The 138,135-nt window shown below is 65.9% G+C and overlaps 1 protein-coding gene across 1 annotated transcript; it reads left to right on the top strand.

The window, feature by feature from the left end:
* The first annotated feature begins 74,910 nt into the window (after positions 1 to 74,910).
* ZFPM1 (zinc finger protein, FOG family member 1) lies at positions 74,911 to 137,365 on the top strand. The gene is made up of 10 exons (XM_069497888.1): positions 74,911 to 75,029; positions 98,932 to 99,036; positions 101,476 to 101,601; positions 120,055 to 120,188; positions 130,255 to 130,357; positions 132,297 to 132,506; positions 134,324 to 134,557; positions 134,909 to 135,004; positions 135,082 to 135,228; positions 135,423 to 137,365. Exons 1-10 carry the CDS (start codon positions 74,990 to 74,992, stop codon positions 137,198 to 137,200), a joined length of 2,973 nt encoding a protein of 990 aa, XP_069353989.1. The 5' UTR covers positions 74,911 to 74,989; the 3' UTR covers positions 137,201 to 137,365.
* The last annotated feature ends 770 nt before the right edge of the window (positions 137,366 to 138,135 follow it).

Raw genomic sequence — 138,135 nt, 5'->3', positions numbered from 1 at the left:
ATCACCATCGCCATCATCACCATCATCATCACCATCACCACCATCACCATCACCACCATCACCACCACCATCATTATCACCATCGCCATCATCACCATCATGATGATCATCACCACCACCATCATCATCGTCATAACCATCATCACCATCGCCACCACCATCATCATCATCACCACCATCACCATCATCACCAACATCATCACCATCCTCATCATTACCGTTACTCATTTTCCCCTCCGTGGAGACCCCCGTGGGTCCGGGAGCCCGGGGTGCAGGCTTTGGGCCCAGGCCCCTCATCCACAGGAAGACGAGGCCCCGGAGCGCAGTGACTGGCCCACGGCCACCGTGCTGAGGACGGAGCTGGGTCCCAGCCCCTCCCTTGCCACGGGCCTTTGGAGCAGACGCCGTCCTCACCGTCCTGGGCCAGGCATGTGGGACAGGGAGTCTCTTGCCACCACTTCCTTTGTGTTTAGTTGCCATTGGTAAAGCCACTGAGAGACTCTTTCAGAAATAAACAAAGTTGCATTTTTTGACAGAGGATGGAAAATGACTCACTGGGAGCCAGCGTTCCAAATGCGCTGTCCTGTGAGGTATTAAGTGGGTCGGGTTTCGGCTCGGCGTCCAGGAATGCTGTGGCTACCGCAGGAGGATGACACCGTCTTTGTGGGAGCTGGCGCGGGTGCCTGGGGCCTGGAAACACCCGTGGGAACCCTTGGCACGGCCGTCGGTGCGTGCCATACCACCACCCCGCTGGCTCTGCTGCCCGGGCACCTCCACGCTTGGGCACAGGCTTGCCGCGGACACTGGCCACCAGCAAGGTCCTGGCAGGCGTTGCTGGACACCGGGTTCCACTGTGGTTCTGAAGCTGAGCTGCAGGTCTGGGGCAATCTCAGAAGGACAAACCCCTTCTATGCACCCACGCGGGCAGCCACCCAACAGATGCCATGGGGGCGGGGAGGGGGACGCCTCCCCCTGAGGGACCCCGGGAACCTATGAGTTGAGAGGGGGCGGGGCGGAGGGAAGGAGGGCGGGATCCCCTCCCGCACTGGCTGCTCAGAACCAGCCGGCACGGAGAGGGAAGGACTTCCCGGCCGGGGTCTGCACTGCCCCTAGGGTGCAACTTGTCACCCTGTTTCACAGAAAAGAAGACCCAGGCCCTGGCTCGCCCCGAGTCTGGGCACCAGAGACCCAGGCGTGCCGCACCCCCACCCCCCAGAGCCACTGAGCGGTGCTCCCAGTCAGCGACGTCCCTGCCAGCCCCCCACGGCACCGGAGCCACGTTCCGGTCGGTTCCTCTTGTGCCGCTTGGTGGCAACTTGGTGGCAGACCTCAGCGCAGGGAGCCCAGCGGGGCTCACACGGTCTCTGCCCTCGCTCCCGCCTTTGTGGGCAAAGTGAGCGTCCCACGTCCACGTCCCACGTCCCACGTCCCACGTGCCACGGAAACCGCCATGGCACACGGGGGGAGGGACGCAAGCTGCCCGCCTCTTACCTGATGTGCTCGGGACCAGAAGGGCTCCCGACTGCAGATTTTTCTCGGATTTTGAAATATTTGCGTTGTCCCTGTCCCTAATCCAGAAATCTGACATTCAAAACGTTCCAATGAGATTTTCCCTTGAGTGTCGTGTCGATACCCCAAAACTGTCGAACTTGGGCACGTTTCAGATTTGGGGTTTTCAGACTCGGGAGACCCAGCCTGTGTCACCCTGGTGTGTGTCTCTCTCGCGGGGTCAGCGGCGGTTAGTGTGACCCAGAAGGTGTGGCAGGTGGAACTGTGACTCTCAGACTGACTCGTCCACCCGGAGCCCGTGAACGTGGCCTTATTTGGAAGGAGGGTCTTGGCAGATGTGACAAAGATCTCAAGATCAGATCACCTGGACGAGGGTGGGTCCTAAATCCAACCACGAGTGTCCCCACAGCAGGGAGGAGATGGACGCTTGAGAGCAAGGACACAGGACACATGGGGAGAAAGGCGCACGATGACAGAGGCAGAGACTGGAGTGACGTGGCCACAAGGAAAGGACGCCTGGGGTCTCCAGGAGCTGGAAGAGACAGGAGTGACCCCCACACGCCGAGACTTTGGAGGGAGCACGCCCTGCCGACACCGCGACCTCGGACTCGCCGTCTCCAGACCTGGGAGAGGACAAATGTCTGTCGTTTCAAGCCGCGAGGCTGGTGGACGTTGTTGTGGCCGCCCCGGGGAGACCAGCAAGGGCCGCTGACCCGCTGGGGAAGGGGCCGAGGGGTGGCTGAGACCCGATCTCGGGGATCCCCCCGGGCAGGGACGAGGCCCACACATGCGTCCCAGGACCAGGAAAACCAACCGAATTTGGCGGGGGGCCACCAAGCCCGGGACCCACAGGACGCGGGGGCCTCCCGCCTCAGCCTCGTCCCGCATGTTGGCCATACCGCCCCACGTTAGGGTTCCCCTCCCTCCGTGTTGCTCCGCGCTCCTCCACGCCGCGTCCATGGCCCTCTCGGCTGCCGCGCAGTATTTGTTTAAACTTTTCCTCTTCCCTTTAATTAAGCTCCTTGGTGTTCTATTGTTGCTTTAGGATTGAGTTCCCCCCTTTCAGGAAATCCATCCCCCACCTCGCCGCCTCGGTCGGCCTGTGCCCGGAGGAGGGAGAGTGTTTCTGCCCTGGTTTGCTGTTCTGTGTCTGCCTCCTCGGCCAGCCTGCGGGGACTCTGTGCCCAGCGGCAGCGATGAGGTGTGAGGGCTTTCTGAGCCAGGCAGGGGCTTCAGGAAGAGTCTGATCCAGCTGCTCCAACGATGTCAGCAAGACCCTGCCCACCTCCATCTCCCGCGGGCGGCCCGTCTCGCTCTCCCGTTGGTGCGTGACTGCTTCAGCTCAGGAACTGACATCCTCACTTCCCTAACAAACTCTCACAGGCAAGGATAAAAAGATCAAGGTTCCCAGGAAGCACAAAACAAGAACTGCCCAGTTAGGACTGCCAGAGGAGGGTGTGGCTTGAGCCAGCCTTTTACGGAGGGGACCCAGGGCCCGTGCGGGGACCCGTCTGTCCCTGGCAGAGCCAAGGCAGGGGCCTGGGCACCCTGGGCCTCCCCTTGGCTGGAGGATGGCTCCTCCCGGGCCGCTGGTGTGAGGCAGCCACGGCGGCAGGCTCTCACGTGTCCGGTGCGGGTCCCAGCCTCGGCCCTGCTGCTCACTCAGGGGGTCTCCAAGCCCCCAGCCCTCCCTGCTTCTCTGTCTCGCAGGTGCAGATACTTCACTGGCGATTCACGCAGGAGTCTGGAGTCGAGGTGTGGGCAGGGCCGCGCCCCCCCCGGGGGCTCCAGAGCAGTCCTGCCTCTCCCAGCTCCCGGGGGCCCCAGGTGTCCCTCAGCTGTGGCCACCTCCTCTGTGTGCATCCGTCCCTTCTCCTCTTGCGAGGACACCGGTCGCGTCGGGTCAGGGCCACCCCAGTGCAGGATGATGTCTTCTCAGTCACCCCAGCAAGGGCCCATTTGCAAATAAGTCACATTCCCAGGTTCCAGGTGGACGTGAATTTCAGGGTCACCACAGGTAGAGGGAGGGTTTCCGGGGGCATATGGAGGAGATGCCACCGAAGCTGAGGCCTGAAGGTCACTCCGCGAATCAGGGCCCAGGTGGCTGGGAACCCGGGACTGCAGCCCGGGCTGGGGTCTCTCCCGCCACACAGACGCCGAGCCTGCGGCCCCTCCTGGGCAGGGCCAGCTGGCTGGGTGCCAGGGGCACAGGGGTGCTCTGTGGGGCGTGTGGGGGCAGTGGGGCCCCCTGCTTTTGTCACGGGGCACGTCCAGGCTTGGGACAGGAGCCTGCTGCTGGCGGCCGCCTCCCCGGCCCTGGGTCCCGCGCATCTGGGCCACCGTCCGGCCGTCCTGGCAAAGTCGTCAGAGCAGGTCCTCCCTCCTGCTAATGGGGAGGCTGGTGCCGGCGGAGTCACTTACAAAGTGCTTTCCCAGCCGGGTCTGCTCCGTCCCCAGGGCCACGCTGGGTGGAGACGCCTCCAGGAGCTCCTCGTACAGAGGAGGGAGGGAGGCCGCTCTCCGTGGTGGACGGGGACAGGGACAGCTTCCTCCAGGCTTCCTGCCACCAAAGCCCACCCCACGGCCAGGCCCTGGGGGTCCCACATCCACAGCAGAGCCCAGCCAGGCCCACCTTCCAGGGACAGCCCCTCCTCGGTCCCTGCGTCACCTGGGAGGCTGACTGGCTCCCTCTGCACCTCTGTGGGCCTGGCCTCAGCCCTGCCGTGCACAGAGGGCTTGGGTGGGCACGGCCTTTGCAGAGGGGACCCAAGAGAAAGGAAAGTGCAGAAGAGCCACGGGGCTGGCGTAAACAGTGGCCCTCCAGCAGCGTGGCTGAGCACGGGGAGGGGAGGAGATCACCGCAGGAGGAAGTTCTGGGCCCTCCAGCGATACAGCTAAGCCCTGGCTGCTTGGGTCTCCCCGGCAGCCTGGAGCCGTCTCTGGAACGGCCGTGATTTCTATACCGCACACGTGTGGGTCTGGTTTCCAGAAACCTGCGTCCGTCTTGTCAGTGCCGTGCAGTGTGACCCCTGTCCCCATGCGCAGGGGACAAAATGGGGGCTGTGGGGTCGAATGCAAAACTCAGTGCTTAACCCGACACCCAGTGTCATCCCGTCTCCTGACGCCGGTGTCTGGAACGAGGGTGTCCGAGAGTCGGTTCCACACAGTGTCCGCAAGTCGCTCCGTGACGTTCCCCAGGCAGATGGGCCGGTGAGGACACACACACGCACCACCACCAGCCACACCGGGCGTCTGAGCACTTGGGATGTGGCTGCTCAGATCATAGAATTGGATCTTTAATCTTATCTAATGTAACTAATGGAAACGTAAGTAGCTGCACGTGGCCCGGGGCCGCCGTGCTGGGCAGAGCGGACGCTGTTGGTGACGTGTGTGCTCTGGGTGGGTGGCAGCAGGTGCCTGGGCGGTGTCAGGCCCCTCCATGGCTGTCCCACTGTGCGCCCGGCCCCGCGCTCTGGGCTTAGCTTCAGAGCTTTGTGTGCAAATCCACAGGGCGCCTCGGGTCGGATCGAAGTGCAGCTCAGGGTCCTTTTCCAAAACCTTTTCCTTCCACGGCCACATTGGCTCCGGTCCTTCCCCTGCCGTGAAACGCCCCGTCCTGGCAGGAAGGCGGATTTTGCGAGAGTGACTGGTCAGCTCTGCAGCGGGGAGAAGGCTCGGCCGGTGCACCCACTGGGGCGTGGCGGTGACTCCGTGAGCCCTGCAAGGTGGCCTGGCCGTTCTGCGTCTGTCCCCTGGCAGGCTCGCCCTCACACGGACAGCCCCGCCGCCCCCTGCTCTAATCTCCCCGTGACGACCGGGACGGGGCAGGGAAATGGCGCCATCACTCCCATCATCCTTGGCCGAGCCGCAGCGCGGAGGTGGGGTTTGGAAGGGATCGCGCTGCGAACGCGCCACTCAGGGTCCTGGCTAAAGGGCTGAACTTAGCAGCCGAGAGCATTAAAACGAATTTTTATTCCATTTCTCCTCTTCCTTCGTTGGTGCCGACTTCGCTCTCCAGGGAGGGGGCTGCTGGCTCCGTCCCAGGCCCGCTGGTCCTGTGGCCTCGGGGACCCGAGGATGGGACGGCGCAGGGGGCTGGGCGTGGGGCACAGTGAGGTCCCTGGCCTGTGCGTGAGGCCATGGGAGGGGGCGTCCAGCTGCACTTGTCCCCTAATCGCCGAAACAGACGGGCCCTGGCAGGGTTCTCTGGGAAAATCCCAGTCAGCGGCGCAGAGCCCCGCCCTGCCCGGCCGGCCCGGCCGTCACACGGCACCACTGTCACCTCGAAGCTGCAGGCTGAACCCCAAAGCAGAGACTGCTGCTCCCACCGCGAGGAAGAAATGCCGCGTGCAGGGTCGCCGGCTGCTCGAGCCACGTGCTGTCCCCAGCCGTCTGCCGGGCTCTCCGGCGCCTGCTGTGCCCGGCTGCCCCCAGACCAGCCTCAGGGCCTGGGGAGGGGACACGGAGGCCAGAGGACACCCGCTCGGCGCACTGGCCCAGGAACTGCTCCCCGGGAGAAAGTCCTCATCCTCGTGTTTGGGGGAGAAATGCTGGATTCCTGCTGGTTCTAGCAAAAATAAGATATTTTCATGGGGAAAGAGAAAAAATGTGGCAGAACCTGGACGGGCGGGCTCGGCTGCCCCTTGGGCGGGCTCGGCGTGGTGTCTGGGGCATGGGGACTTCCTGCGTCCTCCCACAGCCTGCTGTCCCAGCCCAAGATGCGGCCCCCAAAGTGACGCACAGGAGGCCCCTACGCCCAGCCTGGGGCCCAGCCCCCGGCACCTGCCACGTGCCTTTCTTTGGGAAGCAGGTCTGTGCCGATGACCAGGTTCAGACGGGGTCGCTGGAGTGGACCTTAACGCTGTGACTGTCCTCGCAGAGGGGAAGTCTGGACCCAGAGACAAAGGCACCTCATCAGGTGACGACTTGGGGGCGGCCACCTGTGAGCGCAGGGCAGGCCGGGGACAGACCCTCCGTTGGGGCTCTGGGAAGGGCCTGCACACACCTGGACCCCAGAACCGGGAGAGGTCATTTCCTGTTTTAATCCCCGGTTTGTGGCGCTTTGTTACGGCAGCCCCAGGAACCCCCGCCCCGACATGCTGAGCCCGGGGAGGCCCAGCCCCGCGTCCTCCATCAGAGGTGAGGAGCCCGAGGTCCCCTCCGTCCCCACACCCCCTCCGGCCTTCCCACCCTCTGGAGTTTCCAGTCTTGGCTCGAAGTCCCTGCACACCGAAGGCGCAGCCACGCCCAGCGCCCACTGCCTAGCGCCCTCCCAGGCCAGGGGACTGGTCCTGCGAGAGGTGTGTGGGCGGCGAGCAGGGGGCTTGCGCGCGGGCCTGACCGCTGGGCAGGCGGGGCAGGTCCTGCCAGAGAGTGCTGCCAGCTGACGCGGAGGCCACGGGGCAGAAAGGGCCTGCCCCCCGCCATTCCCGTGGGCGCCGGTGAGTTCTGCCCGTGTCTTCCTGGCCGGCCCCCGCCCTCCGCGTGCTCCTCCGGGGCTGCCCTGACACCCACACACGGGGGCTCAGAGCCGCAGAAACGCTTCCCTCCCAGGGCTGGAGGCCAGAGGCCCCGGTCAAGGTGGGGGAAGGGCCACACTGTCCCCGAAGACTCTGGGGGAGGGTCCCTCCTGCCCCTGCCTGCTCTGGAAAAGGGAGTGAGCAGCCACCATTCCATGCCTGCCACGTCTCCACGCCAGACGCCTAGGCCGGCGGCCCCCTGGACAGAGAGGGAAACTGAGTCAGAGAGACCCAAAGAGGTGTCACAGCAGGACGGCTGAACACAGGCTCCGTGTCCTGGCACCTCCATGCAGGGGCCCCTGCCACGCACACCACACACGCCACACACACACACACACACACACACACCACACACCATACACACAACACGCCACACACACACCACATACCATGCATACACACCACTCTGCACACACCACACATACAACACACCACGCACACCACACATGCCACACACACACACACACACACCACACACACACCACACACCACACACACACCACACACCATACACACAACACACCACACACACCACACACCACACACACGCCACATACACACCACATACCATGCATACACACCACTCTGCACACACCACACATACAACACACCACACACACGCCACACACGCACCACACACATGCACCACACACACCACGCAACACACACACCACACATTACGCGCACACGCACCCTGTGTGTGGCCCCAGCCTGTCTCGGGCAGCAGCCACTCCCCTGGCTGCCGGCCTCACCCCGCAAACCCCTTATTCCAGAGTGTTCTCCCATCCCCCGCCCGCGGGCTAATGGCATAAACACAGACCTCCTTCAGTTTCGAAGGAAGATACTCTCCACGTTGAGGAGAAGACGCGGCCGCCCCTCTACCCTGATCTCCCACGACAGCTGCCGGGAGCGGCCTCCCTGCCGGGTGCTTCTCTCTCGGCCCCCCAGCCCGCCCGGCCGCCTCCCCACTGTCCCTCCCGGCGCCCCTTCCCTCGCACGGTCCACACCGAGGGGCCCAGCATTAGCTCGAGGACACACAAGGCCCCTTGGCCAGGACACTCTTGGGGAGGGTGAGGCAGCCGCGCTACCACCCAAACCTGCGTGTGCCACCCCCCAGCAGGTGACTGGGTGGGTCGCCTCCCCTCTCTGAGCCTCAGTTTCCCCTTCCGGGAGACGGCCAGGATATACACTAACTTGGGAGGCAGAGCAGCCGGGACTCGCGCCAGACTGCCCAGAGTGGGCCGAGTGACAGCCCCAAAGACGGCACGTGCCGACCCTGGGACTGTAGGGGTCACAGTGGGGACTGTGTGGACCTGCGTGGGTCCAGGGTCTTGGGAGGGGAGAGGACCCTGGCTGCCCAGGGCCAGCGTCATCACGGAGGCTGAACACACCTCCCCCTTGGGCAGAAGGAGGTGCCAAAGGGCAGGGGGTGGGCCGTGCGGGGATGCGGGGGCTGCAGGGGCTGCAGGTGGAGGGAGGGGCCACGCCCAGGAGAGCAGCGGCCTCTGGAATTTGGAAAAGGCAAGAAACAATCCTCCCCCTTGAGCCTCCAGAAGGAGCCGGCCCTGCCCACCTAGCTGTTCCCCGAATCGGTGGGGGTGATCTTGGACTCTGACTTGCAGAACCTCAGGGGATGAATTTGTTTTAAGCCACCGTGCGCCGATCTGTCACACGCGAGCTTGCTGTGCGCCGGGGTGCGTTGCGGTTGTTCTCAGCCCACTTGCGCGGGTGCCCGGGCAACGCCCTGACAGAGTCTGCTGAAGCCCTCGGCCATTGCCCACCTCCCCCTGCTGGCAGGAGTAGTGGTCTCCCCAGGCAGTGTGGGGGCGTCGGGGTCAGACCTGGGCTCCCTCTGGAGTAAGGAGAGGGCCGTGGCCTCAGCCTCCCGCTTGCCATGCCCTGAGGCAGCCTCTCCCGGCCTCAGTTTCCCCACCTGTGCAGTGGGAGGACAAGCTGTCCCTGCGGCCTGGCGCCAACCTCCCCACAGCTCAGACAGGCCTCTGTCACCTGCAGAGAGACGTCTGCCCTGGACACTGCAGCTTTGACCCCAAGCCTGGGAAAAGGCGGCCCGCGGACAGTGACGTGCGGGGTGGACTCTGAGCTCCGCCGGCTCCGGGAAGCCCCTCCCGGTGGCCTCGGCTGGGAAGCGGAAGGTCGACCCGAGGCCTCTCTCCAACCAGCGTCTACGGTGTGACGACGGCCCCAGCAGGGCCCAGGGCGGCTGAGACTGGGACGGGAAGGCCCAGGTTTGGTTTGTGTTAGCGGCGACCCGGCGCCGGGGCTCGCCAAGTCTATTTTGAGGCCGCGCGGAGCTGTATTTCCCATCCATATCCTAGAGATCATGATTCAATTAGTCCTTTTGTTGCCCCTGCAGTGGGAAGTATGTGCCGCTTGCCTCACGCCTCCCAAACTGTGTGAGTGGCTCAGGCCGAGAGGTGTAGACAGGGAGGCCCGAGGGAGCCGCCGTGAGGACATGGGGCCTGCCCGGCAGATGGGGCGGGGGCTCCTCTCGCTCCAAGACACCTTCCTCAGCCGCTGGGGAAGCTGGGGGTGGCAGTTGACCCAAAACTTTCACTTGGCCCAGGAGGAAACTGAGGCACAGAGAGAGGGAGCCTGTGGCGGGTGTGCCAGGAGTCCCCGTCAGGCCCAGGGAGGACAGAAGTGGCCTTGTGAGGAGCCACCTAAGCAAACAGACTCAGCGTGGACGCTCAGTGCCCAGGGGCTCGGACCTCTGACCCGCTGGCCCCACGCCCGGTCTCTGGGGGACCGTCCCGGGCAGAGCCCCGCGGAGCGAGGACGCCGCGGGCTGGGCGAGTTTCCTGTATGGGAGGATCGTTCATGTGCGGAGACGCCCAGCACGGATTTTTGCAAAGTGACCCGGACATTCCAGCGTCCGGGAATCCTTCCAGACAGGACCCCCCAAAGGCAGCTGCTGGTCTGCCCACCCGCACCGCAGGCCGGGCCGCTGGTCTGGGCTGTAGATCCACAAATGGTAGAGCGTGGGCCCCTCTGCGTCTGGCCTTTGTAGCCAGCGCCGTGTCTCGCGAGTCAGCCCCGCCTTGGCTGCGTGGCACCCCACGGGTGAATGGCCACGTTTCCGTATCCGTCCTGCCGCTGGTGGACGTGCAGACGTCTCCAGGACCGGCCCTTCCGGCCTGCGGGGCTGGGCGCTGTCTCGGACAACGCTTCAGCCGTGCACGTGTGTCCGCCCGTCTCCGTCGGGACCCTCCTGGGAACTAGAATCCCCGAGCCCCGAGCTGTGCCACGCTCGGTCTCGGAAGACACCGCCAGACATTCGGGGTATCTGTGGCTCGTCACCCTCCCGCCGGTCGCCGGTGCTACCCGAGTGGCCTGGCGGCTCTGCGTCCCAGCCGGCATTTGGCATTGTCTGCTTTCTGTCCTTTGTTTTGCTGTTTTTTCATTTTAGTCATTCCAGTCTGTGTGGGAAGGAACCTCATTGTGTTTTGATTTATAACTCACTGTGGCCTGAGGACGTTGCAAACTGTTGCAAACGCTGTTAGCCGTTGGGATACCCTCTTTTGTGAAGGGTTTGCTTGAGTTTTTGTCTAAGATGATGTCTTCTTCTTTTTGATTTTAGAAGTATTTAAAAATACTCACTGGATACCAGTCCTTTGTTGGAAAAAAGCATTGCAAACATATTCTCTAACTCTGTGGTTTGTGTGGTTTCTTCTCTCCTTTTTTTTTTTTTTCATTTCCAGCACTGATTATGAAAACATTCGACTATGCAGAATGCTCAAAAGAATCCTGTGGCGATTGCCCGTATACCCACCGCCCGGATTCTAGAATTAACTGAATTTACCGGCTTTGTCGTGTCTCTGCCGACCTGTCGACCCGCCAGCCCTTCTTATTTCTGGATGCATTTCGAAATAAGTTGCACATATTAACACGCAGGCTCAGAAAACCTCAGCATGTACGGCATTAACTTAGAGATCGATATTTGTATATTGGTTCTTGATTTTCTTTCGAGGTAAACTTTACATGCAGTGAAATTCACAAATCTCAAGTGCGCCGTTCGACGGCATTCAGCAAATTCCAACAAATACATTATTAGTGATACACCAGAGTCAGTGAAGGTGCAGGACGTCACCCCCTCCCAGACAGTGCCCCCCGCTCCTTCCCGGGCACCCACGCCCCACCCCACCCACCCCCAGAGGGGCACACGCGTGTGATGCCATTTATATGACCATCTAGAGCAGGAAAGATAAATCTGCAGTGGGAAAATGAAGACACCGGGTCGTATTTTGCGTTTCTCTGATGACGTCGGCACCTCGTGCTGTGCCTACTGGCCGCTCGTACATCTTCCTTTGCGAAGGTCTGTTCAAATTATGTGCCCGTCTAAAAAAATGTTTTGTTCTGTGTGTAAGTTGGATGCCAGCCCTTCTGCAGACAGACCGTTTTCAAATACTGTCTTCCGCTCTGCGACTTGTCCATTCAAATTCTCAATGACGCCCATTCACGTGCACTAGTTTTTTATCTTGCTGAAATCTAATTTCTATTTTTCTCGTAAGTCATTGCTGCTTATGTCCTAAGAAGCTTTCTCCAGTCCCCACGTTGTGACGATACTCATGCAAATTTTCTTTTACGAGCCCCGCGGCTCACCGTGAGCTAACTCTGGCTGTGCCGTGCCCGGTCCTGTTGGCACCAACCGTCGAAAAGCTTCGCCGCCGGATCGCTCTGGTGCTTGTGTTGAAAAGCAAACAGCCGTCCGAGCGCAGGTCTGTTTCTGGACTCCCGGTTTGGTCCACTGATCTATTTACTGAATGTTGTTCGGTTCCTACACTCTGGCTTCTATAGCTTTAGACTGAGCCTCAAATTCGCTGGTCTGAGTTCTTCAACTTTGCTCTTAGTGTTCAGTGTTGTTTTGGGTATTCGTGGCCCTTTGAATTCTCCTGTCAATTTTGGAATCATTTTGTCACTTTCTACCGAAAATTCCTGGTAAGATCAGTAAGCATTTAAATGTGAAAATACTCTCTCCCCTGTTGGGGAGGACAGCTTGAATCCGGATTCCAGTCTGGGCCACGTAGACTCTGCCCCACGCATGTGTGTTTAGGGGAGCCCGCCGGGCACCCTGCTGGGGTTCGAACATGAATCTTCCCCACGTTGGTCTCTCCTGCCCCACACCTGCCCTGAGCTCTGTCTCCTGGTTCCCTAACCAGCAAGACGACGGGTTTGCGTCATGGGTTTAGCCACCACCCATGGCGGACGGAGGCTGCTCTCGATCTGTGAAAACAGGAAACACGGCCGACACGCTTCCTTTCTTCCCTGTGTGTCCTCGTGCTGTCCCTCCGACTCGGCCTGCCTTTGTGCCCTCTCCAGTGCCCCCAGATCACAGGTTTTTAATACTCTGTCTACGGTTTGTAGTTATCACCTGCATGAGGATTGGTCTAGAAGGGCCACTTGGCCGTTACCGGAAGCAGAACCTGCGGTTTGAGCGTCAGTCTCTTAGTGGCGTCTGCCGGTGAACAGATGATGTTAATTCTAATGCCATTCGGTTTATCAGTCTTTCCCTTCATAACTGGTACTTTTGTGTCCTGTTTGAGAAATCTTTGCCTATTCCAAAGCCACAAAGATATTTTTGTATAGAACCTTCTGGAAGCTCTATTTTACCTTTCATGCTTAAAGCTAAGCTTGGCCTGGAGTGGGTTGTTTGTATGGTGTGAGGTAGGGATCAAATTCAGCATTCAACTGACCCAGCACCATTTGCTGAAAACACTGTCATTTCCCCATAATAATTCAGTGGCACCTTTGTCATAAACCGGGTGACCGAGTATGTGTGTATCTATTTCTGAATGCTAAATCTATGACTTTGGTCTATTTTTCTATTCTGGTGTAATCTCACTGTCTCCGTTACTTTAACCTCACAAGAAGTCAGGATCTCCTGTGGTGGAAGATTCCAACTTTGTTCTCCTTTTATTTTCTCTGGCTACTCTTGTTCCTTCACATTGCCACATAAATTCTAGGATCAGCTTCTTGATTCCAAAGACATCAGCTGGGATTTGGATCATGATTGCATTTGATCCATAGGTCAGTCTGGGGAGAATTCACGTCTTTACCCTGGAGTCTTCCGGTCCGTGGACGTGGCACTTTCCTATGTTTATCTGGGTCTTGTTCATTAGTAATTTCTCTCAGTAATGTCATGCAGTTTTTTCTATAAAAGTCTTGCACGTCTTTCATGAGTTTATTCCTGGATAGTTGATGTTTTATGATGTGATTTTAAAGGTATCAGTTTTTAAATTTCATTTTCCAATTGCACGTGGGGAAAGTGAAATGGCATTGTTTTGGGATCCTGGAGTCGAGTCCCAGCCCTGGTAAATATCAGCTGAGCAACTCAGGCAGACTCCGGGCCTGCCTGTGCCCACCTGCGGGGTGGAGGCCATGCCCGCCGCGCACCAGGTGTTTGTCACGTTCTTGGCTCCCGAGCTCGGCCTCCCTTCTTTCTGGCTTGTGCTGCTCTGCTTGTCTTCTGAGGACGGGCCAGTGTTGGCCCCACCCATGGCTCCTAGGGTGGGTTTAGGGTTCAGCCCATCCAACCCGAGCAGCAAATCACATTGCGTTGGCATGGGACACATTCAGAGCCAATGACCGTGTCCTCTGGGGCTGTCAGAAGGGGACAGTGGCCGGACCCGGGATGGCATGAGGCCAATGCTGTGGTGGCCACCTTCCTGCTACCAGGACAGGGTCTCTGGGGAAGGAGTTCTGGAAGCGCTGGCAGGCCTCGGCTGCCGCTGGACTTCCGAGCTGTGTGAGTCAATGGTGCCTGCTCTCACTGTGGTCCAGGTGGGTCAGGGTCTCTGCCACTCGCCGCCAGAGTGTCCTGCCCAGGAGTGGTCAGCTCCACGGGGCTGGTGTGGCCTCCGCGTGGAGCGTGGTGGTGGTGTCCTCACCAGCCTCGGAGCCCGTGGCAGTTACAGCCGTGGTCAGGGTCTGTGAGGGTCAGAGGGCCCCACCTACTCATCGGGGCAGAGGAAGTGCCACCACAAACCCCCAGACAGAGACGGGTCAGGTTGCTGGCTTCAAGTCCCAGCTCCGGTGTGCCCTGTCTCCATGGCGTCACCGTGGGCAACTGTCATCACCTCGCCAATCCCCCGGTGCCCCGTCGGCAGGGTGGGGACAGGGCCCCACCGCGGTGGCCTCGTGCAGGTTGCACAGCAAACGTGTGAGCTCCAGCAGCCGGCACGGGGTTCAGGCTCGGACGATGTTATTTATTAGCAACGCCACCCACCTGGTGTGTGAGCTTCCTGTTGCTCCTGTAAAAAACGACCACAAACTCAGCGGCTTAAAACAACACGCGTTTATTATCTTACAGTTCTGGCGTTCAGAGTCGCTCTGGGCTCGCGTCGGGCTGTCGGCAGGGCTGGCTCCTGCAGGCTCCAGGGGCAAACCCGTCTCCCGCCTTCTCCAGCTCCCAGAGCCGCCCAGTGCTCCCACTCCTGGCCCCTCCTGTGTCCTTGGGGACAGCAGCTCCACACTGTCCAATCCCGCTTACCCTGACCCTCCTGCCCCCCTCACGAGGAGCCTCGTGGATTGAATCAGGCCCCAACGATGTGAAGAGTTCTAGGATCCAGGGAGAGGGATCCACACACCACACCGAGGGGCTGTGCCCAGCTCTGCCTGGGGACAAAGACAGGGCTCCCTGGAGGGGTGGTGACATTGAGCTAAGCCTTAAGGGGTGAGCTGGGGTCTTTCCGATAGACAGGCTGGGGGAAGGCACGTCCGTCGGGCAGAGGGCACAACTCAGGCGAAGCCTTAGAGATATGACAGTGTGTGGTGCTGTGACTCCCCATAAAGCCATTGTGTGGCGCTGTGACGCCCCATAAAGCCATTGGCACGCCCTCCCCAGGACAGGCCCTCTGCTGGCCCCACCCCTGAAGGGGCGACTCACCTGAGCTAGACAGGGGTCGTTTCCGACTCCGGCTTCCTTGATTCTCTGTGTGTTCCTCCCTGTCTGGTACATCCAGTTTCACATTTCTTAGTGCCATCCTCAGGGAAGACACCAGGAGTCTGGATATCACACACGCACTGTGCCACCAGCTGCCACAGGCAACCCAGCCTCCTGTGTCGACACCCTGCTTGGGTGTCACCCGGCCACCTCCCGGCCAAGGACCTACCGCTCAGCCCCTCCCACCTCTGCAGGCGTATTGCCCCAGCCCTTTGCTCGGCCCGGCCACGCTCAGCGGGGTCCGTCCTGTGTGCACACAAGGCATAAGTGTGCGCCCGCGCCCGTGGGCCTCCTCACCCTGAAATGCCCTTTAGCCCCATCCCTGCAAGTTCAAATCCCGCCCTAATCAAATGCCCCTTCCTCACTAACGCCGCCTCTAACTTCCTCCCAAATTGCCACATGGACATGGTGATGACCCCTCTGCACAATATCTCAAAGTCTACTGTGCATTATAGTTCGATAAGATAGATAATAAACCTAGTACAAACCCTGGTATGCAGTAAGTGTTGATAAATGTGAGCTCACCAACATCACCAGCATCATCCTCCTCACCATCACCATCATCATCACCATCGTCACCATCATCATGTCATCACTATCACCATCATCACCATCATCATCATCGCCACCATCATCACCATCATCATCATCACCATCATCATCCCAATCATCACCACCATCGTGACTATCATCACCACCATCATCACCATCATCATCACCATCATCATAACAATCATCACCATCATCATCCCAATCATCACCACCATCATGACTATCATCACCACCACCATCATCATCTTCACTGTCATCACCTCATTTCACTTGAGAATAAGATCTGTGTCTTCTCCCTCTTTGTGTCCCCTTAGTGCCTGTCATAGAGCCTGACTCATCTGGGTGCTCAGCAAATGTTTTTTGAGTAAATGAAAGAAATTAGCATATTAAGCTCCAACGGCATACCACGGTCTCACTTTAACAGCAGTAGCACTATGTATTGAGGTGAGTGCAGGGTCCCGTGCTATTTCATCTCAATCCTCACAGCAGGCCTTCAAGGTGAGTGTTCCAAGCCCATTTTACAGATGAGGAAATCAAGGCACGTGAGAGGTTAAGCCCAAAGTCCCAGAACTAGTAGGTGATGGCTCTGGGACTTGTATGCGGTCTGGCTGGTCCTGGGGCCTTGCTTTCTCTCCACCGGGACACCCGTGAAGAATGGGACCCCTGTCCCCTCCCCCCATGCACCAGAGCACTTGCTGCGGCGGCAGGCACAGAGGAGGCTTTGATGACTTCGGAAGGAAGCGGGCGTCCCAGCACCGTGATAAACTAAAGCAGGCTTGTAGAAAGCAAAGCAGAGCGACCCGAGACCACAAAGAGAAGGTTGTGGTGTGAGTGTCCTTTGCGCTGGAGTCCACCCAAAGTGTGCAGTGACCACCCACTACGTGCCAGGCACCGCCACCTCCCAGGGCGCCTGCGTGAGCCTGACCCGCACTCAGGTATCAGCCGGTCTCCGGGGTCTGAGCCCCATCTGGAATTCTGAACAATCAATGAGGAGACCAACTTCCAAGAGACATATTTACTGAGAAACAAAAACATGCCTCTCCCACAGCAGCCCTCCACGCTGCGAGCGTGGTGACCTGGGCCAGCGTCAGCGCCGGCTCCGTGGCAAACACAGAGACCTGCATTCTTGTCCGCCACGCGGGAGTCGGCACGTAAGTCCCCGGTGCCCGCAGATGAAAGCATTCCCCGTCCCAGCTTAATGCCAGATGAGTGTCCTCCCTCCAAATAATGAGCGAGGAAATTCAATATTATTTTAGGACTTGCCTCTGCATAATAGCTGACGAGGGCAGAGAACAATCTAGCGTTTATATCAAACACAAACAAGCCTGCTCCCCTCCTCTGACTTCGGGCCTCGCCTCTGCCCAGGAAGGGGCTGGGCCTCTCGGGACAGATGACCGAGCCCCTCGGCCTCGATGGGCCACGGGGAGGGTGATGAGGAGGGGCGAGAGACCCCGAGGGCGGGGGCGTGTGCAGAGGGTCCTCCTGGGGCCGGTGGGCCCCTGGAGAGGGGACAGGCTCTGTCTGTCCTGTGCAGCATTCCTGATGCCATCTGGGCTGTCCTACTCTGGGGATGGAGCTGCCTCGGCGGCTGGGAACAGCCACAGGAGAGAGTGTCCCCAGAGAGAGTCTCGCTCTCCTCCTCAAAGGTCCGAGCAGGACCCGACGCTGCCACAGTCTCCTCCTCTGGGGAGGGTGGGGATGGTCCTGCTTTGGGGTGAGGGGCACTGCAGACCCTCCAGGCAGCCCTGTGTCCCACCTAGCAGGACGCCTGACATAGGCCCTCTCCCTGCCCCCATGGACGTCACAGTCCTTGGGACACTGCGTGCAAATGACACGGGACTGAAGCCACCCTGCCTCTTCCTGGGGCACCTCAGCATCCTAGGCTCGTAGGATGGAGACAGCCCAGTGGGGCAGGGTCTGTGTGGCCTCCTGTCCCCACGTCTCCATGGCAGGGGCACCCAAGCCATGTGGGGACAACATGGGAATTGAAGTTGGACATGACAAGGTGTGATGCTGGCCCACAGCCCATGGCTGTGTGACCTCGGGCAAGTCACTTCACCTCTCTGAGCCCAGCTCCCTCAACTTGAGGCAGGACACCGATGTCACAAGTCAGGTGCACGTGGCCATCCCTGAGCGTGAGGACATCTCTCGGAGATCCAGGGGCAACACTGTCCCCGCCGCCCTGTTTCCCAGGCGACGAGGCAGGCTCTTGCGAGGTCGGAGGGAGGTGAGCGCAGGGCTCAGGCAGAGAAGCCACCAGCTGAGCGTCAGCCCCAGAGCCCGGGGCAGCGGTGCAGTCACAACAGTGACTCGCTCTGTGCCCTCGGAAACCACAGCGTCTGCTCCATCCTCCCGGCGACCCACGTCCCCGCCACGGCTTTGACCACGCGGGCTCAGGCTCCTGTTCTAATTGCATTGTTTTCCCTGCTTCAAAAATAATACCTGTTCTTTACACAAAGCTCAGACACCACAGCAAAACCCAGACGGGGAAATTCAAAGTGACCCTTGATGCCGCGGCCCGGAGACGCCGCCGCGGACCCCCCGACTGCCGAGCCCGCCGGTCGCCGCGGTGAACTTCTTTGCCTTTTCATAAAATTAGTGCAGACATCTCCTGTAACCAGCTCTTGACGCTTACACGTCAGGAACGATTTTCCGCGTCAATAAAAGCGTGACTTTGACGGTGTTTTCTGGTCAGAGATATTTGCTTAAGCCGTTTCCGGCCTCGGGCTCGTGTGCAGGTGTTTCCAACGTGGCGTCGTGAGGGCGCCATGGCGGGCGCTGCCCACTGTGAGTTTCATCCTCCCCTGGACAAATTCGGGAGACAGAGCTGCCAGGACACAGCACGTTCCGGAACACGGCAGCCCATGCGTCCTCGTGTCCCGTACCCCGGCCAGCAGTGAGGCTCCACCTGTCTTCAATCTTCGACATCATGCAGTGACACGGGTTAGCACATGCCAGCCTGGGGAGGAGCAGAGCACGTGGCGAGGAATGAAAGAGCGGATTCCGCCCATCATGGACCATGGAGCTCGGGTGGGATCAGGCACTATCTGAGCTGCGGGGTGCACAGAAGCGGGTAAAACCTGGCATGCTGAGGCCCAGCAGAGGCCGATGCACGACTGGTGCAGAACACAGTGTGTGCCACCATCTGAGTGTCGACAAGTGGGCATCACAGACAAGGTGACAGCCTAACGGGTCTTGAAGGATGAATAGGAGTTGGCTAGGCTGCCAAAGTGGGCAGGATGGGAGGGAACTTTCCAAGAAGGAGGAACATCAGACACAGAACTAGTGAGGTGTGGGAGACTGAGGGGCGTTTAGGGTAGCGTGCGGCTGCCCGGGGTGGGGGGGCCTGAGTCGGCGTGGGAGAGGTGGGGAGGAGGGACCCTGAGCCTGGAAATGTAGCTTGGGGCCTGATGGGGACGGGCTGTGAGTCTCCAGCCAAGTGTACATTCATCCTACGGGTACTAGGGAGCCACGTGAGGCTTGTAAGCAGGTGCATGACATGAGAAAGTTCGTATTTTAGAAAGACCTCCCCTTGGTGCTCAGGGTCGTCTTTGCGACGGGTGGGATGTTGTTTTATCATTGACACTAACCCACTTTTGCAACTGCTGCACTAGAGTCTTGTTAACAGACAGCTGTTCATGCCGGGACCGGGTGCCGCTGAGCTCGTGTCAGTTGTGCGGGCGGCTCTCGCGGTGACGGGGGACCCTGCACAGCTTATGGCTCACGCCACATGTGAACGTTTTGGTTAAAGCAGATAATACATACATGCCCAGCAGTGTGCAGCGCGGTGGGGTCTGTGCGTGAAATGCCCACACAGCCGAGGGCTCCCGAAAGACAGGGGAGCTGGCTGCGCTCGCGGAAGGCTGGCGCGTGCGGAAGTGCTGGAGGCGGGGGCTGGGCGATTCCCAATGTCGGGTGTTTCCTGATTGTCAGATACCAGCCACGACCAACCTGGAAACCTGGGGAGGTGTGGGGGAGAAGTGAGTCCCCCAGAAAGGCACTGAGACTCAACACCGTGAGGACCCAGCCTGGGCTGCCCTGAGCGCCTGACACAGTCATTCGTCCCTCTGAGGACAGCGCGGGGAAACTGAGGCACAGAGAGGCCGAGGCCTGCTCGCAAGAGGCAGAGCAGGGATTTGAACCCGGAACGCTGCTACACTGCCTCTCGACAAGCGTCTGGACGGCTTAGCGGTGAGTTGGGCGACTTACTAGAACCACATAAATTAAGATAGTAAAGTCCCTGCAGGCAGCGTCACCGGGCACAGGGGACCCGCCAGCTGTTCCTGCCGCCGTCGTGAGTGGTGCCGCGGCGTGGCCACGATACACTGGGGTGTCGCCCGCATCAGTACCTCGGCTCGCCGTTCACGGGTTTCCTTCCAGCTGTTTTTAAACCTCTTTGTTCATTCACGTATTAACCGAACAGGAGCCTCCTGTGTGCCAGGCACGGTGGCGGGCTCAAGGGCACGCCGCCCTCTGGCTCACGTCCTGGGAACATCCGGACCGCAGTGGCAACGCCGGGGCGCGCTGTCAGCCTGGCCGCGTCGCTTCAAAGACTCGCAGAAGGAAATCGCCTGGTGGCGGAACTCCGTCCCCCGTGAAGTCAGAAGGGACCCATTGTCTGGGCTCTCGCGGCAGGTGGCCATCACGGAAGACCCATTTCTCTTTAATGTCGCTAAAGGGAGGAAGAGCTGGCTCGCGCTGGGCTGGACCAGAATGGATAAGCAATTTGGAGAGGAAAAGGTCTCGGGGGAACGTGCCACATTTTTTCTAGAAGAATGTTGGAAGATTCGGTGGCCAGGTACGGAGAGGAAAAGCGCGCACACTGGGGCCATTCATGCGTGGTCAGGGGCCTCGCATGGCCCAGGTGGTGGGGAGGGCACCGCTGTGCGCGGCGCGCGGCGCTAAAAGAGCCAGTTGTCCCCGCGCGCCTTCCCCGTCACCCCGAGCAACACCAGAGCCCATCAATGCGCCTTTTACTGCCGGGCCTTCCTCGCAGGCTCCGCATAAATGACTGAGCTGAGCAAAATGTAAATTTGTAGTTATCCCTTGGAGACATAATTATAGGAAAAAACGAGGACAGTGGCGATTTGGACAGCGGACGTCTGACTCCTTCACGCAGCCGGCCTTGGGGTGAGGGGGTGTCCGGGAGGAAGAGGGAGGGGAGGCCAGAGCCGGGCTGAAGGCCGCCGTGCCTGTCCCCCTGCCTGGCCTGCCCCGGGCACCGCCATTCCTTGGGCCCAGCCCGGGACGCCTCCACCCCAGGCCCTCGCGCCGCGGCCACCCATGAAAAGGCCCATTCATGCGCCAGGCCGCTGGCTTGGGTTACCGCGGCCGGCCGTTCCCTGCCGCCTCTGTTTTCTTTTCATTAGGAGGGTTCCCATATTTAAGGTCTGCGGGGCTGAGTCAGGGATGCTCGGATCGGAGCGTCTGGAGGGAAGAGCTGCCCGTGGCCCCGCATTCCCGGGCTTACAGCAGCAGATGGGGAAACTGAGGCTCAGGGAGGCATCCATGCCACGTGGCTGACAGCAGAGCGGGGTTTGGACCTGGGAGACACCCAGAGGGGATCCTGGTCAGCCAGCCGGCGTGGGCGCCGGGCGGGCTCCAGGCCTCCTCACTGGTGAAGCCGCGGGGGCCCGGGGAGCCGGCAGTCGGCCCGGCCGGCGCAGGCCTGGCTCTCGGCTGTGCGGCTTCAGCATCTCCTGGGAAGGGACTTGGCAGAGTTAGGACTCGAACCCGGGACCATGCTCTTAACTACCACTCCTGTGTCTTCTACACTGGGCAGGCCGTGGGGAATGGTCCCAGGGGGCCAGGGGCACAGACCAGGCACCTGAAGAGGCCCTGCTGGGAGGAGCTCAGAAGGCGGGAGCCATGAGTATGCAGGGCAGGGAGGGCTTCCTGGAGGAGGAGGAGCTGGTGGTCAGAGCCTCACGGAGGAAAGGAGGAGGTGGTTCCCGGCCCTGTGTGCCCAGACCCTCCTCCAGCCTGTGGGTGCATCACGTGCATGTGAGTCGGGTGTTGGGGGCACGTGGGTGGCCTGTGTGTCTCTATCCCTCTGTGGGACGCCCGGAGCAGGGGACCCCTTCCTGTCCCCACTTCTTGCTCTCGAATGGGCCACGTGGAAGACGGGCAGGATCACGGGCTTTGGCGTCTGAGTCACCATGCGCCACCGTCCGTCTGGAATGTCTCCTTGGACGCCGCTCCCTCTGCCGTCCTCCCCGCCCCCACTGCCCGACCTGCGCCGGGCGAGCCCCCCCACCAGGGCAGCACCCACACGGCCGCTCCAGCGGGGCTCCAGGTCACCGCTAGAGCTGAGCTGCAGGGGGGCGTGACGCGGGCGCCATGCTTTGTGACAAAGATTTGTTCATCTCCACCCGTCCTTGCCTTTTTGTACTCTAAAGCCTGTGGGCTTTTTTGTTTTTGTTTTTTGTTTTTCCTGATGGCAGGAAAGAAATGGGTTTTGGCCTCAGCCCGGGTCACAGGGGCACCTCGGGGTCAGAGAGAGCCTGCCCTGGGACGGGGGCCCTGCGGCTTCAAGGGCCCCAAGTGCCTGGGCCACTCGCCCCTCCTGCCTTGGCCTCTGCTGTTAGGTCTGCTGCTCCAGCCCCCGAGAACCCCGCTCCCCGCAGGGCAGTGCGGGGGCAGCAGCGCCAAGGCCTCTGGGTGCCGGCTCTGCCCTCCCGACCGGCGGGCATCGTGACTGCCGCCTCCCGGACAAGCAAGCAGAGACACAGAGAGGTTGCTGACCCTCCCAAGGACACACAGCTGGCGGGAGGAGAGGAGGGAACAGAGGCCGGGCCAGCTTGTGCCTCTCTCGGCAGCCCCAGGCCCCAATTAACAGACCAAGTGACAAGATCCGCAGGCCCCGACTGTGCCCCTCCCAGGACGGCCCAGGGGGGCTCCGCAGCACCGGGCACCGGCCCCCGGAGAAGCCCCATGACTGCTGTCACCAGTGCCCAACACGGCTCTACCACCAACTCCCATGTCCTTGGGATGGGCGCTTTGTGGCCTCCAGCCTCAGTTTCCCCTTTTTAGCAACTGGGGTGAAGGAGCCCACGAGAACACAGGCGAAACTTGTTGGGAAACTCCCAGAGGCTTTCAAGCATCGGCACCCACGGCCCGGCCACGGCCCTGGCCGGAGGTCTCCTCTCTCGGGAGCAAGGGCCTGGTGCTGGGCCCGTCTGGGCCGGGCCTGGACCCACACGCAGGGCAGGGCGCGACGTCGCTTTCGGGGCGCGTGGCTGTCTGGAGGGACGGCGTCCACATGCCGAGGCTGTCAGTGTCAGGCTTGAGCGGCCACGTGACGACAGTCCCCTGGAATTTGCCGGAGGTTTTTCACTCCTCCCACCCTGCTCTGGCATTGGGGACGCGGTTTCAGTTTTACATCAGGCAGAAGTTGAGGGTTGGCCTCTGGAGCGCTGACTGGCTCCCCCCACGCCTGCAGGGGCCCAGGACAGCCCCCCTCGAGGGCGGCCAGTGGCAGGCCTCAAGCCCCGGACAGCCTGGGGGCTTGGTCAGGGTGGGAGACTTGGGCGCAGTGGCCGGCACTGTGGGTAAGTCGAGTCAACAGCCTGGCTGGGCCATTCCTCGTGGACAGCAGAGGCTTAGGACACCCAGGCCCCTCCCGGCTCTCTTCATGCCTCAGAGCGAAGCGGGGGCTGGCTCACAGACACGGGGCCCTTCCCAGCCCCAGCCCTCTCTGGAGCACCCCTCTCAGGGTCCCCAAATCCAGCAGCTCTTCCCAGGAGGGGAGAGGTGGCTCTACTGTCTGGCTCGCCAGTGGCTTCGGAGCTGCCAGGCTGGGCCAGGGGAGTGACAGGAATGCACAGGCCACGCCAGGAGAGCACTGGCACCAGGATTCTGCCCTTGCACGCAGGACACCTGGGGCTGGATGCGGCTTTGTCACGAGGCCTGTCCCATGCATTGCGGGAGGCTTAGTGGCGTCCCAGTCTGGAGCTGCTACCTAGACACCAGGAGCAGCCCCGGAGTCACAACAGCCCAGTCGACTCCAGACGCTGCCCGATGTGGAGAAGCACTGGGTCTGGAGGACTGGAATGGGCGCGGGGAGGACAGTGGCCCTGGGCGTGCGTGTGGCCTCAGGTGTGCCGCTCTCCCTCCCCGTGAAATGGGAAGCGTGACAGTCCCACCTGGTGGGGTTGTCGGATTCCTTTGCGTGGTGACTGGCCCGGGGTGGGCACAGGCTCGATCAGCTGTTAGGACCGGGGTTGTGGGTGTCAGCGAAGGCTGCTGTCACTTCTCACACCCACGCCGTGTTCAGGCGCCCCGGGGCTGGAGAAACACACACACACACACACACACACACACACACGGGGGGGCTGAGTTCTTCTTACAAACAAGAACAGACCCAGGAGGAAGCCCAGGGAAGGAAACACCTTCTGGGATCTTTGTCCAGAGCCGGGGGCGCCAGCACCAGAACCCCAGGAAACCCGCGTGGCTGAAACACGCCCTCACTCCAGCGCGTTCCTTGGTTCCTTCCGTGCTGCTTTCCACGGTGAGGGAGACCCCAGGACCTGGGGCCCCAAATGACGCCGCAGAAATGTGAGCCAAGGCTGCGGGTCCCTGGGGCCTCCTCCGCCCGGGCCCTTGGTTCAATTCACGCTTCCGAGTCACCTGGCAGGAAATTCCGGACTGTCCGTCCCAGGCGAGGACGGACAGCCGCGGAAAAGTCCACTCTGCTGCAGAGTTCATTTCTGCTCATTGTAGATCACATACGGAGAGTTCAGAAATGGGCCCAGGATGTCACAGGAGCCGCCTCAGGCCAGGCCCCCTCCCTGGAGTCCAGGGAAAGCCCTGTGCGTTCCGCTGCGCCTTGCTTTGCATAACAAAGGTGTCCCTAAAAGGGTGGGAACTTGAACTGTGTAAGAGAAGCCCGCCTGCCTCCCTCCCAGGGCAGCTTGTTGGCAGGACTCGCCCTGCAAGGATTCCTTTCTGGGAAGAGTTTCCCACCAAGTCCACAGCTTGGGCTCTTCTAAAGTGGGAAGGGGGGGTCCGTCTGTGGTCACCGCCCTGAGAGCTGCACTCCTGACCTTGGAGGAAGCGGACAAGTCCCCATCTGAGACCAGCCTCTCCCGGACAGCCCAGGACAGTCACACACACACCGGGGCGGGAGCGGGGGAGGTCTGCCTGGCCGAAGTCTTAACAAAGCCATTTCTGCCTGCTGGCCCCGGGCAGGTCCCTTGCCTTCTGGGGCCTCGGTTTCCTCATCTGTGAAGGAAGCTGTTGGACAGATGATCTGTATGGGCCTCTCCCAGGTCTCCGCCCTCGAGGTTCCAGACCTCCCTGCCAGGCTCAGGCAGGCCCAGGGCTGGGGGAGGGGCCTAGGGCGAAGGCACCAGGGCCTGCAGGGACGTTAGCCCCCGACTCTGAGAAGTGTCCCATGGGCTCCTCCTCCACGGAGCCTTCGGGGTGCCAATCTAGGGAACCTCAAACCGAAGTTCCCCAAGCAGGTGCCAAGTGACACTTGTGACGTTCCCCCCTTCCTCTCCCCTCCCCCCCCCCCCCAGGGAGAAGCCCCAGGGAAAATGTTTAAGGTGCGGGGACCTAGCAAGGGCTGGAGAGGCAGCCAGGAGGGGCCGGAGATAGAACGGCAGCCACATGGGTAGAGTTATGGCAGCCGGTTTCCAAGTTGTGCAAAATCCAGCGTTTCCGTCCGAGCAGCTCGTGCTGCCAGTGTGGGGGTGGGCTGGCCCGGGAGCGCCGAGAAGGGGCCCCGGAGAGAGACACCTTTTCCATCAGCCCCCCACGGCTGGGGTGGATCCCAGGAGCCAAACACCTAGGAAAAGCGGCGCTAAAAATAGCTGGGGGTGGGGGTGGGGGTGCAGGGGGCGGCGAAGTGTGTAACCTAAGCCGAGCCTCCGGGGGCAGACCGCGGGCTGCGCTCCTCGGAGCACCGGCGGCTGGAGCTGGCGCGCCGGCCGGGAGAGGCGCGCCGCCCGCCGGCTCCGCGACCTGGGCAGGGTGGAGGCCGCTCCCGACCGTCCCACCCCGCCCCGAGGCGCAGCGCGGCGGGGCGGCTCGGTGCCGGCGGGCGGGCGGCCGGGCGGGCCCGCGGGCGGGGATGAGGACCCGGCGCCGGCGGCCGCTCGCCTTCGCGGAGCTCCCCTGCGGCGGCCGGCGCGGCGCGCGGAGCGGGCCTCGGAGGCGGAGGTGAGTGTGGACGCGCCGCCGGGCTCCGGGGCAGGGCGCCCGTGGCGGGCGGTGCCGGGGGGACCGGGCCGGCCGGGGGCGCGGGTGTCCGGGCTGCCGCACGCTCCGGGGGTGCCCGGCCGGGTCCGCGCCCCGCGCCCCGCGCCCTCGGTGGCGCGCCCGGCGGCCCCGGCCCCCGCCCATCCGCCCGGGCGGGGGCGTCGGGCTGCGGCCCCAAGGCCGGCTGCGCCGGGCACTTGGCAGAGTGCGGCCCGGCGCCGGGGGCGGCGAGCGGCGGGCAGCGGAGCGGGCACGCTCAGCGCTCGGAGCAGGGCCGTAGGCGGCTCATTCATCGCGGGCGAGCGGCCCGTCCCGGGTTGCGCCGCCGCCTCCTCCGGGCCGCCCCCGGGCGTGCTGGCCCCGTGGCGCTCAGAGCAGGGCGCGGGCGCCGGGCGGCGGCGGGTCAGCGCCCTGGGCGGGGCTGGGGTCTCTCGGGCCGACCCCGGGGGCTCGATGCCCCCGGCTCCTGTCCCCACCTAGCCGCGCGCCCCCAGCAGGCTCGGGCACCCCGGGAGTCGACCAGACCGTGGGGACGCGGCGCCCCGCGCGGCGGCTGCCGGAAGGGAAGGCCAGCCAGGCTCAGGGGACTTCCCTTGGCCACCCAGACCTTGTCCTTGCACCCTGAGCCGGGGATGGAGGGACAGGCCGGCGGGGGAGGGGGAGGGGGACGGGGGGGGCGAGTTCGGAGCGGGGCAGGGAAGGCTGCGGTCAGCTCCTGCGGCCTTGGCCCAGGCGGAGGCGTTAACTGCTTCGCCACCAGACTTGAGCCGATGCCTGGTACCATATAGGGACTGTGCCACGTATTATAGCATTTAAAACTCACATCATGAGATGAGTGGTACCCCATGTTCTAGACGAAGAAACTAACGGTCAGAGTGGGCCAATGCTACACAGCTAGTAAGCAGCAGAGTTGCTGACAGCCTCTTCGTTTATGCCAAGATAGACCCTCGGCCACTTCTCCCTGTTGGTTGGACAAATGTGTATTGCGGCCTCTCTGGGCCTGGCCTGTCGTAGGTGCCCCCAACAGTCAAGACCCCTGCCTTCCTGAAAATAAACAAGATGAACAGGTAAAATACCTGGACAGTGTTAGCCCGAGAGGGCCAAGCAGGGGAGGAGGAGGCAGGGGGGAGGTGCCATTTCAGGAAGGGCTGGTGGGGCAGCCTCTGAGAAGGTGGCCTGGGAGCGACAGGCCTTCTTGTGCCATTTGCCCGGCAGGTTCCAGACCACAGGGCAGAGCCTGCCGAGAGCCGGGGGTTCCCCCCGTGAGCGGGAGGAAGGAGGGTGTTTGAGAGAAACAGGGAGACCGGCCAGCCCGCAGGGGACCCAGGGCCCCACAGTCACAGCCTGGGAGGCTCAGGTGAGGAGCATGAGGCCCGAGATTGGAGCCCAGATGGGCAGCCCTGGGCAGTGGAAACCGGGGAGTCCCAGGATTTCGGGGTCATGGGGACTTGGAGGTCATGAACTTCAGCTCCCTCATCAGTACTTCAGTCTCCACCAGACCTCACCTCCAGGTTACCTACTCTGCTTGAATACCTCCAGTGACAGGGAACTCACTCCCTATCACAGAAGCTCCTTCCACCCATTCCAGTGGGGCGACCACTGGATCATGCTGAAGGGTCATTGGCGGCCCTGCTCCTACCTGTGGTGTCCCTGACTCTGGCCCCGCTATCCTGGAGCAACACAGCAGGTCAGGTTAACACTGACACATGGTTGACACCCTCACCGCCTTCTACTGAAATCTCGACCCCACTGATGGTGCCAGAGACACCAGTTCACGGCAGAGTCCTCTGGGGCCCTCGTATGTCTAAGCCGACCCCCCGCCCCCGCCCCACCGGTCCTGCCTTCTGGTTTTGACTCTTACTGAGAATTCAGTTGCCCTGTCAGCTTCCTTGTCCAAAACTTGGGCTGGGAATGTGGGGGAGGCTGAGCTCTGGAGACTACGGGCTTTGGAACAGCTGTTCCCAGGCCGTGTGGCCTTCAGCAAGTCACCAAACCTCGCTGAGGCTCGGCTGTCCCAGTAGAAAGCCCCCACAAGGATCCAAGGGACAGGCTGATGCAATGACCACCCTGGGACAGGCCTGGCGTGCTGTGAGTGCTTGGCCATGCTGGCTGCTGTGGTCACACCCTGGGTTTGGAGGAGACTCCTCAGGGTCTGTGTAAAGGGTTTTGAAATTTCCTAGTTTATCCTCACTGTTCACCATGGTGGCCATGGCTGGGATGACAGGTCCTGTCCTCAGGGACTGACTACAATCTTATACTTCCCTATGAAGTTGGCTGAGGATCTACGATTTCCCTCGGTAGAAGTAAAGGTGGGCTGGTACAGTTGGGCAGGTTGTTCACTGCACAAGGGCACTCAGCCTGTACTCTGCTCATTAGGCCTCCACACACCCTAGGGCTATGTCCACCCAGGGGAGTGCCTTGTCCTGTACGCCCTAAGGTACCCAAAGCACCAGTGGTGGCCCTGATTTAGAGATATATGATGTATGTGGACAGCTGTCTTTGTTCCTGAGGACTTTACATGCAACCCCATCACATGTGTGTGCTGGAAACTGCCCCCAGAGGCCTAGACAGCCAAGGCCTCTGTCATTTCCGACTTGGGATCCCCTTCTCCCGCACCAGGTGCTGGCAACCGTCCAGACTCCTCAGCATTCTTCCGGGCCAGTGTCACCCTCAGATCCTCCCCCTTGGCCTGGGTGCTCCATGCCAGCTTTGGGGAGGGGTGGGAGGCAGGCGGCAGGGACCCGCCCCAGGGCTGCTGGGGGACTGTGGGCCTGGCCGCGGCTAGCGCTGCCTCCAGATGTTCTTCAAAGCCTGCGGGCCCCACCCCCTCACACGGCCGGCCTGTGGTTACTTGTCCCAAGTCCCAACAACCAGAAAGTGAGCTCAGCGACTCCGCTGGCGGGAGTTTGGGGGCTGTGACCCCGGCGTCAAACTATAGGCTTCCTGCTCATTACTCATCCGCGCGCTTGCCGGGATTGAAGTGGTCTCCGAGAAGGACATTGTTGTTTAAATGGAGCTGCCTTTGGCGAGGAGAATTCCAAATACAAGCTCCGCTGTGGCCCGGCGGGGAGAGTCGGAGGCGGGGGGTTAGCGCAGCTTGTCCGGGGGGACACTGGGGGCTTCACTGGCCTGCCCGGCAGGGTCGCCCAGGCCCTAGTGACCCAGTCTTTGCCCCCACAGGCTCTCGGAGCAGGAAGGGCCACCGCCTGCCCCGAGGAGCGGGCAGCGAGGGTCTCCTGTCCCCACAGGCCCCACCCCCCCCAGCCAGGGGAGTGAAAACACACAGGCCTGGGGACCTCAGAGCCCGGGACCGAGGCCCACTCAGCCCCTCAGGCCCCCAGAGCAGGACGAGGCAGGTTTGCGTCACTGAGTGGGCCGGGGAGGCCGCCTCGTCCTCTGGACCCCAGAGTGGCCGCAGAGGGCACCCCAGGACGGAGACGCTAAGCATGTGTGGGTGAACGAGGGCGACCGGGCGGGAGGGGCCGAGTGGGCCCGCGCGTGTGAACGGCGCAGGGACCTGCACGGGCAGCTGTGCCCGGAGCCGCTCCCCACCCTCCGCTCCTCCTGGCAGGCGGGCCGGAGCCAGCAGCAGGACGGGGCACATTCTGTCCCCTGGCCGCCTGCTAACAGCGTCTGTCCTGTCTCTGGGCTGCTCGCGGGGCCGGCGTCCCAGCCAGCGGCCAAACAGAGTCCACATTCATGAGCGGCCGCGGAGGCTTCCCAACCGGCCTGGGCACGGCAGCCGCCTGCAGGATGTGACCGTTGAGAGCGCCCCTGAGCAGCATTTTCCGCATTCCTCCGGGGCTGCCGGGCCAAGGTGGCCGCGTGTAAACAGAGCCTGCCGCTCTGGGCCCCGGAGCGGCCGGCGGGCACTGCCCCGCGCAGGCGGCAGAACGCGGCGCCTCTGCGCTCCAGGCAGGGCGGCAGCGCGGCCTCGCCCAGCCCAGGGCCAGGCGGGTGTGGAGCCAGGACCCCCAGGTCCCTGCGTGGGGGACGCGGCCCCGCCTGTCCAGGCTGGGAGCCCGTGCCACTGCCACCTCCGCGCCCGCGTCAGCCCTTCGGGGAGGAAGCTTTTTTAAAGATGGAGTTCACCTACCGCACAATTCACCCCTCTAAAGTGTGTAGTCGGTGGGTCTCAGCAATCCACAGGGTTGTGCGGACACCACCACCACCTAGTTCTAGAACATTCCCATCACCCCAAAAAGAAACCCTGCACCCACAGAGAAGTCACTCCCCTTCCCCTGCCCCAGCTCCGGCAGCCACTGGCTATTTCTGTCTGCAAGGATTTGCCTGTTCCGGGCGTTTCGTGTAAGTGGGACCCGACCACGTGTGGCCTTTCGTGACTGGTCGGGCTTCTCCCACCTCACGTCACATCCGCGAGGTGCGGCGTGCTGCGGCGTGTGCGGACGGGCCACCTTCCGTGTACCGTGCGTCCACCAGTGCTCGTCCGGGGGGTTCCCGCCGGGCAGCTGTTTCGAACCGTGCTGCTGTGGATGTCTGTGGACACGTGTTTGCGTGGGCGTCGGCCTTCACTTCTCTTGGGTGGGTTCCTAGGAGCGGACCCGCGGGGTCACACGGTCACTCTGACCGCCAGGGGGCTGCCACGCTGCTTCCCACGCAGCTGCACCGTGTCCCACCCCAAGTGTGCAGGGGCAGGAACCTGTTGACCCCTTTCCAAGGCTGAGGAGGCCAAGCACAGAGAGGGCAAGGCGCTGGCTGAGGTTGCACAGCTGAGGATGAGGGCCCAGATTCAAACTCTGCCCTGGGACGGGGACATCGAGGCGTAGAGAGCAGCCATGTCTTTCGGGGACAGTTGTGACACACAAGAGGCTCTGTCTTGCCGCCCCTCCCTGCCTCCCGGGAAGGCCGCAGCCCCCGGGCACGGGACACCCACCCTGCACGCGGCTGGGCTCCGGCCCACGCAAGGTGTGGGGCGTCTTCCTCACGGCAACCCTGAGTGACCCCGCAACGAGGCCAGGTCTGCCTGAGGGAGGACCCCGCTGCTTTGCCAAGACTTTTCTCCCAGCCTCCCCTGAAAGGACCTGCGGCCTTTGACCAGGGCGACTGTGCGCCGAGGAAAATGAAATGGTCAGGACTTTCCGGGACTGCTGGGCCCTGGCTCTGGACTGACACTGATCCCAGGAGACCCAAAAGTGCGCCCCGGCCCCCAGGAGGAGAGGGGCTTACCGAGGTCGGGAGCTCAGCTTGGGCCCGTCTCACGGTGGCCCAGTGGGTCCCCGCACCTGCCCCGCAGCCACTTCCCCAGTCTGGGACGCAGAATCGGACAGAGGCGCCCTCCGTCCGGCAGGACCCCCGCAGCCCCCGCCTCGCAGAGCCTCGCAGAGGGTGGGCCTCGCCCAAGGCCCAGCAGGGAGCGGTCGGGGGGCTCAGGCCAGACCGCCGACCCCGAGTGGGCTGCGAGCTGCGTGTCGCCTTCTCCAGCCCAAGCAGGAGGCGGCTGCTGCCATGAGTCTCACGTGGACGCCGCCCCGGTGGGGCCCCGCTTCGCCCTTCCCGGGCAGGCCCTTCTGCTAAGCCGTCGGCCATGCTTGGCCTTGGAGGAAACGGTCTCCTTGCAGGGACGGCCACAGCGCTCACATCTGGACGCCACCAGGCCGGGACGCCATTTGGCCTCCTGCTCCGAACTTGCAAGCGGGCGGGGCGGGCGCTGTGGGACCGCAGGTGTCGGGGCCTCTGTGCAGGGGCAGCCCCCGCCCGCCGGAGCACCCAGTCTGGCTGGGGAGGTGGGAGGGCGTGGTGGGGACACAGCCCCGCGGGGGTGCTGGTTAGGGGCGGCCACCACGGCGGACAGAGGAGGTGTCGGCGGGCAGAGGAGGTTTCGCAGGCGGGCGCCCAGGTGTCCAGCCCAGAGGCAAGGACGGGAGTGGAGCCCCCCAAGGAAGCCAGGGCGGCGGCCAGCCCAGCCCCGCCTCTGGGGCACGACAGGGTGACACGAAGCAGCTGCCTCTGTCACAGTCCCAGAGTCAGCGCCGGGACTCCAACCCACCCCCAGCTCTGAGAGCTGCCCCTTGACCTCGGGGGCCTCGGGGCCCTGGGAAAGCAACCGGGAGAGCCCTGACAACAGTGACGCTCGGGGGGCCCGTGGCTAGAATCTGCCCATGGCCCACACTGCGGGTGAGAAGGTGCCTGGGAGGGGAGGCGGCAGGGAGCCGCGTGGCCTGTGGCCCCGGGGAGCGCGTGGCTCTCGCCCCGTGAGCGTGGCCAGCTGCAAGGACACGGGCGCGGCACAGCCACGTCTGCTGGGCTTCCAAGAGAAGGCGGAAATCTGGACTTTTACGTAAAATCTCTTCTTTGAAATGTTGGCAGCTAATCCAGAAATTTTTAAAAGAGTGTTTTGAGTCCTGTACAGACTAGATTTGCAGCCTCTGGGGTCAGAGCTGTCTGATAGAAATTTCTAGAAAAATGTAGTTATGCTAGGACATGATATACAACATAAAAGAACAAAGTAAATATAATGTAAAGATGTAATGTGATGTATACTATGACACGTTAATATAATCTAATATGCAATGCATAATATGAAAACAATGATATGAATACGACATTAGTACAACATGATACAATGTACTATAATGTGAGCTACAAATGTAAGCTACACAGGTAATTTTATAGCCACATTTAAACATATAAAAAGAAATAGGTGAAATAAATCTTGTTTAACAGTGTCTATAAATGTGGTTCCAGCAGGTGCTCTATGTGAGGCCGGTGAGATAGCTCAGATCTTTGCTGCGCCGTCTCGAGGTCAAGAGCGTTCTGCACTCACGTCGCAGCCAAATTCCGCTGACCGTGGGCAAGCTCTCGGGGCGCATCGCGGCTCAGCCCTGCACCCCTGGTCTCTCAGCGCCCTTCGGCGGTGCCGTCCTGGTGCCAAACCCCTAGTACAGGTGCCGCCTTCCCAGCCCCAGCCCCGCGGCTCACACCCGGCAGCCTCTGTGCGCGATTTCTCCAGGAAGCCGCGCCAGGCTTCTGCCACCGCTGCAGACCTTCTCCTTCTCTGAGACTTGGTTTCGTAAAACGGGGCTGGCGGCCCCGGATCAGACGCGCTGGGGGGCTGGTTAAACCGCAGATTCCCTGCTCTGCCCAGGCCTGCTGCGTCAGAATCTCGGGGCTGGGGCTGGGGCTGCACCTCCACAGGCTCTGCCTGTGACTTGTACGCACACTGAGGTTCCAGACCGAAGCCTCATCTCTCTGCCTCCAGGTGCCACGTTCCAGGCACCGGCCAGCGGCTGTGCCCAAACGCACCACCTCCTTGCTCACACTGTCCCGTTGCACACAGTATTTGCCTCTACGTGGAATGCTTGGGATACTCCTATTCATCCTTCAAAACCCACCTCCAACATTATCCTCCCTTTCCTCTGAGAAGGCTTCCCTTCTGGGGCCCTCCCCGGGCCTCCGCTGCTCCTTGTTGAATCTGCCAGTGGCACACAGGTCCCGTGTCTCCAGTCCCTGGAGCACCGACACCCAAGGAGGGTCAAGACTGTCACCTCGTCTCTGAGTCCCGGAGCCCGCCAGGCCCTGGCACAGGGGGGCCTCGGAGTGTGGGTGTGGGATAAATCCAGGCATGCGTGGGTGGGTTGGTCTCTGCAATCTCAGTAAACATCTGGCCACAGGGCCTGGCAGGAAGCTGACCTCGCGGGTACCGCTCAGCTGGCAGCCGTGGCGGGTCTATAAATACATCCTAAACGCGGAGCAGCCCACGTGCATTCCTGCCTCGCCCGCCCTGCAGCGCCCTCCCAGCGGAAGAAAGGCAGCCGGCGGCACCCTGGCCGAGGCGGTCACTCCCGGTGAGTGGGGACGTGCCCGCTGCAGGGTCGGCTCAGGGCCCGCAGCATCCGCCTGCGAGCTGAGTGCTCGGGCCTGCGCGGCGCTGGGAGGCTGCATTTAGCCCTAGGAACCCCCCCACCCCCACCCCGGGCCAGCGGCCTGCTTTTCTTGGATGTCTAGGCTGTGTTTATGCCGCGCTGGTGCCTGGGTCATAATTAGAGTCCCCAGAGGGTGCCCGGAGGGGTCTGCCTGCCGTGGGCGGGAGGTGCCTGGGACCCGAGGCCCTGCTGTGCGAGGTGGGCAGTGCCCAGACCGCGAGGTGGAAAGGGCAAAGGTGAGCGGGACCCAGGTGTGGGCTGGCTCCGTCGGGCAGAGGGAGGGGCATGGGGTGGGGTCAGCCAGGGGGCTGTGGGCTCTGTCAAGGCGTTTCACCTGCCCGAGCCTCAGTTTCCCCACCTGGACCCTGGCATCACAAGCCCTGCCCCCAGGGCTATAACCGGCGACTGGCCTAACAGTGCTTTGCGAGCCACGGGCCGGGGCCGGTGCCACTGTCCAGCAGAAAGTGGAACAGACGCCGCTGCACCAGCCCGGCCGGCGGCACCTGGGGCGTGTGTGCCGGGGAGAGCTGGGCAGGGCCCCGCGGCGTGGGCAGTGCCAGGTCCTCGGGAAGGGGGGCCACACCCCACCTGCACTGTCCAAGAGAAACGGGGTTCGAGCCAGTTTCCGATGTCCTCGTGGCTGTGAGAAACAGGTGCAATGAACTGTAATGGTACATTTTATTGAACCCAAAACACTTCCGTGTCAACACGTACTCGGCATTGATGGAGCAGTCGCTGATGAAATGTTTCTCCTTCTTTTGAACTTGGTCTGTGAAGGCCGGAGCGAGCTCACGTGTGGTGCGTTGCAGTCACACTCGTGGCATCACCAGCACTTGGGAGCCACGTGTGACCAGGGCAGCGAAGGACGGGCCTGCGGGGACAGGGAGTCACGCTCCCAGCTGCCCCCAAGTCATGCCTGGTGTCTCCTCTGCCGGCCGGTGAGCTGCTTGAACGCTGGCTCTGCCTGTTGTGTTCTTGGCCCCCGAGGCCAGGAGACATCCAGGTGTTCGGAAAGTGAAAGAACACAGTGCCCGAGGGAGTGTGGGCTCAGGGTCTTCAGAGTGTGATGACAACAGGTGGAGTCCCCTTGGACATGTCAGGGCCTTGTCATTGTGGCTTTTGTGTGGCTCCTCCCCTCATGGTCCCCGCAGACAACCAATGCCCACCACTGGGCACCTGAACCTACCGATCTATATTCCTCTCAACCCTCCCTGATCCCCAGAGGACAGCTTTACTATGCCTTCTCCCCAACAATGGCTTTGCCTTGATCCCCAGGGGACAGCTTTACTATGCCTTGTCCCCAGCAACGGCTTTGCCTTGATCCCCAGAGGACAGCTTTACTATGCCTTGTCCCCAACAACGGCTTTGCCTTGATCCCCAGAGGACAGCTTTACTATGCCTTGTCCCCAACAACGGCTTTGCCTTGATCCCTAGAGGACAGCTTTACTATGCCTTGTCCCCAGCAACGGCTTTGCCTTGATCCCCAGAGGACAGCTTTACTATGCCTTGTCCCCAATAACGGCTTTGCCTTGATCCCCAGAGGACAGCTTTACTATGCCTTGTCCCCAACAACGGCTTTGCCTTGATCCCCAGAGGACAGCTTTACTATGCCTTGTCCCCAACAACGGCTTTGCCTTGATCCCCAGAGGACAGCTTTACTATGCCTTGTCCCCAGCAACGGCTTTGCCTTGATCCCCAGAGGACAGCTTTACTATGCCTTGTCCCCAACAACGGCTTTGCCTTGATCCCCAGAGGACAGCTTTACTATGCCTTGTCCCCAACAACGGCTTTGCCTTGATCCCCAGAGGACAGCTTTACTATGCCTTGTCCCCAACAACGGCTTTGCCTTGATCCCCAGAGGACAGCTTTACTATGCCTTGTCCCCAACAACGGCTTTGCCTTGATCCCCAGAGGACAGCTTTACTATGCCTTGTCCCCAACAACGGCTTTGCCTTGATCCCCAGAGGACAGCTTTACTATGCCTTGTCCCCAACAACGGCTTTGCCTTGATCCCCAGAGGACAGCTTTACTATGCCTTGTCCCCAACAACGGCTTTGCCTTGATCCCCAGAGGACAGCTTTACTATGCCTTGTCCCCAACAACGGCTTTGCCTTGATCCCCAGAGGACAGCTTTACTATGCCTTGTCCCCAACAACGGCTTTGCCTTGATCCCCAGAGGACAGCTTTACTATGCCTTGTCCCCAACAACGGCTTTGCCTTGATCCCCAGAGGACAGCTTTACTATGCCTTGTCCCCAACAACGGCTTTGCCTTGATCCCCAGAGGACAGCTTTACTATGCCTTGTCCCCAGCAACGGCTTTGCCTTGATCCCCAGAGGACAGCTTTACTATGCCTTGTCCCCAACAACGGCTTTGCCTTGATCCCCAGAGGACAGCTTTACTATGCCTTGTCCCCAACAAGGGCTTTGCCTTGATCCCCAGAGGACAGCTTTACTATGCCTTGTCCCCAGCAACGGCTTTGCCTTGATCCCCAGAGGACAGCTTTACTATGCCTTGTCCCCAGCAACGGCTTTGCCTTGATCCCCAGAGGACAGCTTTACTATGCCTTGTCCCCAGCAACGGCTTTGCCTTGATCCCCAGAGGACAGCTTTACTATGCCTTGTCCCCAACAACGGCTTTGCCTTGATCCCCAGAGGACAGCTTTACTATGCCTTGTCCCCAACAACGGCTTTGCCTTGATCCCCAGAGGACAGCTTTACTATGCCTTGTCCCCAGCAACGGCTTTGCCTTGATCCCCAGAGGACAGCTTTACTATGCCTTGTCCCCAACAACGGCTTTGCCTTGATCCCCAGAGGACAGCTTTACTATGCCTTGTCCCCAGCAACGGCTTTGCCTTGATCCCCAGAGGACAGCTTTGCTATGCCTTGTCCCCAACAACGGCTTTGCCTTGATCCCCAGAGGACAGCTTTACTATGCCTTGTCCCCAGCAACGGCTTTGCCTTGATCCCCAGAGGACAGCTTTACTATGCCTTGTCCCCAGCAACGGCTTTGCCTTGATCCCCAGAGGACAGCTTTACTATGCCTTGTCCCCAGCAACGGCTTTGCCTTGATCCCCAGAGGACAGCTTTACTATGCCTTGTCCCCAGCAACGGCTTTGCCTTGATCCCCAGAGGACAGCTTTACTATGCCTTGTCCCCAGCAACGGCTTTGCCTTGATCCCCAGAGGACAGCTTTACTATGCCTTGTCCCCAGCAACGGCTTTGCCTTGATCCCCAGAGGACAGCTTTACTATGCCTTGTCCCCAACAACGGCTTTGCCTTGCTCGGCCTCTCCGCTCCAGAGTCTGGGCTCTGCTGCCACATCTTGGCCCGGGCAGCCTCAGGTGGCTCCGGTGGCCCCCAGGAGTGGATCGGCCTGAGGGACCCTTCCACCTGGAGGTGAGCTCTGCAAGCAGAGCCTCAGGAGGGTGCAGCCGGGCGGAAGCCTCTCTTACGGCTTTGGACGGCCGGTGAGGGAGCCCTGTAGGCAGGTGGACGCATAGATAGATGCATGATTATCTACATACACAGATGGATGGATGTAGACATACACACATGTACATATGTTATTGTGTATATGTATACACGTGTAAATTTTGTGTTATATATATTGTATAAATAATATATATACTTGCATATATGTACATATATAATGTACATCGTTCATGACTGGGTTTGGGTGTGCCATTCTTGGGTGTGACATGCCAGGCACTGTGCTATGCCGTGGCCCAGACTCCCGTGTCGGTCACCCTCATTGTAACCCTGTGGCATTGGAGGCTCAGAGCTGAACTGCCTTGTGCCGGCTGCACGGCCAGCCGGGAGCAGGGGTGGGCACCCAGGGGAGCAAGCCCTGCAGTCTGACGCCTTCGCTCTGTGCCGAGCCGTCCTGCAGCCGGCGAGCGCTGCAGGTCACGTCCGTTGCACCCGGCGTGAGACATTGACGGATGTCAGGCCACAGTCTGGCCTGGATCCTTCGGAGGCGTGCGAGGTATTTACACAGGCCCCGCGCCTGTCTTCTACACCTGCCTGGGAGGTCAGGACCCTGGGCCGTCCCAGGGGAGCTGGAGTCGTCCCCGCTGCGGGGTGAGGCCACTCCCCACCCGTGTGCTCGGGCCTCCCGCACGTAGCAGAGTGCGGGTCTGAGGGCAGCTGTACGTGCATCTGCCGTTTCCAGCTCCTGCGGCACATCCGCTCTGTGTCCTTTCTCCCTGTGACCTCCCGCAGCCTGGCCGCCAAGCGGTATTTCCTGCGTCCTTGCACTTGGGGTCTCTCAAGCGCAAGTGACAGAAACACAACTGGCACAACACGAGAGGGAATTTGTTGGCTTGTGAGACTGAGTAAGCTCCTTGGCTTGTGGAGTAACGGGCTTCAGGCAGAGCTGGATCCAGGTGCTCAAGTGGTGGGCGGGGAGGCTGCCTCTCTCCACCCCGTGGCCTGGGGACAGACATACGTCCACCCCTGGGACCAGGAACGGGATCAGCCCCCTGCCGCTCTCTTTCCTGCGGGTCTGCCCTCCCCCACAGCTACAACGACCCTTGGGGAGGGGAAGGGGAAGGAAAAGAAATTGGGCCAGCAAATTTCTGTCTTCCCAGGGGTCAGAGGTCAAGGTAGTGTCTTCAGTGTCAGCCATCACGTAAGTGTGAGTCTGAATGTTTATGTAGGCGTATTCGCACGTCGTACGTACATGTGAGATGGGTGCATAGAAGGGTAGACACGGGTAGATGGATAGATTCTCCTCCGTAAGATTTCCTTTGGATGTCTGAGCTAAGGTTTCAGTACCGCGAAACTTTGGCAGTCCCCATCCTGGACGACCTCAGACTCCTTCCATCCCAGACGCGGTGGAGACTGCACCTGGGGGTGAGGGTGGAGGTCGGGGAGGAGCCTGGCACTCGCGCCCAGCCTGCTGTTTGGGGCGCAGGCCTGGGGGTTGGAGTGCCCGGCCTCTCAGGCCCTGTGTGCCCAGGGCTGGGCCCCACCACCTGGCCCTCTCTGCTCTGGGGCCGAAGCCCTGGCAGGTCTCACGCAGTGCTCGGGCCTGCGGAGGTGCCCAAGGGCACCAGGGCTCCGGGACCACAGCCAGGGGCCGGGCTCCAGGCAGCCCCTCCGCTGGCAGCCCCCTCCCCGGGCTCTGCCCAGGCCTGGGCCCCCCCAGGAGGTAGATTCAGGCCCCACGTGGACCTCAGGTAACACAGCACCATGGCCCCGCTGCCCCAGCTGCAGGACCCGGGCAAAGCTCTCCTCCTCCCCAGCCCGGGACCCCTCACTGGGAAGTGGGGACCACGGCGTCGTGCCCGCCTCACAGAAGGAGTGAGGACCGGCCGAGCCGATGGTGCTCAAGTGCCGGGTAATGGGAAGCAGTGGCTGAGGGGAGCCGCGAGCCGCTCACCGCCAGCACCCGCCATGGCACCATCGCTGGAGGAGCACAGAGCCCACGGCCCATGGCAGGAGGGGACAGGCACCCGGCGGGGAGCCTGGCTTCTGGGGTCCACAGACCTGAGTCCGAGTCCTGGCTCTACCCCAGCTCACGGGTGACCCTGAGCCACACTCCATGAGCCTCAGTGTCCTTCCAGTGCCACCCGCCAGGAGAGCTAGCTCAGCTGCCCAGGCCAGCACTCAAAGCCCTGCTGCAATCAGCCCGCAGGGACAACGGCTCTAGGTCCCAGATGGGGAGACTGGGGCTCAGCCGGCTGGCGCAGGGGCCCAGGCCACACTCAGCCCTTTCAGGGCTCCTGCTGCCAGTCCCAGGGGGCGGCCAGGCCAGGAAGGAGCACTGTCCCAGGGCCCTGTGCGTCTTGGAAGCAGTCTGCTCACCCCGGGCTTCCGGAACCCCTAGGCCAGGCGAGCCCAGTGGCCTGATCTGGGCCAGGGACCCAGCTGCTCCAGATCTGTCCCTCCTCTCAGCTGTGAAAACAGAGCAGCAGCTCCGGGAGGACCTGGGGCTGGCTGGTCCCCACTGGATGGTCAGCGGGTGACCGGCAGTGCAGGGCCCCTCAGAGAGGCTGAGGTCCAGCCCGGAGTGCTGAGGTCTGTCTGTCTCTGGGCCGGCGGCTCCTCCTCTGGGTGAAACTGGCAGAACCAGCCCTGCCCAGGGGTCACCTGGGAGTGTCGTCAGTGACCCTAGCGCCATGGTTACCACTGCCAGGGTCGGAGCAGAGGGCCAGGGAAGGCGGCCAGGGTGGGGGATGGGAAGGGGCCCAGAACCCCCTCCTGGACAGCAGGTCAGGGGCCCTTCTGGGGAGCGGAGGAGGGGTGCAGGGGTGTCCACGATGGGGAAAAGAAGGGATTGTTGCCCCGTCAAGCCTGGCTCCCCTGGCCCCAGCCCCTCACCAGCTCTTTGGTCCTCGAGGCCTCAGACACTCCATAGTCTCAAGCAGAAAGTGGGGTTCAGACCCCAGAGGGATGGGTATGGCCTCTCCCCCTGGAACCCTAGAGCTGATCTGGAGTGAACCCAGGGGAGGGGGAGGTCATCCCTTCTCCCAGCTTTGGGGCACACGGAGCAACTGAAGACAGTGCTGTGGGCACCGTGCCATCCAGTCCAGCAATGCCAGAGGCTCTCTGGCCAAAGTGGTGGCATTGGGGGGCAGTGACACAGTTGCTTACCCCAGGAAACCACAGCACCCTTAGCCCTGCAGTGAGCCGGGGGCTGGAGTAGAGCACTTGGGGCCCTAAGACCTGGATTCTAGTTCTGACAGTAGGTGGGCGGGTGATGGATGGATGGTAGGTGGACGGGGGATGGATGGTGGGTAGATGGATGGTGAATAGATGGGCGAGTGGGTGAATGGATAGATGGTGGTTAGATGATGGGTGCATTGGGGGTGGGTAGATGGATGTATGGGTGGATGGAGGGATGGTGGGTGGATGGGTGGATGGGTAGATGGATGGATGGATGGATGGGTGGGTAGATGGGTGGTGGTTGGATGGATGGATGAGTAGATGGTTGGGTCGATGGGTGGATGGTGGATGGGTGAATGAGTAGATTGGTGGTAGGTGGACGGATGGATGGTGGATGGATGGGTGGATGGATAGATGGTGGTGGGTAGATGGTGGATAGATGGATGGTGGGTGGGTGGATGGGTAGTGAGTGGATGGATGGATGAGTAGGTGAATGGTGGACGGGTGGATGGATGGGTGAATGAGCAGATGGGTGGTAGGTGGATGGCTGGATGGTGGGTAGATGGGTGGATGGATAGATGGTGGTGGGTGGATGGGTGGATGCATAGATGGTGGTGGGTAGATGGTGGATAGATGGATGGTGGGTGGGTGGATGGGTAGGTGGAGTGAGTGGATGGATGGATGAGTAGGTGAATGGTGGACGGGTGGATGGATGGGTGAATGAGCAGATGGGTGGTAGGTGGATGGCTGGATGGTGGGTAGATGGGTGGATGGATAGATGGTGGTAGGTGGATGGCTGGATGGTGGGTAGATGGGTGGATGGATAGATGGTGGTGGGTGGATGGCTGGATGGATAGATGGTGGTGGGTAGATGGTGGATAGATGGATGGTGGGTGGGTGGATGATGAGTGGGTGGATGGATGGATAGATGGTGAGTGGGTGGGTGGGTGGATGAATGGATGGGTGGATGAATGGATGGGTGGATAGATGGATGGGTGGATGGTGGATGGGATGGGTGGATGGTGGATGGGTGGAAGGATGGGTGAATGAGTAGATGGGTGGTGGCTGGATCGATGATGGATGGATAGGTGGATGGTGGATGGTGGATGGATGGATCATGGATGGGTAGATGGATAGATGGGTGGATGGATGGGTGGATGGTGGATGGATCAATGATGGATGGATGGGTGGATGGGTGGATGGTGGATGGATGAGTAGATGGATGGGTGGATGGGTGGATAGATAGATGCCACAACTGTTTTTAAAATATCAGAAGTCCACAGGAATATCCAAGCCTCTACGGGAAAGGCGAGAGGAGTGGCCACACTGAGCCTGTGATGCCCCCAGGCCACAGCTGGCGGGGCCAAGGCGACTGCCCTTGGACCGGGCTGTGAGGTCTCCCGCCGGCCGCAGTCCCTGGGCTGCCGACCACCCACCTGCCTCACTGGCCTTCCCAGCAGCCACATGGGCATTTGCATCCTGCCTCGGGGGCTGAGGGGGACCATGGCCTGGAAAGGCAGGGAGAGAGAGTGGGCAAGGGTCCCTGGTGAAGTCGGTACCGACAAGACTTTGCTAAACACACGCGGGAGCCGAGCAGAGGGCACAGCAGGGCCCCCCAGGCCCCACGAGCGCCCAGAGGCCCCAGGAAGGGCAGGCAGGGCTTGGCGGCTCCGGGCACTCAGAGCAGCCACCCCGCGCCGCTGCAGTGGGGCTGCAGCTCCATCCCGGTCACCCGCCCAGCCGAGCCCAGCCCACCCGCGGCCCCAGCCAGGAACGCCTCCGGCCCTGCAGCTCTTGGCCTCAGATGCGGAAAAGCCCCTGCAGTTTAGCAGCTCAAGATGGTTTCTGCGTTCTCCCGCCCCCGCCCCCAAACACACACACGCGCACACACGCACGCACTGGAGCGTCTTGGCAGCTGGGGAGCGCTAACGTGGCTGAATTGCTCGGGGGGACTTTGAAGGAAGCTAATTAAAACCAGCTGAGATGGGAAAGCTGGAAGGTGGCAACAGCCAGGGACAACTTTCCACAGGCTCGGGAGGGAGCCGCCCGGAGCTGGCCGTGCCGCTGCCGCGACCACGAGCCACGGTGTCCAGCCAGGCCCAGCGACCGGCCCGGCCTGGCCAGAGGTGGGCCCAGCCGGGAAACCGCCCTTCCGTGGGGCCCAGAGCTGAGTACGGGCAGTGGGGTGGGAGGGCAGAAATGTGGGTGTGTCTCAGGGTGGTCGTGTGTGTCTGCACGCGTGTGTGTCCCGGGATAGCTGTATGTGCACAGGTACGATGTGTGTGCCTCGGTTTACCCAGGCGCCCTCCTGGCTGGGAAGCCCCCCCACCCTCCTCCCGCGGAGGGAGCCGCACCCGCCGCCTCGTGTGCAGTGGAGACTCTCGAGGCTCCCCGGAAGGACCCGGCCCGGGGTCCTTCTCTTTAGAACAGCGACCCCAGCCCCGTGTCAGCGACTCAGACGCGGACGCCTCGACAGTGAGGGGCGGGGGCGGCCGTCCTGCCCACCACGTGCACGTGTCGGGCACGTAGGTGGCCTTTATTCTCTTGCTTACAAAGATGAGGTGACACCACGCCCCTCGCTGGGCGTGACGCAGGGCCGCTCCTTCCCTGCCGGCCCCTCGGTGCTCTGTGTCCGGCTACGCACGCGTCCCCGTTGGTGGGCATTTCCTTGTGTTTCCTCCGTCTTCCTCTGACTGAAGAAGGGACCCTCTCGAGGGGGCGGGATGTCCCACACGCGTGTGCGCACGAGCATGCTATTCATGTATGCATTTCACATGCAGGTACAAAACGTATGCTTCATGCGTGTGCAGTGCTGCATGGGGGGCTGGGCGTCCAGGCTGAGCGCCTGCGAGCAGAGGCCCGAGTGCCGCGGTGGGGGAGGCCGGGCCTCCACCCTCTGCCGCCCAGGACGGGAGGCCAAGGCTTTGGGGAGCAGCTGGGAGCCGCTGCCCCACGCCGGGTGCACCTTCGGCCCCTGCCACGTGAGGGCCACTGAGAGCTGCCAGGTGCCCTGCCTGGGCCCCAGGCGGGCACGTCCACCGGTTCTGCTCTGACCTCTCTGCCCCCAGCCACAGACCTGGCTGCCCCGGAGCTCACCCTCAGTGCCCTCTCGCTGTCTGCTGTGTGACCCTGGGCACGTCACTTAACCTCTCTGAGCCCCGCTGCATAGGGAGCTCACAAGGTCCTTTGCCAAGGGAGGGTTTTCATGCTCCAGTGGAAGTTCCAGAAATCTCTAGAGCCTTCCTGGCTCAGCAGCCCATACCCAGCGTGGGGTCAGGAGACCTTTGTTGACGTCCTGAGGTTGCCCAGACGGGGCCACTGGGATGTCAGTGCCATGGGGTGGGGTCTGTGTCACCATAGCAACGTCCTATTCGGTCAGTGTGGGTCAGTGTTCCCTGAGTGAGTGAGTGGGTGGGTGGGGGTGTGGGTGGGGGAGCAGGGGACGGCGTCCTGGCAGGGACAGCTTGGAAAGTGCCACCCAGAGGAAGGACACACGACAACCTACCGGCCGAATCCGGCCCGATGGCCTCAGCCCACACACTGGTTGTTTTGTTTGACATGAATTTCTTGCCAACGTTTTAAAATGAGGAGATTTCACTTTAAAAACTAGATTTCTGCCTTTTCCTGAAAAATCAGCAAGGCTGCCACTGTGCTCCGCTTCCTGGCGGCCACCATGGGGGTGCCCAGCTGTGGGCGCGGCATCCTGTGACCCCCTCGGGAGGGGAGGCCGCAGGGAGACCAGGGCACACGCGGGCGTCCCCGGCGCCATCAGCGAGGTGTCCCCGGGACCCCTTCCTCAAACAAAGCCTCGCTGAGTCCGGCCTGGCCGGCTCCGTCCCTGGCCCAAGGGACACAGCGTTCGTCAAATTCGCTCCTCGGGGCGCAGGAAGGGGCAGGAGTAGATGAAGCGCGTGTGCCCAGAGGACGGGCTGGGGGCAAGGCCGGTGCTGGGAGCCCAGCGTGAGGTGAGACCAGGTGGGCTCGGGCAGGTGACGTTCTCGGAAAGACCCCAGGGAGGGGCAAGGCTGCCCGGGGCGTGAGAGGCCACCACGTCCCAGAGCGGCACAGACTGGCCTGGCCTCGCCTTCCGGCCACCAGCCCCCGAAAGCCACAGCAGCTTTGGGCCGTGGAGGCCATGGAGGGGGTGGGACGGCGGCGAGGCTGGCGCCCGGGTGCCCAGCACGGTGCGGTTCTGCACGTTTGTCGAAGGAGGGAGCCCGGTTGTGTGGGGGTCGCTCAGCCCCACTGTCCTATCCGCCCGCAGACGTGGGGCTCCAGGGGGCGATTCTGTCCGCGGTCGAGTCCAGAGGGGGGTGCTGCAGAGGTGGGGGTGGCCCTGTCACTCCCGCTGCTGCCTCCAGCTGTGGGCCCTGGACTCAGTTTCTTCATCTGTGAAACGGGGTGATGGGGGCAGTGCCGACTGCAGCCGAGGTCCGGCGGGCGCAGGAACCAGAGAGGCCCCAGATTCTCGGCCCCGTGCATGGCACTTGGGCCTGGACGGCCTCCAGGGCAGCGGAGAGGGAGCCCAGGCCGGCCTGGGGCTGGCGTTTGTGGTGCTGGGCGCCGTGGCCTTGGGGGAGACGGGGCCTCTCGGAGACAGTGACCCTGAGCCTCTGCCAGGTGGTCAGGGGTGGGGAGGGGGCCGTGCTGCCGCTGGGCCGCGAAACCCCCGAGACCGTGGCAGATCCGTCCCGAGACCCCAGTCCTGGCGTCCCCTGCATCCTGGGGTCAGGGGTCCCTGCAGGCCGAGTGGAGGCTGTAGGTTCCTCGGGGCTGGCTCCCCGCAGCTCGTCCACACCCCTCTGGGCCGAGATTCCAAGTCCCCAGGAGGACGGAGTGGGGTCTGGCCTTGGGACTGGAGGCCCCTGTGTCTGTCCAGGCCTCCCCGGCCCAGACCCTCCACCCAGCCTGCTCCCCCCAGGCCACGGGGCCTCTGGGGTCTGACACCCGCCCCAGCTCCCCGCCCACAGGCCTCCCCTCCCGACACGCGCACCTGCTGGGCGAGGTGCCCCTGGCCTGGCAGGTGGCCCACGGGGGCGGCAGTGAGGGGCACAGGTGCTCATTTCCTCCGCAGGGAAGAGCCCGAGACCAGGGACTCTAGTCACCGCAGCCCCAGGGAGGCCGTGGAGTGGCCACGACAGCGGGAGTTTGGGAGGTGGCGGCCTCCAGGAAGCCCGCGGCGGGGGAGGGGCTGTGTGCCTTCGAGGACTGGGAACGAGGCCCGTGTGGGTGGGAGCAGGATCGAGACACAGGGAGAGGCCAGCGCGTGGGCCCCCGGGCCGTGGGCCACCAGCCTCCCGCGGCCTCGGGTTGGCACCGCCAAGGCCGCCTCTGCCCTTCCGGGCTGTGGCCTCTGCCCTCAGGCACGGGCCAGGCCCGAGAGGACACCCGGGGGAGGGCAGCCTCCTCTTCAGAGCCAGTCCGGCACAGGGCCACGCCGCACCGGGCCACCGCAGCCAGAGTCCTCACGCTGCCCAGACGTCCCCCGCCGCCCTGCCCAGCCCCTGCCAGCCAGGATCGCCCGCCTGCGGGAAAGGGCGTCCTTGGGGTGCTTCTCAGCGGCCAGATTAGGGTGGGTCCCGAGCCAGTGCCACCAGCCCGGGTTCCAGCGGCCCGGAGACCGGCCGAGGCCACACAGTAAGGGAGGCCTGTGGGGCCTGCCATGCCAGGACCCGGGTAGCCTCACAGGGGACAGCGTCTGTGGGAAGGCCGAAGCCCCAGCTGCCCAGCTGTGTGGCCTTGGACAAGTCACTTTCCCTCTCTGAACCTCCGTCTCCCGTCTGAGCAATGGGGGCAACAGAACCGTCATGGTGTCTTCGCAGGACTCGCGAGGTGGCGCTGGTGGGTGAGCGCCCGGAGCATCCGTGGCCTTCTGGGACCTCGGTCGGTCAGGCTGACGCTGGCCACAGAGGGCGGGGCCCGGCCCCTCCAGCCCCTTCAGGGCTCACCCACCGCCCACCCCCAGCCCCGGCCACCCGCGGAGAGAGGAGGTGGCGCTGCGTCCTGGGTGCTCACGGGTCTGTGCCGCGGGGGACGTGCTGTGCCCAGTTTCCAGCCAGGCACATGGAGGCTGAGCCCCTGACCTGGGAACAGCACCAGGGACCCCCCCACCATGGGAGGAAGGACACAGATTGTCATCAGAGCTCAGGGGACCCCGGGATGCTCACAGGAACTCACACCGCCCGGGCTCCCACTGAAGGGTGTCCCCAGGGTCATAGCTGGCATCCAGGCAGCCACCAGACGTCTTCCAGGGACAGGAGGACATGACCTGGCTTGTCCAGCAGGAGGACGGACAGAGCCTGGACGTGGCCGGAGCAGGGACAGGTCCCAGCACCACGCAGGCACCACATGGCCCGGGCCAGGCAGCTGCACCCTGGGCCCCGGCTCCCCATTGGCCGAGAGCCCTTCCCGTGTGTACCCCGAGCCAGGCACGCTCGCGGGACCCCTGCCTGGGGATGCCACGCCGGCACGCTTGGTGCGCCCGGGGGTCCTTCCTCCAGCCGGGCGGCAGGACATGACTCCCCGACTCGGCAGACGCATGAGACGCCCCTCCCCACCCCGCTCCCGCCCCGGGCGCTTCCTAATCCTCCCGTCCTTAGGAAGCCAAATTATAATCACTTTTAATTGAAAAAGGAGGCTGATAGGATGCTGATGCCTGCGGAGGCAGGAGGGTAATTAACGCGGCCCCCGGGCCCTGCCGGCTCATTAATCATGTCACTCAGGAGACAGCAAGCTGGGCGGGGACAGCGGTGACCCCGCCTTCTGTGAAGGGAGCAGCTGAACGAGGCACCCCCAAGAGCCTTGCTGCAGAATTCCGAGGCAGGACTCCCCGCTGGGCCAGTCCAAGGAAAATGCACCCCCATCTGTGGTTTTCAAAGTGGGTTCCATGGAGCCCCAGGGTTCCAACAACCCCGCCGCCCTCCACGTCCTGGCCGGCACCCTAGAGGAGCCATCTCTCAGCTGTGGGACACCCCAGCACTGGCCTCATTCATCTTGGCTCTGCTGGGGCCACTGAACCCCAGTACGAGCCTTGCAAGCCAGACGCCTGGCAGGGAGGGCCCAAGCGGTCGGTGCGCACTCGCGCCCTCACGCCCGCCGCCCCGGGGCCGCGCCCCTGCCTGCTGGTGCACAGGGAGCCCTGTGTGGATGTGCACACGGGTGTGTGGACGTGGGTGTGCATGTGTGGATGTGCACACGGGTGTGTGGACGTGGGTGTGCATGTGTGGATGTGCACACGGGTGTGTGGACGTGGATGTGCATGTGTGGATGTGCACACATGGGTGTATATGTGCATGTGTGGATGTGCACACATGGCTATGTGTATGTGTAGATGCACACGTGGGTGTGTGGACATGGGTGTGCATGTATAGATGTGCACACGTGGGTGTATATGTGCATGTGTGGATGTGCACACGTGGGTGTATATGTGCATGTGTGGATGTGCACACGGGTGTGCACACATGGCTATGTGTATGTGTAGATGCACACGTGGGTGTGTGGACGTGGGTGTGCATGTATAGATGTGCACACGTGGGTGTGTGCATGTGTGGATGTGCACACGGGTGTGTGGACGTGGGTGTGCACACGTGGGTGTGTGCATGTGTGGATGTGCACACGCGGGTGTATATGTGCATGTGTGGATGTGCACACGGGTGTGTGCACACGTGGGTGTATATGTGCATGTGTGGATGTGCACACGGGTGTGTGCACACGTGGGTGTATATGTGCATGTGTGGATGTGCACACGGGTGTGTGCACACGTGGGTGTATATGTGCATGTGTGGATGTGCACACGGGTGTGCACACGTGGATGTGCAGGGGTCCTGAGCACTGACCCTGGGCCAGGCCTGGGATGGGGGTGAGCTGACACATGCGGCCCCACCCTGGTGATGACAGCAGGGGACATGGGGAATGCACAGCAGTAAGGGGACCCACCATGCAGAGCCGGGACTGAGGATGGGCCTCGAGAGGCAGGAGCAACCTCTGGCGGTGGCTGCACTAGCTCTCTGGTCAGGGAGGACTTCCTGGAGGAGGTGGCGTGGTGCTGAGCTGAAGGCTGATCCCAGGAGGCTGTGGGGTGTCTGGGAGGAGCCCCGGAGGAGGTGCTGGTGCCGTGGGGAGAGTTGAGCCGTGACATCCAATAAGGGAGGAGCTGTCCCCCAGGATCAGTGTCATGCACCCTGAGTCTTGGTCTTTATGGCACAAAGGGACCAGGGAGAGGGTGGCAGTGCCCGCCTCTTGCCCTGTGCCAGCTCTCAGCCATCCTGGTGGGCAACATGGCGCTATCTTTAGGTACAAACCCCATCACCCCGCCAGCCGCCTCCCTGTCACTCTCAAAGACATCATCTTCTCCCCATGCGTCTGCTTATCTTCCTCCCGTTAAAGGATCTCAAATGTGCACCCCGATAAGGGGGAACAAATGCCGCTTCCAGCCCCCCGACACCGGCCTCCACTTTCCCCAGAAGTAATTAAGATAAATGCAGCTGATAATTTGCGCCGTATTCTTATACGTACCCTCCGGGCCATATCTCAGATATAATTTTACCTGCAAAGGTTTATCTGAGCACTCAGGTAACAGATAGTTTTTAAGCAAAGCGGCAGCGTTTGAAGCGGAAGGGAGGGGACGTTTGTGAAATCCATGTCGGAATGCGCCGGGACCGCCGCCCCTCGGCGGGACTGCGGCGCAGAGACCTGGCGTCTGCCCGGGCCTGGCGCGAGGCTGGCGGCCTGCGAGCTGTGCACGGGGCCGGGATGGGCGTGCTGGGCAGCGGCAGGTGCCTGAGCGATGGGCACCACCCAGGGCCTCACTTCTCCCAGCCTCGCTGTCCTGGGCAACCAGGGGCCCCTGCCCAGAACTGGCACACAAGGCGTCTGGCTTCACCCACCACACCCGGCGGGGAGCAGCCAGCTGGCTCGAGAGGGTGGAAGGCCAGGCTAAGTGGGGCCAAGTGGCCGGGACGGTGGCTGCGGACAGTGCCCAGCGCAGCACAGCTCAGGCGGGCTCGGTCGCAGTGGGCAGCCGGAGGTCAGAGGGAGTCGGCAGTCAGGGTGGACCAAGCTGGGCCCCAGATGGGGCTGGTGCCACCCAGGTGCCCCCGGGAGTGTGACGCAGCAGGGGAGGCCGCCCACATTCTGTACAGCACTCTGCTTTCCAGACACACAGTGTGACCTGTGCCGGGCCATGCTCTTCTCTGAACCTCAGTTTCCCCATCTGCGCCCAGGTCAGGCTGTACCGCAACAGCCCTTCCCTACACAGTCCCGCCCTGTGGCACATACTTCTTGCCTCCTGTTTGGTGTCCAGGCTGGGGACAGATGGGGCTGAGGGGGACGAGAGGAGCCGGGCCCTGGGGTAGGACGAGGACGGGGCCCGGCCCCACCGTGTCCGTGGGTGATGCTCCATCCCCACCTCTGGCCCGACCTTCCTCGACAGCCAGGAGTGCCCAGCACCTCGCGCTCCCTGGAGCAGGCAGGAGGCAGAGAGCCGGTCCCTGCCGCGCCGCGCAGGAAGGTGCAGTGTGGCCCTGAGGACAGAAGGAACATGGCGGAGAGGAGTCGCCCACTGCCGCGGAGAGGCCGTGGCGGGAAGCGGAGCCGACTGGGGGAGGCTCGGTCATGAGCTTCGATATCTGTGTGTCTGGGACAGGCGTGAAGACCCGTCGGATCCAACCCCTTGCTTTATAGTTGGGGAAACTGAGGCCAGGAGGCCCGAGGTCGTATGTTAGGCCCTGATAGGACAGTGCAGCCCAGTGTGCAGGGCTCCCAGCCATGCTCAGGGACAGCCCCCGGATGTGCAGCCCCTCAAGGATCACAGGAGTGTCTGTCACTGCAGGGGACTCACCACAGACGTCGCCGGGTGGACACACGCACGTGAGTGGTTCACACCCGGGCAATCCAGGAGGGCTGCCTGGAGGAGCCATGGCCACCTCACAGCAACCATCTGCCGGGTACTTACTGGGTGCTGGTGCCCAGGAAGTGACTTGGGTGTGTTGTCCCTGTGCAGTCAGGACTCGGATTGGTCCCACATGACGGGTGAGGGAATGGCTCCAAGAGGCTTGGGGCTGGCCCTGCGTCCCACATCCCAGAAACACCAAGACTCGAGCCCAGGCCCAGTGGCCCCGGCCCCCTGCAGGAGTGCCGGGACTCAGGAGCACAGGACAGAGGGTGGCAGGCGTCCCATGCTGGGCACCTGCTCGGACAAGAGCCCCAAGGGGCCTGGGGTGGTCAGGCGAGGGCCCGGGCAGGGCACCCAGCTCACGGCGGATGGAGCAGCCACAGCCACACGGGCAGAGCGAAGGAGGAGGCGCAGAGAAGAGGGTGGGCGCAGAGGCCAGGCGTGGGGGGCCAGGGTGGCTCTGCCTCCATCAGGGGCTGGCAGCCCCCACACCCGCAGCCAGAGCCAGCCCGCCCAGCACGGTCTTGAGTTACGGAGCACTCGGGCTGGTGACCAGAGGGGCCAGTTACTGTTTCCGAGAGAAAAGGAGCCGCTCGCGCTCCTCGGGGGCTCCCTGGGGCCGGGCCGGGATCCCGGGATTGGATCTCCCAGCATCAAAGGGGCCCCGGCCGCTGAAACCCACACCGCGCGGTGGCACCGAGGGCTCCGCCCGGAGCCTGGGCGGGGCTGGAAGCTGAGGCTCGGGGTGCACGCTGCCCCCACCCCCACCGCGGTCTGAGGACTGCGCACAGGTCCTCGCGCCCCGGGGGGAGCCAGCGTGTGCCCAGGTGTGCCCAGCATGCGGTGGGCACAGTGTCAGCGGCTGTCCTGGCAGAGGAAGGAGGGGACGGCCGAGTGCTGCCCACGAGCACAGCCACAGGAGGCCCTGGACACGTCACGCCTCCTCTCTGGCTGCAGCTTCCTCCCCAGCAGCAGTTTGTGACTGCGCCTCTTCCAGGGACCCGAGGCCGTGAACGGGACGGGCGCCACCTGCCTGGCACAGTGTCGGACACAGGCGTGGAGGCGGCCGGGAGGGGTGGAGGGTCCTGCGGCCTCTCCGGGCCTCTGTCTGCCCATCTGTGACGCTGGGACCTACCTTAGGGCCTCTGGATTCTCCGCACCGTCGGGAGGGCCACGGTTGTCTGTTCCTGTGTGACAAGCAGCAGCCTGAAATGGCAAACCCGTGTTACCGCGTAGCATCTGAGGGTGGGACGCCGGCACAGCGTAGCTGGGTGGCTGTGGCTCAGGCTCTGTCCCGAGGTCGGTGGGGGCCGCAGTGTCATCTGAAGGCTCGGCCGGGGCTGCTTCCCCCCACGGCTGCGGGCAGGTCAGGGCCTGGCCACGGGGCCTCGCGCAGGGCTCCGTGGCAGCTGGCGTCTCCCGAGCACGGGGTCGAGAGGGGCTGCGATGCCTCAGACAGCCCGGTCTCAAGGCCACACACTCCCACTTCCCCGACATTGGGGCATCACCGGGGACCCCTGAGCGCAGCCCGCATGCAGTGGAGGGAGTTACCTCCGCCTCAAAAGGAGGGGCCGGAGGACGTGTGGCCGTGTTTTAAAACCACGGCAGGGTCGATCGGACAGTCCGTCCACGTCACGGGTGCGTCCACGCCTGGACACGGCCAGCCCCTCGGGCCCACCGGCGCCCGCCTGTGTGTCCGTGGCGGAGTTGTCCGTGAGGGCCGAGTGCAGTACGTGGGGACAGACGGGGCCCCGTTAGGGAGCGCTGTGGACCGACCCCGGGACATGTTGTTGACGGAGACGCGAGGAGCGGGTGGGCAGGCGCAGGAACGGAGGGGCACAGGAATGTTCACTCACACGCACCAGCATCTGCGTCAGAAGCTCTGGCTGAAACTGCGCTCCCCGGCGCCATCGGAGAGAGGGTCAGGGCCGGCGAGAGGACGGAGTCGTCTCTCTGCTGACCTTTTAATAGGGTCTTGAGTTTGGGGCCACAGGAACCCTTAACCTATGCATAAGTACAAACGTGACGTAAAGAAATGTAAAACAACCATGAAACCCGCTGCGAAGGCAGCCGGCTGACCCCCAGGCCCTTCGGGGTCCCGGGCAGCTGAGCTGCCCGCTGGCCACCTCTCCGCCCGCCCGGCGGCTTCCTGGTGCCCTGCGGGGGCCTCGAGCCAGCCCCGCCTCCGCCGCGCCGCGGGGCTCTCAGCCCAGGCCGAAACCCCACACAGATTCTGAGACGCTTTCTGTTTTCTCTGCAGCCCAGAAATTCTCCGTGCTCAGGAAGTCGTGCGGCGACCCAGCTGAGGGGCCCCTGACTCCCCAGGTATGTAGGAGGGCAGCCGGCGAGGAGGCTGGCCCGCTGCCCCTCGGCCCGAGGTACCCCCGGCCCCAGGCTCCCCCTGCCCCCACGGCACCCCAGCTGAGGACAGTAGCCAGGGCTGCCAGCTGGCTCCCGGATCCCCGGCCGACACGTGGCTTTGGGTGGGCGGGACACAGCAGCACCTCATGTTCCTCGAATGGCAGCCCCGGAGCCAGCGGGCCTCAGCTCCCTTCCCCGTCAAACCAACACTTCTCCCCGCCAGCTGGGAGTCAGCTCAGCATCACCTCCTCCAGGAAGGCTGCCTGGTGCCCCGGCTGGGCTGAGGTCCCCACTCTGAGCTGAAGGCTCCTGGTCTCGGGTGGTGGCTGTGGCTCAGCCATGAGATGGGGGCTTCGTGAGGGGCCCCAGCAGCTGCTGTTCCCACACCCAGGAGCCTGGCCCCAAGTGGAGGCCCCCTCCTGGGAGGACCCCCCCCCCACTGGCTGGGAGGCCCTGGGTGAGTTGCTGATGCCTCAACCCATCACCCCTAAGTCAGGGCGACATCCAAGCCACTGGGAGGACGAGGGAAGCAGTGCTGGAAAGTGGTTACTGCCATCAGCACCATCATTTAGTCACTCAACAAACTTTGCCCATGAGCCCTTCACCCCCGGCAGTGGGACCCAGAGGCGGGAGGGGACCCTCCCTGCAGGCTGATGGGACGAGATGGGGAGGGGGCTCGGCAGTGAGGGCAAAGGAGGACGTGGGGCCCAGCCCCCCGCCCGGTGCCTCTGTCCTCGGGCTGCGGTGGTGGAGCAGCGTGGTGCCCTCTGCTGGCAGTTGCTGGTACAGCTCCCACCCTGGAGCCCCTGCCCCAAACTGGGCAGAACACCCAGGGGAGGGGGGTCCCCAGGGTGGGTCCCCACAGCAGGGAGCACTGGGTAGAAGTGGGTGGGGCTCGGTTCTGAGCCCACACGTCGTGACCACAAGGACAAATGAGAGCGGGTGAAGCTGGCCCTGGGCGGAGAAGGAGCCAGGCTCCCCTGGGCAGGCGGTCCCTGCCACGTCCGAGCCACGTGGCCCTGGCTTGGGGCCCAGCACATGGAGCCTCCTCTGGGGAGTGAGCAGGGAATGAGCCAGGGCGCTCCCAGCAGGGGGACACTGTGACCGTGACCCAAGACCAAGCTGCCCCAGCGGCTCCTGCTCCTGGCCTGGCCACGGGCTCCGTGGGAAGCCATGAAGCCCAGGCAGGGGCCACCCCACAGCCCCCCTCATTTCTACCCTTTCCTCGCAGGCTCCGCTCAGGACCATGAGAGCAGGCTTCCCCCAGGGCCCCCCAGGGGCGAGGATGGCCGCCCAGCCCACGCCCCGCGGCCCCCGCCAGACCAGCGCGTCCTCCTAGCGCCCGGACAGAGGGGCCATGCCTGGAGAGCAGCCCCAAGGAGCACCGCCCCCGGCCAGGACTGGAGTCCTGCAGCCCTGCCAGGGGGCCAGCGGCCTGGGCTGCCCCTGCCAGCCCCCCTGTGAGGACCACACCCCGGCCGGCAGGCCCGCCAAGGCCACCAGGGAGACTGGCCGCAGGGCCCCGGCTGTGGAGCCCCCAGAAGCCCAGCCGCAGCAGGCCAGGGAGGGGGTGCCCAGGGCGCCACTCCCGAGAACCCAGGCCCTGGGCAGCGGCCCTGGGAAGGGGGCCGGCCTCCGGGCCCCCACGGGGAGGAGCCGCTCACAGGCTCACGTGCGGCTGGCAGCGGGGGCAGCCGGCAGCGCCCAGCAGCCGTACGGCCTGAGCATCGCCAGCTCGAAGGCCAAACCTGCCCCGGACAAGGGCCCCGAGGGCCGCCAGCTTGAGGCCGCCCAGCCCCCAGAAGCGGAGGCCCCCCGGGCTCCCCTCAGGCCCGGCCTCCCGAGGGCCGAGGCCCGGCCCCCTCCTGAAGAGCTCAGCTTCCAAAGGTGCTTCCCGGAGACCCCCTCCAGCTTTACCTCCACCAACTATACCTCAGCGAACGCCACCCCCGGGCCCCCCGCCCTGCGGGCCCCCCCGAGCAGGGGCGCGAGCCCCCTCAGGCCAGCCTCCCATCAGGAATTCCAGGCCAGCGGGGCGGACTCCTGGCCTCCCGCTGCTGACAGCAGCTTTCCAGGTGCTAATTTCGGGGTTCCCCCCGCGGAGCCAGAGCCCTTTCCCGAAGGCAGCAGGCCGGGCGCCCCCGCGGGGGTCCCCTTCCAGTTCTCCTTCCCGGCGCTGCACGGGGCGGGCACAAAACCCTTCCCCGCAGACACGGCCGGGCACGAGTACGCCAGCGGGCCGCTGGTGTTCGCCTTCCACCAGCCCCCGGGCGTGTGGCCGGAGGAGGCCGTGGGCACCGGCCCCGCCTTCCCGCCTGCACCCCCACCCCTGCCCTGCTACCCAGGCCAGCCGGGCACCCTCGACCCCCCCAGCAACCTCAGCGGTGCCCTCTCTGCCCCGGGGGTGGCTCACCCGGCCCCGACTGCCTTCTCAGACGGTTTGCACAAGAGCCTGACCAAAGTCCTCCCCGACAGGCCACCTCCAGCCCAGGACGGGCTGGGGAGCCCAAGGAGGCCCCCGAACCCCCTGCCCCAGAGACGCTTTCCGGGGCAGGCGTGTGGAGCCAGGGTGGACGCCAGCCCGGGGCCTCTGGACGCCGAGCTGGCCGCCCCAGGGCCCCCACCCGCCAGACTGCCCCCGCTGTGGGACCCTGCAGCCCCGTACCCCACGCCTGCCCTGGGCCCCCCAGCCGCCACCAGGAGCGCATTCTTCAAGGGCCAGCCCAGCCCAGGCCAGCGGCTCTGCCTCCCCCGGAGCCCCCCGCTGCCCTGGGCCCAGATGCTCCCGACAGCCGGGCCGAGTCCCCACCAAATGGAGGTGCAGTGCCGGCTGCCATTCCCCACGGCAGCCCCCGAGTGGCAGGGGGGCAGCCAGGGAGCCCTGGGCACGGCCGGCCAGACGGCGGGGCCTGGGGAGAAGCTGGTGGCCGTGAGAAGCGGCCCGGGCCAGCTGGGCGGCTCCCCAGGGCTGTTCGCCTACAGCGGGCCGCAGGACCCGGGCGCGCAGCCCCTGTTTTTCGGGGTGGTGCAGCCCCAGCTGTCACCCCGAGGGACCCCCAGCCTGCCCCCGCCCAGGGTGGTGGGAGCCTCCCCCAGCGAGTCCCCGCTGCCGTCGCCGGCCACCAACACCGCCGGCAGCACCTGCTCCTCCCTGTCCCCCCTGTCCAGCAGCCCGGCCAACCCCAGCTCGGAGGAGAGCCAGCTCCCCGGCCCCCTGGCGCCCCCGGCCTTCTTCCACCAGTCCCCGGAGCCCCCGCACGCCCACCCCGCCCACTTCCAGGCAGAGCCGGCCAAGGCCTTCCCTTTCCCTGCGGACGGGCTGGGGGCCGAGGGCGCCGTCCAGTGCCTGGAGGAGGCCCCGTTCCCCCACGAGCCGCCCCCGTACCCCACCCAGCACTTCGCCCTCAGCAGCGCCAGCCTGGACCAGCTGGACGTGCTGCTCACCTGCCGGCAGTGCGACCACAACTACAGCAGCCTGGCCGCCTTCCTGGCGCACCGGCAGTTCTGCAGCCTGCTCCTGGCCAGGGCCAAGGACGGACACCCGCAGCCTCAGGGCCCCCCGGGGCTGCCCTCGCCCAGCGCTGCCCCCAAAGCCCCCGCCGACGCACACGCAGGCGGGCTCAGCCACAGCAAGGCCGTCCCCTTCCTGTTAGCTGGGGACGTCCAGGCGGACGGCAAAGACGAGGCCCTGAGGATGGGTTTCCTGCCCGGCCTGGCCACGGCCGCCTTCCCGCTCCCCGCCACGGAGCTGGACATGGAGGACGACGCCAAGCTGGACAGCCTCATCACCGAGGCACTCAACGGCATGGAGTACCAGTCCGACAGCCCCGAGATCGACAGCAGCTTCATCGACGTCTTTGCCGACGAGGAACCTGCCGGCCCCAGAGGTCCTGGCACTGGGCAGCCCCCCAAGGCCAGGGTGGGGCCGGCTGCCGAGGGCAAAACCCAGGCCCCCCTTGTAGCTGCCACGATGGAGCCGCAAGACCCCCGCCCTGCGGATGGGGGCTGCCCGGCCCGGAGCAGGCCCAAAACCCGATCCCTGGGTCTGGCGCCTGCCGAGGCCGATGCCAGCGGCCTGGTGAGGCAGCAGAGGAGAGGGAAGCAGCTGAAGTTGTTCCGGAAAGAGCTGGACATGCCCAACACCGCCAAGGGGCCTGGTGGAGGCGCCAGAGCTGTCTGCCTGAGGCCCAGGAGGAAGCGCAGCCGCCCGGAGCGGCCCCCGCCCTGCGCCCGGGACCTCCGGACGCAGGCCCCCAAGGGCCGTGCAGATCCTGACACCCAGGGCCCAAGGGCCACCCCCGTCCCCGAGGAGACCAGGAGCCCCAGACACCTCCGACCGCCCCCCCGGAAGGACCCCAAGAGGAGGAAGGCGGGGTCCGGCACCTGGAGCAAAGAGCTGATCCACAAGATCGTGCAGCAGAAGAACAAGCTGCACCGGCGGCAGGCGCGGCGGGCCAGGGGCAGGCGCGGCTCCCTGGTGGCGGAGGGGCCCCAGCCCGGCACCGAGGACGGTGGGCTCCGGGAGTGCGAGGACGCCTCCGAGTCGGAGGATGAGCCTCCCCGGCAGCAGCGGGGCTCTGGCTCCAGAGGCCGCCCCCGCCGCGGCTGCCGGCGCTGGCACCGGGGCGAGAAGAGAAAGGACGCAGACTTGGCCCGGGGTCCCAGAGCGGACGAGGAGCTGCAGGAACCCAGGAAGGCGGTGAGGCCGGACACCGGGGGGCTCCCCAGCCCGGAACAGCCACGCAGCCCTCGCCCAGGCCCCCCACCCAGCCTGGAGGCTGCAGAGAGAGGCCCCACGTGTGCTGACCACCCCACAGCGGCCCCCCGGCATCCCCCGCGGGTCCCCACCGACACTGAGACCCTAGAGGAAAACCAAGCTTTGTTGGACGTTCCCCAGGAGGCCAAGAAGCCTGAGGTTGCCAAAGAGTCACCCCCTGACCCCGAGAAACCCAGAGAGGTCTCGAGTTCTCCTCCAGCTGCCTGTGTGAAAGGAAGCCCCCGGCCCCCAACTCCAGAGCGAGCCCCGCCCAGCAGAGAGGACGCCAGGCGCCCCAGGCCATCAGGAAGCCTCCCCGAGGCGGCGCCCCACGGGGGCTCGCCAACGCCAGGTACGGGCGGTCTGCTGGGTGCCCCCGGGGGCACGAGGCCCCCTGTGTCCCGTGACAGAGGGGACTCCACTGCCCACCAGCCAGGAGGGTTTCTGGGGCCCGCTGCTAACGCCACGAATGCTGCCTACCCCGAACCCGCGATCCTGTTTTCAAAGAACTCTGATCCTGGTGGCCCTGCACATGCTAACGGACACCCCACGGGGGTTCCAGTTGCCAAAGAGGGGCCCCATCCCTACAGCGGGCCCCCCAGTGACCTGTTCCTTGGACCCAAAGACCTGGCCGGCTGCTTCCCGGAAGGCCTGTACTCCAAGCCCCCGGCCGTGGACGCCCCGCCAGCCGGCAGCCCCTGTCTGTGCCTGGACGGTGCAGATGCCTGTCCCCTCGCGCCGAAGCCACCCGAGCCTCCGCCTTACGCAGCTGAAACGGACCCAGGCAAAGCCGGGTCACCCCTGACCTTGGAGTCCACGTCCCTCTTTTCGGGGCTGGCCGTGGATGAGTTCAGCGCCCCGCTCTACGAGAGCCTGTCTGCACATGGGGACAGCCACGTGCCGCCTGCCCGCGCTGGCCCTGCCCTGGAGAAGCCCCGGGGCGACCCGCCTTACCCCTCGTTTTTGCTGCCTGAGGAAGTAGCCCCGATGCTGCCCAGCCATTTCCCTGACCTCTCGGCGGGGAGGGCATTCGGGGAGAAGTGTCCCAGCGAGGGGACGCTGCTGCCCAGCCCTCCCGCCGTGCCTGGGAAGGGACGCGGATGCAGCTCCACTTTCCTGCGCAGCCTGTCGGAGGAAGAGCTGGAGATCCAGAGATTGGTCACCGAGTTGGAAAGCCAGCTGCGCCGAGGCGGAGGCTCGCCGGGGGCCCCGGCAGAGCGCGGAGACGCTGAGCGTGCGGGCGGGGCCGACCCGAGCACCGGCACGGAGCCGTGCTCCCCCCTCAGGGACACGGCTGAGCTCGCGGGTGCCGGGGAATCGAGTCCACACCGGGAAAGTGCAGAAAGAGCCGTGGCCACCACGGAAGGGGCTCTCGGGAGCCCCCCGGGGCAGGGGCCACCCTCACGCCATCTGGGACAAGCAGCCCCCGGCTCCGGCACCCAGGAAGACCTGGCGTCAGGGGCTCCTCTCAGCCCCCGGGGGGCCGGTGTCAGTTTTCGGCTGGTGCAGAAAGCCGGAGTCTCCAAGGTGGAGGGAGGGGGTGGGGTCCCCCCGGACGTCTGCCTGCTGGACCCGGGTGGGCAGCTGCAGCCCCTGCTGGATGCTGGGAGGTCGGCAAAGTGCAGCCCAAACCGTGATCTTTCGCTTCCTGAAAATAAGCACATCCCGGGAACACGGGAGAGGGACGATGCCCCACTGCCCCGTCCCTGTGCTCAGAGAGGACTTTTCCCAGCGTCGCAGCAGGCAGAGGGGCGCCGCGGCGAGCACCCTGCGCTGGAGTCTCCCGGCAGCCCCGCTGCCCACCTGGCGCCTGGCCTGGTGTTTCGGGACGACGGGGCGCTGCCTCTGGATGGCACCAGGCCTCCCGGGGCCCGTCGCAGCGAAGCCGCCCAGGGACCCTCTGTAGGCAGGGCAGGGGGGGCCGGGGGGCTCCTCCACCCCGTGGCAGGGGGGCCCAGCTCCGAGGGTATTGCATTTGCACCAGCGGGGGCCTCCTCACTGACGGCCCCCCCAGGCGGAGAGGCTCAGGCTGTCCCTGTGCCAAGTCCGGCCCGCACGCCCGACGCTGGCCCTGGCAGGAGGCCCCAACACCAAACCTTGAGCCCCCAGCTCCAGCTCCCGGGGGCTGACGCAGCTGGGAGCAAAGATGACACCCGGGGCAGACAGGGGCCACCACCTGCGGACGCCCGGAGCCCCCAGCGAGGGGACCCCTCTGCTCTAGAAGGGCACAGTGTGAAGGGCAGGGACGTGGCCTGCAGCCCTGCCCGGGGCTCCCCCGGAGGTGAGCAGGGGACAGCCGCACCTGCAGTGGCCGGATGTCAGCTGGGGCCCAAGGCAGACGGACCCCTAGGCTTGCTCAGCCCATCTGAGGAGCCCGAGGGCCAAGGCCAAGCCAGCCGGCTTCGGCCAGATAACTGGGGCCTTCCTGGGGGGCCACATAGCCCCACCCCGGGCACCGGTCCTGAAACAGCGCTGGCCAGGCCCGCTGAGGGTGCTGGGGCGGCACCTGGGGGACGCAGGGTGGCCTCGGGCCTTCAGAACGAGGCACAGCCCACCCCAAGCCCCGCCTCCACTGCGGGAGAGCCCCCGGTGCTGGCCCTGACAGCTGCCCACACCCAGAGTGGGGCTGAGGACCAGACTCCGGGGAAGGCCACCGGCCCAGGCCTGGACAAGCAGCTGCCACTCGCGGGGCCCAGCCCAGCATCACCCCTCGGGGGCCTGGCCGTCTGTGCCCCCTCACCCACCGCTCCAGCCACCCCCCGTCCCTACAGCCTCAAGCACCTGCCCCAGCAGGAGACCCCCACCTGGACTTCCGGGGCCTGGGGGGAGCGGAGGGGGCTGCTCCCGGCACCCCCACCCAGCAGGGAGCCCCCCAGCCCCGGGCTCCTGCCACCCTGTCCTCCTGCCTGGGCGCCTCTGGGAGGGGCTGGCTGTGACCAAGCCCCCACGGATGCTGGAGCTGGAGCTGGGGGGCCCCCCGGGGTTGCCCCATTCTTGACACGGCCCTGTGACCCCAAGGAGACCTTAGCTCACCACCTCCTGGGGGAGAGCAGCCTCCTGGGAGATGCCCCCTCGCAGCCTGGCTTAGTCACTATCTCGGGGGACGGCACGCTGAGAACTCCAGAGGAGTCCCCTGCCCGCGACACCCCGCCTCCCCCCATGGGGGCCGCTTCCCCCAGAGTGACCAGCCTTCCCGCCAAAGATGAGACAGGGGCCACCAGAGGGCTTCAGGTGCCAGGCCCTCCCTGCAGCGGGGCCCCACCCCCCACCAGCCCTGACGGGTTGAGGAAGGGTCCCTCCTCACCCGCCCTAAGCAACACCGCCCAGCTCGGCCGCCAGGAAGTGCAGGGTGTCGTGGCCGTGCCCCCTGGCCCTACTGTGCTGGGGGCCACAGGGCCAGACCCCCACACCTGCCTGGAAGGTGAGTTGGGGGCCAGCAGCCAGGGACAGTCAGAGCCGGGGACACCTGGGGCTGGGCACTCCAGCGTTACCAAGGTGCCCGCCACGGTCACCTGCCCTGCTGCAGGGCCCTGCCTGGGCAGAACCACATCTCCAAGCAGCACAGCCAGTGACTCCAGGCCCCACTCTCCCCAAAGCCACAGAAATGTCCCCTTCCAGGCACCCCAAGAAGATCCTCTCAGTCCCCAAGACCTTGAACACAGGCCCCATGGCTTTAAAAAGAAGCCCGTGTCCACGGAGAACGGGCTCTGGAGGGGCCAGGCCCCGGGTGGGCCGCCTGTGACCTGCGAGGTCTGCGCAGCCTCTTTCCGCTCCAGGCCGGGCCTCAGCCGGCACAAAGCCCGGAAGCACCAGCTGCCCAAGGGCACCGCCCAGCCTGGCCCAGCCGCCGCGACCTGCCAGCCCCCCGGGAAGAAGAGCCACAGGGCGCCCAGGAAGGACAAGCCATGTCACTCGCTCATGGGCCCCTGCCACACAGCAGGGCCACCTCCCGCCCGGGGCTCGAAGGAGGTCAGGCAGGGGCTCAGCGCTCTCCGAACACCAGGCCCCCCAGCCGACCGGCAGCCGCACCCCCCAGGCCTGCTGGAGCATGGGGTGCGTGAGAAGTCCCCGGCCACCAAGCCCAGCAGACCGGACCCGCAGGGGCCAGGCAAGCTCCATCCCAAACAGGCAGAGAAAAGAGAGGACCAGACGCAGCCCACGGGGCCCACCGGCCCCCTCGGCAACTCAGCAGGGAAATCAAAGAAGAAAGTGGGGAAGCTGGGCGCGAGGAGGCTCCGGGAGAGAGCTCAGGGCCCTGCCGAGGTGATTTCAGATAACCGCAGCCAGAGCCCAGCAGCTGCAGTTGCCAATCGCCTCCCGCGGGAGGGAGACCTGGGGCCCAGGGAGATGGAGCGTGCCGCGGAGACAGGCGCGGGGGCCCTGTGTCCAGAGGGGACGCCCAGAGACCAAGCGACAGGTCCATGGAGGACGGAGGAGGCACCTGCTGGGGAATGGCCGGCTGGACGCAAGGGAGCCTTGGCGAGGGGGCCCTGGGGACCACGAGAGGCCGGCACCGTGGCTTGCGGAGAGCCACCGAGGGCAGCCAGGAACAAGTCTGCAGAGGACAGCGGAGGGGGCGAGAGCGGGCCAGAGGAGGGCGTCTGGGAGGGGCCTGCGCCCCCCCTGGGCACCCTGGGTCCTCCTGAGACCGCCCTCTCTGAGGGGGGCCTCCTGGACGAGCCGGCAGCCCGGGGTGCAGTCCAGGGGCCTGAGGGCCCCACTCCGGAGACGCCCAGCCCAGGCCTCGGGGACCCTCTGAGCTTGTTTGACGATGAGGTCTCCTTTTCCCAGCTCTTCCCTCTGGGCGGCCGCGTGACCCGCAAGAAGAGGAACCCCCGCGTGTATGGGAAGCGCGGTGAGAAGCCAAGGTGCCCTCCACCGCCGCCCGAGCCCAGCGGTGAGGCTGGGCACCGCTCCCCACTACCCTCTGCCCGCCTGCCCACGGACCTCAGCGACTCCGGCTCCCTCTGCCTCTCCCACGAGGAGCCGTGGGAGGACGAGGCCGCGGGCCTGCCGGAGGCCTTCCTCCTGGATGGGTTCCTCGGCAGCAAGGTGCCGGGCGCTGACCGCTGGGCCCCCGGCCTCAGCCTGTGGGCATCGGAGCCCGGCGGGGAAGCTGGCACCGAGAAGGCGCCCGCCCACTGCCCCGAGGACGATCACCCTGAGACCATTCCTGAGCTGCACATGGTCCCCGCGGCTTGGCGAGGTCGGGAGCTGTGGGTCCCCACCGATGACACAGCCTCTTCTCTTGGGGACGCGAGCCCCGAGCCCCCCAACCTGGAGAGAGAGCCATACGACAGCGGGCTCTCCGGGAATGCTGGCCTGCTGCCGCTGCCCGCCGTGGACTTTGAGGTGCTCAGCCCCAAGACTGAGGTGCAAGACCTGTGCTTCCTGGGACCCTTTGAGGACCCCGTAGATCTCCCCGGCACAGGCTTCCTCGACTTGGAGGCCACAGCGAAGTCACAGGGGCCACGGAACCAAAGGACGGAGGAGGCGGCCGGGCCAGGGAGGGCTCAGGGCCGAGAGCCGCCCGCCAAGGGCAAGAGGGGCTCCTACAAGTGCAGGGCCTGCTTCCAGCGCTTCCGCGGGCTGGCCGAGCTGGACCTGCACAGGCTGGCCCACAGCCCCGCGCCGCCCCCCACCTGCTACATGTGCGTGGAGCGCAGGTTCGGCTCCCGCGAGCTGCTGCGCGAGCACCTGCAGGACAAGCACCTGCAGGGCAAGGCGGGGCCCTGGGCCTGCGGCATGTGCCTCAAGGAGGTGGCGGACATCTGGATGTACAACCAGCACCTGCGGGAGCACGCCGTCCAGTTCGCCCGCAGGGGGCAGGTGCGGCGGTCGCTGGGGGACCGGCCCGGATGCCCGGAGGGCGGCGGCGGCGCCGTCCCGCGCTCCCCGAGCAGCGTCCCGGAACCAGCGTCCAAACCCCCCAGGGGCAAGCGCTCGGGTGGCAAGGCACAGGCGGGCCCCAGAGAGCCTTCGGGGCCGGCGAGGGGGCCCGGGAAAGAGAGCCCGAGGGAGCGCGCGAAGCCCCGGGCGCGGGCCGCCGCCTCGGGCCGCGATGGCGCCTCGACACCAGACAGCGCCGCGGCCGCCGCGTCGCCCGAGGGCGGCAGCCCCGCAGCCTGTGCGATCCCCGCGGCGGCCGGCAGCTCTGCCAGCCTCCCGGGCCCCAGCAAGACGTCCCCCCGCCTGTCCCCCGACCCCTGGTCCGGCAGCGAGCCCCTCCTCCAGGCCGTCCCGGTGCACGCGGACTGCAAGGACCCCTCGCGCGACTGCCACCACTGCGGGAAGCGGTTCCCCAAGCCCTTCAAGCTGCAGCGCCACCTGGCGGTGCACAGCCCGCAGCGCGTCTACCTGTGCCCCCGGTGCCCGCGCGTCTACCCCGAGCCCCGCGAGCTGCTGGCGCACCTGGGCGCGGCGCACGGGGTGCAGGAGCAGCGGGAGCTGCAGCACACCCCGCTGTACGCCTGCGAGCTCTGCGCCGACGTCATGCACGTCATCAAGAAGTCCTTCGCCTGCAGCTCCTGCAATTACACCTTCGCCAAGAAGGAGCAGTTCGACCGCCACATGGACAAGCACCTGAGGCGGGGGCAGCAGCCCTTCACGTTCCGGGGGGTCAGGAGGCCGGGAGTCCCCGGGCAGAAGGCCCCCGCCCTCGAGGGTGCGCTGCCCAGCAAGCGGCGCAGGGTGGCCGTGCCCAGCAGCCCCCCGGGCCCCGGCGTGGACGGGCCACTGCCCCTGGGCAGCAGCCCCGCCCTGCTCCAGGTCTGCCCAGAGGCGGCTCCCAGCACCACCGAGGGGCCGCCGGAGACCCTAGAGAAGCCCGAAGACCCAGTGGGCCCCACGGTGAGCGGGTGCGACCTGCCCCTTGACCTCCAGGAGGACCCACCCCCAGCTCTGTCTCCCTTCCCGGCATCCTCGGCTGATGGCAGAGGTGGCCACAAGCCAGACGGAGCCCCAGAGAGGGCCGAGGATGAGGCTTCCCCGGGCAGCCCTGGGCCTCTCATCCAGCCCACTCTGCTGCCCGGGGGGTCCCTGCCCCAGCCAGGCGCCGGAGGCCAAGCCACGGAGGGAAAGGGGGCTCCTCTCACGGCCTCAGGGAAACGCAGGACCCTGGGCCCCCGAGGCAAGTGTGCGCCTGAACATTCCCAAGAAGACCTCTCCCTGCTCCAGAAAGAGAAGCAAGTGTCCACATGCCACATGGTGCCTGAGGGGGACACGGGGGGCCCCTCCCACAAGGGCAATGCCACCAGGCCTGGTGGCTGCCGGAGTTCATCGAAGGACAGGTCAGTGGGGTCCACGCCCAGCCCAGCGCCCAAGCTCCCGCTGCAGCCAAGGAAGGCCTCGGGGAGCCTGGCGCCCGGAGAGCTGGTCCGCAGCACCGAGAACGGGACGAAGGCCACCACCCCCAAAGACAGGCCGGGGCCCAGCTCCCAGGGCAGTGGGGGCCCCCGGCCCGGCACCAAGACAGGGGGTGGCAGCCAGCCCCAGCCAGCCAGCGGGCAGCTCCAAAGCGAGACAGCCACCACCCCGGCCAGGCCCGGCTTCCCTGGCCAGAGCCCCGCACCAGACAAGACCCCCCTGCAAGCCCAAGCCAAGGGCTGCACCAAGGGGCCCAGGGGAGCTGGTGACCAGGGGCCCCGGCGGAGCCCAGGCCCCAGGGAGAAGGGAGGGGGCGGTGAGAAGAGGAAAAAGGGCCAGGTCCTGGGGCTGACGAGCAGTGAAAACGCAGGGAGCTTGGGGAGAGCCCCCCCAGCCCCTGACAGACCTCCCCGGGCCCCTCGAAAGCAAGCGACCCCCAGCCGTGTGCCCCCCGCCAAGCCCAGACCCAGTAGCCAAAACAGCAAGCCGAGGCCGCAGCCCTCGGAGCCCGGCCTCACCCACAGGAAGGAGGCTCCAGGCAGGGCCTTCCCCCAGGCGAGACCCCTGCTCAGGCCCCCCAGGAGGGGCAGAGCTGTCCACGGTGCTGACCCCGCCGACCGCGGCTACCGGACCGCCGAGGCCCAGAGTGACCTCCTCAGCCAGCTCTTCGGACAGAGACTAACTGGCTTCAAGATTCCCTTAAAGAAAGACACTTCTGAGTAATTTATAGTGGCGAGTGCCCGGGGCAGAGCCTGGCAGGGGGCTCCTGTTCGCGCTGCTCCCTCCGGCCAGCGTCAGTCTCTGGCACGGTTCCCTCTGTGGCCACCGGACCCACCGTGCAAACGCTCAGACTTTGCTGTTGGAGCTGAGACTGTGCTGCTTTGAGCAGGGTCTGGGGCGGGCAGCTGGAAGGCCGAGGGTGAGGGACGGGCCAGCTGCAGCCCCTTTGAGACCACGCGGCTGTTTTCTTGGTACCAAGTGCTTGAAGAGAGAGCAGCCCACCCCCTGCCCCCAGCCCCGTGGGCCCTGTCGGCAGGGCGCCACATGCTGCAGAACCCAGTGAAGATTTGCACAGCCCCCACCCCAGATCACCTAGCAGGGAAGCCGGCTGGCGGCAGGCTCCCTCTTAGTCTTGCTGCTGCTGCTGCCGGTGCAATTCCAAAGTGACCTTAGAGACCACAAGGGGAAGGCGGGCTCTCACCGACAGGGCCGTCCCTGCTGCCCGGCCCTAGAGCACAGAGGCCTCCTCCCCCGACCACAGGGCCAGGCCGGCCACTGTCCGGGCTGCGGAGGGACACGCCCGTCTCCAGTGCACCTTGACCCCGGGGCACCGGGTTGCCAGGACCGTGGAGAGAGCTGGTCACCCTCCAGCTCCCACCGGCCCCCCTTCCCAGCCCCTGCCCCTATGGCCGCCTTTTCTAGAGCCTTCCTCCTACGCGGAACTCCCAGCTCCAGGTGTCAGCAATTCTACTCTGAAGTTTCTGGTGCTATTTCCATGTTGTAATGTGAACAAGGCTTCCTTGATTTTTTTTTTTGTGCCTGGGGTTGTGTGGGGAGACGGGAGCCGGGGGTCGGCTGCCGAGGGCACAGGCGCCACGCGAGGCTCCCGGGCCTCCCCAGCCAGCTCCGCGCCCGGGTCTGAGCAGCCGGACAGGGACGCTCCGGCCGGGGCCGTGGAAGGGCTGCCCCGGGGCAGGAGGCGTCCCATGCACTGACGTGACCCGGGACCCGCACACACGTCCTTCCACGGGGTCCTGTCTTCAAAGGCGGCAGGCGGGAGGGACGGCCTCATTCTCTCTATAGGTGTCTCAAAGATTCTTGGTCCATTTTGCTCTGTTTTTTAGTTTTTACCTTGGGTGCAATGTGTATGTTAAAAGTTTTTATTTTGATATTTTTGAAAGAGACCAAACTGGGCCCAAATCGCCATTCTGGAAGATGTTATGGGCTGAGTTCAAAGTGCCGCGTTAGTGTCGGTGAGCTGTGCGTGCAGAGGCCCTGCGGCCGTGCCGTGAGCGCCGTGGCTAACTCATCCTTTCAAATATATCCCACTATTTTCACAGAACACATCCTGGCTTCGTGGCTTCTGTCCCCCGCCGCCGCCCGAGCCCAGAGCGTGGCTCGTAGGGCATCTCGTGGCCCGCGGGGGCCCCGTGCTGGTCTGGGCTGCCAGACCCATGCGGGACCCACCGCACAGCCACGGAGCCTGAGCACACCCTGCGGGGGCGGCGAGCCCACCCAGCCGGACCCCACACCCAGGAGGAGCAGAAGGGAAACGGCTGGCTCGGGCCGGCTGGGCCCGCGTCCCTTCTACAGGTGTCACCTGGGATCCCAGGGCCAGACGAGTGTTGCCTGCACCCACAAAGCACAGAGAGGGGGTCTCGCTGGCCTGACAAAGGCTCCCCCGCCCAGCGCCAGCGTCCCCAGCGTTGACAGGGCCTGGACACCACATCCCGAACGGACCGGCTGTGCTCCTGCAGCCGTGCTGGCGTCCCCCCCCCAAAGCCTGCTCTCTGGGGGCCCCAGACTTGCTGTGGCCTCTCCTGAGACCACTGTGTCTGGAACGTTCCATGGAAGTGCTGGCCGCTGCTGTCACTGTGTCCCTCTGCCTTGCTAGGCTGGCCCTTCACCCCCACCTGCCCCCCAGGTGGGCACAAAGCTCCCCCCACTCCTTCCTGGGAAGCACACGGGGGGGGGTGAGGGAGCCCCACGTGGGGAGGGAGGGCTCAACTCAAAGCTCTGCAGTCCAGGGAGGACGTCCTGTCACCGAGATGCCAGCTGCGGGGGGCTGGGGCCACAGCCCGCCCCAGGGGGAGCTGCGGGGACCTTACAGAGCAGCAGGGGTGCAGCTGACGCTCCCTCCCCAGGCCCCGATTTCCAGCAGCGATAGGGCAGGACATGCGTGTTCAACAAGCCGGGGAGCCAGGCCCTGGCGCATCCCCTGTGTCCAGGAGAGAAACCGAGGCCGGGGCAGGAGGGCTTGGTTCTGGGCCCCTCCGCAGGGAGCTGGTGCCTGAGGACGGCAGCTCAGGACCGGCACAGAGGGAGCCTGCCCTGTCCGCACACCCCACTGTGTGGCCGCAGCCCCGGGCGCCCATGGCGCTGCCTGGCCACCAGGTGGCAGCATCCGCCCGGCCAGGGGACCCTCAGGGCACCGCGTCCGTGAACCACCCGCTCGCGGACAGACCGGGGACCTCCACACACAAACACAGACGGACATGCAGGGCACCCCCGGCAGCACCAGCAGGCACACGTGTGCTGCACACGCAAACTGCACGTGTGTGCACCCCACGGCCGTACCCACATGGTCACCCCAGGCACGGGGACACGCACGCAAGTGTTCACACATGGACACGTCCACATGCAAACACGCCTGCCCACCCCGGGACACACTCAGGCACCCCCCGACCAGCACACACAGACACGGTGCGAGTGACTTCGGCTACATCTGGTGTCAGGGGCCTGGCCCCCGAGGGGTCCCTGGGCAGCGTCCCTGCGGGACCCGCGTTTGAGCCGGGAGCCGAGGAACAGCAGGTGTGAGCTGCAGGGGAGGGGTGGACCCCAGTCTCAGCCCCGCGACAGCCAGGCTCACTGGGAGCCGTCCTCGGCGGGGAGGCCCGGTGCGCCCGGCTCACCCCCAGCACCCCTCCGGGGTGACGGGGACACCACGTGCATACGGAGAGGTCAGGAGCTGGGGTGTGGGAGACGCCCCAGGGCCGCAGTCCCCAATCCACTGGGGCATCGCACCCCGGGACAGCTGTGCCAGGACCAGGGCTGTGTCTCCCTCCAGCCTGCACTGGGCCTGGGCGCCTGGGGCCACGGCCCCCTTGGCGCAGGGCAGGGTCGCTGACTGGCAGCCTGGCCTGGTGGGCTGCGGCTCAAGGCCACTCACTGCCTCCGCCACCCCTGGGGCCCCGGCAGAGAGAGGAGGAAGGAGGGTCCCCCCAGGCCCAGGGGCGGCTGGGGGTGGGCCTTGGCCTGCGCTGCCCCGGAGACACCCAGGCCGTGTCCGCGGCCCAGGGAGGGGGGCAGGCGTGTTCGGATGGCGTGATGTGGCATGGGGCACAGCTGGGCTCTGGACTGGTCTCTGCCCTCTGCGCCTCAGTTTCCCCATTTGTCACCAAAACCCTCCCGGCCCTGACACGGGGCTGGCTCTCACCCCCCACGCTGTTTCTCCACCTGTAAACTGGGTCCATGAGATCTCCTGGGACTGCCGTGCGACGGCGGTTTCGGGCCCCTCACGGCGCAGAGAGAAAGCAGATGCCGCAGCCGGGGCCTTCCACGCTGATCTGCGACGGTCCCCAGGGCAAAAGCCACATAGTGCCTCCCTGTCCCCAGGGCCCCACGTGACGGGGTCCTGACACCTTTCTGAGTGGTCTCTACCCGTGTCTCAGGCTTCTCCGCTGCGCGACACCCCACCCTGACACCCAGTGGCTCAGAGCCACCGTCCCATCTCTTGCTCACAGATCTACAGCCGGGGCGGGGCCGGGCGGGGAGCGCGGTCTGGGGTTGACCGGGCAGCTCTGTCTGCTGGCCCGGCTGGCTGGGGAGGCCCCGGCGGGAGCCCACAGCCTGCGCCTGGACTGCTCCCCAGGTTTCCAGGGCTCCTCGCTCCCTCACTGCACGTTTCTACTCAAGTGTCACCTCTCTGTGGGGTCTCCCCTAGGCCCCCTGCAAGGTGGCAGCCCCCCCCCGCCCCAGCGCCCCTCCCCGCCCCCAATGTATTTCTAGCAGGGCCACCCCTCCTGTGTGTCCACACGCCACTCTCGAGTTCCCCCACCTCCCGCCCTCTAGACGCTGCAGTGACAAGCGGGTGTGTCTTTCACTGTCACGACTCGGTGCCAGAGAGGGAGCTCCATACACGCCGGAGGAGGAGGAGGGAACGGGGGAGGCAGGTCCGTGTGATGGGCGACCCCAGTCTCAGAGACTAGGCAATGTCCGGATGATATTTCCTGACTGCACCTGGTGTCACCGTGCCTAGCTGGGTCGGGGGACACACCTGGGCAGTGCATGAAAGAGCCACTCTCAGCCGACCCGAGGACGGTCCCCAGGCAGGAGCGGTGTCACTGGCTGTCAGAGGGTGGAGGACCCTGAGGCTGAGGGGGCGGTGCTTGTCCAGCGGGTCCCGGGCCGAGCCCCCTTCTTGCCGTCCTCGGACGTCTGGGCGATGGGTGGTGGGACAGGACGGGCCCCCCGCTGGGGACGGGGGCTGCCTGAGCCCCGGCTCCAAAGCCACAGCCAGCCAGTGGCCGAGGGGCTGCCGCGGCATTGGCCGCCCGCGGGGGTGGCCCAGGCAGCATCTGGGAGCCCACAGAGCTGCCCCCACCGCGGGCAGCCGCCCAGCTCCTCGCTTAATTTATGTTGACATCCTCGCTGCCGTTTGACCTCCTCATGGAGTCACGTGGTGCTCAAAACTCATTATCCCGCCATTGAAACAGGAAGTTAATTAAAGTCTTCGCAGAGCCGGCGTTGACAAATGTCAGGCTGGTCCCTGGGCACAGCTGCCCGGCAGCTCCAGGCCTGGGATGACCAGAGGCAGGAGAGGTGGGGCCTGGCCAAGCAGGGGTCACAGGTCCTGGCCCCTTCCCCAGACACAGCTGCCAGTGTCCACGCCAGACCAGAGTGGTGCATTTCCCAGGGCAAAGCCAGCACTGCCGCTTAAATGCTGTGTGGCTTTGGGCAAGTGACCTCACCTCTCTGAGCCTCGGTTTACTCATCTGTCGAATGGGAATTCTAACAGTTCCTTCCTCAGAGAGCTGCTGTGAGCAGACAATGGTTGACATATTCATGCTCAGCCAGGCCCCTCCACGATGTCGCTCCCGGCACAGCTGCTGTAAGATGACCAAATGCTGAGGAGAGACACCTGGGCCCTGCCCTGCAAGGGGGGACAGGGAGGCCTCATGCAGCCCAGGGCAGCCAGGGGGTGCCCTCAGGAGGGGTGAGCAGTCCGGCCAGGCAATGGAAAGGAAGGGTGCACCCGGCAGCCCCGAGCAGCTTGTGCAAAGGCCCTGTGGCTGCAGGACACCTGCATGGATGCACAAGGAGGTTCAGAGATTAAGGGAGGTCAGGGCAGGGCCCGAGGTCACCACAGATGGCTCTGGGAAGGTCCCCTGGCTACCACCTGCCGGGGACCGTGGGGCATGGTGGGCGGGCAGTGTCTCAGGGCACCTCAGAGCCACAAGGGCTTGACATCACCGACCCCATGGGGGCTGGCTGTGGGTGCAGCTGTGGAGAAGTCGGCTGCAACCTGGGTGCAGAGGCCTCGTCTGGCCAGGCCTCGGGGTGCACCCCCCATCTGCAACGGCCCCCAGCACTCTCTGCCCCACCTCTCCACCCTCCCGGCGTCTGCACCTGCTCCTCCCTCAACCGGGAACACCCTTCTCCCATCATGCTACTTTAACTAGCCTCTCCCTCTGTCAGGTCCAGCCAAAGTTTCTGGAACATTCTGTGGCTCCCCGAGTAGCCAATGAGAGGCCTGGCACATAGGAGGTGCCACAACGAGCCCCTGCCCCAGCCCCCAGGGCCCTCCTAGCCTGGGGCAGCGGGGCGCACGCCCACGGGGAGAGCCAGGCCCACGTTGCCACAGGCGGGCAGAGGGCAGAGTCAGAGCCCAGACTCGCGGGCGGGGTGGGGGGGCGCTGAGCCGCCGTCCCACCATCCTCACGACTGAGGGACAGGACCAGAGACGTCCAGGACTTGCCCAGGGTCAGTGCCCAGAGGCAGAGCCAGGATTGAACCCAGCCCTCAGCCCCCAGCCAGGGTCAGGGACCCAGGCTCTGAACTGTGACCTCCTGGGGTGACACCCTAGCCTGCCGCGTCCAAGCTGCAGGCCCCTGAAGAGTAGCCGGGCCACTCTGCCCCTCAGTTTCTGCCTCTGTAATACGGGGTGATGGGGCCCCCAGCCCAGGGGGGTGTAAAGATCACGCGGACCTGGCGCAGCTCGAAGGTGTTATGTCAGCGTCAGTGCTGGCGTGGCCGCCGCCGCGCACGCGCCCAGATGCAGAGCCCAGCACGGCGGTGGGGACAGTGACGGGGAGGGGAGGCTGGGGAGCCCCTTAGGCCATGCCAGAGCGCCTCCTCCCTTGCCCCCAAGTGTAGGGGAATGGGCAGCCCAGAGGACTACCTCCCCGAAAACAGAACCCAGAGGCAGGGTCAGGGGCCCAGACCCCGGACCCCGAGACTCTGGGGACAGAAGGAATCGTGAGCACGTTTGCGCACACACACCTCTCCGCCTGCGACGGGCCTCGAGCGCCCCCACTACTCGGACCCCAGCAACGTCTCCTTCAGGCCGAGGTCATCTCAGGGGGGCAGGGGATCTCTGACATTGCAGCACTTCTTACGTGTCCCCACTCTGCCACTTCCTGCCTGGGGGACCCCAGTCAGAGGTCCACACAGGGTCCCGCGAGAGAACACAGCCAGCCCGAGAGGAGCGCCCAGGAAACGTGGGCGATGACAGTGACGACAGGGCCCTGCAGTGAGCACCCAGGACAGGACTGTCCACAGCGGACTTCCCTGGGCCGGGCACCCTGGGCACCTCCCAGGGAGGCCTCTGGGGAGCTGCTGCAGCCCCGGGACCCCCAGCGAGCAGGAGACACCCCACCGAGGTCTAGGAGCCCGGGCTGGAATTCCCTTTCTCCGCTGGCGACTTTGGGTGTGAATCCTGGCACAGCCGTGGACACGCAGGGGCCTTGGCACTCCCTGTAGGGTGGAGGTGCCCAGTGCTCCTCTGCCACCTGAGCAGGGCCTCCCGCAGGGCCTCTCCTGGACCCCAGCCTCCCCCCGGAAAGCCGCTCCCCCAGGCCTAGACAGCATTTCCGGTTCCCCTCGCCTCAGTTTACCATTGTGATCAGCAGACCCCTGAGGTGTAGCGGTGTGTGCAAGGTCCCAGGCATCACCGCGGGGCGTCGGCAAGTCCCTGCCCTCCTGAGCTGCAGTTCCCTCACCTGTAATGACACCCCGCCCGGGGGGCAGGCAGGGAGACGGAACGTGTTCCCGAAACACCCCTGGCTCAGCTCGGCGGTGGGGGGTTCAGGGGCCTGTGCCGCGGTGGGGGGACCCCAGCTTGGCTTAACACTCTGCTGTCGATGCCTTGGAATTCTTACGTTCTGAGCAAGGCGCTCCATGTTTTCCCGTTTTCACTCCGCCATGGGCCCCCAAAATGGCGCTGGTTGCAGGGTGATCGGGGTGTCCCGCTTTCCTGAGTTTCTTATTCATATGTGGGATCACAGAAACAAACCGGGTCCGGCAAAAGAGTGGCCAAAGTGACGCCCGTCTTCTCCTGCAGCCTGGAAGGACGTCACTACTGTGGGGTCCTCCCCCTTCTCCTGCTGACCCCCAGAGCCCACCTCAGCACAGATCTGCAGCCGCTCTAGCCGGGGTGGGAGCCTCAGACCCGGCACTGGAGCCAGCCCAAGGCCACCTGCTCCCAGGTGCCCATTTGTAAAGTGGCCCCCCTTTGGGAAGGGCGGAAGGCCCAGTGGGAAACCCAGACAGGCAGGGTGCCTCACACAGTTGACGAACACTTTGGGGGCCCTGGACCGAGTGACCCAATCAGATGTGGGCCCGCCCTCCCCAGAGAGCAGCCACGGGAGGGCCGTGCCCCCGGCCCTGGGCAGAGAGCAACAGGAGGGGCAGCACCCTGTGACCCTGGGCCCCACTCCTGCCTCTTGGCCCCAGAGCTCCCGTCCGTGCAACGGGTGGGGGACCCAGGGGCGGACCCCAGCCTCCTGTCCTGTCACCCTCCTGCACAGTGGCCTTCCCTGAGGGTGGCGGCAGGGGCAGGGAGAGAGCCCAGGCTCTGGGGGTCTCCGTCCCCTTCTCCTCGCCCATGCAGCCAGGCACAGGGCACAGAAGTTGGGATGAAGTGAGGTCTCAGCAGAGCACAGGGCACTCAGCAAGCCTTGGCACCGGACGTTGATGGTGACGATTATATGATGTGATCATTATCTGTCATCAAGTGGGTGGGGCACAGGTGTCTCCCGTGTGAAGCCCTTCCTGTTAACCCTGGGCCCTGCTAACTGCTTGTTTCTCAGGAATATGGGGCGGGGGGGAGGGGGGAATCAAACGCAGGTGGAGAATATTAAAAGAAATTGATGCAGCTCAGCTGGGAGAGACCGGGCGGGAGGATCCAGGCCGCAGGGGGCTGAGACTGCACCACTGCACCGCAGCCTGGGCAACAAAGCGGGACCCCATCTATAAAAACGTGAGATAAAATTATAATGATACCACCCAGCTAGGGGTGGCGGACAGCTCCCCTCAGTCAGCGTGACCTTGAGCACGTCCCTGGTCCACAATTTTCTGCCTGGAAAATGAGGGGGGCCCTGGGACCCCGTGAACATACCCCATTTCCGGGAACTGGAGCAGACAGTGCTGCCTGCAGGGAAGCCCCCGTGCAGAGCCCACCCCACACCTGAGGCTGGCCCAGGCCCGGAGAGTCCCAACAGGCACCCCCCAACCCTGTGCTCATAGCGCAGGTGGAGGGGGCGGCCCAGCCCAGGGGTCCGGGGCGGGGCCTAGTCCCTGGGGGCGGGGTTACAGGGCAGAGGGGCGGGGCCTCTGGGGCCCAAAGAGATCGGGTCAGCTGTCGGGGCGGAGCTGGCTCCGAGGGGCGGGGCCCGGGAGGCCAGGACCCCGGCGGGACGCGGTGCCGCGCGGCAGCTGGACGCAGCAGGTCGCTGAGTCTCAGCCGGGCTGGGGACACAGCCTCAGGGCCGGAGGGAAAGGGAGGAGGCCGTAGGCCTGCCCGGGCCGGGGGCGGGGCCGGGGCGGGGCCGGGGGCGGGGCCGGCGAGGGGACGGCTCAAGCCTGTCAGGGGCGGGGCAAGGGGCGGGGCCGGAGAGGGGCCGGCCCAGGCCTGTCGGGGGCGGGGCCAGAGAGGGGACGGCCCAGGCCTGTCGGGGGCGGGGCCAGAGAGGGGACGGCCCAGGCCTGTCGGGGGCGGGGCAGGGGCGGGGCGATAGGCTCGGCGGCCGGCGGCGCACAGGCCCCGCCCCGCCCCGCGCAGGCCCCGCCCCGCGCCGCCCGCCCGCCCGCCCCCCGCAGCCCGTTCGCCGTGGCCGCCGGGTCGCCGCTCGCCGCGCGCAGGTCCCATTGAGAAAAGGCGAGCGGCGGCGGCGCGCGCGGGAGCGCAGGAGCCGGCACCAGCCCGCCCGCCGCCCGCGGGAGTCCGCGCGCCCGCAGCGCAGGCCCGGGGCCTCTGGCCTCCGCGTTGGCGCCAGCGGCTCCCGCGCCGGACGCAGCGGGCTGGGGCGCGGGCCGGGGCGGCCGCGGAGCCCAGGGGCCGGGGGCATGAGCCGCCCCGCGGCCCCGCCGCGCCCCCGCCGCCCGCCGCCGCCCGCCAGGGGCTAGAGGCGGCCACCGGGAGGGCGCGCGGCGCCGGAGACATGTCCAGGAGGAAACAGAGCAACCCCCGGCAGATCAAGCGTGAGTCAAACTTTGCGGCCCGCGGTCCTGCCGCCCCCCGCCCCGCTACCCAGCGCCGCCCCCCGCGCCCCAGCCGCCCCCCGGGCCCCGCCGCCCAGCGCCGCCCCCGCGCCCCGCCCGCCGCCCAGCGCCGCGACCTTCACCCCGCGCCGCGCCCCCCGCGCAGTGCCGAGCCCCGTAATCTAATCTCCGCTGGCGGCCCCGCGTCTCGGCCGGGCTCGGGTCCGGCCCAGGCACTGGCCGCCCGGGGGCCGGAACAGAGTGGTAGGGGGCGCGGCCGGGCGGTGCGTGGCCACCTCGCGGCCTGCCCCTCCCCCGCATCTCCGAGATGGTGCAGCGATAGGCGGCCCGATCTGGGCTCAGATAAAGTTTAAAATATTCCATTCTGCAAGTCCCATCCTGATACGATCGCTCTGTCGGGACGGGCTGAAATTGTGATCTTATCTGGCGCTTGACTCTCCCAGGCTTTGTATCGAGAGGGAGAGAGAGACCCGGGAGAGAGAGGGGACACCTGGGACCGCGTGGAAACGCTGGGCCCCGTGGAGGGGACCAACCCACGCCCACTGCCACCCGGCCGGCTGCAGAGCCTTGGTCGAGGTGGGGGTCTGGCGTGCAGCTGCTGCAGCCCCTGTGCTTGACTCCAGCCACCCAGACAGACCCTCGAGCTCTGGCACTGTCTTGAACCCAAGCCCTGCCTGCCCGTGACACCTCCTGGACCTTCCAAGTGTCCTGGCCAGGGCGGCATGGACAGCAAACGGTGCCCCCAGATGCCCACGGGCACGCCCTGGCATCCAAAGGGGCTGCTTGGAGTCAGGGAGGGGGCTCCAGGCTCTTGGGCCGGGCCGGGGTCTGCCCCTGCCCACGACCAAGTTTCTCGACAGTGGGTCCATGGGCAGTTGGGTGGGGGGCTTAGGGGACCGCTGCACGTCCACAGTGCCATGCCCCCACAAGAGCGCCCCTCGCTCCTGGGGCCACTCTGGAGCGAGCGCACAGGAAGCTCCCCTCCCCACCGCAGCCATTAACTTCGCGCCTCCAAGGCCAGGGCCAGGCTCAGGCTTCCTCCCAGGCCAACTCCCCAGGCAGACCCGCAGGTCGTCTGTGCTTGTTTGCCAGGAGGCGACGAGTGGGGAGCGCTGCCCAGCCCCAGGTTCCTGGGCACACCTCTGTCTACGTGACCACTGCCACCAGGACCCCATGTGGGCCGCCTGCGGGAGGTCCCCAGTCAGGGGGAGCGCAGGCATGAATCCGGTTCCCGTAACCCGACTCCCCCAATGCAAACGGGACCTGTTTTCCGAAAGTCGCCTTCTATCATGTCAACTCAAGTATTAAAAACCACCCACAGGTCCCGATCTGCGCTGGCTCTCTGGTTTCTTTCCCCTCCTCCCCTGCGCGGTTGTGTGTGTGTGTGTGTGTGTGTGTGTGTCTCGGGTGATGAGAAATGCTGATAGCCGCGCGGGGAGATCGCAGGTTGGGAACCGATCGCCAGCGCTGATAAGGGCGCGAGAGCGGAGCGAGAGCCCAACCCAGCTGGTCCGCGAGCGCGCACTTGGGGACCGGGACCCGGGCCCTCTGGCCCGCCCTGAGCGCGCGCAGTACCCAGGCGGGGGAGGCTGGACCAGGAGGCGGGGCGGGGACCCTCCCGCAGCTCGCGGCCCTGGGCACCTCCTCCCCTGGCAGATCTGCGCACGTTAAGACGCCAGGGCCGATTGTCACCAAGCGGCGGCGCCCGGCCACCCTCTGCCAGCGGCGGTGCTGATGGCCCTCGCGGCGGCGCCGGCTGCCGGGGCCTCACCTGCGGCCGGGCAGCGGGTGTAGGGGGAGGGGCGGAGCGCTTTGGGCCCCCCGCCCCCATCAAAGCCGGGGCGCAGCTGCCCGCGCCTCCGTGCGCCTTTTGTTCCGCGCCGAGATAGATGTGCCGCGTTGATAAGGCGCGACCGATGGTGGCTGCGATAGGCGCTTCCATTTATTAACTTCAAACGCGGGGGCGGGAGGGCGCGGCGGAGCGCGGCCTTGGCCGGCCAGATGGCCGCGCCGATAGGCCGGAACGCGGGGCCAGGCGAGCTCAGGACCCCCGCGCCCCCCGCCGCCGCTTCCCTCCCGCGCGGTCGATGTGCGCAGCGATAAGCGCCAGGCGGGTCCGCCGATGGCGATCGCCGGGGGCGATAAGGGGCCTTATCTGCAGCCACCAGGCCTGCCGGCCCGAGGCGACGGCGCGCGGGGGCGTGGCGGCAGCGGGGCCTTGAAGCGCGGGGGCGGGGAGAGGGCGTCCCGCGCTCCGCCGTGTGGAGTTTTCTCCCCAAACACACTTCGTTCCCAAGAAGTTGATCCTCGCCCGGTGGCCGGCGGGACAGTCCGTCAAAATGAAAGAAAACTGACTTTGCGCCGTGGCGGGTGGGGGAAAGTAGGGCAGCGCCCAGTTCCTTGTCGGTGGCGCAGGACAGCCGGAGGAGGGTCTGTCACCTCCCCGGGAGAGGGTGTGTTTCCCCGTGAATCATGGCCGGGCTGTTGGTTCCTGGCAAGTATCAGGTGTAACCTGCCTGGAGTTTTCTTGAAAAGGAAAATCAAGGTGGTTTCCACCGCGGGGCTGTTTGGGGGGAACCCACCGTGCTGGCGTCTCGTTGAGCAGGTCCCCCAAATCAGGAGGGAAAGTCTGTGCACAGCTGCCTCGACTGGGTTTATTGAGCACTTGCTGTATGCCAGCACTGGGCCTAGCCGCAGCCTCCTGGCCAGCGGGATTGGGGGGTGAGCGGATCAGGGACTGGGGCTGAGTGGAGTGGGATGTCGGGGACCAGAGGGGTGTCAGGGACCAGAGGGGTGTCAGGGACCGGAGGGGTGCATTGGGACCAGGGGGGTGCATTGGGTCAGGGACGCCTCCCGGAAGGGGGCGACCTCCAGCACTGTCAGGCCTCAGGTTCCAGCTCTGAAAACTGGGGTGAGGGTTGCCAGCTGCTGTTGGGGCAGTGATGCTGTGGGGGGATGACGTCAGGAGGGTGGGAGAGGCTGGGACTAAGCCCTGGGCTCCCTCCCTGAGAGACCGGGACAGGAATAAACCCCCAGGGCTGTTGGGAGCCCCCCAGGTCCGGCTGGAAGCATTGAGGGGTACAGAGCCCATGAGTCCCAAAAGCCACGGAAACCTAGGCTGGTGGGTGAGGAGCTTCTGGAAGGAGCCTGGGGGCTCTCCCGGGGCCCCTCCCATCCCAGCTGCTCCCTCTCAGAGGAGGGCGTTTTTCACACATTCTCAGAGTTTGATCAAACAAATTATTGGTAGCCGCAGGATGACTAATTCACTCCGAGCTTCAAAGTCACACGCCCGCCCACCTGCAGGCCTAGGGTGCCGGTTCCAGAGAGAGCCGGGTCAGGCCGGGAGGGCAAAGGGGGGTCAGGCCGGGAGGGCAAGGGGCTGGTCTCTGCGGTATTTTATATTTTATTAGCACAAGAGGGACCGTCTGCAGGGAGCCATCCACACTCCCTTCCCAGTGTGGGAGGGCCCAGGGGTCAAGGCTCCCGGGACCACCTCCAGATGCCCCCTACCCCAGTGTGATGGCAGACAGGACAGGAAAGGGCTTGGGCAGCCCGGCCACCCTGGGCAAGTCACTTCCACAGCCTGTTCCCCCTCTGAAAAATGGGTGTGGCGCCTGTCTGCCATTCAAGGGTCAGGGGAGTGTAAGTGCTGTCCTCAGCTGGCCTTGGCCCAGTCGTCCCTGGCCCTGTTCACCCTGAATGAACAGCGCCTGCAGCAAGCGGGCGCTCGAGCTGTGCGGCGAGGGCGTGGTCAGCCTCGGGGTCCCGGGTTCAGGGGCTGAGCGCCGCCGTTTAGCAGAGGGAATCAGAGACTGGGAGGGACTCCCCGCCCCCTGCCCCTGAACCTGACTCCAGCAGGGGTCTGGGGACACCAGCCCACGCTCCCATCCCCGAGGCTGGCGTGGGCTTCACCCTGCCTCCACGCCGTTGGTGGTTTCCGCACTCCTGGGCCTCAGGGAAGACAGGCCGCTCCCCGTTTGTCTGGTGGCGGTGATATTACTAATAGCTCATACTCGAGAGCTCACCGCGTGCCAGGCCGCGTATTAAATACAGCGAGTCCTATGTTTATCTCTGTTTTGGATCTGGGGAAACTGAACCCCAGAGAAGTTAAGTTTCTCTCCCAAGAAAGTGCCGGATCCCAGCCGTGCTCTTAACCTGTGTGTCCGTGAATATCACGCTGCTTCTCACCATCCTCTGCCTGCCCCCGGGCCTCAGTCTCCACATCTCTGAAATGGGCCTCTGGGAACAGAGGCCCCGGGGTCTTGCCCTTGCCACCCGCAGGTGGCCTCCTTCCTGTGAGGTTCGTGCTCAGGGACAGCCCCTGGGAGGCTTCGCCCAGCCCTGCCTGGGGCCTGGGACCGCCGCCGGCCCCTCCCCGGAGGTCACCGGGAACCCAGCGTGGCACCGAGCACGCCAGGGATTTAAATGGGTCAGTTGGGGAAGAAAGGAGGAGGGAATGCGATGCCGTTAATTGTGCCCTTATCTCCTGTTTCTATGCCAACCAGACGTCCCCGGCCTGACGGGCTCGTGAATAATGCTCCCGCGGGCCTATCTGCCATCGACAGGCCTCCTCCTGGAGGCAGCTGCTGCCTTGCCGATGGGTATCACCGACCCCACGGACCCCCGGCCGGCCCAGCGCACTCGGGTGCCCGGCCAGGCTCCTGCCCACCTGGCCACCCTACCCCTGGATCTTCCTCGAGGCGCCCAGCAGCTCCTGTCCCCATTTCACAGAGGTGGAAACTGAGGCCACAGCCACAGGTCCACTGTCCTGACCTCCTCTGCTGCTCCCTCTCGGGCAGGCGTGGCCCAGGTCCCCGGGGTCCTCAGCTTGGCTACCTTCAAGTCGCAAACAGAGTGTGTGGTCCCGAGGACGAGGACAGCCAGCAGTACCCAGGGCTGAGTGCTGCGTCAGGGCCTCGGTCCAGGCTGAGGCTTGGTGGCTTCTCTCTGGCTTCGTTGGTCCCACGAATGCTGGGCTCCGGGCTGGCCACGGTGCCTCTGCACGGCTGCTCTGGTGCTCAGAGCCCCACCGGCCACCGTCCTCAGTCTGTGCCGTCACTGGCCCCGCGCAGTCTGCGAGCCCCCTGAGAGCAGGCTGGGTCTGCCCTGTCCCCGTGGTGGGCTCGCTGGAACTCTCTGATGAATGACCAAAGGGACACTCGGCATGAAATGGAGGTGGCTTGCTCAGGTCCCAGTTCTGCCACTTGCTGGCCATGGCGCTAGGGGCATGGCCTGCCCATGTGAGTCTCGGTTTCCCCACCTGCAAAATGGGGACAGTGGTAGCCCCTGCCCCCCAGCACTTCTGTGAGAACCAAAGGGAAACACCTGTTACCTGAGACAGCTGCCACCAGCGCCTTCCTCCTCCTCCTCCACCTCTTCACGGTCAGCTGCTCTGCCCGAGCCGGGATTCCAGCTTGTCTGAGACAAATCCCTCTGCCCGTGCTGCCTCCCAGGGCGGCCCAGCAGAGCTCGGTCTGCCAGCCCTGGTCGTGGGCGGCCCCCAACGCTACCCCTCTGCCTGGCCGGCCCTCCCCTCCTGCCATTCCCACTACCGTTGCCAGGCAGACACTGCTGGGCCGCCTGGGCGTGTTGCTTACCCTCTCTGGGCTGGGGTTTCCTCTTGGTCGGAGGGTAGGGGGCTGGCTGTGCTGGGGAGCTGTCGATGGTACCTGTGCTCTCCCCCCACCTCCCCCACCCGAGCTCTGGAAGGGTCTGGACCAAGCCAGCCAGAGCTGGGGGCTCCGGGGCCCAGCAGCCCAGTGAGGGTCCCTGTGCCCCTTCCACAGGGGCTGAAGGCCCGGCAAGGAAGAGGGAGCTCGGCGAGGGTCCCCAGCCGCAGCTGGCAGGGCCAGGAGGGCCGGGGGCTCATCTCAGCCTGGAAAGCGGGTCAGGAGTGGGGTCTCCGCAAGAAGGCAGCCCAGGGGTTCCTCGCAGGAGCTGCCGTCTACCCCTGGGCCCAACGGTCTCAGTGTGGTGCCCGCTCGCGGCCTCAACTTGCCCATCGGTTCAGTGGGCACACCCCAGTCCAATGCCTCAATTTTCAAATGAGGACGAGAACGTTCCAAGGGGCTGGGACTTGGGTCCTGCCCCTGGCCAGCAGGAAGTGAGGGGACCGTCTGGCTGAGAGAGACTGGGCCTGACTTAACCCGAGGGAGGGTGGCAGGTTTGGCCCCCAGCCGAGGACATTCCTGGCCTTGGTTTTCTCATCTGTGGAACAGGAATGACACAGCCCCTCCCCTCATGCAGGGGGTATGCAGCAGGTGCTTACTGCCGCCCTTTGGAGCAGGCCCGGTGGGACCCGGGTTGGGGCCTGGTGTCCCGGCTGCCCACGGGGCCACAGGGCAGGCCGAGGACAGTGGGGCGGAGGCCTGGTGAGGCCCCAGATTCCTGTCTCCTGTCCCCTGCTGCAGGGGCTGTGCCCACCCCCCCCGGGCCTGGGCTGCACCCTCCGAGGGCTCCTGGCTGCAGACCAGCCTTCGTCCCTGCCGCAGGGGACTGCCGGGTGGGAGCGAGGGTGCAGCTCCCGGCCTGGCCTCCGTGACCCCGTAGGCAGGTGGCTCCTCTCGGGCCTCGGCGTCTGCCTGTGAGGTGGGGGCTGACTCAGAACAGCCCCTCCCAGTCTTCCGTGGGGTGCGTCACGTCCTGGACACACTGTGAGGTGTCACCCTGGGGTCGCTGGTGGCAGCCATGGAGCTGCTGGTTGCATTATTGGTATTTTGCCAGAAGCCCCGAGGGCGGACGTTTCAGAGTCTCCTGCCTCCCTCCCCTCCCGTGTCAGTGCCGGAAGGGCGGCGGGACTCCCCCTGACCCACCACAGTGCCCCCTGGCCGGCCGGCCCCACGCCCAGGCCCCATCTGCCCTTTTCCTGCCCCGGGATCCTACCTGCCATTAAGGTCATCATCAGTGTTGGTCGACCCGTTTTACAGGCGAGAAAACTGAGGCCCTGGGAGGTGGTGACATGCTCAAGGCCATGTGACACGGGATCCGGGTCTGTGGGCCCCAGGGGTGGCCAAAGTGTTCTCTGGGCAGTGCCCCCTGAGCCCCTGACCAGCAGCCCCAGGGGCCCTCCAGCCGGACTCCTCTCCTCCTCCCTCTCCCTCCTCGGGGCCCCTTGTTTGGCAGAAGGCAGCAGCCTGACCTTGGCCAGAGCCCAGTTAGACAGATAAGCAGCCCCCCGCCCCCCCGCCTCCCCTGGGCCCCCTGCCTGCGGCTGCTCAGAGCCTCCACTTCCCCACCTGTAGAATGGGTGCCAGGAGCTTCTGTGAGCCTGGCTGTGGCCAGAACTCAGCCCCGGGCCTGGCGCTCCTGGTCCCCTCTGCCCCCCACCCCAGGGCTGGATGGGGTCGGGGACCTGCCAGCCAGCGTCGGCCCAGCAGGCTGTGCGCTCCTGTCTGCTAAACACCTCGTAGATGTCCCTTCCTGTGACTCTCCAGGCACCCGCTTAGGGTGGGGCTCCCAACCCATTCTGCACACAAGAAAATAGAGGCTCCGAGAAGGTAGGTGGCCACACCAGGGTCGCACACGTGATGTGCTCCTAGGGAACAGGGCCTGGGGCGGGGCAGCTGGCAGAAGCCCCGGCTCCCAGGCTGGCCTGCGTCCCGGGACCTCCAGAACTGGCGGGTGTGCTGATTTCTGAGAAGGAGGGGACAGCTTTCTGAGAAGGTGGGGTTGCTGGACAGGGTTGTCTCCGGGAGCCTCCGCGTGGGCAGGCACCGTCGTGGGCAGGCCAGGACCCTGAGTCCAGGCTCTCAGACCCCTGTGGTGTAGGCGGCTACGCTGCTTCTCTGCGCCGCGGGCTCCGTGTCTGCCCGGGCCTGGGCCTCAGGCGCGTCACTGCTCCTCCCTGAGCCCCGGTTCCCCGCCGTGCAATGGACGGTGACGGTCACCCCCAGGGTCGTGAGGATTGGCGGGACCCGACCTGCAGCTGGGCCCAGCCCATGTGGGCTCCGCGTTGTGGGCAGTGGGACCCCCGCTCCCCTGCGCTGACCACTGGGCTGCCCGCGTGTCTGCGGCAGCCCCCGCTCCCTGGCCGTTCCTCCTGGCGCCCGACCTCAAGACCCCAGGGTCCCGACCTGCCCCGGCACTCGCACCCGCCACGGCCTCCCGCGTCACTTTCCCTCTTCCCCTTCAAGCCCTGCTCCGGGAGCCCAACTCGGGGAGCCCAAGGGGAGGGCCCAGGACCAGTGTAGCTGGCTCCTTCCTGCAGCAGGACCTGAGAGGGATAGCCTCCCCCGGGGACAGCCCTGCGTTCTCAACCGCCGGTGTGGGGTTGGGTGGCCTCCTCTGGCATCAGGCGCTTGGACCCCTGTGACGGGAGGGGAGGCCGAGGCTCAGAACCGTTGCCGGCCGCAGGTCTCAAGCAGCCCCCCCCACCCCGCCCCACGCAGCCCCAGGGCCCGAGGCCCCTGCACACTCTGCCGGTCACCGGGCCACAGCGAGTGTTCACTGCGCACTTACTAGGCCCCTGCCTTGTGCCTGGCACCGTGCCCAGGCTTTATAGCCATGACCTCACATCCTGCTCTCCGCAGCCTTTGAGGGAAGCCCAGGGCACAGAGGGGGAAACTGAGGCTTAGAGTTTAGAGGTCGGACCCAGCCGTGGAGCTCGAGCTCCCCACGCTGGGGAAGGAGCCGCCCGCAGACATTGTGTGGGGAGGGCAGGGTGGCCACGGTGGCGGTTTCTGTGGGACACCCTTCCCTGCGCCCCACTTTCAGGCCTAGGAAGCTGAGGCCTGGCCGAGCTCCAGGCGGTGTGCGCTCTGGGGTCCACCGGGCCCCCGCGGGCTGTGTGGACTCGGGCAGCCCCTCCGCTCTCCGGGCCTCAGCACTGCAGGACAGACCCCAGAGCTGTGGCCAGACCTGGCACGGTTTGGGCCGGGCAAGCCCGGGGACAGGTCCCAAAGCTCCAGAGCCCTGGGATGGGGCTCGGGCTGGCCGGGGGTCCTTGAGTGAGACCCTCATTCTGCACTTCACTCACCCCTTTTAGTCCCCAGGGGGCTGGAACAATGGATTTGGGGTGCCGTCCTCCCCATGGACAGAGGTGTGCACTTACGGGCCCTGGCTGCTCCGTCCCATGCGGGGGCCGTATGCACAGGTGAGCAGCCCCCAACAGTTAAGGGGTGTGGTTGCGGTGGGTGAGCTGTGCCTCAGGTCAGGATCTGCAGTGGCGGAGCCACTAGGACGTCCCCACACAGCTGCTTTTATCACAGGTAGTTCCTGCTCCGGGGCCTGTCCCGGCGGGCACAGGGGACCCTGCAGGGCGCAAGGCAAACCCCTGCCCTGCCTGCCGTCCCCTGCACCCCCTACCCGCTTTCCTCGCCGTGGGCCTGCGCAGCTCAGGAAGGCCTGGGACCAACCCAGCCCCCTGGAACCCTGAGGTGGGCTGCCTCAGTTTCCCCTCCTGGGCAGTAGGCCCTTGCCCAGCTCCATCAAAACCAAACATTTTCCCAGAGAGCAGAGGGACCTCCCGCCCACACCCCCTGTGGCAGCCTTCGTGGTCAGTGGGCACCCCGGCCCTCCGGTGCCCCGGCTGGCCGGCCACCCCCGTCCCTCCCATCGGTGGCTGAGGCCTGGCCGCCCCGCTCTGTCTCCTGGCCGCACTGTCTCCCATCCGGGCCTCTGGCGGGCACAGGTTTCAGCTCCTGTGATAACTGGGAAAGTTGAACTGGCCCCATTACTGCGCGAGATGGTTGGCGAGATACGGCCGCGATAATGGGGCGATAGCGGCCGGCCATGGCTGTCCCGCCCATTAGCATTCCCCACCAGTCCGTCCTATCTCCTCCATTTCCACTCCTCCCCAGATAAGAATGGAAATTCTGACTTCATAGCTCACTGATTAAAGTGTCTGGATTTCTTGATAATACACAGATAAATTATGTTTTTGAAAAAGAAGGTAGGGAGGAGGGTGGGGAGGACGGGGGCCGGGAGGGGCGCCCTTGGCCGTGGCTCCCAGCCTGTCCCGGCCCCCGGGCTGGGCTGAACACGGAGTGTCCGGCCTGCGCCGCCGCGGCCTCTGTACGGAGACCGTGTCCGGGGCCCAGAGTCAGCTCGCGGCAGGGGTTGCCGGGCCCTGTCGGGGGCTGTGCCCCTCCCTGCAGCAGGGGCAGAGGGTGGAAGAGCCAGGAGTCTGGACCCGGCTGCCTGGGCTCAAACCCTTGGGGGGGGGGTATGTCTGTGCCTCAGTTTCCACATCTGTCACGTAGGTGCCAGCACAGCACCCTCCCCGCAGGTTGTTGGGAGGATGCAGTGCCGGGCAGGAGTGTCCCCTGTCTGGGTCCCTGCTGGCTGCCGGGCCTAGAGCAGAGCCCGGCGAGTGTCGGGGACACGCAGAGCCCCATTCACCCACTGGGAAGGGGCAGGGCCCGCCCCCCTGGGCTGGCGGCCTGTCTCCCACCCCGTCCCCAGCCATCCTGCCTTCGCGGCCGCATGTGACAGCCAGCACCCAGATGGGACTCAGGTGCCATCGCTGCGTCTGTCTGGATAAAGCCGCCTCCTTCAGCTGATCCGAGATCCGGCGCTGATGGTGCCATTAGCTGCGATTAGGGCCTGGCGTGCGGCTAATCCTCCCGCTGAGGGACAGGTGAGGCAGCGCGGGGAGGGGCAGGCAGGGCCCGCTGCGCAGGAGGGGAGGTCGAGGCCCTGGCAGCCTCCACGTCTCCTGCGGTGGCCAAGCGCCCCCAGAGGGGCTGCCTGGGGCTCCCGGCGGGTGCAGGGCTGCTGGCCGGTTTTCCCTCTTTCTGAATTTATTTTTTTACCAATTTTTGCAAAATGAGACTCTGTGGGATCCCAAAGGCAGGAGGCCCGAGGGAGTGTTCTGGGACCCCCCCCCCCCCCCCGACGCACCGGTTCCTATAGTCTGAGTGATGGCCATTGCCAGGAAGTTTTCAGGCGCTTGCTGCATGCAAGGCCTGGGCTTGGCTGCACTGTGGCAATGGGTCTTCCCAGCAGCCTTGGGGAACTCAAGGTTCAGAGTGGTTGAGTAACTCACCCAAGGTCACACAGCACAGGAGGCAGCAGAAGGGACTCTAACTTAGAAGCCTGGTCGAGGTCTAGGTCTCCATCCTGGCTGGGGGTTCTGGGGTATCTACAGCCGTGGGCACCCCACCTCTCCCACCAGGCACAGAGAGGGCAAGTGGCTGCTGGGGGCCACACAGCCCTGTCCCGGGAGCCGCAGGGCATGGGCTGAGACTGGCCTGCCACTGTGCTTGCTTATTTTCGGGGTCATTTCTTCTGCCCCGAGAGAGTAGGCTCCTTGGTGAGAAAGGCGCTTTCTTGCGGTATTTGGGGTCTGGTTTGGTTTCAGTGTTCTAAAGGAAGTCAGCTATTTCCAGCGTGCGTGGGAGGAGTGAGCGTAGGATGGAGTGACTGGAGTTCAGACCCTGCCCCCTGTACGTGACACCCCTCGGCCTCAGTTTCCCTGCCTGGACAGCGGGCACCATCGCGGTTCCAGCCCCCTCAGCCTTGGAGGAGCTGGATGGGGGAGAACTGGGTAAAACATCCAGGTCTCAGCGAACCCGGAAGCAGCAGTGCGTGCTCCCTGGGGTCCCGCGTGGGCCGGGGGTCCCTGGAATCCCGCGTGGGCCGAGGGTCCCTGGGGCTGGGGCCGCCCGCCCTTGCGGACGCTGCAGCTCTTGGACAGTTTTTGGAAAACAGCTGCAGTTTGCAGAGGCCCAGGGCCCTGCCCTGTCCACAGTGGCCAGGTGGCTTCAGATGACACGTTTGTCCTTGTGTCCAGGAGTCACCCAGACCCAGGGCTGCAGGACACCAGCAAGGACGCAGAGCTTGCCACGGATGCCTCCCTTGCTCTGGTTCTCAGCCACGTTTCTGTTCTGAGCCTCAGTTTCCACGTCTGTAAAATGGGGCTGAGGACGCTAAGGGCCAAGAGCTCCTGGCTGACTCTGGCCAGCTCCCCGGAGTCTCCCCACCCGGCCAGCCCCACCCGTGCCGTGGCCCCCCAGCTATGCCCAGCACCCCTGCCCAAATGACCGGCCCGAGGCCAGAGGGGCCTCCCCTTCTGTGTGACCTTGGGCAGGAGCTTTCCTCCTCTGGGCCTTCCGCCCGCGGGTCCCTTCGGGGAGCGGCTGAGGTGCTGCCAGGCAGTGCCCCACAGGGCGAGTGCTGCTGCCGCCCTGTGGCACCGGGGCCCCGCCATTCCCTGTGCCCCTCGGCTCCTGCCCCTCTCCCCGCCGGGAGCCCTGGGCTGGCCCTGGGTGTGCTGGACGCGGCAGGAGGGCGCTGAGCCGGCCGCCCTGAGTCCCACGGCCTGGGAGGTGGGCCGGGGTTGTTCCATCCTCCCCCCAACAAAAAAGAAAGAAAAGGGAACCGTGATAAAAGGGGCGATAGGCGCCTTGCGCTGGAGGCGCCGCTATCGCGTTATCTATCTGCTGCTCGCCCTGAGCAGTTGTTTCCTTATCTCAGCCCACCCCAATGCCAGGAACAAACGCGCTCACGCTCCCCCAGAGCCCGCTCCGCACCTCGCCGCCGCCGGCTCTGGAGGAAAGTTGGGCAGTTGGGCTGGGCGCTCGCGAATCATCACCATCATCATTTTGCAAAGGAAGCCCCAAAATGCCATCCCTGAGGCAAGGCAGCCGAAAATAAGAAGTTGCCCCCAACAGGCCCTGCCTAGGAGGGGAGAGCCAGCCAGGGGTGGAGGGGCCCAGACTTGGGGTGAGGTCCCTGCCGTGCCTGCGTCCCGGCCGTGTGACCCTGGGCCAGTGTCCCCCCTGGGTCGTCCGTGAATGCAGGTAATGGAGCCTTAGCAGACAGGGAAGAGCCTGTGCTGTAAGGTCCCCCTGCAGCTCTTCTCCCTTCCCAGACCTGGGCCTGGGTCACCCACAGTCCCGCACCCCCAGAGCTCAGCCCCAGCCTAGACCTCACAGAGTGCAGCCCCCTGAGCTGGGACCCCCTAGATCCCAGCCCACCAGACCACAGCCTCCCTAGATCACAGCCCCCCCAGACCACAGCCCCCCCAGATCCCAGCCCCCCTAGATCCCAGTCCCTCCAGACCACAGCCCCCCCAGATCCCAGCCCCCCTAGATCCCAGTCCACCTGAGCTGGGACCCCCCTAGACTACAGCCCCCCAGACCACAGCCCCCCTAGATCTGAGCCCCCCAGACCACAGCCCCCCTAGATCTGAGCCCCCCAGACCACAGTCCCCCAGAGCCAGGGAACCACTGCCACAACCTGCCTGATTGCAGCCAGTGGAAATGGGGCATGCAAATGAGTGAGAATGAGGCCCAGCAATTGGCTGAGCTGCTGTGCATGGGGCGGGCCTCTACAAAGAGGGCGGAGCCTGCCCAGGGACTGCCCTTGCAGTGGGAGTGGGGTCCCCCCACCTTGCCAGTGCTGGAGACCCCCAGGCTCCACAGGCCTTCCTGCCAGGGCCACTCACTTGCCTGGCCACGAGGATAGACAGGCTGACCTCTGGGTGACCTACTGACCCTCAGAGCCCAGACCCCCATGGCCTGAATTGGGGGGCCCAAGTTCAGAAGTGGGGCAGGGCCAGTCCAGGGACAGCTTGCTCCCCCAGCCTCCCACGTCTGGGTCCCTCTCCCCGCGATGACTTTCATCCAGAGTCCGTCCTGCCGGGCCTCCGTGGCGCCAGGCCAGGCAGGCGATGGGGTGCCATCTTAATGGACGACAGTCCCAACCCATTTGCCAAGCCTCAGTTTCCTCATCTGTAAAATGGGGAGGAGATCTAGTCTGTCTGCCTGCTGGGACGGTTTCTGTGCCCAATGGCAAGCCCCTTCCCTTCCCTGGGCCTCAGTTTCCCCATCTGCACAATGAGGGCTGAGGCAGCACATCCGCTTCCCTGTCTGCTAAGGCTCTGTTACCTGCTTCCTCTGGGGGCTCCCCTCTCTGTGGCTGTGGCATATTCCAGAAGCCTGGGGTCTCCCAGATGTTCCGTTGTCAGGAGTTCCTGTGCCAGGAGACTGCGTCCGTAGGAGGTAGGTGCTCAGGAGACTTGAGGGGTTTGCATCGTGTTCTAAACCCACTTTGCACCCCACGGTGTGTCTCGTCGGCCACGTGGGGTGGGTGGGCCCCTCCCACCCCAGTCCTGGCCAGAGCCCCCCACGCCCGGCTCCCACAGCACCACGGGGCTCCCAACACGAAAATCAGCCGCACGCGTGGGCGTCTTTCAAAGTGCGCAAGTGGAAAATCGCGGAGGGGAGGAGGGAAGGTCTGGGCTGAGATCTAAGGGGAGGAAATGGGGAGGGGCCATCGGACAAGAATCAGGCGTCACCCTGGCCAAGTCCCCTCACCTCTCTGGGCTCTTGGTCCCCTGCCTTATAGAGTGGGTGACGATGCCTCCCGGGTGGCCTGAGGGTCAGGGACGGAGCCAGCCCAGCAACCTCCCCCGGGAGGGTCTCCTCACACCGGTCCCATTGCACGGGGGCAGCTCTGGCTCTCCCGGGACTGCGCAGGGCATACAGTAGGTGTTCCATAAATACTCCGCTGATCGACTTCTAGATCCACTCGGCGTGCCTGCCCCGTCCCAAGAGGCAAACGGGAGAAAAAGAAACTGGAAGGAGTCGGAGCCCCCAAAACAAGCGCTGTCCGGGCAGAGCCGTGGAGTGTGGGGCGCTGGGCCACCGCCAGCGGGGAGCAGTGGGTCCCCTCACCGCGTGGGGCTGGCGCTCGTCCCTCCCGGCCCCCTGCCGGCTCTGTGTGCCCCCTGCCTGGGCAGGGCGCCGGGAGTCAGACAGGAGCAGGGCTCCCTGACCCCAGCCGCTGACCCGCCTGGCCCCATGTGACCTCCACCCTCCCATGGCCAGCGGCCAGAGGTCTGGCTCAAGGCTGTCACGTCCAGGTCCCAAGATGACCGTCAGTGTGGCTCTCGTGCACGCTAGAAGGGTCATGGCCACCAGTGCTGTGGCTGCACAGCCCGGGTGCCAATCCCTGCCCACGGCTTACGGGGTCCCCTTGGACCTGCCACTTAAACCCCTGAGGCTCGTCCTCCTCTTCCATAAAATGGGGGGGCCCTTGGGGACTGTGTGGACAGCACTCACAGGGTCTGGTGCTCAGGCTGGGCGGCCCCTGTCCTTGCGGGTTGCTCCCCAGGGGTTGTCCAGGCCCGTGTGGGGCGGGGACCGCTGGGCTGCAGGGAGGGGAGCCGGACACCCCGGGATGCGGCCTCCCCGGCAGGACTGAGCCTCGATTGGCAGCAGAGGTCTGTTGGGGACATTCTCAGGACAGGCCACCCCATCTGGCCTCCTGCCCTGTCATGGCCAGGCAGCAGCCCCCACCCCATTGGTGGGCTGGACCCCGCCGAGCTCCGGCCTGCGTCTGGCGGTGGGGAGGGCGCGACCCCATGGCCGGCGCCACGCCCCGGTCCTCAGGCGAGGGGGCCGCACTCGTGGAGCGCCTGCTGTATGCTCCGTGGCACTGAGACGGCGCCACTGTTTGTCGCTTTTGTTTTAATTTTCTGTTGTATTGTGGTAAAGTCTGCGTCTTCAGCACCTTCCGAGTTTGCGACATGAAGCACTTTCACGCTCTGGGCCACCGTCACCACCGTCCCCACGGTCCCCAGCAGGGTCTCCGTGGCCCTCCCCAGCCTGGCGCCCGCCGCTCTGCGCTCTGTCTCTCCGTGTTGGAGGCCGAGGTTTGAACTCCCAGCGTTCATTTGAGGGAACAGGCTGGGGGCTGGGGGGATGCCCGGCAGGATTTGAGCCCTGGCGTCCCCTGAGCTTCCCGGACACTGCGCTCTGGGCCCCGCGGGGACGAGGACACCCTGGGCTGGGAGGTCTGGGCTCAGGCCCCGCAGAGCCACGATTCCCCTGGGACCGGGAAGCCGCTGCCCCCCCCACCCCCGGCCGCGGTTTCTTCATCTCCCTGCGGCCTGGGACCCTGCCACGCAGAGCAGGGAGGAAGGCCGAGCCAGGGGCATGACGACATCGTCCTTTCCCCCTGGACGGCATGCGCGGGTCCTGGCCACGAGTCTGGACACTGGGCCCCAGGCGCGGGTGCGAATCCTGCCCGAGGCACGGGGCATCCCTGGGAAGAGGAGGTGGTGACCACCCCCTGGGGCTGGGCCATCGTGAGAATGAAATCCTGGAAGCACCGGGCTGGGGCTGCAGAGCAGGTGGCGGGAAGGCCCCTCTCCCCACGGCCGCGAGCGGGTGGGCTGCTGAGGGCCAGGCTGCCCCCTCAGGTCTCGGTCCCAGCCCCGCCTGGAAGGTGGCAGGGCCTGTGGTGCCAGAGCCAGTCCCTTCTGGGAAGCCACCTGCCTCCGCCCACCTGGCCGCAGGCGGCAGCCCCATCGGCCCCATCGGCCCCATCGGCCCCATCGGCCCGCCCGCCCATCTGGCGGGAGAATCACGCTGGGAGCCCACTCCTGGCAGTTTCCTCCTCCTCCTGCCCGGCTCCGCGCTGTGGCCTTGGCCCTGCCCTCACCCCATGCCGTGGTCTCGGCCACTCCACCCCGCCACGGGCCACGTGGTCCGCACCCCTCCCCGAGGAGTGTTCGTAATCAGCTCTCCGGAGTGAAACAATCTCGTGTAATCTATCAGCCGCTATCAGCCCCATCGGAGGCCCGGGAGTGGCCAGGCCCAGAGATGGCGCCAACCTTTAGCGTTGATAAAGTTGCCGAGTTCGGCGGTGATGAATGTGGAGAGGCGCAGGCCCGCGATAGGATGTGGACTTGGCAGGCGCGGCTCCGGCTGAAACCGATCTCCCCCCTATCAGCCGGGCGGCGCTTTCTCAGGCCCCGGCGCTCTTCCCTCCTCCCCGCCTCCCGCCTGCTCTGCCGGCCCTGCCTCTGGGGACAGGGTGTGGGACCAGCCCGCTGGCCCTGGCCCGAGAGAAGGGGCAGACTCGGGGCAGGGGGAGGGTCCTGAGGGAGCCCAAGGAGATGGCCCAGAGCTGGGGGGGCTGCCTGGAGGCGGTGGCAGGCGCAGCAGCACAGTGGGCATATTTTGACAGTCACTTGGTGTCTGACGGTGGCTTCCTACGGTGACCAGAATAAAACCCCAGCTCCCCGCCTTGGATCCCGTGCTCTGGACCCTCTGCCCAACCCCCACCTTTTCGAGTTTCTGGAACATGCCATGGACTTTGCCTGAAGGTGCCCTCGGCCTGGGATGTTCTTCTTCCTTGGGCTCTTTGGAGCTTAAATGTCACCTCCTCCAAGAAGCCCTCGTGGCCACCCTGCCTGAGGCCAGCACCCCACACCCGCCTGGTCTTCCCCGTCCTGCGCGTGCCCCAGCCCTCTGTGGTGTCAGAGGTCCTGTCCACCCCTGCGGACCCGTCTACTCACTATTAACCCCTGGGCTGCCAGGACGCCTGGCGCTTCTTTGCCTCCTGCAGGTTGGTGGGTCCACACCCATTTGCCAGATGCGAAGACCGAGGCTGGGCAGGTCCCTGCGCCCTGGAACCCAGCATGGCTGCGAGTCCGCCTGGCCCCAAGAAGCTGAGTGGGCAGCTGGCCTGAGGCCCGTGATGGGGCCAGGCAGGGGCTGCTCGGGCTGCTCTCTGCCTCAGTTTCCCCATCTGTCCAGTGTAGCCAGTTTCCCTACAGACATGTGCCGACGAGGGTCCTGGCAGAGCCTCATAAACTGTGGAGGGCTGTGCACACGTGTCTGTGGGGATCTGGTCAGAGGTCGCCACGGCGCCAGGGGAAGGTCACTCCGCAGCCCTGCCAGACCTGCGCCAGGGCAGGGAGGCCGGTGGACACCCCCACGTGGCGGAGAGGGCGCCTGGCTCCAGCCGCACGGCGAGTAGCTGGCAGAGCCCAGGCCCTGGCCGCGGAACAGTCGGAGGGGAAGGCAGACAGGAGGAAGGCAAGGGGCCAGGAAGGGAAACTGAGGCCCAGCACAGGGAAAGACAAGGCCCCGGGCTGGGAGCCACACAGGCCTGTGTCCGAGTCCCTCCCGGGGACCCTGAGCGGGGCCTCCACTGCTTGTCACCCCGACAGGGACAGCAGGTGGGTGAGGACTGCGAGGACAGTGCCAGGTGAGGGCAGGCCGCCTGCATGCTGCTGCTGCGAGGGGGGGCCTCGGCCAAGTGTCGTTACTGTCTGTGCCTCGGTTTCCCCATCGATAAAATGGGGTGATGCCAAGTCCAGGGCTTTTTGAGGACGGAAGGTGCCGCTGTGATGGGGACCACCCAGAACTGCACCCCCGAGCGACTGCCCTGGGGGCCGCTGCTCCTTCCTCTGTGGTGGCCTCCCCGTGGGCTGGCGGTCGCCTGGGGCGACGGACGCCGTCTGGTGGGAGCCGTGGGGCCTGCGCTGAGGGGCAGCTCCAGGGCACTTGCACCCAGAGAGCCCACCTGGCGGGCGATGGCCCCGGGGACCCGCTGGAAGGTGCCGTCGGCGCAGGGCCGGCCGGGCACCCAGCAGGCTCTCCCTCCCCCACCCTGGTCCTGCGCCGCGGCCCTGGCGCTTGTCAGAATTGCACGTCCAGGCCCGTGCCGAGGGGCTGGGCAGGGGGTCCAGGCTGAGAGCTGGGGGTGCGGCCGCTGCCGCTGCCCTGGGGGCCCCTGTCTCTGGTCACAGAAAGTAGCTGGATGGAGGGAGGGACTCGCCAGGGTCACCCTGCCCCCCAGCCAAGGGGTCGGCTTCACACCTGCCTCTTGGGTCCACCTGGAGGACCGAGGCCCTCAGGGACAGCTCGCCAGGGCCCAGACCCAGGCCGGGTCCAGGCGCAGCCCCTGGGGGAGGGCAGGGCTGTCCCCGTCTCCTCTGTCCCGCCGTGGCCCGAGCTGCCCCTCTGCCCGGCGGTGGGAAAGTCTGAATCTGTTGCTATTTTCTGTCTGTTATCGGCCTTATCTGGCTGCCGTGTGCCCAGAGGCCAGGCCCCCCCCCACCGCCACCCCCCGCCCTGGCAGTGCCGCGCCCCCCACCGCGGCCCAGGGCCAGCAAGGAGAGCTGGGGGTCTCCCCTTCTGCCCCCATGGCCCTGCCCAGGCCCTCCCCCTGCCCCTCGCCTCGGTCACCCCCCTGCCCCGTCCTTCACCACTCCCACCCCCCAGGGGAAGATGAGGCACCCCCTGAAGGGTGGAAACCATGGCAGCAGGTGCAGCCACGGCCTTGAGCCGGCACTCAGCACCCACCGCCCGGCCCTTGACTAGAGACATTGACACCCCCCATTGTCCATGAGGACACGACTCAGGAAGGAGTGTCCCCCCAGCCTCAGCGCCCTGCTGTCCCTCTGTTGGACTGCTTTTCCCTGACCCCATGCTGGTGACCTCCTCTCCCCAGCAGACCGCCACTCCCTTGCCGCTTCCTCCAGGAAGCCTCCCCTGATGGCGCCTCTGCCTCTCCGTCCTGGCCACAGCCATGCTGGCATCTCTCCCTTTTCTCTCGGGGGTGGGCGTTGGTCCCCACCAGATCTCCAGCACCGGGTGCAGGGCTGGCGCAGTAGGGACTCGGGAAGGGGTGCTGAGCGGGTGGAGTGGGTGCATGAACATGTGGTGCGTGGGTGGAAGAGCGATGACAGAACGAGGCTGGGCTGGAGCCCACGTCTGCCCCCGACGCCAGGGTCGGCCAGGTGCCCCTCTCCTGGCTCTGCGCTCCCCCAGGGAGCCGGGATGCTGGCGGGGAGGCCGATGCCCTTTGTCCACCCTGCCCCGAAGCTGCCTGCACCCCCTCTCCTCTGCAGACTCAGAATAAAAGGGCCGGGCCCAGCGAGGCCTCACGGGGGTGACCCCGTCCCGGGCGGGCACACATTGCCCTTGTTTGGGGGGAGCTTGCCCAAGGCCCCAGCGCCTGGGGGGCCACAGGGACCTCGCCAGGAGCCTCAGTCACCCCGTCTGGCGACTCCCTGTCCATGGTCCCGTCTGGGTCCCGCCCGGCGGGGGCTGCAGTCTGGGGACTTTTGTCCCCGTCCCTCCTTGGTGGCCACGCCGGCTTTCCACGGGGCTGCCGTGCCACAGGGGCCCCCCAGCGCCTCGACACCACAGCAGAGGGGCTGCGTTAATTGTCGGGGGGACTCGGAAGGGAGCTGGGATCACCGCGCTGCACGGAGCCTGTCTCCGTAATGCAGTTTAAAGCATGAAGAAAGGGAGTTGATGAAATCCCGCTATCAGCTCCGAGCCAATATGCAAAGTATCTCACCCCCAATCAAATAGCTATTATGTTTTCATTTCCATTTCAGCGTCCGGCTTAATGAGCAGGAGACGGATGGGCGCGCGGGCGTCTGCTCGCCGCGATAACCCGGGGACTCCGGGCACCGAGGGGCCGAGCCCAGCTCTGCCCTGGCGCTGGTCACCGCACGTGGCCTGCGGACGCCCCAGGCAGGTGGTCCCGGGTGGGGAGGGCTGGGGGCTGGCGGGCATCGGGAAGGGTGGATGTGGTCCTGTCTCAGGACCCCCACCCCTCCTCGCGCAGGTCAGCCCTCCTCACTTGGCCTCAGTTTACTCATCCGTAAAGAGGGCGTGACTGACTTGGGCTTGCCTTGGGGGTTGGGGGTGTGAGTTGGTGGGTGAGACTCATACCGGGGCTGCCCTCAGGGTCCTGCCTCCCCTCTGCCCATCCCCGACACATGCCCCCTGCTGTCTCCCTGCCCCTCCCTACACACCCCCTCACGAGGAGATCTGAGCCGACGCCGCCCTTGGCACCTCCGCTCCCATCGGAAATGAAGGCAGGTCGTCCTCCCCGGGCTCCTCGGGGGGCGGGGGGGTGTCTGTGGAACGGGGAGCACAGGGCCCTGCGCGGTCCAACAGCTCACGCCTGTCCCCTCCCAGGCCTGCGGGCCGTTGGTGGTGACCGTGGGTGGTAGTGACCGTTGTTTGCTGAGCACTTACTGTGTGCTGAGCCCTGGTGACGCAGGTGGACAGCGCATTTCGTCCTGTGTATTGGGAGCCACTGTGAGTCCCGTCTGTAGACAAGGAAACCAAGCACAGAGAGGTAGAGTGACTTGCTCAGGGTCACACAGCCAGGACACAATACGCACCCATCCATCTGCCTGGCCATGGGTCAGCCTGGGCCAGCTGTTGGGGTCTCTGGGCAGAGGGGGGTCCCCAAAGGGCATCCAGGGAGACAGCAGGATGCAGCTGTGACTCAAGGACGCCCCTGGCCAGCGGGGTCTCCAGCCAGCCCTGGACCGCGGGCGCGCACGGACCCGGCCCAGCAGGGATGGGGCCGCGCGCCCCGGGGCCGAGGCAGCCCGGGGCAGGATTGCCGGGGCGTCCCAGCGTGGCTGAGCGATTTGCGGCTGGCAGTGTCTGCGGCGGCATCGAGGCCGCGGTGACTGTGCAGGAGCTGAGATCAGCCTGCAGCCTCTCCACGCTCATTGTCACGGCTTTGTGCAGGGCGTCAGCCTTTGTTCTCCGCAAATGGGAGAACCCGTCACGCCGTCACACGCTGGGGCCTCCCTGGGTGTCTGCGGCCCCCCTGGGAGGGGCACCGGGAGTCAGGGCTGCCTTCCCGGGGTGGGCCGGGGTGGTCTGCCGTGTGTCCCCATGGTCTGGTCCCCGACGTCCCTGCAGACAGGCGGCCTCAGACCCACTTGCCGGAGCAGGCGGCCGAGGCCCCGCAGCTGCCCTGCAGGAGGGACCGCAGCTTTGGGGCCGCCCCTGCCAGCTCCTGAGGAGCCGTGGAAGAGACTTCTAGAAAGAGGCAGGCGGGTGGGCGGTTGCACATGGCCACCGAGACGGGGGTGGCCGAGGGCGCCCGACCTTGGGGAAGGGCAGTGCCGACGCAGGCCGGCCCCCGGGCGGGGAGCAGAGGCTGACTCCGCTGCCGTGGCCGCGTTCCCCGGTGCGTGCCGAGGTCACGGAGGTCGGGGCCCCTGTCCCAGGGCACGAGTCGGACCGGTCTGGGGCGTGCCGTGCCCAGCTGCCGTGTGGGCGCACTGATGAGGGCCTGCAGCCTTGGCCCGGGGCTGGCTCCTGTGTGGTCTGAGCCCAGCCCCTGCTGTAATCACAGCTCTGCGGTGCTCTGGGGAGGCTGGGGCTCGTGGAACCAGCTAGACTCCAGAGGGCTGCAGCTGGGGAAGCAATCCTGCCACCCCCTGCCTGGGACCCTCCATGGCCCTCCAGTGCCCCAGCATTGGGGTCCACTCCTCGCCATGGCCTCTGAGGTTGGCATGGTCGGGCCTCTGCCCTCTCGGCCTCAATCCCACCACAGCCGTCCTCCCCTCGGCCTCCCACCCACCCCCGGCCTTGGCGCGCCGCCCCGTCCGCCCGGCTCTCTGCTCAGCCGCTGGTCCAGTACCGGCAGTGTTGTCTCTTTGGAGACCTGCTGCCAGCATCTCCCCTCATTTTTCGGTCTTTCCCTGTCACCTCCCTCCCTCATTGCACTTTCACGGTGTTTTCAGCCTGAGGCCGTGTCTGGTTCTGGCCGCCCCCGCGGTCCCACGCGGTCTGGCAGTTTGGAGCATGGCGGGGTCCTAGAACCGCACCTGGCCCTGATGGCCGCAGCGAGGAGAGAGGGACGCCAAAATCCAGATAGAACATCGGCTTTCCCCTCCGAGACCCCCCCAGAGCGGCCACTCTGGAAGTCAACTGGGACCCCGTCCCAGCACCGCTTGCCACCCACAGCCCCTGGGGTCTGTGCTGACGTGGCCCCGCTGCTGCGGCCGGTGTGGGACCCAGCCTCAGTGACGAGGGGGCAGGTGTCCCAGGCACCTGCAGGCCCCTCTTCCTCCATCTCCTGCCTTTCCCTGGACAGCCCGCAGGGGGACGGCCGGGGCCAGGAGGACACTGGGGACTTGGTGAGAAGGGTCTGGCCCTCTGTGTGTCGCTGGGGCGGCACCGGGTCTTATCACGTTCCCGGAGGGTCGTGAGGAAGGTCGGCACCACCGAGCCACAAACCCTGGGCAGTTCCACATCTGCTCGTTCGCTTGCCCCCAGGAACGGGGAGCTCACCCTCGCGGGTGGTCATCCCGCCCTGGCTCGGGCCTCGCCCCCGGAGCCGCTGCTGCAACCCACCACCGTCCGCCCCGCCAGGGTGTGAGCGCGCAGCTGGGACAGGCTCTGCAGACTTGGCTGCTGTGGGGGCCGCGGCCTGGGTGCCCCCCGCGCCGCATGCCATGGGCAGGGGCAGGTCAGGCGCTGCAGAGGGTGAACGTGGGCGGTCACCAGGGCCTGGGGTGGCCCCGTGTGCAGCTGCTGTCTCCGAGCCCCAGGACCGGGGCCCCGAGGAGCAGTCAGAGGCAGGGCGAGGGGGACTCCTGGGTGCCAGCATCTTCCCAGTTCACCGAGGTAACACCATCACCTGACCGCTGTGGGGTCAGGAGTGGCCGCCCTCTGTGGGCCATGAGGACTTGTCCCAATGGCCTTGTCACCTGTCCAGACCCGGGTGCCCAAGTCTCTGAGGGGAGCAGGGCTGAGGGGTCCCCGGCCCTGTGGCGCTCTGGCCCCCAGCTTGCCGTGGCTGCCTGTGCCCCGCCAGTCACTGCTCACTCGACCTCCTGTCTGCACGCTGGTGCCCCCCCCCCCCCGGGAGTTCCCAGACCGTGGGGACAGTGAGGGGAGCCCCAGGAGGCTCCCAGGAGGAGGCAGGCACCGGGCCGTGGGGCAGAGACTGTATCCACCCCTCGCTGTGGCCGGGCGGACGCTGGGGCCCAGGGGTCCGGGCAGGGCTGCGGCTCCTCCAGCCCCACAGGCCCCCGGGAGCACCTTCGGGGGACAAGGCTGGTCCCGCGGTGCCTGGGGAGCCGGTGGGACAGAGACGCAAGGAGGGGCCGGGACCTCATCCTGGCAGTCGCGGAGTCCCTGCAGCCAGCAGAGGTCAGAGGGCAGGCAGGGTGACCCTGAGGCTTTGCAGTGGTTGCAGGGGTAGGGGGTCACCTGGAGGCCACCCCCTCACGGCCCCTGACCTCAGTGGGGTGGCCGACCCCCTCCTTGCCTGGGCACCCAGGGCTGTGCCTGTGCGGGGAGGGCTCGGGCGGGCGGGGTGAGGGGTCGCGCCCCAACGCGCCTCACGGACTCGCGGGCTGTGTCCGCAGGTTCCCTCGGAGACATGGAGTCCGGAGAGGAGGCCCAGGCCGCGGACGCCAGCCTGGCAGAGCGGGAGGCCGTGGCGCCTGAGCCCCGGAGCCCTGGCAGCGCAGGTGAGTCGGCAGAGCCGCCCCCCCGTCCCCCTGCGTCCCACCCCTGCGTGTCGGTGGCATGGCCAGGAGAGGCCCAGGTGTCCTCCAGCCGAGGCCTGTCCCCAGGACGGCCTGGAGGGGCGGCAGACACGCACCTTAGCACGTGGTCTGGGAAGTCCAGCCCCTTGTGCTGCAGACGGGGAGACTGAGGCCTGGATGGAGGGCCCCAGGGTCAGTCGGGGACTCACAGGGCCCCTGAGTAACCTCGGGAGAGCCACGCCCCCCAGCCTCAGTTTCCCTCTATGACATGGGGATCTGAGGCCTCCCTTCTTGGGGGCTGTGGGCCCTGCCAAGCGTCTCGCTTGCCTCTGCACATAGTTAAGCCGTGCACCCATTTTGCAGACAAGGCAGTGAGGCCCAGAGAGGTCGAGTGACTTGCCCAGGGTTGCACAGCCTATAAGCCCCTGAGTAGGGACAGCTTGACACCCCACCTGCCTGCTCTTCACCCGACACCCCCACACTCCCCTCGGGCCCTCCTGGGGGCAGTTTCTGGGGACAGGGCATTTCCCAAGACCCCCCGCCCTCCGGAAGCGCACTGACCTGACTCCAGGAGGCCTGCTGGGCCCAGGTACCCGCGGGGGCCAGGGCTGCCCCAGACACCCCGGGAGGAGGGGCCTCAGAGGAGGTCGGCACCCTCACCTGTTTCCGGGGTCTGAAAGGGCAGCAGCCGGTTGCTGGGGGCTCCTCTTGGCAGTGAGCCGGCTCCCCCACCGCCACTTGCAGCTGCTCTGCTACGAACCTTTGCACGCAGAGTCTGAGCCATCCCCCAAGTCCGACAGGGGGACATCACCACAGCCGGGCCATCTGGGAGGGTGGGGCGTGGGTGACGTGTCCAGAGTGAAGGTGAGGTGGGGGAGGTGACATTGAGCAGAGACCCCACGGATGTACGGAGCTGCCCATGTGTGTACCAGGACGGGCATACCAGGTGGTGGCACCAGCAGGTGCAAAGGCCCTGGGGCAGGATGGGAGGCGGGCACAGAGAGCTCTGCAGGGGGCTGCGGCATGCCAAAGAGGGGCTAGGGGGTGGTAGAGACCCCAGACAGACCTTGGTCCCTGGTGGAGGGGCTTCTCGCTGGACTCCCCACCCTGGCATTTTCCAGTCTGAGTGTCAGGGTCCCGCTGTGACAGCCCCGGGCTCAGAGCCCACAGGCCTCCCCCCCCCAGACCACACACACCCAGCCAGCCGGCCCCAGCCCCTCTGCGGCAGTGAGGCCCTTGGGTCCCAGGCCCAGGGGACTTGAAGCCAGGCTGCCGTCACCCTCAGCTGCCCCAGGGACACTCCCCGCCCCTGGACATGCTGCTGTTCATTGTCATCTTTGCTGTCATCGTCACAGTCACACGTTGTCAGGACTCGCGGCCTGTCTTAGCCCCCTCTGAGCCCCCGTGTCTGCGTCTGCAGATGGGATACAAGCCCCGCACCCCAGCAGCTGTGGGGAGAGGGCACGCGTGAGGCGTGCGGTGCTCCCAGGTGGCCACTCCCAGGGCCCTGCCACCATTGTCACCGTGAGGTGCTGCCAGGCCGGCCGCCGCGGGCGCCTGACGGAGGGGCCGCGCCAGAGGGCAGGTGGCGCGTTGCTGGCGGACTTTGGCCGGGGCTGGAGTTCCGGGGAGCCGGGCTCCCTATCTGATCTGGGGCCCGGGCTGCGCGGGGGCGGGGGTGGGGCCGCGGGGGAGCTGGAAAAATCAGCCAGGGCTGCACCTGGCACAGGCCTCGGCGATAACGCCGCCGCGATGGCGCGATAAGGCGGCGCGGGAGAGTATCTGCCGCTCAGGCGGGTCCGGCACGGCTCCCTCGCGGTGGCTGGAGCTCAAATGCCAGCCACTTTGATTTATAGCCAAAAATAATGGGACTTTTATACTGCGTGATTGATTTATTTGATGTTAATCATGGCCCTTATCGCGGGCATTAATAATCTGCTGGGCTCGTGACGTCACCACGGGGGGGCTTTATGGGAGCTCATCGATTGGGGGCCGGTGGTTATCAGCCCGGCCGGGAAGGCAAATATGCCCTTTGGGCTGGAATTGGGTGCGGGGCCTGGTGGGGGCCCCGGCTGCCGGCAGAGGGGACAGGGAGCCGGAGGCCACACATGTGCCCGCTGGCCTGGGCGTGCCCGAGGCCATCCTGTGCTCTAATTATTAATATGGCTGGAGTGACAATTATTATCGCTGCAATTAATGATGGGGATGAGGGGTTTTAAAAGCCAAGAGGAAAACTGGGATGTCTCTCCCCTGCCCCCCAGTTAGAGCAAGCCAGGACGGGCCAGGACGGGACGGAGATGTGACTTTTTTGGGCCTGCGCTCGCCCACCCCGGCCTCAGTAGCCCTCCCTGCAGCGGGTGGGGGGGGCGATTTGGGGCCCAGGGTCTCGGCAGGGATGTGATGGCAATTTCCTCTCTGCAGACGTTAAGTCACCCCCACCGCCACCGCCCCCCACGTCCCCAGGAGGCCCCGAGGAGACTGAGGGGACAGAGCCCAGGCCCCAGGAGGAAGAGGAGGAGGAGTCGGGCAGTCCCTGGAGCGGGCCAGGTAAGGCGAGGTGGGCGGGGCGCGGTCGGGCAGCGTTGCGTGCCGGGCTGGCGGGAGGCAGGCGCCCCGCGCCAGTGCCGCACTGGATCCCAGAAGGAGGGGTTAGGGGTTAGGGGGGCCGCAGATGCGCCGGGGCAGGGTCTGATCCGGGCTGGGAGAGGGGAACACGTGGCTGTGGCAGGTCAGCGTCCCGGGAGGGAGGTGGGACGGCCGGCGCAAAGGGGGCTGGGAGAGGGGCGTGGCCAGAGCCACCTGGGCCGGCCTCCCCAGAGCCGTGTTCCAGGGCACCGGGCGGGGCAGGAGAGGACCCCGCCCCACTCCTGGGAGGCTGCAGCCGTCCTCGGGCCTGGTCCGCAGAGTGTCCCAGGGCTCCGCGGTTTGCAGCTGGAGTTCTGACCCCAGAGGTCCCGAGAACGGGGTCCCCCTGTGGCCGCCCCCTGGGGACGGCGTCACATTCCACCCACTGTGAACGCGGGAAGCCCAGGCAGTTAGGCCGCGTCTGTCCTTCCTGACTGACGACTCACGCGGCCCGGCCACCTGGGGTGGCGCGTGGGGTGGATTTCCGGGGCTGCCCACCGAGGCCCTGGCGGCGCAGGGTGGGGCCGATGGCAGGTCCTGGGAGAAGGGAGGGAGGGGACGGAGGCCGAGTACTCAGGCCGGCACATGTGTGGGTGCAGCAGGCTTGTATGGAGCACCTGCTGTATACCGGGCATACAGCTGGGAGCAAGCAGCCTGAAGAGTGTGCTTGGTGGTCCCTGTCTGTGGAGCGGCCAACGGGGACGTGGGACTTGGCGAGGGCCTTGCCAGCTGGGGGTCGGGGCCTTTGCTGAGACAGGTGTCAGGGTGGTCTCTGGGCAGGGTCCCAGGAGTGGGGAGCCGGGCGCCGGGGCGGACGCGTGCTGTCTGTGCGGGCGCCGAGGGGCCGCGATGGCCGTGCGCTGTGAGGTCCCTGCTCACTTGGCGCAGCGGGTCCCGCAGGGGGTGGGGCCAGAGGGAGGGGCTGGGCTGCTGGTGCTGGAGCGTGGCGGGCAGGATGGCGCCCGGGGCTTCGTGGCCACCGGGCTCTGGGGCTCCCCCTGCCTCCCCCAGGAAGGGTCCGGCGTCCAACACCAGAGACACTGGGGTCCCACACGTCGGGACCCCGAGATGGCAGGGAGGGCCCAGTGCCCTGGCAGAGATGTGCCCACAGCACCCTCTCCCCGCCAAGGAGCGCCTGCCAGAGGACAGGCCCATGACCCGCCTGTCTGGGGGTCTCAGGCGAGACGAGACCCTCACTGCTGCGTCGCCATAGCTCGTGCTGGTCTCACACGGGGGCCTGCACCAACTGCCTCAGTTTCCCCTGCTGTAGAATGGGTAGCACTGTGGCCGCCCTCCCACACTCCCTCAGTGGGCCCCGCTGTGCCAGGCCCTGGCTCCAGGTGGACGGCCGCGGCCGGGGTCTCTGGCCTGGGTCTGATCGCGGGTCTGGCACCAGAGCCCAGCGGCGGCTCCTGAGCGTGGATCACCGCTTGGTGTCTGGCCACCCCTGGGCGCCGGGTCACCACCCTGTTTTCCAGGTGGAGAGCAAGGCCATGGGGACAGGGGCCGGACCCGGAGGGCTGGGCCAGAGCTCGGCCGTGGTCGGGGCCGGGGCACCCCAGGCTTCCTGTGCTATTGCGCCCGTGGCCCGGAGGTGCCCTATCGGTGCCCACAGATACGGGCTCGGGAGCAGTGGGCGGCGATGGGCAGATATGCGGCTGCGCCAACCGCCGCAGTGGCACCGCCTATCAGGCCCACACAGGCCGCGCTATCGCCCGCCGGGAAGCCAGGGAGGCCCGGGGGGCTCTTATCTCCCTGTGCCGGCCTGGGGCTCCAGGCTTCGTGGGCGGCGGGTCAGCGGCCCTGAGGGCAGGGCCTGGCCTAGTGGCCTGAGTGCAGCAGAGCTCGGCCACCTTCTCCCCGCCCTGTGTCCCCGTCTGTCTCCCCGTCTCTATCCCTGTCTCTCCCGTCTCTCCCTACCTCTCTCCCCAGCTCTCCCATCTCTCCCCATCTCCCCATCTCTCCCCGTCTCTGTCCCTGTCTCCCTCGTCTCTCCCCATCTCTCTCCCTATCTCTCCCGTCCCTCCCCATCTTCCCGTCTCTCCCATCTCTCCCCATCTCTCTCCCTATCTCTCCCATCTCTCCCCGTCTCTGTCCCCATCTCTCCCATCTCTCCCCATCTCTGTCCCTATCTCCCCATCTCTCCCCATCTCTGTCCCTATCTCTCCAATCTCTCCCCATCTCTCTCCCTATCTCTCTCGTGTCTCCCCATCTCCCGTCTTTCCCCATCTCTGTCCCTATTTTCCCCATTTTTCCCCATCTCTGTCCCTATCTTCCCTGTCTCTCCCTGTCTCTGTTCCTATCTCTCCCCGTCTCTCCCCGTCTCTGTCCCTATCTCTCCCCGTCTCTGTCCCCATCTCTCCTGTCTCTCCCCATCTCTGTCCTTATCTTCCCCGTTTTTCCCCATCTCTCTCCCTATCTCCTCCATCTCTCCCCGTCTCTCCCCGTCTCTGTCCCTATCTCTCCCGTCTCTCCCCATCTCTGTCCCTATCTCTCTCCCCACATCTGCTTCCTGACTTCTCCTCTGCAGGATCTCCCGGCCCTGCCATCCCCAAGTGTGGGGACGGTGCAGGCGCAGACCTGCTGCCCCTGCCGGGACCCCGGGGGCAGCACCCGCCTTCCCTCTCACGGGTGGGGGAGGCCTGGCTCTGACCCAGTGTGCCCTGCACCACCTGGCTTTGGGAATTGACTGGGCCTGAGCCTCGGTTTCCCACCCGTCCCGCGTGAGGTGGGACCCGGCCACGTGGGAGGGCCTGGAGCCCAGGGCTCGGTTCTGAGCAGCTGCTGGTCCACACTGGCTGGACCCCGGCCAGACCCGTCTCCCTGGGAGACGGGTCTTAAAGACCCTGGGAGGTGCCCACATGCGCCAGGCAGGGGGACTCCCCGCCCCTCCACCCTCCCCAGGGGTGCCCAGGAGGACTTGACCCACGCTACAGACTCCAGTGAGGTCTTGGATGTGCAAGCGCTTTGTAAGCACTAGAGTGCTGCTCCCGGGGCGTACGAGTGGCCATCATGATGGCTGCCTGTCATCTCCTGACCCTGTTCCGGCCCCTGCCTGATACCTGGTGACCCCAGAGCTCCAAAAAGGTGCTAGGCGGCGCTCAGTGCCTGTTGGTTCTCACTCGCACAAGTTCCAAGCGTTGCTGCTGCGGGCGGCCTTGGTCCAGGGTGCCGCTGCCTCAGACGGACGCACTGGGGCTGTTCCCAGGGGCAGGAGCACAGCCCTGGCCTTGCTGAGTGATGCAGGTGGCTGCGTGGCCGCTCAGGCCTCAGTGTCCACGTCTGTGAAATGCACATGCGGGAGCAGCCGTCTGGCAGAGCCGCCGTGAGGGAGCAGAGCCTGGCGGGAGCGAGTGTCCCGTGTCTGGGCTGCTGTCCTGGCCACCCACCACCCGCCCGGCACTGAGGAGGCTCCCGGGTGGGAGCCCAGCGACCCAGCCGCGGTGACACTGCAGTGTGGCCTCCGCGGCCTGCCTGCCACGGGGTTAGAGGGCTACAGGCGAAGCCCACGAAGGCCCGGGCAGAGCCGTGCGGGGAACGTGTGTGGAAGGCCGGCGGCAGTCACCTGCCAGGACCAGAGCACAGGACGGCCAGACCCTTCCCTCCCAGAGATCCAATCAAATCCCCAAGTGAGCCCCGAGGTCTGTGAGAAAGGGGTGATTCCGAGCAGGGGACAGCCCCAGAGGGGCCTCCCGGTGCAGGAGGGGTCCCGTGGCCAGGGAGAGGGTACAAAGGCCCCGCCGTGGGCAGGGTGGGGGCGAGGTGGGCGTGGGCTGGCCAGGGGCCTGTGCACTTTGACTCCAGCAGGGCGGGGACAGGGGAAGGCTGGGAACAGGGCTGAGACCCGACTGGACTCGCGGGACCCTCTGGCTGCCCTGGGAACCCGGACCCCCTCCTTCGCCTGTCCAGGACGGGGAGGGCGGTCTGAGGCCAGCGGCTGCGGCTGGACGGTCTGTGTGGCACCATCCTCAGCCAGGAGCAGGAGGAGACCTCGGGAGGCCACGTGGGTTTTCCGCCGGCGCTGTGGGTGTGGAGTGGCGTGAGGGCAGCCTGGGCTCTGTGGGCGCAGGGCGGCAGGTGTTGACGGGGTTTGGGTCAGGGAGGCGAGGCGTGGGGTTCCCTTCACCCGTAAGTGTCTCAGGGCCTGGAGCTCTTTTCTGGGAACCACCGTCACAAAGCAGAGTCCAGGCAGGCAGAGCCTCGAGTGAGGGGGGAGCTCAGGTACTGAGGCCCACGCCTGGGCGGCGGGAGGTGGGAGACGGCCCGGAGCCAGCATGGTCACCGCGCGTGCAGTCCCCGGGAACGCCAGAGCGGCGGCACCCCGGCTCCCACCCTGCGCTGATGCTCCACACGGATGTGCCGCCCCACCCGGGGCTGCCCCTGGCCTCGCCGAAGCAGGGCAGGGTCCTCGGCTCTGGAATTCCCCAGAGGCACAAGGAGGCCACCTGGGCACCCCGCAGTGGTGTCTGCCGCCCCTGGGGACGATGCAGACCTTCTCAGTGGGCTTGGAAAACATGCCCTGCCCGACCTTCCGGAAGGGTTTTCCATGAGGAGGGACTAGCCTGGACAAAGCTGAGTCAATGGGAGGCCAAGGGGTGGAGGCCAGCAGGTGACAGCAGGTGCGTGGTGGGCACAGCAGGTGCATAGGGGCAGCAGGTGCGTGGTGGGTGCGGTTGCCCCCCCCCGCCCCCCGACAGCTGGCCAGGGCCTGGCTCCCTCCCGAGGGCGGGGGCTGGGGGATCCCCAGCTGGACCCAGGCCTGGGAGAGAGGCTGTGTGGGGGTGGGGTGGGAGGCAGGGTGCGATGGGGACACTTTTCATCTGTGCCTGTCCCCAGGGGTGGCAGTCCATGGAGCAAACCACCCCATGCGGGGTCAGGACCCACAGCCTCACCCCTGCCCCAGCCACTCTGACTCTGGGCCAGAGGGGGGCCTGCTCCCCAAAGCCTGGGCCTATGGTGGGGAGGAGCCTGGGGCTCCTTGAGCCAGGACTGAGAAGGGGCCCTTCCCAGCCCCTGAGGCCCCTGCCTGGGGTGGCCCTGCTTCAGGCTGAGGCTCAGAAGTCCCAGCTGCCCTGGGCTGGGGCAGGTATGAAGGGCAGGGGACAGAGAGACGCACACACTGCTGGGCCACAGAGCAGGACAGGGCCGCTGTGTGCTCAGGACTCGATGACAAGCTTTGCTGAGCACCAGCAGCATGTGCTGAACCAACTCTTTGTAGCAGGAGGTGCTGGCTGATCCCATTTTGCAGTCAGGGAGACTGGGGCTCGGCCGTGGGGGGTGCAGCTGGGGGTGCACAGTCCCGTGACCGTGGGGGGGGCCTCCGGGCTTCGTTTGGGTGCCTGCCCCCGCCTGGGGAGGCTCACACTTGCTTCCCGCCTGGCTGTTTGATCTTTGGGGCCCCAGAAGTGGAGTTTGATTCACCCGTAAGCGTCTCGGGGCCTGGAGCTCTTCCCTGGCCGTTCCCTCCACTCCCAGCAAAGCAGAACCCGACTGCCCGAGCACCAGCTGATGCCTCTTCTGTCCCGGCTCCGTCCCAGACCCTGGAGGCACAGAGGGAAGCTGGCCGTGTCCCTAGAGCATTGCCAGTGGCAGAGGGGGCACCCAAGGGTCAGGGCCGGGTGTGACAGATGGGAGGACCAATGGCACTGTAGGAGGCCTCTGCCCCTGTCCCCAAGCTGGGGCTAAAGGACAAAGCAGAGAGGGACGAGGAGCTGCCACGTGCAGAGGGCCTGAGGCTTGAACAGCGTGTCGTGGCTGGAGCACTGGGGGCCGGGGACCAGGGAGAGAGAGCGCAGGGCGCTGGCGGCTCGGGTGTGGGCTCAGTGCCGTGGACTGCAAGGGACGCCTCTGTCTTCCTGGCTGTGGCGTGGGGATGCGGAGGGGTTTTAAGGAGGCGTCTGGTCGGCCGCAGGGCAGTGAGTGGTCAGGGTGAGCCGTCCCGGGAGGAGGCGTCTGCCTGCTGTTTCCTGCTGGGCCCCACCGGATCCTCCGCCCCAGGTCCCCCGGGGTCCCGTGCCCCCCAGCGTGCGCGAGGGCGTCGGGCGGTTATCTGGGTCGCGCTGTCTGACTAATCTCACGGCCGGAGTTTCTATGCAAACCTCAAGGTCTGTTATCGGCCGCGGGCGGCGGCAGAGGCGGGCCGGCCTGTGCTGACGGACAGCCCGGAGATGGGCAGATACCGGCGCTCGCCCTCCCGCCAGCCCGCGTGTGGGTGGGAAATCATTCCAGCTATTCCGCGTTATCGCAGGCCCGGCGCTGCCGCCGATAGCGCCTATTTGTCTTAGATTGGGGCGGGGGAGGGAGGCCGAGGATCTGGGGTCAGCCTGGGGTCAGCCCCAGAGACCAGGCCCAGCAGCTGATTGGAGCCACCCCCTCTGGGCGTCCCAAGGAAGGGGGTCCCCACGGCCGTCCCCGGCCCACTGCAAGCCCTCCTGGAGGGACGTGTCCCCTGAGACCCGGGTCCTTACGCCTGTCCTGACCTCCCTGCTCCTCAGCTGAGTGGCAAGACTCGGGGGTGGAGCTGGACTCCCAGCGCCGTGCGTCTGCGCAGTGGACACGCGTCCCTCCCGGCGTCCACGGAGACCCGTGGGGCCAGCCTGCCCCCTGCAGGTGCGTGGTGGGGGACCCAGGACGAGGCGTCCAGGCCGGGAGTGGCCAGGAGCAGGAGGGCCGTGTTCCTCCGGCCAGTCCCCAGGGCCTGTGCCCCAGGGAGGGAGAGAGCCCACGCGGTCCCGCGCAGAAACACCGCATGTCCTGGGGAGGGGGTCGGGCCTCGCCGAGCTGACATTGGGGCCACGTCCCAAGTGAGTGAGGCGACAACCAGTGGCCGACTCGGTGTAGCCGGTGCAGGCGCCGTGAGGCAGAGGCCCAAGACCCAAGTGCGCCTGGCCAGCAGCGAGTGCAGGGTGGTGGTTTTGGAAACCGGGTTCAGAGGTTACAGGCTTTGGCCAGCAGGGCCGTGAGTAGCTGCCGGCAGGTGGACACCTCGACCGCCTGGGCCCGGCCTGAGCTCTTTCCATGGCGCCCTTGTCCCCTCCCAGAGCATCGGGCCCTGGCCGGTGGGGCCTGCACCCGGCCTGTGTCCTCAGCGGAACGCGAGACCACCCTCTCCACGCCAGGCCCCGCGGGCAGAGCCCACCTGCAGCCCGAGCCGGCTCCCCCTCCACAGAGCCACACGGTCCAGACCGGGACCACCACTGCCCCAGCGGCCACTGCGGTCAGCGGCTCCGCACCCTGGAAGTGCTGACTTCCCGCCACAGGGCCCTGGCCACCTGGGAGCCACTGCCTCAGCCTGGCTCTGACCCGACTCCGCCGTGGGGTCCAGCAGCCGCAGGAGGAGCAGGCCACCAGCGGGAACTCGTCCCCACCCACTCACTCCCTGGCACTTGTACTTATTGAGCACCTGCTGTGTGCCAGCCCTGCCTTAGGTGCTGGGGTGTGGCATGCGCAAAGTGGGCAGGGACACCACCTCCTGGAGCAGCAGCGTGGTGGGGACAGCAGTCGGCAGGGGGCCAGACAGCGGCCAGGACACGCAGGCTGAGACACACGGAGCCCGCGGCGGCCGGTGCCTTTGGGCATCTGTGCGGAGAGCTCCGCGGCTGGGGAGCAAGCCCCGTGCAAAGGCCCTGGTGGGCCGTGTCTGGGGGCTGAGGGGCAGCAGGGAGCAAGGCCAGGGCGGAGCCTGGTGCCAGCGGGCGCTGGGGCAGGTCCGCCATGGGACGGGGGAGATTTTCCCTGGATCCCGCTGGCCGCGCGAGGGACGGACTGTAGGGCTCCCAGGCAGACACAGGGGACCCGGGGAGAGGCTGGACTGTAGCCCAGCGCTGGCCGAGTGGCCTGGCCGCAGGCACCGGGGACCCCATGCCGATGTGGAAGCCGAGGCTGGAGAGGTCGGGCAGCCACTCACCCCTGTTGGGGGGAGGGGAGTGGGCAGTGAGCCTGTGGCCTGCCTCCCGGGCCCCGTCCACCCCTCCCAGGCCCAGCCCCTGGGGCTCCCCCGGCTCCCCGGCCCCCCTGGGGTGAGGACGCTGGCCAGGGCGGTGGGCGGTGGACACCCAGTGAGGAGCAGGGGGAGCCCTCGCTCTCCTGGCCGCCTGCCGCGCGCTGCCCGCTGACCTCACCCCCTTCCGGGAGCAGCTGTCTGTGGCCAGGGCCGCCTATCTCGGTCACAGGCGCTAATCGAGCCCGGCTTCCTCCTCCGCCCTCCACCGGCTTCCTGCCCGGCCGGCCCGGCCCTCCCGACGCCAGCGGCCAGGCCCACCAGGCCTCACCTGCGGGAGCCTCAGCGCCACCTCCCTCCCCGGCCTCCTGGGCCCGCCCTCTGGGCTGGGGTGACCCCCGACCCCTGGAGCCCAACGCTCCCTCTGTGAATGGCCACAGGCATGCTGGGGAGGACGGGGTTGGCACTGTACAAGTGGCGGTTGCTGGCCAGTGGTGACTGCCACGGCTGCCCTTGTCACCGTGACCATGACGCGGCCCCCAGCACTGTCAGTGGCACTAGCACTGTGAGTGTCACTTGTACGGGGACGGTCATTAGTGCCACGGCACCGCCACTGTTTCGGCACCGCCACTGGCGCTTGCAGTTAACGCCGTTGCTACCGCGAGCACAAGGTGCTGCCACTGCGGTAGCACCATGGCTGTCACTGGTGCCATCACTGTTACGAGTGCCGTCACCGTCACGCCCGCTGGCACGTGGACAGGCCTGGCTGCCAGCTGTCCCCTCTCTCTGGACACCTGGGCCCAGGTTCCTCATTCACGGGCTGGGACAGGCCTGGTGGTCTGGGCCTCGTCACGGGGTCACCCCCCAGCCCCAGGGAGTGGGCCTTGGTCTGCGAGGACACTGGCCCAGCGAGCTGACGGGACCAGCCCCAGTGACCCCTGACCCCCAGCCCCCCAGGATGTGACACTGAGAGGCCGCCCCCCGCCCTGCGGCCGTGGCTGCGCCTTGTGTGCTCATCGCCCCGCTCTCTCCGCGGCAACTTCTGATTTCCTCCCCACGTCTCCCATTATGGCGGCCGTGGACGCGGCCGATAAGATCGGTCCCCGGAGACGGGACAAAGGGCCGCCATCAGCTCGAGGGCTGGTCATATCCTGCCCGAAGGGGCCGGGCGGGGGCTGAGATGAGGCCAGATGCTATCTCGGGGCTTATTGTGTCTCAGGAGGGCCCCGGCCCTCGCGCCCCCCGCCCGGCGCTGGGCACAAGGCACCCGCCTCGGCCCCCACGGACCAGGCGCCCCAAACCTCCCTCCCCGACGGGACAGCCGGCGCCCTGCGGCGTGTGGGGACACGGCCAGGCGCTTTGGCCCCAGGTACCATCTGGGTCCACCATGGAGCCACTGGGGGGCCTTGGGCTCGACCCGCAGCCTCCCTGGGATGGGACCCGCCCACCCAGGTGGGAGCCGCCCTCAGCACTGGCTTCTAGTTTATCCCAGAAAAACCAGCTCAGTGTGGGCGGGCATCGGGCAGCGAGGAGAGTCAGCGCGGCCGTGCGGGCAGTCTCGGGCCATCTGCTTCTTTCTTTTTGCTGTTCTGCAAAATGTCCACAAAAAGAGGAGGAAAACGATTCTGAAAGAAGCAAATGCGTCCCGGGTGCCCGCAGATGCGTCTCACTGAGCACACGGGTGGGCCGACAGCAGCCCTGGGGCTCAGGACAGAGCAGCACTCTGCCTCCACCTCCCCAGGGCCGCCACCTGCAGCCCCTCCCCGGAGGCCGGGCCCTTGCCGTCTCCCAGGGCGCTGCCGTCTCTGCGGCAGACGAGAGGCGGCGGGAGGGTCACTCGGCGGGCCGGGTGGGGCAGTGGACAGAGCACAGCTCCCGGCAGGGGGCCCCGGGGTGGCCCAGCCTCTGGCTGGATGGCTAGACATAGCGCTCGATTTGGGGGCCAGTGGGGAGCCCCGAGTGTTCCTGTGCAGAGGGAAGGGGCTGTGTCTGGGACGGGGCAGCCTGGCCCAGTCTTGGTTCTGCCTGTCCCTGTCCCCTCTGAACTCACAGCCACACGCCTCACTGTGTGTCCAGGTCCTCTCTGGCCGTCGGTCTTCTCATCGGTAACCGAGTCGATCAATAACCGTGAAAGCGGGTATCTGCTGGCCCCGCACAGAACCACACGTGGTGTTAGCAACGGATGGGGGCGTGGGCGGCCTCAGGCTCCCGCTTGAGGACGTCCTTGTTGTGGGCGGAGGTGGCGAGACTGTGTGAGGGTTGGCAAGTGCCCAGGGAGCTGCTTTTCCTGGAAGGGCTTTTGCGGCCCTCAGGGGCTGGCAGTGTCCTAGGTGGTGGCGGTGTCACCATGGTCTGTGTGGGCCATGACGTCCTCACTGGCACCTGCCTTGGTGCCCGCTGCCGCCCCCAGTGGGGCTGGGCCAGGCGAGACGGGCCCTGCCCACGGCGGGTGGCTGCCCCAGGGCCTCTGCCCAGACCTTCTCTTGCGCTCTTGCCACCCTCCTGCCCCATCTCCAGGGCAGGGACGGGGCCCCGGGGGCACGTAAGCAGGGCAGGCAGGGCCCAGCCCCCAGCCACACCCGCCAGCACCGGCAGCAGGGTGGGCTGGCCAGGCCGGCCGAGAGGTGGTCAGCGGAGGCCGGGTGGGAAGGAGGGTCCTCAGGGGCATCCGGAGGGCCGGGGCCGGGCGCCCGGGCTGATCGGAGCCAGATAAGCTGAAGAAAACGCCTCCTGCGCAGATAGTTTATCTCACATCCTGCCCCAGCCTGCCCGGCGGCTCGGCCAGGACCCCCACCCAGCGCTCAGCCACAGGGCCTCCCGAGACCAGCATCCCAGGGCCCAGGGGCTGAGGGGTCCCTGTCCCCACTTCACAGGTGGGAGACTCGGGGTGTGTTGCTGCCGAGAGGCCTGGAGAGGCCGTGGGTCCCTGAGCTCCGGGGTGACTGGAGGGTGTCAGGCTCCGTGGCCGGCAGGAGACGCCGTCGGAGTGGGGCAGGGGAAGGGCCCTTCCTGGGCCCGGCAGGTGAACCCCGAGGCTCCTGCTGCGCCAGCCACGGTCGCCGCCCAGCGGGGCAGGGCTGGTGTCCTGACACGTGTCCCCTGCTGTGACCGGCTCAGAGAGGGCGGCCCCCCTGCCCACCCAGCCCAGCCCTGTCCGCGCCCCTCCCTGGGACAGGCCGCTGGGCCCGCAGGTGCTGAGGGGTCCGCAGGGCCCGGCAGGGGGCCGGCCCCGCCCTCCGGGGCCTGCTGTTCCCAGGCGGCCCCAGCTCTGCCATTCGCCGGGGCCAGGGTTCAGCCTGATAAAGATGGGCTGTTGTTCTGTGTCTAAAAATCAATAATCCCGGCGATGCTCCGCGAGATAGGGGGAGAAGTTCGCGGGCCCAGCTGGCGGGCGGGGCGGGGCCGCCCCCTGCGCTCCCTCCCCCGCGGCCACAGCCGTGGGCAGCGGCTCCACCGCACACTCCAGGCCCAGGCGGGTTGTGGTCCCCCCACGCCCGCTGCCCCTGGTGGCCTCTCTGGACGGCAGCCTGGGAGCCGCCCAGCGGTGAGGAGGCGGAGCCGGAGTGTCTATGCGCTCCCCGGGGTCACAGGTTCGGGGAGGTGAGGACAGACGCAGGGAGGCCGCGGCGCGGGCCACGGGTGCCCGTCCTGTGCCCGGTGGGAACAGCTGCCCCTTCTCCCCGGCCGTTCCCCCTCCAAACACAGCACTCACATCCGTGATGTTCGGGACCTTGGGGACACAGCTGTCAGTGGCCCGGCCCCACTGGGCCAGCAGTCCAGCCAGGAGACAGAGTTAGTAACAGCGAGACGTCTACTCCAGGGCTCCCTAGGAGGTGGTGAGCGCTCTGGGCACAGGAGGCGGGAGGTGACGGGGAGGGCCCGTGCCTGGCACTGCTGGCCCCTGTGCGGCCACACGGAGCAGGTCCCCTGCGCTGGGCCGTTGCCACCTGCCGGCTCTGCCCCAGCACCCGGCAGAGCGTGGCAGGGACGCGGTGCCATGCCCCGTAGGGGGGCCTTCGGGCACGCGGCCCATGTCTGGTGGGAGGGCGTGGCAGGTGCAGCCGGCTGGCAGGGCCCTGGGGCTCCCAACAGGTGCGTCCCACCCCAGGGGAGGGAGTGCAGGGTCCAGGGGAAACCTCGCAGGAAGAGAGGGCGGTTCCGGGGCTTGAAGCCCTTTGGTAACCTCTGACCTGGGGTGAAGGGGAGCCCTCGCGCTGGGAGGGCTCGGGGCTCTGGGTCTCCTGGTCCCCGGGGGCGTGTCCTGGCAGAATGGCTGGTCGGTGCGGCTTAGAGGACGCACCAGGCCTCTGCCAGTAGCCTGGGTGGGTGGGCTCGCTGCTTCCCTGGGCCTGGGGAAACCAGCCCAAGTGGGAGATGCCTCCCAGCTCCAGCAGGCGTGGGGGCCTAGGGAGAGGGGGCGGCCCCTGGGGACCCTCCCCCCCCGCAGTAGCAGGAAAGGCATTCAGGGCCTCTGGCTACCCACAGTGGTCTTGACCTCTGCAGCTCACCCAGGCATTCGGGAGCCCAAGAGCGGCATCGCTGGGCTCCTTTGCAGATGGGGAGTCAAGCCCCGAGGCCCAGCCGTAGCCCCATAGCCCCCCAGGGTTGGGGGACAGTCCCCCCCCAGGACAGGGACCACCTTCCTCAGCCCATCCTGGGTTCCACGCAAGGACCATGGGCAGCCACCCCCTCCTCTGGGCCTAGGTTGCCCCCGTAAACAGGGAGCTAGAAAAGGGGCTGGCAGGGGGCCCAGTGGGTCAGGGATGCTCCGAGAAGCGGAGGGGACGCTGGACCGTGAGCACCTGCTCCCGTCTCTCACCAGGCCCAGCTTTGCCCTCCGCCAGATCTCGGGGGGCCACAGCGCCCACCTGGGACAAACCCTTCCCAGCTGCACAAGAGGCCGACCCGGCCACAGGCCTCGGGTGTTCGCACGGCCTCAGGTTGGCCTGGCCCGTCCCCCTCACCGGGTTCCCGACTCTCCCCTCAAAACCGCAGTCCGGGCTGTGGCCTTCAGTGTCGCCGTGGCCCTGTGGTGTGTCCACGGAACCTGGGCTCTGCCTCCTGCGGGCAGCTCCCAAAGCCCCCAGTGCAGCTGGGCCCGGGGTGCCCACGGGGCGGCGTGGCTTCCCACCGTCCTGTGGTGGCCACAGCCTCATCCTGCCCCCGTGGCACCGTCCCCGAGCTGTCAGGGAGCCCTGTCACCATGGGGAGGTGGGGCTGGCGCTGTCCTGTTCTGTGGACGTGGAGCCCGAGGCTGGGGCAGGTGAGAGCCCGGCCAAGGTCGTGCAGACCAGCACCCTGGCCCTTCCACAGGCTGTGCTTATTGTGAGCACACATTGGGCACCCACTGTGTGCCGGCCCTGTCCTACACATACCTGAGTCTTGTCTGTCATCTCATCTCACCTGGCCACAATTGAGGCAGGTGCTGTGAGCCCCCATTTTACACAAGAGGAAATCGAGGGCTTGCGGGGAAGGGACCTGTTCGGCTGGGAGGTGGCAGGGCAGAGACAGACCCAAGTTCTAGAGCCCATGGGGCTGGCAGAGGTTTGTACATCATCCCCTAGCAGTTGGGTTAGTAGGAGTCAGCTCCCCAACACCCCAGGGCTGCTCAGTCCCAGAAGGGCAGGGCCAGGGTCAGTTGCTGAGGCAGTGGGACAGGCTCACCCTGGATGGTGGTGGCCCCCCTCTCCCCTTTCCTTCCCATTGTCTTGTCCTAGGGCCTCAGCTGCCACCTAGATCACAGGCCTCCCCAGGCAGGAGGGTCACACAGCGGGCAGGAGAAGGGCTGGACTTTGGAGCCGGTGACCTTGGACTGGTCACTGCACCCTCTGTGCAGGGGGTCTGTGGGATGTGCCCGCGCGGGGGGCTGAGCAAAGGTGTCTGCACACAGCGGTGTCCGGGAGAGCCTGTGGGGGCCCCGTCCGGCCCAGGAGGACCGGCCCACCCGCCTGCTGACACTGGGGAGCCTCGCGCCCTGCCTGGCCCGGGCTCCGTGTCTGTGCGGGACTGTTGGCAGCAGATGTTCCCAGGGCCCCCGGCCCGTGCGCAGCCTCCCGCTCCCTGCCCACGCCCACAGGCTTCTAGAAACTGCCAGCCTGGGGCTTCCCCCTCCCCCACCCGTTTTTCTGTGACTTTTATCAAAGGCAAACAGCGTGATCCCTGAGATACGGCTGCTCCCAGCAAGTGGGGCCCAGCTGGCCTGCGGGAGCCACGGGGCGGCCGGGCAGGGCGATGGGCCATTAGCTAAGCGGGAGCTGGCGCGGCCCAGTGGGCGCCGGCCACAGAGCCCACCGTGCAGGGGGGGGGCTGGGGTGCTGCGCCCTGTGCTCGGGTGGCCACCGGCCATTGGCACAGATGGAGCCCGGCCCCCTAGGGCGAGACAGACCACTGGGGCACAGGAGGGAGCCCCCAGGCTAACCGATACCCCTGCGAACCCAGAGGAGCCGCCCCGTACCTGCCCCCCGAGTCAGAGCTACGAGCCGGCCTCCTGGGGCCACTGCTCAGGTGGGGAAACCAAGGCCGGGGTGGAATCAGGGGCAGGTGGCCCAGGTTGGAGCCCTGGACCCTCTGTCAGAGAGGAGCTCAGAGGTGGGCACTCCCTGCAGAGTGGCCCCAAGGACAGGCCACCAGGATGGACGCTCCCTCTCAAGCTTGCTGCCACCTGCGTCAGGGAGGTGGGGTGCTGCCACGCGGGACATGTCCGTGTGGACGGGACCCCAGGTCAGGGGGCAGAGGCCTCATCTGAGGGGCCAGCAGTTCCAGGTCAGCCTGGCTGGGCCCCAGGCTTTGGGACGCCCACCTAGTGTGGACCCCCAGCCCACCTGGGCAGCCGAGAGAGAGCACCGGCAGACACGGCCCCCAAGCCTCATGGCCACGGCCCGGTGTGCCAGCACCCCTTCTCCAGACGGGTAAGCTGAGGCGCGCAGACAGCGCACCCATGGCCTCCAGTGGGCCGGCAGGGCTGGCCGCGCTGGTGACTCCAGAGCCCGCTGTCCCGCCCAAGGCACCCGAGCCGGGACGCTGGCGGGTCAACCCGGCGACCCCTCACCCGGGCGCCCGCGCTCTGCGGCCAGCGACTCTCAGCCCTGTCCCCTCTTTCTGCCTCCTCCTGACACGCGCGTCCCCCGTGCTGTCGCCAGAGCCGTGAGCCCCGCGCGGGCATTTGGGTCATGTGAACACGCAACGGCCAAAGTTTCCATTTGGTCCCTTGCAGGCGTCTGGGGGTAGAATGGAACCCCAGAGCCGCGTGTTTGTTCTGGAAACACCGTGTGCGGGTTGTTGGAACAGATCAGTTGTCCCGGGGCTGGGCGGAGCCTGTCGCGCCTCAGAGCACACCAGTGTGCAGAAGGGGAGACCGAGGCCAGGGCAGGGAGAGTCAGCCACGGGACGGATCGGCCTGCCTCCCCTCCCCTCCCCAGAAAAGGATGCTGAGGTTCTGACTGGAACCTGGTCAGGGCTCCGGTCAAAACCCCACCTGCCTGCTCTGTGCCCTTGAGCTGGTTGCTTAACCGCTCTGAGCCTCGGGCTCCGTCTGTGCAGCGAGGGGGGAATGACTTGAGCGTGGTGGGGAGGAATCCCCGCAGGCCGTGCCGGGCCTGGCTACGGCTCTGTAATGGGGGCCGGGATCGCATGAGGACTGTGGCTCTTGGGGACGGAAGACGTTGTCCCTGTTCTCCGGCTGGGGGACTCGCCAGGCGCTGGCTGGCACTGGCCTCTCTGTGTTGGGCTTGCCCAGCTGCTCCAGAGTGCGGGGACAAGTCAGAGAGGTTGGTCCCAGGAGGCTGCCGGGGAAGGACACCTCCCCCTGGAAGCCCACCCTGAATGGCCCACCCGGGAAGCCGGCTGTGCCCGTGGGGGTGTCTCGCCACAGCCTGTTTCCCAGGAGCCCCCAGGGCAGAGGTGTGCCTCCCACTCGTAGCCCCAGGTGCCCCCGGGAGTGACTAAGCCAGCACTGAGCCACGAGTCCAGGGTCTGGTTCCGCCTTGGGTGCTCCTCGGCTGTCCTGGGGCCCAGGGTCCCGTCAGCGTGGCTGGGAGCTGACCCTCTCCACAGCCACCGCCTGTGTCCTCTGGCTGTTTTAGAGGCCTGACCTGCCTTCCCGCCTCCGTCCATCCTCAGCCTGAGCAAGTCTCCCACGCATGGCGGCCTCCCCCCACCCCCTTCTCCAGTCCAGTGTCGCTCTGGCCGGGAGAGGGTCTCTGGAAGGTGCCACTGGACCCTGTCTGGGCCACGTGAGGCGGGGCAGGAACAGGAGCTGGAGTGGGCAGAGGGGTGTCGAACGTCACCAGGCCACCATGGACAGTTGCCCAGGTCACGCATTGGACAAGGGCACTGGGTGAGCCCAGGTGATCACCTTCCCGGTCCAGGCAGCTGCGCGGCCCCACGGCCCCCACAGGAGGCGCTCATTCCCGCACGCAACCTCAGCAACGCTGACCCGAACCTTGGACCAGGGCCGTGGGTTGTCATGGTGACTGTTGCCCTGGTCCCAGCCCTGCATCCCTCAGCCCCGTGGGCTCCCTGGAGGCCCCTGGGCTCCCCGCCTCGCCCGGCCCCGGGTGAGCGGAACGGCCGCCTGTATCGGAGCCAGCCCTCTCTGGCGGCGCGTGATAGCCGTGGGAAACGCCAGCGTGCGCTTATCTGGGGGCGCGCGGCCGCGCTGGGGCTCCGATCAGGGAGCAGGGCCGTTTGCCTGTGGGTGCAGAGCGGGCCCTGGGCAGGCGCCGGCCCCGCCTCCTCCCTCCCCCACGGGCTGGGGGCAAGTGGGAGCCTGGGGCTGCAGGCAGAGGGGCCTGGGCTCCCCACGGTGTGACCGGCGGGGCAGGTGTGGGCACTGCAGGCCCCAGCGGGCTCCTGTCACGGAAGTTCTGGGTACTGAGAAGAACGTGTGCGACTACTTCCCTGAAGAGCGTCGTGGGCACCCATGGGCCAGCTGTGCCCTGAGGGGCGTCCGGGTGGGTCCTCTCTGTGCGGGGCCCACCCCGTGTGGCTCAGAGCGATTCTGCCCGTCGGGGTGGGTTCTGGATGCCACCCTGGGCCTCAGCGCCCTGAGTGGGGGGCCATGGAGGGGTGAGTCCCAGGCGTAGTCAGTGGCGGCTGTCGGGACCCGTGGCTGGACAGACAGATGGACTGTGTGCCCAGCCAGCCCGCCTTGGGGCAGCCTCTCCCCTCTGCCGCTCCCCGCCCTGAGGGCCCGGTGGGGGCAGACACAGGTGCACCCGGGCCAGGAGGGGGCGGGACCCTGCCACCGTCCCGGTGATTGGGGCACCTCTGGAGCCAGGCGTCGGGGTCAGGTCCTGGCACCCTCTGCCAGCTGCGTGGCCTCAAGGGGCCTTGGTTTTGTCTGTACAGGGGGAGAAACGTCACAGTAACAGGTGACTGGGTGTCCTCTCAGGGCCACGCGGTGCTGGCTGGGCCACGCCCCTGTCCCTCAGCTGGGTTCCCGCCGTGCCAAGCCCTGCAGGGGAGCAGGGTGGCGGGTGGCAGAGCCCTGGGCCGGGACCCAGGCGTCCTGGGTGGGCTGGCAGGGGACGTGGCCCCTTGTGGGCGGCCGTGAGGGACGGAGCCTGCTTGCTGCCGCCACCCCTGCCCCGGCTCTCGCGGGGCTGGCACGGGGCGGCTCCGCTGGCAGCCCTGGGTCAGCCTGCCTGGGTCCCTGCCACCTTATCTGCCCGGGGAAGACAAAGACCCAGTTAAAACGCTTTAGCGGGGCCTCCGGCGCATTTGCATGTTATCTCCGCCATTAGGCGGTCGTTATCTGATCATCATCGGCCCATTAAGGCCACGGCCTGCCCAATCGGGGCTCCAGGAAGTGGGGCCGCCACAGCCTCCAGCCTGGGCCACGTGAGGCCTCCGTGGGCCCCCAGCCCTGGCGACAGGACAGGCACAGGGTGGCCCGGCCTTCCCAGCAGAGGGTGTGTGGCCTGGGAGGGACCCCTCCGAGGGAGGGGCTGCCATGGTCCCTGCTGTCCCCCTGGAGGCTGGGGCTCAAGGAGGGACTTGGGGCGGGGGGCGTGAGTGTCTTGGCAGATGAGCTCACAGCAGGAGTTTATCTTCCCAGTCCCGAGCCCGCATCACTCGGGCCTCTGCTCCCTGTTCACGTGGCCTTCTCTGTGTCCTGTGCTTGTCATGAGGACGTGTCCTTGGAGCTCCGGCCCCCCGATGCTCGAGGACGATCTCATCTCAGGAGCCGGAACTTCCTTAGTCTGCAAAGACCCTTTTCCCAACGAGAGGACGTGCACGGGTTGGACCTGTCTTTGGGGGCCACCAGTCAGCCCACGACACGAGGTCGTGCGGACCTGCCCAGCCCCACAGCCCAGGGGAATGGCCGCTGGCGGGGGCCGCCCGCCCTGCCCTGCCCTGCCCTGCGCGACCCCTGCGGGAGGGGGCCGGTGGACCCCGCGGCCAGGCGCCCCTCACGCCCGCCTGTCTCTCTGCAGACGCGCTGGAGCCGGTGCTGCAGGACGGGCAGAGGCGCGTGCGGGCCCGACGCAGCCTCGCCGCGGGCCTGTCCTGGGGCCCATTCACCGGGAACGTCCAGACCAGAGCCTCGTCCCCCCGGCAGGCAGAACCGGTAAGGAGCCCCGACCCCAGGCCCGTCCCCCACCCAGCCTGGCTTAGACCCCAGCACAGAAGCTCTGGCCCCTTTGTGTGGGACTGCGGGGGGCGTGGCCTGAGACGGGACCCGGAGGCCGGGGAGGAGCTCGCTGCCTGGGCCCCGGCGTCCTAGAGGAGGTGGGACCTATGGGACCCCAGGGAGGGCTTCCTGGAGGAGGTGTTCTTTAAGTGGGACCTAGTGGTGCTGGGGTCAGTGGAGAGGCCTGTGCTGGGGGCAGGTGTCCCAGCGCTTGGGGGGCTGCGGCAGCGGGGAGAGAGCCTGTTCCCATCCGTGTGGGTCTTTGATGGGGACAGGGCACCGGAGCCCACGGTCCTCGTGACCTCGCCACACTCGATAATCTCTCTTGGTGACAGAGCCCTGCCCCGGGCAGAGCCTCCAAAGGCAGCTCTCTCCCTGCGAGAACGAGGCCCCCGTGGCCATCTACGGCGGATCATCCTGGTTTCCTCGCGCACGGGCGGGGGTGGGGGGGGCGACAAAGTTTCTTTTTAAATACGTCTCAGTTAAGACAAGGCACGAGTGGACAGGGACTAGCAGGTGAGCTTGGGCCCACGGTGTGAGCAGCAATGGTGGGGCAGGAGATAGGGGGCTTGTGTGGGAAGATGTCTGGGAGACGCCTCTGAGCCCTAGGAGGCCCATGGCACCCGGGGTCGGCCCCCTCAAGCCCAGGCTTAGATGATCCCAATGTGCAGGTACAGCCATGGCTTGGCCCCTTTTTGTTTCCTGATGTGGCATTCAGGTATGGCTTGATCCAGGGTATGCACTGGCTGGCCAGTGCCACGTAGTGCTGGGTCTCTTGGTCCTGAGGACCCAGGCGTGGGCCCGAATCAGCCTGTCCCGTGTCCTCAGGGGCAGGGCAGGGCTGTGCGGGCCAGGCCTGCCCTGCACCTAGAGGCCAGGTGCTGCCCTGGCAGCTCCGACCAGCTCTGAGCGGACAGCTGGAGCCCTGGCTCTCAGCCTGGGAGACGCGGGTGCTGGGGCGCAGCCCAGCAGAGCCCACAGGGCCGGTAAAGCAGGCAGGGTCCCTGCTGCAGACCCTGGGACCTGCCCACGGGTCGCGTCCCATCAGAATCTCTGTGCCGGGGCCCGGTGTTGGAAAAGCCTGCCGGGTTCTAATGTGCAGCCCGGCTCAGGGTCCCGCTGAGGGGCAGGCGCTGGTCCCAGGACAGGGAGCAGCTGCCTGCGTGGTCAGGCCGTCCCCCTTGCACAGGGCCCCATCCTGGGGTCTCCTTCCTGGCCGTTTCCTCGCTGTGCACCCCCAGGCGGGCCCTGGCCACTCTGAGCCTCCGCCTCCTCAGCCTCGGGCAAGACAGGGGGGCCCTGAAGCTCCTCCAGCCTGGGCCTGCAGACCCCGCAAGCTCCCTGAGAGGGGAGGGTGGCCGCGCCGTGCACTGGTCTGCGGGCAGGGAAGCTGGCGGCACACCTCCTGCCAGGGCGGCTGCACAAGTGAGACCGTCCAGGAGTGAGTTTGCCTCAGGGCTGGCTCAGTGGTGCGGCAGCCCTGCAGGACAATGACTACCTTGCCCCGTGGCCCCAGGCAGGCAGCTGGAGGGATCACAGTGGAAGCTCCAGGGTGGTGGATTTGGGCTCCAAGGAAGGAGCCAGGTTTCAGCTCCACCGCGGAAAGGAAGCTGTGGTGTTTAGAGCTGGCTCTGTAGGAAGTGAGCTCCCCATCACTGGAGGTATGCAAGCAGCAGTTGATTCTTCTGGGATGCTGGGATGTGGGGATGTTGGCAGGCATTTAATGGTTGGAAGAAGAAATGAGTGGGTGGGCTGGGAGCTCCATGGCACTCAGCTTTCAACTCTCAAAGGGTCAAGAAAACCTTATGTCGTGACCAGGAGCAAAGAGAAGGGTGGCCAGGAGCTGCGATGGGGCTGTCAGTGTGTTCAGCGTCTCTCCCCTCCGCGCCCTCCCGGGGTACGTCAGCCCCCAGACACGGGTGCGTGTTCCAGGCACGCTCCACACGCCTGTCCTCGTGTGTGGCCCCTCATCTTCTCCCCGCCCTGCCACCATCCGCATTTTACAGGCGGCAAGGCTGAGGCTTATGACTTGCCCACGTCCTCAGGATCAAATAGCAGAGCGAGAGTCGGAACCCACATCTGCCCGCCCCCAGAGACCCCCGCAGGCCCCTCAGTGACAGGGTCGAGGGTCTGGCAGCAGCCCGGGAGGCCGGCCTGTCCCTACCTGCCACCCCTCGCCCCTGCCCTCTCCACGCCAGGGGTTTTGTGCTCCTTGGGCCTGGGTGCCGCTCCTCCCGGGGAGACCGGGCAAACTTACAGACGCCCCGCGCACCGCGAGATAACGTCAGTGGCGCGCGAGCCAGAGAACCCCGTGCGCCTCCTGCCCGGGAGCCAGAGGAGCCAGAGGAAGGAGCCCCGCTCCCCCGGGCTTATCTCCCGCAGAATTAAAGCTCGATTAACCCTTATCTGCCCAGCGAGGCACTATCTCCGCCGTGGCGCCCAGTGTCCAGACACACCGTACAAGATGATTGATTTCTTAGAGATACGAACGCCGTTCCGATACTTCATTTATTGTCTAAATATTTTTGCTAACGTTTCAGCAGCCCTTATCGTCCCGGGCTGATGGGTCCCAGTTCTCCTCCCCGCACCTCCCCAAGAAAGACGTCGCCCCTGCCCCAGATTGTCCTATCAGCTGCCGGGCGGTTTGTCTTCTCTCTTTGGAGCCGGAGAAGGGAGGGGGCGGATCAGATGCTGTGACCCTTCCCCGCCAGTCTCAGGCCTGCGAGTTGCTCGAAGACAGGGGTGAGTGAGGGACAGGGTCACTTCCCCCACAATCCCTGTGCACGGGCCGCTGGGGTAAGTGCCCAGGAAGGAAACTGAGTGCACAGAGCCCTGGCCAGGAGTCAGAGTGTTAGTTCTGGCACCAATGCTGTGTGACCTGGGTCACGTCCCTTCCCTGAGCCAGCAATGGCTTCCAGCACTGCCAAGTCAGGGGTCGAAGGAGAGAATCCTCATGGGCCCAGTCAGCTCCAGAATTTAAAGTCAGATGCAGAAGAAACGCTCATGATGGTGGATGGGTGTATGGGTGAGTGGGTGGGTGGATGGATGGATGGAGAGGTGAGTGGATGGGTAGATGGATGGATGGATACGTGAGTGGATGGATGGATAGATGGATAGGTGAGGGGATGGATAAGATAGGTGAGTGGATGGGTAGGCGGATGGATGGATGGACAGGTGAGTGGATGGATGGATAAATGGGTGGATGGATGGGTGGGTGGATGGATGGGTGAGTGGATGGATAAGATAGGTGAGTGGATAAGTGGATGGGTAGATAGATGAATGGATGGATGGATACATGAGTGGATGGATGGATGGATGAGTGGATGAATGAGTGGATGGATGGGTGGGTGGAGGGATAGGTGAATGCATGGATGGATAAATGGGTAGATGGATGGGTGGGTGCATGGATAAGATAGGTGAGTGGATAGGTAGATAGGTCAGTGGATGAGTAGAGGATGGATGGACGGATAGGTGAGTGGATGGATGGGTAGATGGATAGATAGGTGGGTGGATGGATGAGTGAGTGGATGGGTAGATGGGTGAATGGGTGGGTGGATGGATAAGATAGGTGAGTGGATAAGTGGATGGGTAGATGGATGGATGGATGGATGGATACATGAGTGGATGGATGGATGGATGAGTGGATGAATGAGTGGATGGATGGGTAGATGGATAGATAGGTGGGTGGATGGATGAGTGAGTGGATGGGTAGATGGGTGGATGGGTGGGTGGATGGATAAGATAGGTGAGTGGATAGGAGAGTGGATGGGTGTGTGGATGGATGGATGGATGGATGGGTTGATGGATAAGATAGGTGAGTGGATAGGTGGATGGGTGAGTGGATGGGTGGGTGGATGGGTAGATCGGTGGATGGATGGGTGAGTGGATGGTGGATGGGTAGATGAATGGGTGGATAGATAGGTGAGTGGATGGATGGATAAATGGGTGGATGGATAGGTGGATGGGTGAGTGAATCGATAAGATAGGTGAATGGATGGGTGGACAGGTAGATGCATGGATAGATGGGTGGATGAAAGAGTAGGAGGGGATAGGTGGATGGATGGTGGGTGAATGGACTGATGAGCACAGGAGTCGATTCTCACCCCAGCCTGGCCTGGGCCTGCTCCGCCTGTCCTCCTGTCCCGTTGTTGCCCTGTGGCTCACTCGCTCTAGCCATGAGGTCACTGCAGCAGCAGTGAGACCACTGATGGGCCCCGTGTCTGCCAAGTGGAGTAGCGGGTCCAGTAGCGTAAGTCTCTGCCCAAGAAGCTTAAATGGGGCCACCCTGCCCCCGCCTGCCACATGGCCTCCATCAAGTCTTTGCCCAGGGATCAGTGTAGAGTGGCCCTGGGGGGGCTTCGATGGCCTGAGGCTCACGCACCTGGCATGGGGTGAGGTGTCCTGGAGGTATCACAGGGTCCAGGCAGCCCTTCCCGGCCACGCAGGGTCATCACCGTGCAGAGTCCAGCCTCACCGTGGGCGAGCCCTGGCCTGGGCCTCTTGGCCGGGCTGGGGGAGCTAAGCAGGTCACTCCCGCTTTCGTCTCCACTGAGGTCTGTTTGCCACAGGTAGTAATTCTAACAGGACAGGGTCCCCAGGCAGGCCTGCCCCCAGGTGCTCACCGCGCCCACTGTCCAGTGACTTCAGGGACCCCGGGCCTGGCTGTGCTGCTGCTTTACGCAGACAGGACATGTTGCCCTGCACCCTGCCCTCCTGGCCTGCGTGTGTTTCCGAGTGGTCTGCCCGTCCCCAACCCCTTCCCCACCACGTGGGGGCCTGGGGGGCCGTGCCACGGCCATGGCCTCACTGTGTTGGCCAGGCCGCCTGGTGCTTGGGGGGACAGCCTTGTTTTTCTATCACTTTGTCCCTGTCGCTTCCTGCCTGGCCCTTTGGGGTCCAAAGCCCTGGCCCGAGGGCGCTGAGCTTGCCGTCGGGGAAGCTGAGCCTGGCACCTGCCACCCAGCCTCACTATTCCCACCTGGGAAATGGGAGTCACGCCGTGAACCTGCCCTGGCAGGGGGCAGTTCCGCCCCGCTAAGGCCCCGTCAGTGCCACGAGCTGGCGTCTTACGCAGTCGATCCTCGTACAGCCCTGGACACTGACGCCAGCAACCCGGTGTCGGCAGAGCTGCTCCTGCTCTGGGGTGTCTGCTCCAGGCCCCGCTCCGGGCTCTCGGCGGCCCAGGTTGTCCTTGGCTTGTGGACACGTCACTGCAGCCTGTCTCTGTTGTCACAGGGCCTCCCCTCTATCTCCTCTTCCTTTCTGAGGACCTGAGTCATTGGGTTTAGGGCCCCCTAACCCGGGAGGATCTCGTCTCAAGAATCAAATCTTAGCACTTCTGCAAAGACCCTTTCTGCGACGATGTCCATTCAGAGGCTCCAAGCGGGGATCGCTGGAGGCCACTGTTCCGCCACAGGAGCGCGGCCCTCCGCAGGGTGGCCCTGAGCAGATGGTCCCGTCTGGCCCCGGCTGGAGCAGGTGGGGGAGGACGGCAGCTGGAGGTCCCCTGAGGCCGGTGGGCACTCTCGAGGCAGGAGACAGAGACCTGCCAGTCCAGGCCCGCCACTGGCTTCGCTGGGCCTCTCAGCACCCTGCCCCTCGTGCCTCAGTTTCCCTGCCTGCAGTGGTAGGAGCTGGGAATGTGCTCCAGGGTCTCAGAGGCTCCGGGGTCTTGACGGGCCCTGGGACCCCCTCCCGACACCCCAGGAAGACCCAGCTCAGGGCTGGGAGAAGCCTCTGCTTCTCAGGTCCGGCCCCCCGAGCCAGAGCAGGACGGGCCGCCTGCCGGGCCCTGCACCCCGCTGCCTGTGGGGCCAGGACAGCAGCAGGGTGTGTCCCACGGGGCAGAGAGAGCTCAGTCATACTGCCGGACCTCGCCCTCCCCGTCCCTCACTGTCCCCATCCCTCGTCCTCCCCGTTACTGTCCCTGTCCCCCCAGCCTCATGTCTGTCTCCACCCGTCCCTGTTTGTCCATCACTCCCTCCCGTCATCCACCCGCTGTCTCTTGCCGGCCTCCCTGCTCTGGTGTCCACCCCGGGAGATCCGGCTCTGCCCTCCTGTCCCCAGCACCTGGCACCCGGGTGGCCCTCGGGCTGCCTGCGGAACGAACAGTGCGTGCACGGATGACAGGGCAGCGGGGCCTGCGGAGACCCCACAGACCTGCGTTCTAGTCCTGCCTGCGCAGCCAGCCCTGAGAGCCTCCGTGTCCCCACCTGTGAAATGGCTCCTCCCAGGGTCTGGGGGAGGCAGAGGCGCCGAGGCCCAGCCGTGGCCCCTGCTGAAGGTGGGCAGGGGGCTTGGGATGGGCTGGGGGACGGAGGGACAGCCGGAGGGACAGGCCGCCCATCAGAGCCACCCCGGCTGCCGCAGCGTAGCCCTGACCCCGCGTTCCTGAAGGGCTGTCGGAGGGTCCCCTCCTCCCCTCCCAGCAGCTTCAGGAGAGGCACAGCGGGTTGGGAACAGCCTCCGATAAGCTGCCACGGCGGATGCGGTGCAGGTGCGGTGCCGATGGTTATCGTGCGAGCGCAGAGTCGAGACACTGACCCTTTGTCAGGGGAACAAGGAGGGTTCTCAGACACACCGGAGAGCTGGCAGTGGCCGCCCGTTACCCTGGGGCTGAAGCGGGGCCACGAGGGGGCTGCAAGGGAGCGCGGGGCAACCCGAGGGGCAGTGAGCAGGGCGGGCTCGGGGCCCTTGGCAGACCCGGGACACACCTGACCAGCCGGACGCCAAACCGGGGGGCACAGGCGGGGACGTTCAGGTGCCAGCAGGAGGGCCGAGCGGGACGGGAAGGAGACGCACCTGCCCGGCACCTGCTGCCACGCGAGGGCCAGGGAGCCTGCCCGGGCCCGCGCCTCACACCCGGTGCGGGGAGCTTCTGTGCCGGGGCTGTTTGGAAAAGGCAAAAGAAGACGAGACAAAGAAAGAAAATAAAATAACCGGGCAGCCCACGCGGTGCCAGCCCCTCCGCAGGGAAAGCAGAAACTGCCATCTGCTTCCTGGCCCGGCATCCTTGGGCCTGGGCGCCAGCAGCGGCCCCGGGGCAGGCAGGCAGGTGGCCGCGGGCTGACCTCAGGGTCCAGCCACCTGGCACAGGCGAGAGCTGGCTCAGGGCTGGCTGGTCACGTGGCCACCTCCAGACTGGGGACTGCTCGAGCCTCTCCCTGGGGCGCCGTGGGTGGTCCCCTCGTCCCAAGGGGCCAAGGGCAGACTGACAGGGAGCCCCCAGGTGTGGGGGTGACAGGTCCCCTCTCAAAGTGTCTGGGCGTGAAGGGAACGTGGCTGGGAAGGCCCTCCTGGGTGTGGGTGCGGGATGGGGCCCCCGTCCCCGTGGGACCCAGGTGGCCGGCACCCCGCGCCCAGGGAAGGCGCCACGTAGGGGCCCTAGAAGTGTCGGGGTGCTGCTGGCGGGTCGCTGGGCCGGCCGGGAACATGGCGCCTTCCCTCCCGCGGAAGCTCCCCAGGAAAGTCGGGGGTTGTGCAGCGTCAGCAAAGTTGTGCGTGTTTTTATCATGCTGCGAACACGCTGCCTCTGCGGGTGATAAGCGTGAAACCGACCGGGAGGCTGTCAGTCTCAGTTTGAGGGTTTAGAAATATTGGGACGAATAATTAGATTTCATATCGTTACCGCAGCACCCATCGCGGGATCAGGCAGATTAATTTTTTTCACCTCCTCCACTCATTAATATTCATTAGACACTCGGGAAGGCCGAGAGCGAGGGGGGGCCCCAGCCACCGCCGAGAGCTGCCCGCCCAGCTCGGGCGCAGCGGGGACGCAGGAGTCGCCGGCCACCGCCTCTGTGCCAGGCCCCTGCCCACCCCCAGCCGTGACCGCGGCAGACACCCCGTCCGAGCCAGTGGAGGGCCCTTCCCCGGCCCCACTGAGAGTCACCGTGGCGTCTGTGAAAAGTGGGGTGCCCGCCCGGCACCAGCCTGCCTGAAGCAGGCGCTTTGGTGGAGATGCCACCCAAAAGTGACGTTGGCACTTGCTGTCCTGGGCCAGGCCCAACAGAGCCCGAAGGCACCGCCCTGCCCCCCGTCCTGCCAGGCCAAGAGCCAGGGTGGCAGAGCTGGTGTATGTCACGTCCAGGTGACGTGCCAGGTGGGCGTCACACAGATCGCTACCTCCCACCGCCCTGGGAGGACAGTCACAGAGACGGGAGCTGGCAGGACGGGGACGGGCCCAGAGCACGTGGGGCTCAGGCCTCCCCTCCATCCTCAAAACAGCGCCGTATGGGGAGAGGGCACCGCCCGTTCGCAGATGAGAAACCTGTGGCTGGGAGTGACTTCGTGCTGGGACTGTCCCCGGCCCACCAGCTAGCTCGTCTCTGCTCGCCTGTTCTGTGACTGAGCCATGTGGCTGTAGGCAGGTGACGCAGAGGCCACCTGCTCTGCTGGCCAGGCTGCCCCGACCTTGCCAGGAGTCGCTGCCAGGAGTCCCCGGCCCGAAGGCCTTACCTCGCTGGCCCCCGGGTCTGCCGTGTGCAGGGGTCCAGAGTGGCCGGCGCAGGTCTGGGCCCTGCCCCAGGTCCCGGCAGGGAGGCCAGGACTCGACTGGACCTCACCGCCTAGCTCTGCCGTCCTCGCGGTCCCCACGCACACGGGCAAAGCCCAGGCGAGCTCAGGGGCTCAGATCTAGGCAGGGGTGCCCAGGACCCCACTGGGGACACCCTGCACTCTGGCAGCGGCCAGCCGACCGCCTGCTCACCACAGGGTGCACAGAACTGTCCCGTGCAAGCAGCATTTCCAGGTGGCAGCAGGGGACACTGGTTTTTCAGTCAAAGTTTGTCATGTATAACGTTTCTCGTTATAAGGATTTATTTGTATAGCATAAAAAGTGAGTGGGTTTACAGAAAAATCCTCAAGCACGGACGTGTGCACGCCTCTCGACACGGCACCCAGGTGTGCGGTTTGGGACACCACGTGGGCAGCGGGTGCAGAGCCCAGGGTGGGCGCGGGGGCTTAGGAGGGGCTGAGGCTGGCGGGATGGTGGCAGCCACGCCCACCCCCCGGGGACGAGGCGGGGCCAGGATTCTGCCTGTCCCCTCCGCGTCTGACCCAGGCGGATGGCCCAGCGCCAGGCCGCAGACGGCCCTGCCCCGCCCCAGCCCTCTGCTGGCACCAGGCTGCGTCGGGACTGGGCTCACGTGCGCTTCCTCTGCTGCCGGGCTGGGGGCCAGGGCAGGGGGGCGGGGGTGAGGCGGCCTCGCAAGGGCCTGGCCCGAGTGCTCTTCCCTTCCAGGCTCTCAGCCAGAGCCACAGAGGGACAGCCTGGCTCGGCCCAAGGCAGTGTTGGCACCAGCTCTGTCTCTCCCTGCCCCGTGCCTCAGTTTCCCCACCTGTGCGATGGAGCAGAGGGCACTGTCTGCTCTCCAGGGTGACCGTGAGGCCAAGGGGCTAGGAGCTGACCCAACGCAAGGTCCCTGCAGCCCACAGGGAGGGGGGGTGCCGGGCCAGCCTCAGGGTGGGGAGGGCGTGCTGTGGAGCCCGGGCTGGTGTCCAGGGTGGTATATGGGCACTACGGCCGTGCCCTGCAGAGGGAAGGGGAGGACACCCAGGCCTGGGGGGACATGGAAGTCTGTGCCTAGGGAGGGGCCATGTTGGCCCCAGCCCACGGAGCTCATTTTGGAGGCTTCGGGCCGTGTGGACGAGCCTGTGTCTGGTCCAGCCCCCACATGGAGGACCGTGGCCCCCAGGCCGAGCAGGTGGGCAGGGAGAGGACACAGATTGGGTGTGAAGTCAGCCTCCACCACTCACTGGCTGTGTGACCTTGGCCATGCCGCTTGACCTCTCTGGGCCTGGTTCCAAAAGAACACAGCACCCAACCACAGAGGGCACCGCTCCCTGCTGCGCTTCTGCCTCCCAAGGTGTTAGGGGGGCCGCCTGCCCCCCCAGACCCGAGGCAGGCGGTGGATTCCGTCTCGTGGATGCCCCCCCCCCACCGTGCACGGAAGCCCCCAGCCAGGCCCCGCTGTGTGACTGACGCCCCATGTTCTGCCCCCAGAGCCCAGCCCTGACCCTGCTGCTGGCGGACGAGGCCTGCTGGCTGAGGACGCTGCCCCAGGCCCTGACCCAGGCCGAAGCCAACACTGAGATCTACAGGAAGGGTCGGTATCACGTGGCCCCTCCTGCGGCCTTCCGGAAGGTGGGGGCCCCCGGCTCCTCTTCCCTTAAAGGAAACAGCCTGCATGTCCGAGGGAGGGAGGCCAGCAGGGTCTTGGCTGTCACAGCCGCCGCCCCCAGCGTCCGATGAACGCCCGTCTGGGGCCGGGTACGGGACCTGTCCCCTTCTGGGCCTGGGAGCCAACCGAGACAGACCCTCTACTCGGACAATCCAAGACCACAAATCCACTTGCAAGGGAGCCCCCTGGGCAGGCTAGGCCAGGCCAGGCATCTGCCCCTCTGGGGGACGCTGTGGCCCCTGCACCTCCTCCCAGCCTGGCCCAGCCTGCTCTCAGGGTCTCTGGAGACCGCAGGGCCAGCAGCAGGGCCCCGAGACCCAGGCTGGCTACAGGAACTGCTGGAGGACGGCGTTCGAGCCCACCTGTGTTCCTTACCCGTTGTGGGGCCCTGGGCAAGTCCCTCACCTTCCGCAGCCTCTGTTTCTCTCTCTGGAAAATGGGCTTGAGGCCCAGGAGCTTCTGCCCCACCCGCACCCTCCGCCTCCCTCAGCCGACCCCGCAGGATGGGCAGGAGCTGGGCCGGGGCCTCCCGGCTCTCAGCAGCAACCCCCTCAGTGGTATGGACGCCCCAGTCCCGGCCTAGGGGTGCTGTCCCCGAGATCGAGGTGCAGCCTTCCCAGCACATGGGACTCAGGGTCAGGGTTGGGAGCCCCCTCCCTGCAGACGAGGAGGCTCGGGCCAGAGGGAGGACGTGGACACCAGCGTGGGCCGTCTGCGCAAGGGGGTCCCTGGGAGGGCTGAGTGCCAGCCGGCTGTGATCAGTCGCCCACCACAGGGCACGTGTTGCCAGGATGTCCTGGACCACGGCCAGGGAGTGGCCTCTGCCACATGTCCCCACGGAGGCAAAGCCCGTCAGAGCCAGAGGCCACTGGGGGCAGGGGCCGGGCCCGGGCCGGGGCCGTCCCTATGAACAGCCCTCCTGCCGGTGGCTGTGTGCAGAGCGGGGTTCCGTGGGACCTGGGCCAGGGCCTCGCCCCGAGTGCCTCCGTGTCCCTGCCTGTGGGCAGAGAGGACCCCGGGTCCCCCACCCCCCTGAAGGGGTCTCTGAGGACCCAGAGAGAGCGGCCAGGAGAGGCCGCGAGGAGCCAGCGTGGGTTTGCACACCAGCTGGGACTTGGCCAGTGCGCACACTGCCCTTCCTGCCGGCCTGGCCAGCCGGCCTCCAGCCAAGCGCTCAGAAAGGACAGGGGTCCTTGCGGGGCCGATGCTGGTGCGGTGACACTGCCCCTGGGGTGGCCAAAGGCCCTCTGGGCATAGCCAGGGTCCACCTGCCAGCGGAGCGCCATCCTGAGCGCAGGGCGGCTGCTGGGCCCATGGGCGGTAGCCGGCTGGGCGCTCCCAGGGAAGCACAGCGCCGGCCGTGCCAGGAGCCGACGGTGCCGCTGAGCCGGGCTCTGCTGGCCGAGGCTGCCCCCTGCAGGCCGCCGCAGGAGCCGCAGCCGACTCACCCCTGGCCACAGCCACAGCCAGCGCTCTCTCCCTGTGGCCCGAGTGGCTGCCCATGGTCTCCCCCAGTGGCTCTGCCACCTGCCCTGCATGTGGCCCTTCCTGGGAAATGCCCTCAGGGCCCTCCCACTGGGGCGAGCGCGAGACTGGAGGCCGAGGGAACAGTCAGGCCTGAGCGCGCGCCCGCCCGCCCGGGGACCACCAGCCTCGCCCCCAGGGCGGCAGAACGGCAGCCGGCTAGCCACAGCTGTGGACCCGGCTGTGGGGTGTGGCCACTCCCTGGCCGTGGCCTCCACCCAGGCCCCAAGACCCTTGTCTTTAAGATGGGGGGGGGCACAGGAGGGTCAGAGGTTGGGAGCCAGTGGTGCCAAGCCCAGCAGTGCCGGTTCTAGCATCACGGATGCCTGTGTCCCTCCAGATGACGCCCTCTGGTGCAGGGTCACCAAGCCGGTGCCCGCGGGTGCACTCCTGAGTGTGTTCCTCATGCCTGAGCCCTGCGGCACCCCCAGCCACCCCGTGAAGAAGGAGCCAGCAGAGCCCGCGTGCCCGGCCCCCGCACACAGCGACATCCAGCTCCTGCCCCAGCAGGCGGGCATGGCGTCCATCCTCGCCACAGCCGTCGTCAACAGTGAGTGTGCCACCGTGTCCCCGGGTGTCCCCGCCCCGGGCACAGGGCTGCAGTGATGTCCACAGGCTAATGACCCATACTGACCTACCCTGCCAGGCTCTGGGTGGCCGCCAAGCTGAGGGGCTGGTGGGGCAGGGAACGCACTGCAGGGGGTCCCGGGGGGCTGAGTGGGGTCCTCCGAGGGGGCTCCGGGCTGCCACACCGAGAGGAACGGCAGGGAAGGGAGGTCCACATGGTCGCCCCGAGTGACCGCAGGGAGTCGGCTCTGCAGAGACCGGGCAGACCAGATGGGTCTGCAGTGTGGGGAGGAGGGTCCCGAGCTCGGGTCACACTGAGGGAAAAGGCGTTGTGTTTACACGTCCACACCCTGGCCCAGCTCTTCCGCAACCAACGGGCCCGGCCCCAGTCAGTCCTGGCTTAATGCTGGGGACCCCGCCATCCTGGGCCTGTCTCCCACTGTGAGAGGTGAGGGTGCAGGTCACCCAAGCTGACCGCCCAGGACAGGCCTGTGGTCGGGGGGTGACCACCCAGCCAAGTTCAGGGCCCCCCTCCCCACGTCCCAGCCAGCAGCACAGCTCCCAGCAACGACCTTGCAGACACCAAAACAAACCATCCTGGATCCCAGCTCAGGGCCTCAGCAGAGAGAACAGAGCTGCCTGGGGCCCCTGATAAAAAGGGAACTCAGAAAACAGAAATAAACACTACGATAGGAAGGAGATCTGAGTCACAAAAGCCACTAGAAAAACTGCAGGGGAGGAAGAGGCCGCCCCGTAGACAAGTACTTAAGTTCCTTAAAAGAGGAAAAGGTGCACAACTGGCCGTGCAGGGAAGGGGTGGGGAGAGGACCCACGCCGACCACCGGGCTCGGACGCACATCAGAGAAGCCGGGTGAGAAACAGGCACGAACTCGCGGAGGCAGAAACCAGATACCGACCGCTCAGAGCCAGATAAGGGAGCCCAGGCCCCCCAGGTTCCACACCAAGGTCGAGGCCGGGCAGAACCAGCCCTCCCTGTCCTCAGCCAAGGGCACTGGGGGGATCTGGGCGGGCACCAGCAGAACATTCCTTAAAATCCTGTCGTAAAGGCGCTGAGAACAGAGACTGCTCACGCCTGTTAAAAAGCCCTCACCAGCTGGCGAAACCACACCAAACCGTCCGAACCCCCAGAACTCTGAAAAGTTGTAAGCGGCCTGTTTGGGGCAAGCCTGGCAAATGCCCCACATGTGACAGTCAGTGGTAACTGACGCAGAGCTGCCCAGGTGTGTGGGGGTGGGAGTGGGGGTGGGGGGCGTCTGGGCCTTGCCCCCCCCCAGGCCACGCGTGGCCGTCCTGTGGCTGAACGCCCAGGGATCGTGCACGCGGGTTCCCTGTGTAGCCCGTCACCCCCCACACCTGTGCACACGCCTGCGCACACACGCTTCCTCTTCCATGACCTCCCAGGCCCCTCAGGTGCACACGCCCACTGCCCTCGCCGGCACTTGGTCACCCCGGCCACGTCGTGGACGCCCAGCTGCACCCCGGTGGGGTCCACCAGCTCGTCCACAGTCCTTGCTCGGGCCCCCGTGAGGCCCCCTCCTCACAGGGCCCACTGGTGGAAGGCCCTTGGGAGGCCACTCAGAGGCCCCACTCCACCCAGAGGTCCCGGGAGGGGGCGGGACCATGAGAGGACAGTCGAGGAGGCCGTACAGTTACGGCCGGGCAGCACGCGCAGTCTGGGCGAGGCCCCTGCTCTGCCAGAGGCCCCGGCCGCGCGCTGGCTGGCAGGCTACCCCCTGCCACCGGTGCCCTCTCAGCCGCGCCCACCTCTGTCCCCCGCAGAAGACGTCTTCCCCTGCAAGGACTGCGGCATCTGGTACCGCAGCGAGCGCAACCTGCAGGCCCACCTCCTCTACTACTGCGCCAGCCGCCAGAGCGCTGGCTCCCCGGCCACGGCGGCCGCGGACGAGAAACCCAAGGAGACCTACCCCAACGAGCGCATCTGCCCCTTCCCGCAGTGCCGCAAAAGCTGCCCCAGCGCCAGCTCCCTGGAGATCCACATGCGCAGCCACAGCGGTGAGCCCCTCCCCCACACCCCCACGCCCCCTCCCCAAGCACCGTCACTGGGTGGACCTCCCACCGGCCCTGTGTGCCCGGGTGCAAACGCCACGCCCCACCCAGGAGGACCAAGGTGCCGCACGTGCCCCTGTGTGGTCCCCCCCAGGAGGTCCCAGAGCAGGCGGCCCACGCCGCTGTCCGATGGCCAGCTCAGGGCTGGGCTCTGGCCGCCGTCCTGAGAGACCAGAGGCGGAGTTTCAGGAGCCCCCCACACAGATCAAGGCCCTGGGGCCAGCGCCCGCCTTCCCGGTCGCGGGAGCCCAGGCGGGGCAGGCTGCCGGCGCTGGCCCTCACTGGCGTGCGTTCTAGGGGAGCGGCCGTTCGTGTGCCTGATCTGCCTGTCGGCCTTCACCACCAAGGCCAACTGCGAGCGGCACCTCAAGGTGCACACGGACACGCTGAGCGGTAGGTAGGCGGGCGGGCCGAGGGGCCTGTGGGCCTCGCCCTTGGCCCCAGGGCCCTGACCACCACGTGGCCCACAGGTGTTTGTCACAGCTGTGGCTTCGTCTCTACCACAAGGGACATCCTCTACAGCCACCTGGTCACCAACCACATGGTCTGCCAGCCTGGCTCTAAGGGCGAGATCTACTCGCCAGGGACCGGACACCCAGCTGCCAAGCTGCCCCCAGGTGAGTGGGCTGGTTGAGGCCACCGCTGCTTCTTGGGTCTCGGAGGAGTGGGGAGGGAGGGGGCTTGTCAACAAGTCAAGTGGGGGCCAATTTCAGCCTTGGCCCTAAACCAGCTGCTGGGGCTCACCCCTCCGGCTCTAGCCCAGCCAGGTCCTGCCCCAGGCCTGAAGTGGGCCCCTGTGGTCTCCCTGCAGACAGTCTGGCCAGCTTCCAGCAGCACGGGGCGCTGCCCGGCCCCCTGGCCTCCGCAGACCTGGGCCTGGTGCCCACCCTGTCGCCGGGACTGGACAGGAAGGCCGCAGCCGAGGCCACCAACGGAGTGGCCCCCCAGAATGGGGGCAGCAGCGAGTCCCCAGCAGCCCCCAGGAGCATCAAGGTGGAGGCCGCAGAGGAGCCAGAGGCGGCCCGCGCCCCCGGTGAGCCAGGGCCCCAGGCCCCATCGCGGACCCCGTCGCCACGCAGCCCCGCCCCGGCCAGGGTGAAGGCCGAGCTGTCCAGCCCCACGCCGGGCTCCAGCCCGGTGCCTGGGGAGTTGGGGCTGGCAGGGGCCCTCTTCCTGCCGCAGTACGTGTTCGCGCCCGACGCGGGCACGGCGCCCCCGGCCCCCGCGCCCCCCGCCTCGGAGATCCTGGCCAAGATGTCGGAGCTGGTGCACAGCCGGCTGCAGCAGGGTGCCGGGGGCGCGCAGGCTGGCCTCTTCGCGGGGGCCCCCAAGGGCGCAACGTGCTTCGAGTGCGAGATCACTTTCAGCAACGTCAACAACTACTACGTGCACAAGCGCCTCTACTGCTCCGGCCGCCGCGCCCCCGAGGACGCGCCCACCGCGCGCAGGCCCAAGGCGGCCCCCGGTCCGGCCCGCGCGCCTCCCGGCCCGCCCGCGGAGCCCGACGCAGCGCGCTCGTCGCCGGGCCCCGGGGCGCGCGAGGACGGCGCGGGCGGCGCGGCCACCCCCGAGGATGGTGCGGGCGGCCGGGGCAGCGAGGGCAGCCAGAGCCCGGGCAGCTCGGTGGACGACGCAGACGACGACCCCAGCCGCACGCTGTGCGAGGCCTGCAACATCCGCTTCAGCCGCCACGAGACCTACACGGTGCACAAGCGCTACTACTGCGCCTCGCGCCACGACCCGCCGCCGCGCCGCCCGGCGCCCCCCGCGCTCCCCGCCGCGCCTGTGCGCACGCGCCGGCGCCGCAAGCTCCACGAGCTGCACGCGGCCCCCGCCGTGCCCCCCGAGGCGCCCGCGTCGCCGCGGCCCACGAGCGCAAGCAGCGGCCCCGGCCCCGGCCCTGGCCCCGCGCTCTCGCCAGGCCCTGCCGCCGACGGCCCCATCGACCTGAGCAAGAAGCCGCGGCGCCAGCCCGCGCCCGGGCCGCCCGCGCTGGCCGACTACCACGAGTGCACGGCCTGCCGCGTGAGCTTCCACAGCCTCGAGGCCTACCTGGCGCACAAGAAGTACTCGTGCCCCGCCGTGCCGCCACCCGGCGCACTCGGCCTGCCCGCCGCCGCCTGCCCCTACTGCCCGGCCGGCGGCCCGGTGCGCGGGGACCTGCTGCAGCACTTCGGCCTGGCGCACGGCCTGCTGCTGGGCGCGCCCCTGGCCGGCCCGGGGGCCGAGGCCCGGACGCCCGCGGAGCGCGGTCCCCCACCCGCCGCCTCGCCCTCGCCCTCGCCCGCCGCCTCCCCGCAGCCCGGACCCCGCGGCCCCCGGGACGGCCCCGGCCCTGAGCCCCCCGAGCCGCCGCCCGGCCCAGCCAGCGGCAGCCCGCGGCCCGGCCCGCCCCCGTCGTCGCCGCCACCACCACCCTCCCTCTCGGACAAGGGCGTGCAGACACCTGGCAAGGGCGCCCCGGCGCCCGTGCCCAACGGCAACCACAGGTACTGCCGTCTGTGCAACATCAAGTTCAGCAGCCTGTCCACGTTCATCGCCCACAAGAAGTATTACTGCTCCTCGCACGCCGCCGAGCATGTGAAGTGAGCGCCACACTACAGACTGGAGAAGCTTTACACGCCCGTCGGGAGCAGGGCCCCCACCCAGCCAGGACTCCTGCTCCGGGGAAGCTCACCAAGCACAGGCCTCGGCAGAGGGGGCTGCCGGGGACAGCGCCCGCCCGGACCCTTGGCACTTAATAAAGAAGTTCAGTTTGATGAGCACAGTGGCGGAGCAGCCTGGTTCTCTGAGCAGAGGGGCCCTGGGGCCCACACAGCCGGAGCCTCGGGTGCCCTCTGTGTACCCACCACCGCCCCTGGCTTGCACGCAGGCCCCTGCGGGAGCCTCACACTGGGGGTCGTAAGAGCTGCATGGAGCCCTGGGTCAGTCTGAGGCCACAGCACGCGCTGTGACCACTGCCCTGCCCAGCTGCTCTGGGCCGCCTCCCACCACAGCCCAACCGGCAGTGCCGGCTTGGCCACCGGACACCAGAGGGGAGGATGTCATTGTGGCCTGGCCCGCCATCCTCCCACCTACTTGGTCTCTGGGCCTGGATGTCACTTGTCCAATCTCAGACTGCCAGGGATTGCAGGGACGGTGTGTCATGGGGAGGGTGAAGCCCTCTGGTCCCCAAAGCTGGGGGGAGAATGGGACGTGGGCAGGGCGAGCCAGGGCCCCTCCTGCTTGGACCACTGCCTGTGGGCACCAGCGTATGGCTGGCACCAAGGAGGGGACTTCACCCGTCCAAGTCTCGAGGGGATGCAAGGACCAGCAGGCAAAACAGCGGCCACCACATGCCCAGCAGTAGGTCCCAATCTCAGGCTCTGATGTCAGCCCCCCAACCCCCTCCCCCCATCACAGGCTCTGATGTCAGCCCCCCGACCTTCTCCCCCCATCACAGGCTGATGTCAGTCCCCTGACCCCCTCCCCCATCACAGGCTCTGATTCTGATGTCAGCCCCCTGACCCCCTCCCCCCATCACA

This window comes from Eulemur rufifrons, chromosome 23 (genome assembly GCF_041146395.1).
Source record: "Eulemur rufifrons isolate Redbay chromosome 23, OSU_ERuf_1, whole genome shotgun sequence".
NCBI classification, from domain to species: domain Eukaryota; kingdom Metazoa; phylum Chordata; class Mammalia; order Primates; family Lemuridae; genus Eulemur; species Eulemur rufifrons.
The sequence above is the reverse complement of the archived record's forward strand: the minus strand, read 5'-3'. Positions and strand labels throughout refer to the sequence as shown.

Bases quoted from the DNA above. Each gene is read 5' to 3' on its own strand.
- ZFPM1 (XM_069497888.1), top strand. From the start codon at position 74,990: ATGTCCAGGAGGAAACAGAGCAACCCCCGGCAGATCAAGC. The intron at 75,030-98,931 runs GTGAGTCAAACT...CTGTGTCCGCAG, and splicing joins CAACCCCCGGCAGATCAAGC to GTTCCCTCGGAGACATGGAG. The intron at 120,189-130,254 runs GTAAGGAGCCCC...TTCTGCCCCCAG, and splicing joins CCCCCCGGCAGGCAGAACCG to AGCCCAGCCCTGACCCTGCT.